The following is a 144,179-nucleotide window of genomic DNA, read 5'->3' on the forward strand; positions in this document are numbered from 1 at the left end:
CTCAGCCCCCACCTCACGAATCACCTTAAAACTTTCAGGATAGGAGCTGACCTGGATAGACTTTTTTGGGGGAGAATTTCGGGAAGATTCGTCAAATGACGCCAAAGTTATTAGCAAATCAAAAAATGCTTTTCCTATGGAAACTAGCTTCTAACTATAACTACCTACTGGCGACCGCCAGTAGGTAATATATATATATGTATATATATGCTTGTTTGTAAACGGCAATAAACACCGTATAATTCACTTCCATCTTGAGTGCGGTCTATTCCTTTGCTGCACGAGGGAAATCTGAGCCTGATTTAATTTCCGGGGTACCCTCGCCATGGATCCGAGACCGGCACCCACTCCAGAGTGCTACCAAGCGACTACTGATGGACCCTTTGAGCTGAACCAACGTCGCTTTAGCACCGCCGACAAGCATCACGGATTGAGAAGACAGAGAGATGGCTGCGAAGACGGGTGAGTCGGAGGGCACACGCGTCCTCGCTTTGCTTTCTCTCACCATAGAGATTTCTCTCACCAAATGTCGCAAAGTGCATATTAGCAAGAAACGGTTGGAGCGTCCCAGGGGGAGTGGTAGCAACACTCTGTAAAACACGCACGCAACATCAAAAGTATTCAAACGGAATGTATTCAGATGAAGCACGCCGTGAAGTGGCGGCTGATATATTTAAACCAGAATCTGGACAATACGGTTCTACAAGCAGAACAACATCTAATGCACAGGGAACCCTAAAGTCATTATTTGTGAAATTGGAGAGACTGTTTGAACGTGAAATTTGCAAATGGTGGGAGGCGACTTCACTTCAAAATTATCTAGAAGTACAACGCATCCCACACAGGCTTTGTATCTACAGTGTTCCCGCGTATGAAATCCGGACCCGCTATTACTCGACGAATGGGCAAGTTATACCGCGGAGATGTCAGGCGGGATGTTGAAGATCCTAATAAAATTTGCGTGGAGTGATAGAGCAAAATGCCAAAAAGATATTGAAGAGCTAAAGGCACTTATAGCACAGGATCTGGACACAAAATCAAAAGATGATCTGCGTGAAAGCATGAAGAAACGGCTTCTCGCATATGAGGACAAAATAAGAAGGCGTAAACAAACAAAATTTCATAGAGACGCCCGGGAGTCTGAACAAGGACGCATCCTGACATTTGCTCGCAAATTCGATGCACCACGCAGGGCACTAAGAAGCTCTGCAACTAAGAAGATTGTGGCACATCAAGATAAAGCAGCAACATCAGAATCGGATATCACAACAGACACCGAACAATCAGGTGATGAGAGGGCAACACCACGAGAACAGCAGCCTACACAGCTCCATTTTCGCGAGGAGTTCCAACTCATGCGACAAACATGGCAGAGAGGATCCAGAGGCAAACCACCAGAAAAAAGACAAGAAAGACGTGAAGAGGGGGCTTCAACAGAAGAATATCACGGAATAGCCTCACACACGTGCAGCAAGAGGGGCAACAGAAGATAACTTCAACAGAAATCTCACCATTGTCAATCTAACGCCACGCAAACTAACCACACATGAAGAAATTGTTCTAAAAAAAGGACTGACATTCTGTCCATCACATAATTTCGAATTTACTCAGACTAGGATTGACTTGTTTCTCTTTACACGAAAATTTAAATTTCACAAGTTCCATAAAATAAGGAATATATCGAACCATATGGACAACAGTGGAAGCAATGGTGCATCAATGGACAACTTAGTTGGGGAAGACCTACAGGTGTTGCATACACTCGCAAGCCAACAGATTCAAAGCATGCAAGAACAAGAGTTAAGTGCGATAGTATCTGCTGAGAGTTTTGGCATCACCCAGAAAAAGGCCAAGACTCATTTTAAACCACGCTCAGCATTTATACCAAATATGCCATACGATGCCATTGATACATTTGAAGAAGCAGTCAAAAATGATTTACTCAAAATGAGAACAACCAATTCAACAACATTTTAACATAAGCAAGCAAATCTAACAAGAGAACAACAATTGGCGTTAGAAAATATAACGACGGACAAAAATGTAGTATGCAAGTCCTCAGACAAAGGAGGGAATATCGTACTTATGACTAGAGTTTTTTACAGTACTGAGGCCCGAGGACAACTGAATGACATCACATGCTACAACAAAGTCACCAAAGATGAATACATCAAAAACATTACTGAATATCATGAGCTATTAGACAAATGGTTCGCACAGGGAATGATGGATGACAATGAATACAAATGTTTGAGCTGCAAACAACTGATAACTCCTACATTTTATCATCTGCCTAAAGTACATAAAAATTCATCAGCACCCCCAGGCAGACCCATAATTTCATCTAAAGGCAGCTTGACAGAATCAATGTCACAGTATTTGGACTTTTTTCTAATTGACTTTGTCAAAACATTACCATCATACAGCCGCGATACCAAAGACTTTTTAAGGGCAATTTCACATATTAATTGGGAATCTGATATGCTCATGATTGTTCTTGATGTCACAGGTATTTCGCATCAGGATGGCATTAACACAGTGAAATATTTCCTTAAGGGTCGCTCTTTGAAATGTTTGCAACATAGCCTCATGCTTATTGAATTTTTGAACTTCTGCCTGACAAACAACATTTTCCTTTTCCAAAAACAATATTATAGACAAATTAAAGGTATGGTAATGGACACCTGCTTCGCCCCCAGCTATGCGAACTTGATCGTAGGCTGGTGGGAGAAGCAGGTAGCCTGGGCCGATGAGAATAACCATTGGGTCACTTTGATTATTGGATGGTACCGATATATCGATGACCTTTTCATTTTCTGGAAAGGGACTAAAAGTCCTGCCGAATCTTATATTGCACACTTAAACTCTAACACAGTGAATTTGCATTTTAGTGGCCATATAAGTGACAAAGAGGTAGACTTTTTAGATCTGAAAGTCTTCATAAGTGAAGGAAAAATCTGCACTTCCTTATTTTGCAAGACAACAGCGGGGAACTCTATCTTAGAAGACAATAGCAGTCACCCTAAATCTCTTAAAAACAGTATCCCGTATGGGGAATTACTACGACTTAAGAGAAACTGCTCAAGTGATGAAGATTTCTTAATATCAGCCCAGTAGTCAATCGAAAGGTTTAAAATAAGAGGATACACAAGTCAACTTTTACAGAAGAAGCTTGAAAAGGTCATTAAGATCCCAAGATCATGTCTTCTAAAAGATAAAGTAAAACCTATAGAAAGAGAAAAGAATACCTTTCGTTTTGTAACCACTTACACTCGGGACTCAGAAAGACTACAACATATTCTATCACGCAATTGGCACATTTTGAAACCTGATATTGTCATTGGAAATGACATACCAGATCATCCAAGCACAACATATAAACAAAGTCGCTCACTAAAAGAACTCTTGGTCCAAAGCCACTATGAATCAATACCACACAATCCCAGGCAAGGTAACTGAACTGGGTTTTTCCCATGTAACAGGTGTAAAGCCTGCAAAAATAGTACCAAAGTGTTGACATATCAGATACCAGGAATGTCTGACCGAAAGGGAATCACCAAATTGGTAACATGTACAACGCCATACTGCGTATATTGTTTAGTGTGCCTCTGTAATTTACAATATATCGTCAGCACAATACACCCCACAAAGCGCAGAATACTTGAACATGCGAGGGCAATTGAACATAAGTGAAGAATACAGGCCCCAGCTAGGCCCGCAGAATACAAGGGTTCGCTCTCCTGTAACAAAAGCTAGAAGGAAGTTGGCACGGAAACTGCAAATACAAAGACAGAGTTTATTAACCCTTAAGGGTGGTCCTACAACCTACACAACACTCTTCAGTATTGCACAGAGTAGCACAAAGAACTTGCGTACACGGTCCCCTTTTATACACAACAGAGGGGCTCATAAGTGGGTGGATACAACATAGAGCAAAATTCATTACCATTTATGGACATTTTCGATACAGGATCAATATATGGGCGGAGTTAACAATTTCCTGAGCCCGCGAAAACATGGTCACGCAAGGACTAACTGATAACAGATGTGGTCAAGTCTGGGCATGCGCCAGACGGACAAAGGAGCTATTTATAGACTGTTACTAGGCAGATTACAAGAGCAACTAGCGGAAAGGTAGGACTCTTCTCGTGCAAAGCACGTGGAGACATGACAATACAAGATGGAGTCCAGACATTAGTCAACATCAGACAAGAAACATGTTCTAAGGGAGGAGAATTCATGTCTTTAGTGAATGCTTAATCATATCGCTGTTTTAATTTTCAACATAAGGACCTAACTTACCCGGTTGGCAGGCATTTTGCTAGCTTGCATCAGAGTAATTGAAATTTGTTCAGATTCTTCAGTCAAAGAGCGTGGGGGAGATAGAGAAATTTACTTACGTAGGTTGGAATCTAGATATATAATCGAACTACAAACTAAGAATCCATTAGGTCTTAATATAGAAGAGGAATTAGCAATTCATTTGGGCTCACTCTTTCATCTTGATAACTTGTTATTCCAATCTAATTGCCCCACAATTTTCTGCTACCTCTGTAGATTTGTATATAAGAGTATTACTTATAAAATGATGAAATGCTATACAGAATCAATGTGTAAAAGATTATGAATGCGCTACAATATATTTTTTCTGATAATTTGCTGAGATATAACTGAAACATGATTTTTTTAGTTGAACTTTATCACAGTGTAAATAGTATCATGAATTCCGTCCATAGAAGATGTAAAATTGACGTAAAATTGAAGAAAACTAGTATTTCTGAATCACTGTAAATAATTTTGCACAAAGTACCTTTGTACACATTGCCCATCCAGGGCTAAATTCTTTTGTCTCGTCTTATTAAAAAATGTTGCAAATTAATGACACTAGTAGTGCATATACATCGAATACTGCTTAAGATGGCCGCCAAGAATCAATGAATTGTCTGCTAGCAAAATTACATTTTGTGTTTACCTGACGGTCGGAAATTATGCAATTTCCCCCGGAAACATTCCCATATTGTAATGGTTAAAAATGGCGATTATTGTTTGTGTGCGTTTAACAGTACGAAAAAGGCGCGAAGCTGAAACGCGTCCTGCTTGTTTGTATACTTCAATAAACACCGTATAATCCACTTCCATCTTGAGTGCGGTCTATTCCTTTGCTGCGCGAGGGAAATCTGAGCCTGATATATATATATAGATATATATTATCTACTGGCGGTCGCCAGTAGATAGTTATAGTTAGGACGTATTATCCATAGGAAATCCGCAACATTCTATTTACAATAACTTTGGTGCCGGTCAACGAATCTTTGTGAAATTTTCACAACTCGTGGGGCGCTCCGGTCTGCCCCTATCCTAAAAGTTTTGGGGTGATTCGTCAAGGGGGGGGCAGAGAAAAAAGGGGGTCCCAAAACATGTTTTCCACATGCAATCTTCCATAGTAAACTTTAGCCGCGGCTACAGCCCGAACTGCTTAACGGAATTACACCAAATTTGACAAATAGGTAGCCCTTGGTTCAGAAAGGTGCCTTTTTGTTAAATGGTGTAAATCCGTTCAGTACTTGCTGAGAAAATCAAAAGTAAAATCACATATATATCTATGGCCGCGCAGGACCCGCACACCCTCTTGATCACGAGCTGTATGCTAATTGGCTGTCAACACTCCGAATCAGGAAGTGTTGGCAGCCATCTTGTGCCTCGGTAGAACCGAGGCACAAGAAAGCAGAGAAAAACCGCGCAAAACGCAAAAAGGGGTAGGGTTGAATCAGGGTGCTCAGATCCTGCCGATAAAAAAAAACAACGAAGCGTGGGCTCCCACGCTTCATTGCTAATTAGCCCCCGGGGGATCCAAGTCCCGGGGGCAATGTGTTTTATGTAATGGGGTCCCAGAGGGGCCCCGGGGCCCCCCAACCAATGGGGATTTATAAAAAAAAATGCGGGAGGGCCCCCAGCCCCAGGGACCGCCACCCCCAAGGATTTATGTCAATATATGCGGGGGGCTCATGGACCCCCGCAGCCCCGGGGACCACCACCGCCCCCCCGGGGTTTCTGTTTTAAAAAATAAAATAAAATAAAAAACCTGTGTGGGGGGTTCACGACGGACCCTTCAGCCCCGGGGACAACCACTTTCCCAGGGCTTTGGAAATGGTGGAAGGGGGGCCGCGCGGCCCCACTCCTGGAGCCCTTGATGGCCCTGGGGACCGCGACTCCCCAGGGCCGGCTCCTGCAGTGTGTCTTGGGTGCCCACCCCCGGGACACTAGTTTGCTATGGCAGGGCAGGTGCCTAACGGCTCCTGCCCTGCCATAGCAAACTTGGTTTGGATTTTGAATGAGAGAGCAGGGAAACCTGATCTCTCTTTCAAAATGCAAATCAAATTGCTTTTCCACACGGGGAGCTGCATCTTAGCAGCTCCCCATGTGGAAAAGCAATGACGGCTCCCGCAGGACGCGGGGAGCCAGCGGGACCATGGGGGATTTGGGCCACCCCACTGTCCAAAAGGAGAGGGCCAGACCCGGGGGATGGGGTCCCCGGGGCTATAAGTGGCCCGGGAGGGGGGCCACGCGGTCCCCCTCCTCAAATAAAAAAAATCCAGCAAGGCAGCCCCCTCCAAAAAGAAAAAGATTTTTAAAAATGGCCATGCCCGGGGGGATGGGGTCCCCGGGGCAGATTATGGCCTCGGGACGAGGGCCACGCGGCACCCTTCCCAATTTTTTGAATTAAAAAATAAATTTGGGGGCAGGCTCTGGGGGATGGGGTCCCCAGGGCCAAGAATATTAGGAAAAGAAGGGGGGACACACAGCCCCCCTTCTTAAAAAAAAAAAAAAAAGACCGGCATCATGCCTGGGGGCCAAGCCCCCTCCTTTCAGCACTCTGCAAACGCGCCCCCTGGTATCCTCCAGTATGCGCCAGAGAGGTTTTCTGAGGCCACGCCCCTTTTTACACCTCTCTGCAATGCAGCTCTCTGGCGCTTAATGGAGGTAGCTGGTGGGCTACTTGCACCCCAGGAACCCTCAGGATTTAAGGGGACTTAATCCCCACAACTTAAAACGCACCACGGGGCGCGTTTGCATAGTGGTGAGCGGAGGGGGCGGGGCTTGAGGGGACATGTGTGCAAACACGCCCTGTGGCGCATTTTAAGTTGGGGAATTAATTCCTCTTTAATCCTGAAGACCCCTGGGGGCCAACTAACCCACCAGGTACCTCCAATAAGCGCCACAGAGCTGAACACCTCTCTGCAATGCAGCCCCCTGGTGCATACTGGAGGTACCTGGTGGGCTAGTTGGCCCCCAGGGACCCTCAGGATTAAAGAGGAATTAATTCCCCAACTTGAAACACGCCACAGGGCGTGTTTGCACATATGTCACCTCAGGCCCTGCCCCCTCCCTTCACCACTGTGCAAACACGCCCCGTGGCGCGTTTTAAGTTGGGAGATTAACTGCCCTCGAATCCTGAGGGTCCCTGGGGGCCAACTAGCCCATCAGGTACCTCCAGTAAGCGCCACCGAGCTGTGTTGCAGAATGTTGTAAAAAGAGGCGTGGCCTCTGAACACCTCTCTGCAACGTAGCTTTCTGGCACATTCTGGAGGTACCTGGTGGGCTAGTTGGCCCCAGGGACCCTCAGGATTGAGGAGGAATTACTTCTCCAACTTAAAACGCGCCACAGGACGATTTTGCAGACATGTCACCTCAGGCCACGCCCCCTTCCTTCACCATTGTGCAAACGTGCCTGTGCCGAGTTGTAAGGTGGGGAATTAATTATCTTTCAATACTGAGGGTCTATGAGGGCCAACTAGACCAACAGGTATCTCCAGTATGAGCCAGGGATCTGCGTTTCAGACAGGTGTTCAGAGGCCACGCCCCTTTTTACACCTCTCTGCAACGCTGCTCTGTGGCGCTTACTGGAGGTACCTAGTGGGCTAGTTTGACCCTAGGGACCCTTAGGATTCAAGGGGACTTGGATCTCCCAACTTAAAACGGCCACAGGGCGTGTTTACACAGGGGGGAAGGGAGGGGACGGGGCCTGAGGTGACGTGTGCAAACACACCCTGTGGCACGTTTTGAGAGGTAGTTTTAATCCCCCTGCCCTATTATATACTAGGGGCTTACAGAGGAGGTCATGCTAATCACAGGGAGACTCCAATGCAGTGTTCCCTAGTGTATGTAGGTGTTTTCACTGTATTCTAAGTGTCTTTTAACATAGCACTGGCTCTAGGACTGGTTAGTCAGACTCAGTTACGACCAGAATCCTTCTGAAAACGTTGAGGGTACAGGATGATTTTGCAACAAGGCTTCTTTCTGCTCTTCGGTTTGTACTTTCTGCATGTTTTCCTTCTTCCTGCACTTTTCTTCGTCTTTGACTACTTCTGTTGCTTCTTTCTGCATTTCTTTTTTTTCTCTCTGTGCGCTTTTTCTTCTTTCTTCACATGTCCTAGCTCTGTAGGCATAGTTAGAAATTAGCATTTAAAAAGCCTTTGAAATTAACTGATAAAACAATAGGTTTCAGGCACGTTATACTTACAAATTAGCATTTAAAAAGCCTTTGAAATTCACTGAAAATACCATAGGTTTCAGGCACATTATAGTTAGGAATTAGCATTCAAAAAACCTTAGAAATTCACTGAAAAAAACATAGGTTTCAGGGGCGTTATAGTTAGTTGGTCCTCAGGTCAGGCATGTGCCTTTTGCATATATGGAGTCAATCTGTACAGTAGTTCCTGAGAAAATTGCAGTTAAAAGTACATAAATATCTATAAGCGCGCACCGTGCGCGCACCGTGCGCGCACCCTTACGTGCGCGAGCGTAATTCTGATTGGTGGTTACATGTCAGTCAACGTTTGAATCGGTCGAAATCAGGAAGTGTCGGCTGCCATTTTGTTTGTTTTGGGTGCGACACTGAAAAAGAGAGGTGGGGAACGTGAAAAGGGGCAGGGTAGAGAGTTCCTGACCCCCTAGCCTTTGAAGGGTGAAAAAAACATTTTTTTTTTTAAATCGCGGGGTGCGCGCACGGTGCACGCATGGTGCGCGCACGGTCAAAAACCTTAAAAAAAATAATATAATAATACATACATAACAGCATTTAAAAAAACGTACAAATTCACTTAAAAACCATAGGTTTCACACACGTTATAGTTAGGAATTAGCATTTAAAAAACCTTGCAAATTCACTTAAAAAACCATAGGTTTCACACATGTTATAGTTAGGTGGACATTTCACTCATAAAAAACCAATGAAATTCCCCCGTTATATTTAGTTCAGATAAGTATAACTCGCGCGACCGCCACTCTATCACAAGGATGATGTCATCAGTGATGTCATGAGTGATGCCACTGACCATGTCATGAGTGATGTAACGTCATGAGCAGTGGATTGCGGGCGCGCGAGTTATAGTTATCTGAACTAACTATAATGGGGGAATTTCATTGGTTTTTTACAAGTGAAATGTCCACCTAACTATAACATGTGTGAAACCTATGGTTTTTTAAGTGAATATATATATATATATATATCCACACCAGTCCCACTTCAAGAATGGGCCCGACACATGCTCCGAGGTTCAGGTAAAGATTTATTGCTTCTTCAGGCATAGAACAAATGTCCTGTAAAATGCGGTGAAACGCTGGGCAGACGAGTTTCAGCCTGACGGCTTTCCTCAGTGCCCGCTTCACTATTATTGTTGTTACACCTGGGGGCTCATTTTAAAGATGAAATTACTGTTTGCTCATTGGTGCAAACAATATGGCCGCCCTCCACTACTTCCAGCCTCGTCAGTACTGCGTTAGTCCATGCCGGTTTTTCCATGCCTCTCGCTGTTGAATGCTGGTCCAGTGAACAGCATATTCAAACACCCAGTGGTGTCCCAACCTCTGCTGGCAACGAGACGCACCTTTTCTTCAGCAGGGTACTCAGGGAGCAAAGGTGACAAACTCCACTCGAGCCTCTTCAAACAGCATACAGCTGCTTCCTTTCACCCCAATTGGCCACGAACTACAGTGAGTATTTTGGACCATCCGGGGGGGCGACGTGCTGTGTTTTTCCACCATACCACTCTGCACAGGTTATGCACGTAGCTCCAGAACGAAAGGGCGTGCCGGCAAAGCGGTGCCTGCAACCTCTTACATATCCACACCAATCCCAGTAAGGAAAGTGTGAAAGTCACTAAGATCGTTCAGAAATATTGGCACTTACTAGCACAAGACAAGGACATTGGAAAAATGATTGGAATGAGATCAAAAGTCACATATAGAAAAGCAAGCTCAATAAAGGACAAAATTGTACAAAGTCATTTTATAACACCGACAAAAGAAACATGGCTGACACAACATCAAATCGGATTCAAGAAGTGTTCCAACTGTAAAGCATGCAAAATTGCTACGAATAAAAAGGAGATAACTGACCCTGATGGAAAAACAATAAAAATAAATCACAGAATCATATGCATGACACAATTCGTAGTATATGTAATACAATGTGCATGTGGCAAAAAATACATCGGGAGCACTACGTGCATGCTTAAAAAACGAATACTGGAACATATCAGAGCCGTGAAGAATAAAGACACTAACTATGCGACATCAAAACATCTTGCTAAGTACCAAGATAATGATTGGAGAAAGATGGAATATCTTGGGTTGGACACAATTCCACCAAATGAAAGAGCAGGGGACAGAAAAAAGAAATTGCGACAAATGGAGTCAAAATATATAATACGACTTCGAACGAAAACTCTGAAAGGCTTGAACAATGACGAAGAAATGTACATTCAACTGTAAAGCAGAGACTGAGACAATTGCAACAAATATCAATAATTCAAATGAGAAAATGAAATGTATAATCACAAAAGTAGTAACTACACCCCGTATATTCTCTGGACATGAGCAAATAGATACTAATCTAAAACAAGCAGTTGATAGGAACTATTGGCACAACGAAGAGAAATATGTGCACTAGATGCAAAATAAGCATTGCATAAAGTATAGTCAAGAATAATCATCTATACATTACGCAAGAAAAATTAGAGACATTGCGTTACTAAAACGAAAAATGTATCATATATGAACTACTCTATATATGCGTAAAATATTAATATGCCTATCTCTGTATTGAAGTACTATACAAATTGATTTTGCCATGTCAACATACACAAAATATACACAAATGCAATGATTAATTTAATTTTGTAATGCAACACAAAAAATGTTTTCTCTGTCTTTGGGATATTATGTGAAAATCACTACAACTCCCAGAAGGCAATGGGGTTGTTTTTAAACAGGAAGTATTTTAAAACAGATGATGATAGTAGTGTTTCCCTACCGTGACAAAGGCTGTAAAGCTGAAATGCGTCGGTTGACAGACTGGCTCTGTTCTTGGAATAAAAAGCATAAAAAGGAAGGATTGGTGTGTGCGACTAAACTTTGTTGAAAAATTGATCTTTGGCCCCTGGTCTGGCCCGTAGTCTGCACCCGCTGCTGAGCGATCTGGCGATCCGACCAGGTAGGTAGGTATACTTTATTTAGATATAAAATATCTTTAAAAGATCACCTCAAAATTACACAGCAAAACATTTTAAAAACAGAATCTTGACATAAAAACAGTAATTAATGGAAACTTCAACGTACAATAAAAAAACAAAAAAAAACTTCACCAATCTATCAATGGAAAAGAACTTAGTGTGCAAAGTGCAATGACCAGTTTAACATTTAAAGTGCGTTTAGATTCCGGTCTTTGACAAGGACCATAGATACAGACCATGGACCGTAAAGTAACAGCCAATTGTGCAAAGCAACAGTTCAATAAAAAGATATAAGCAGCAGTTGAGAAATCACAAGATAAAATGGAATAGCTCTTAAAAAAACATAAAAGCGAACCAGCCCGTAACTACTTCAAAGAGCGGTAAGCATTTCGTAAGAAAATTGTAAAAGCGATGTTTAAATCTTTGTTATCTGGCATTAATGCTGCAATGATTGCTTGTCTGCAAGATCGGATTCCCAGCCTGTTCCACTCAGTTTTCAGTTTACGTCTACGTTGTGACAAAAAAGATGGACAAAGACAAACTATATGCTCCATGGTTTCGGGAGACATACCGCACTCCCTGCAAATTACGTCCTCTGTCAGACGGCGCCAGACGGGAAGATCTTTTAGAAATTGCCATTCACCCAGTCTAGCGGCCATAAATCTGATTTTTAGATGCAAGGAGTAAGTGCAGGATAAGTAAGATGCGGGGGCTAACCGAACATATGAAGACATTGTTGCCCAGGCGTGTCTGCGTTTGGCAAATTGGGCTTTATCAATGATCAAGGACCTCATTCGAATACAGTTCTTAATACTATTTTTAAATCCAGCTTTACTAGGGTTGAGGTCCCATAATGCACCGGCAGACATTTCTCGGATCGAATCCTTAAAAAGGTGGCTGTATGAGCCGTGTGGATTTGTCTGGGAAATATCCAACCAAGTTAAGGACTCCAATGATCCTGGCTTTGCCTGTCTCAGTTTGTGGCACAGATTTAGATACAGACCAGTGACTGAAATTTCATAGTTTAACAGACCGAATTCTAGTCTGATCTGAGCAGCAGAAGCTGATTTGGGCAAGTGGAGGATTTTTTTGTAAAGTTTCGTCACGTGATGGTTAAAAGAGGAATTTAGTTTCCCCCTAAAAATCTCAGCACCATAAGTCAAAGTGGGCCCAATTTTTGCTCTCATGACTTCCAGTAATGGGGACAAGCTTGGGCCAGACAAATTTCTTGAGAGCTTACAGAAGCTTACCTGTAGGTTCATGGCTTTTACTGAGATAACCTTACGCTGTTGGTTAAAATTGCCCCTGGAGTCAAAAGTGACCCCAAGATATTTGTAAGTATTTCCTGTTCTAAGGCTAGAGTTGTTAAACTGCCAACCACCCCCACGGTATAGCTTTTTACCAAAAATGACGACTTGGGTTTTCTTTAAGTTGACCTCCAACCCATTCGTAGTTGTGTAGGCTTCCAGTCTGTTTAATAGCCTCTGCAGCCCTACCCGTGTCAAACTAAAAAGGACCAAGTCGTCAGCATATAAAAGATTACTTATTGGGACACCTCCCATCTTGGGAGGATGACTGTTTGTTTCTTCAAGGGAGGGTGGCAGATCTGCTATAAACAGATTGAAGAGGAGGGGGGCAGCACGCATCCCTGTTTGACTCCTCTAGTTGTCATGATTTTCCGAGAGAGATGTGTGCCGGTCCCCAACTTCACTTGTACCCACGTGCCCGAATGAAGTTGGATGATCGCGTCCAGGAGCTTATCTGGGATCCCCCATTTTTTTAGCTTCTCCCATAGGGCAGCCCTTGGTACCCGATCAAATGCAGCTTTAAAATCTATAAAACAACAAAAAACCATGCTAGATGTGACTACTGCTTTGTTGACAATAATAGACAGTGACAGTAAGTTGGTCATGGTGCCCGAGGAGGCAGTGAAGCCAGTTTGGTTCAATGGAATCAAATTGTTCTGCTCTACCCAATGTCTCAGTTCCCCCAATAATGTTCCTGCAAAGAGCTTGGCTTCGATGTCTAACAAAGCTATTAGTCTATAATTGTTTGGGGATGCATGAGAGCCGGACTTGTAAATCGGGTGGATTATTGCCCCTCGCCATGAATCCGGGATGGTTGAACTTGTCAGTGCACAATTGAAAAGATTGGATAAATATCGTGACCATAAATCAATGTTTGTTTTGAACAGAGACTGTGGTAGGCCGTTTGGACCGGGAGCGCCGTCGGATCTTGCTTTTGCCAGGACTTTGGTGACCATTTCTTGGGTGACTTGCAGATCTTCACCTCGTGGATCAGAATGGACCATCGAGCTGCTCCTGTTCAGTTGTGGATGGAGTGACAGTTGTTTATGAACGGATAAGATTGTAGTCACAGAGGCTTCTGAGGCCCTAAAATGGTCAGTCAGATAGGCAGACCAGGTCGCTTCTGCAATATTTGCTGATCCGGATCTAGAGGAGCTGCCGTTTTGGCGGTTGATTAGAGCCCAGAATCTTTTGGAGTTGCAGCTTTTACTCTCCCATAGAAGATTGCACCAAAATTGGGCTAGATGTCGACGTTTATCAGATTGTATTGCGACCCTGAATAGTTTTTGGATTGTTTTATACCCATTCGAAAGCTCAGTATTTCCTGGAGATGACTTAAGAGATCGCAGAGCTTTGTCTCTAGATTTTTTCAGTGCCTTTGTGTAACTGGAGATTTGGAACTGGTGGCTGACAAAAGCCTTGTGAGCGTGTTGGCTAGAAGGAAAGCAACTTGTCAGTTGGGAGCAAAAAGATGACCACGCACCCATGGAAAAGACCGCTGCGGCGGTGCTTCCTGTAATAAATGCCGAACAAGCTTCCATGATGTTGGGGCTGATATTGTCGTTCCATTTTAGCCGTTTTAGGTTTTCTGTGTAAATACCTGGGCATGTCGTTGAGGCAGATTTATGAAAGTCTGGCTGAATATTAAGGATAACGACTTGGGGACGGTGATCACTTCCTGATCGAGGGAGAATACTATAGTTGGTCAAACGATGGAACAATGCTGAATTGCAGATGGTATAATCTAAATAGGAGCATTTGCGGCCATTTGACCAGGACCAGTTGGGGGGGGGGGTATCATTCGTAGATCTGCCATTCATTTCCAGGAAACCAATACTTAAAAATTGCAGCACGCAAAGCTCACCGAGGCCGCAATAGGCTTGATGTATGGGTTTGGACTGGGCCTTGAATTCCGGGGTAGTTAATGGAAAAAGCCCTTCGTAATCGGTGGAGTTACCCTGGAAAAGGTTAGTGTTAAAGTCTCCAGTAATTAGGTAGTCAAAGTTGGGATAATCGGCCACCAGGTCACACACAATTTTCATTAGACGCGTTAAGTGGGCCTTCTTTGAGCGGGTGTTAGGGTTGATATAAACGTTGAGAAGAAGAAGAGAACGCTGATTATTCCATGCACTGATTTTAACACCAAGTAACGAGTCTTCGTCAAAGGTTAGTATCTCAATCGGGCCTTTTAGGTTATTTGAAACGTATATCGACAGGCCGCCTTTAGGGTGGCCGTAGAGACAGGATCTAATTGCCGGTTTCCAGAATTCCATGAAACCAATAACTGGGCTAGATTGAGAAGCCCAGGTTTCTTGAAGAGCAATTAGGTCATGTCCAAAGATGAAAGAGTGGATCTCTGAATTAATAAGTTTCTGAGAAAGACCACTAATATTCCATGAACATAGGGAGAGCAGAGACTGTGGCTGAGGGAACAGAGTGATTGAGGGGGGATGTAAAGGGGATCCTGACTGAGCCTGGGCTACAGGATGGTCATCCCATGGTCAATCTGATGTATTACGAGACAGAATGGCTGGGAGCCAGCCCCAGTCAGAAGTTTTATCAAAACTCAGGGGATTAGACCGTGCATCTTCGGTCGATTGAAGTGATCCTAAGGCATTTTTAAGAATTGAATAAGGCCTTTTTTTCTCCCCGCTTAGCAAAATAGAGGGATGTTGAGTTAACATTGTGGGGTATCCAGGCGTGGAATAGGGATAGATTTTAATGCCCCGTTCCCGAAATAGGGGCTTTTGTTCTAAGAATAGTTGTACCCAAGTGATAGACTTAAGGGACACCACGGTTACCTCAGAGGGTTGAGAACCCCTTGGGGGGAGAAATTAGATTGACTCGATATCGTCCGAAGACAGGGCCTCAAAGCCCGGAACACTGTTGACTAATTTAATTATATTAGATCTGTTGAGAATATCATGCCGACCTTTTGATTTGTATTCGGGGGCAAGGAGAATTTTTAGAGACTGAGTATCTCTAATATCAGTGTCGGAAGGCCGGCATAAATTAGGCTGTAGGAGATTGGCACTTGGAGTGTCTAGGTGTGGTCTCTGATGGGGTCGGTGAAGGGCCCGTGCGCCTTGCCCGGATGACCGAGAATCTTTTAGTAAAGTTGATATATTATTGGATATTGTTTTATGGATTGTCGGAGTACGTCGAGATGGAATTGACAACGACGCCACTTGGGGTTGGGATGATGTAGTTAATGGCCACATTGTGGTTATCTCAGTGGAACTGCCTCTTGGTTCGTTTATGGCCGGCTGAGATTCTAAGGGCCCATTTTCCGGTGGTGCAGGACTTAGCTCAAGACTGCTCAGAGGAATCTGTTGGTTAGTGGTTGTAATTGTATCGGCCTTGTGCGGGCTTCGGGACGGACTTACTGGTGTTGCTAGAGGTAGTGGAGTGCTGGGGATGTTTTTATTGGTAGTAATTGAAAACAACGGAAATAATTTAGGAGGGGCAGTTTTGGTGTTTAGTCTTGATTTATTCCGTTGTTTTCGTTGACGCTTGCGCTCTCTCTTACTACATGGTGGGATGGAGGGGTGGAGCGTTTCGGGGATGGGGGGAGCCACGATCGCTGAAATGAAACTTGACCTTGCCTTATTGCTAACAATGCCATTAGGAGGCCCATTTATTGACCGAGGGCTTATAGCAGCCTGTACCAATGGTGCCGTCGGACATGGAGAGCCTTGGGCTGGGTGAGTGTCGTCTTGATGGACCGACTGTGTTGTAGAGCTTTTTTGTTCCTCTCTCGTCTGGACCCCAGAAACCGTTGGGGTTGGGGTAATCGCCTTATCTAAATCGCGAATTGAGAGAGATTGAGGGGGTTGATCAAGCCGAGGCAGAACGGTGCCACCCTTCAGCAGTTTTACTTCATTAAGAACACTGGTTAAAAAGTCTGGAAGCGAGGAGAGGGAATCAATAATGGGTGACCAGCAGCAGATTGACTGAACCAATTTTGAACATGCTTGCTCACTCATTATTAGATTGTTGAGTTTGTCCAGCTTGCTGTCGATCCCTGCAGTGAACAGAGCTAAGGTGTTCAGTAGGTCCACCTGAGTGTCCAATTTGTCCGAATGGTAATTTAGAGCAGTGACTGTAGATTGAAAGGTCTGAAGTAATTGGGGCCAGACGGTCGGGGTTGTGACGGGATCATGGTGAGGCTCCTTTTCTGATTTTGAGTGGGGTGAGTTGTTAGGTGAAGAGAGGGTGTTCATGAAAGAAAAGGACAGATCTACTAGCCGGTGGTCTTTTAATTCTGACTTTAGTAAAACCTTTGAAGAGGTTGAAGTAACTGCTTGGGGTGAGAGTGGAGGCTGATGCGGTTTAACTCGGTCAGGGCTCCCCTCCAGAAAGTTTAGGACCTGCGGTGAACCAGAGGTGAGCGTGTCAGAAATGGGAATTAAGTCATTATGCCCATGGATTTGTGGACGAATTAGGAGAGTATGAGGCACAATGGGAGCCATCTTATACGCCTGAGGATTAAGTGGGGATATAACAAAAAAGTTCTCTGATTGCAAAACATACGGAGCTGCAAGACTTAGATTGCGGATTGGACTCACAAACTGTTGCTGATTGGGACAGAGCTCTTGGTTAACAGATGTATGAGGGAGGGCTGACTTAGTAAGGGTAGATGATGGCTCAAACCCGGTGATTGAGTAGTAGTCAAAGCACATTCTGAAACAGTTTTCCGAAAGTCAGAAGCTGACCCAAAAATGAAAACATCCGGATCACGAGCCGGAATAGTGGATACTTTGGGGAGAAAATTAGGGTCAGAGGCTTGAATTGGGTTACGAGGTTTGGTTGCGCCCGGGGCTTTTTTAAAGTAATCCAGTAGCGAATATGATTTTAAGGAGCGCACAGGGGATATATGAAGTGGTTGCAAGACGCTTTTGTTGATATGTTGCCGACCCTTAGAGATGGGAGACCTCGGTGAATCCGTGGACTCTGGAACGATCTCCGGAATAACAAGAGCAGACTCCGCGGCTGCGGCCAGCCGTTTTGATTTCTTCCGTTTTAAGGCTGGAGGGGCTTTTCTCGTATTCCCGGATCTCATCTCTTCCGCTGTTATGGAGAGCTTGTTAAGTCTGTGAGTTGATAGACTGGGTTGATAGACTGGGTTGTTCAGCACTTAGACAAAATCCTTGATTACCGGGAGACCGACCAAACTGGGGTGTAATTACTGGAATACAAGGGGGCGTAGGGGACCGGATTAACTCCCGGACAGGACAGGCCAGGCTTACTAGGGTTATCCGAGCTTGGCCGCGGCCATGGCGGAAAGAGCGGACTCAGCTGATTTTAAAAGCTTGGACAAGGGCACCCCCCCGCTTCTTAGACCCCGCTCAACCACTTGCTGATCCCTTGCCCTTGGTCGCAGCCTCCCAACAGGAGCACCCAATGGCTTTTTAGGAGGTTGACCCTTATGACTAGTCACCTTGCCAAACTCCCAGTACCCCACCACCCCCAAGCCTTCGTGCCCGCGACGGACCGGTCAGGCAATGCCCAGTTCAAAAACCGGTAAAGTCGCAACACGGCTGCAGGGGGGGGGGGGGAAGAAGGGGACTGGACCAGCGTAAGAAGCCAAACCCCCCCTGGGCCGTGGGAGCAGCGCTGAGTGCTGATAGCAACGGGCTGGGGCGGTTGAGGGGCACGGGGGGAGCAGAACTGTGGCTGGAAAGCTCAGTAACTGGTGAGGTGACGCGACCAGAACGGCTGACAAGCTGCCCGTTGGGCTGACCGAGGCAGAGGAGGGGTGAGGGTAGAACCGAGCGATGCGGAACAATAAGCGACGAACTAGGAGCCCGGAGCTAGCAATGAGGTAGTGTGGAGGGCCAGGGGCAGTCAGGGGAGAGAGCCCAAAGGCTGAAGATATCACAAGCAAAGGGGGGAGGGAAATGTGAGGGCGGAGGAGCAATGCGACGTGTGGAGGAACTTGGTGCATAGGGTTAGGCAACCACACACCCCCAAGCCCCCAGGTCGACTTACTTGGTGGTAATTTCGAACCCGCTCCGCCACCACGCCTTCCACGAGGCTGACTGGCCTCTACCCCCCGCTCTCCGCTGCTGCTGCCACCGCTGCCGATCACGCCCGCAGGACCGGAGACACCACCGGAGACACCTACAGATATCACCGGGTCTCAGCAGATCTCTGCGGGCTCTGTCGGACCTCTCAGTGCCGCTCACTCACTCACATGCGACGCTCAGCTCCGCTCCGCTCGGCTCCGCCCGCAGGGCCTCAGCCGCGGTCACAGTCAGCTGACTGACGCACGACGCTCAGCACTCGTCACGCTGACACTCCTCCCACAGTACGCGACGGAAGTCCGTTCAAGGAGGTGTTTTTTGGTAATGGGGTCACAACCTGACGGGATAGCCGAGAGAGCGATCCGACCAAATTGTTGTTGTATATATATATATATATATATATTCACTTAAAAAACCATAGGTTTCACACATGTTATAGTTAGCTGGACATTTCACTCGTGAAAAACCATTGAAATTCCCCCGTTATAGTTAGTGCAGGCAACTATAACTCACGCGACCGCAATCCTCTGCTGATGACGTCAGATATTACATCACTGTATTTAGACACTTATTTACCCATGTCTTCTTCGATTAATTTTTAGCTATACATATATTACAAATATTTTTTTTTCAGAAAGACACATATGTCATCAGTGATGTAATATCTGACGTCATCAGCAGAGGATTGCGGTCGCGTGAGTTATAGTTGCCTGCACTAACTATAACGGGGGAATTTCAATGGTTTTTCATGAGTGAAATGTCAAGCTAACTATAACATGTGTGAAACCAATGGTTTTTTAAGTGAATTTGGAAGGTTTTTTAAATGCTAATTCCTAACTATAACGTGTGTGAAACCTATGGTTTTTTCAGTGAATTTGTACGGTTTTTTAAATGCTCAGTTATGTATTATTATTTTTTTTTTAAGGTTTTTCACCGTGCTCGTACCGTACGCGCACCGCGCGCCCACGTTACGCAGTTCGCAGAATTTTTCCGTTTCTATCGTACGCGCACGATACGCGTACTCCGCAATTTTACGCAAAAAAATTAACGGAAATTTTGGCCCTTGGGGGTCCTTCTGGGACCCCCTGACAAAGGCTAGGGGGTCAGGAACTGTCCACCCTGCCCCCTTTTCACGTTCTCCACCTTTGTTTTTCACCCCCTCAGACTGCGAGAGACAAAATGGCGGCCGACACTTCCTGGTTTCGACCGATTCGAATGTTTACTAAGATCTAACAACCAATCAGAATCGCGCTCGCGCACGGCAGCATGCGCATACGGTAAGTTTTACCGTACGCGCACGGTGCGCGCTTATAGATATATATATGCTTTTAAATGCTATTTTCTCAGGAAATACTGAACAGATTTACACCAGACCTGCAAAAGGCACATCCCTGACCTGAGGACTACCTCTCTGCCAAATTTCAAGTAATTCTGTTCAGCCGTTCGGGCTGTAGCTTGGACTAAAGGTCCGATGGAAAAATGCATGGGGAAAATGCGTTTTGGGACCCCCCTTTTTCTCAGCCCCCGCTTGACGAATCCCCCCGAGACTTTCAGGGAAGGAGCGGAGCGAAGCGCCCCACCTATTTTGAAAATTTCGCGAGGATTTGTCAATCGGCGCCAAAGTTATTCCAAATAGAATGTTGCGGATTTCCTATGGAAACACGATCCTAACTATAACTATCTACTGGCGACCGCCAGTAGATAATATATATATATATATATATATATATATATATATATATATATATATATATATCACTGAAAAAAACATAGGTTTCAGGGGTGTTATAGTTAGCTGGACTTTTCACTTGTACAAAACCATTGAAATTCCCCTGTGATAGTTAGTTCAGCTAACTATAACTCGCGCGCCCGCAATGCACTGCTGATGACGTCACATATTACATCACTCATGACATGGTCAGTGACATCACTCATGAAATCACTGATGACATCTCAAATGACATCACTGATGACATCACTGATGACATCATCCAGTGAGTGTGTGTTTTTCTGAAAATTAAATATGTTTTATATATGTATATCTCAAGGTCGATGGAAGAATAAATGGGTATATAAGTGTCTAAATGGATGATTTGTTTTTGAAAAATTGATTGTGTAACTGACTGATTAAGTGTATCATAGTGAATACATGGCTTAGTGAGTAATGTTTAAATATGTAAATATCTGTATCAGTCTCTCACTTTGTGTATAAGTGGCTGCACGGGTTGGTGAGTAGCTACATGGGTGTCTATATAGGTTATTAGTTGGTTTTTTGAGTATCAGTCTGAGTGTCTGCATAGTTCGGTGGGGGGTATTACGTAGTGCATAGGTGCATGAATGAGTGACTCACTGTTAGTATGTGTTGAAGACAGCATGTGTGCAGGACTGTATGGGTGGATGAGTGTGTGTTTGGGTGTGTTAGTGAGTGAATGACTGTCTCAATAGTGTCTTTATGAGTAACTACATATGTTTTAAACTAGTATATGTGACTATTGGTGTATATAAGTGAGTATATGTGAGAGTGAGAGATTGAAACAGTTCCTGTATGAATAAGTATGTGTTTCTATAAGTGATTATTTAAAAGACTAAGTATGTGTAAGTTTCCGTAGAAGTAAGTGTGGTGGTGTGTGTATAACTGTATATGCAAGTAAATGTATGTTTGATTCTTTATTAGCATGAGTGACTATGTGTGTGAGTAACTCTATGGATGAGTGGCATTGTGTAACAGGATGTATAGGTGTATGAGTACATATGATGAGTCAGTACATGTATGAGTGACTGTATAGGACTGTTGGTGAATGAGTGGATGTGTATGTGGATCTTAGAATTACTGAAGAGGTTGTTGTAACTGATATTGGTGTGTCCATTGTTTTGAACATTTTAGTCTCTATTTTTGAATGTGTGTATCAAAGGTTATATTAGGGTGAGAGGAGGTCTGCCACTCTATCACAAGGATGATGTCATCAGTGATGTTATCAGTGATGTCATTTGAGATGTCATCAGTGATGTCATGAGTGATGTCACTGACCATGTCATGAGTGATTTAATATGTGACGTCATCAGCAGTGCATTGCGGGCGCGCGAGTTATAGTTAGCTGAACTAACTATAACAGGGGAATTTCAATGGTTTTGTACAAGTGAAAAGTCCAGCTAACTATAACACCCCTGAAACCTATGGTTTTTTCAGTGAATTTCTGAGGTTTTTTAAATGCTAATTCCTAACTATAACGTGCCTGAAACCTATGTTTTTTTCTGTGAATTTCAAAGGCTTTTTAAATGCTAATTTCTAACTATGCCTACAGAGATAGGACATGTGAAGAAAGAAGAAAATATGCCCAGAAAGAAAAAAAAGAAGTGCAGAAAGAAGCAACAGAAGTCCTCAAAGACAAAGAAAAGTGCAGGAAGAAGGATAACGTGCAGAAAGAACAAAAAGAAGAGCAGAAAGAAGCCTTGTTGCAAAATCATCCTGTACCCTCAACTTTTTCAGACGGATGCTGGTGGTAACTGAGTCTGACTAACCAGTCCTAGAGCCAGTGCTATGTTAAAAGACACTTAGAATACAGTGAAAACACCTACATACACTAGGGAACATTATGCGTTGGGGTCCCCCTGTGATTAGCATGACCTCCTCTGTAAGCCCCTAGTATATAATAGGGCAGGGGGATTAAAACTACCTCTTAAAACAGGCCACAGGGCGTTTTTGCACACGTTAACTCAGGCCCCGTCCCCTCCCTTCACCACTGTGTAAACACGCCCTGTGTCCGTTTTTAGTTGGGAGATTAAGTTCATTTGAATCCTGAGGGTCCCTAGGGTCCAACTAGCCCACTAGGTACCTTCAGTAAGTGCCACAGAGCTGCGTTGCAGAGAGGTGTAAAAAGTGGCACGGCCTGGACCACCTCTCTGCAATGCAGTTCAGTGGCGCTTACTGGAAGCACTTGGTGGGCTAGTTAGCCCCCAGGGGCCCTCAGTATTGAATGGAAATTATATCCCCAATTTAAAACGTGCCATAGTGCGTGTTTGCACACGTCACCTCAGGCCCCGTCCCCTCCCTTCACCACTGTGTAAACGCGCCCTGTGGCTGTTCTAAGTTGAGAGATTAAGTCCCCTTGAATCCTAAGGGTCCCTAGGGTCAAACTAGACCACTAGGTACCTCCAGTAAGCGCCACAGAGCTGCGTTGCAGAGAGGTGAAAAAAGGGGCTTGGCCTCAGAACACCTGTCTGAAGTGCAGCTCCCTGGCGCATACTGGAGATGCCTGTTGGGCTAGTTGACCCCCAGGGACACTCAGTATTGAAGAGGAATTAATTCCCCAACTTACAATTCGCCAGGGGGCGCGTTTGCAGAGTGCTGCAAGGAGGGGGCGTGACCTCCGGCACGATGCCAGTCTTTTATTTATTTTAATTTTTTAAGAAGGGGGGCTGTGTGGTTCCCCTTCTTATTCTAATTTATTGGCCCTGATGACCCCATCCCCTAGGGCCTGTCTCCTAATTATATTTTTTTGACCCCAATCCCCAGGGCCGGCCACTGTTTTTTATTATTTTTAAAAAATGTATATTTATAGACACACCTAGGACATGCTGGACAAACCGTACGTACCTATCACCATGACGATTTGTGTGATATTCATTAAAAGGCAACTATGCATACAATGAATCCACGTGGAATGTATTTACACCACTAGTGAAGCTCTGACATGTCTGATGCCCTACCGTGCCTAATCCCGGTAGACACCCTTGTCGTTTATTTATACAAACATGGGTAGCTATTGACGGGCACATTTAATACACATGCACACCAAGCCATTCAAAGGTGATTCGACAAAAATTCGACCAAAACTATGCAAGAAACCCCCCTCACGGTTAATAAAACACACATCCACTGCCGGATGTGTAATACTTTTTATTTTACTCTCTGGAAAGGGGACGAACATCACTTGAGAGTCACAGCGCGCTCCTGGCAGAGCCCAATGCTGTGTTACACCCACCATTGCCTGCTGAGTGCCACACACCTCTGTGTTGTATTCCACTAGCTAGTGCATATGCTATGACACTCTCTAGCCCATGTGCACTGTAACACCACCCCGTGAATATGTCATGCCACACTTGTCTTCGCACGGGTTATATTGCCCCATCTAACGTGCCTTCCTCGATGCCTATGTTATAACGCACAGTGCTATGCCATACATATTACAATCTGGGATCCATATCTTTGTCACAGTGCATATGCAACGTTACACTCCCCAGCACATATTTTATATTACAACTTTAGAGACTAGTTAGGTTACACAACACTGCCCTGTGCATATTACACTCCAAGGCGCATATCGCATAGCACGCGCTAGTGCCTGTGCTATCTCGCGCTCTCCAATGAATCTGTAATTGCGCACAATGTATTGCATATTATATTTCACGCCTGGTTCATCTCATATCACACTTTTTGGTGCATAGTTTATACCATACACTATATCTAGTTTTCATTTTCAATCGTGCTCTCAGGACTATGTTCTATATAACACTGTGTTCACCTACCCTTTTCACGGGCATTACATTTTGCGATAGGAGGTGGAGGGTCAGGGGGTGTTTCTGCCAAGTGAGCCCGGAGTCACAGTCACAAACATTCTCTTCTTCCTGAAGAAAAGTGAGATTATGCTGCATACTTGTTCATATTTTAAGTAGTTCGCACAGACTCACGTTTTAAAAACAATAAAGTTCCTAATACCCGCCTTCTCTGAACAGTTAGCTTGCTGCCCCATCCCCCTCCTCCCTATCCTCTGTTGTGTGAATCCATGGACTAGCCTCCTCCCTCCTGCCATGCATCGTCTGATGTGCTGCCACTGCCCTCAATTTAGTATGATGTACCAGTCCACTCCTCCTGCCCTCCATTGCCCAATTCTATGCCCCATCATTGACCTTCTGCTTAAACTCTGTGCTTAGCTTGCTGCCCCTATTCTCCTTCCCCCTGCCCTCCGATGTCTTTGTGCATGCCCCTGCTCCATCCTTTTTGCCCACCATGTTCCATGGACCTGCCACTCCTATCTACTCTGAGTGTTCTGTTGAGCTGCCACTCCCCTCCCACCTGCCTAGCATTGTCAGATGACTGTAACCTGTCCCTGCCACCTCCACCCTGCCTGTCCACATGCCATGCCCCTATCCTCTTCCTCCTGTCCTACATGGTCCATTGTACTGCCACTCCCTGGTCTGTTGTGCTGCAACTGCTCCTCCTGCCTGCCCCGTGTGGTCTGTTGTGAGGCCCCTTCCCCTGAACGTTCTTGTCTGTGCACAGGTCCTGACCCTCCCTTCTATCCTCCATTGTCCTTTGTGCATGCCCCTGCACCCTCCTTCTTGCCCATCATAGCCATTGTGCTGCCACTAACCCTCCCACTTGCCATGCATGGTCTTCTGTGCTGCCATGGCCCCTCCCACCTTCCCTGTGTGGTCAGTTAGCTGCCCCTGACCCCCCCCACCTTCCCTCCATGGTCTGTGTGTATGTCATCACAGTCTCAGTGTTGCTCTTCATGGTGTGTCTTGCCTCTAGTGCCCATTCTGCCTGACCTCCATGGCTATCTTGCTGCTCCTGCCCTGCCCCCTTGCCCCCAGCCCTCTGTTTACATGTGCAGACCCCTACTCCCTCCCTCCTGGCTTGTCTGTTCCATTGTAATGCACCTGATCCGTCCCTCCTGCCCTTTATGGTCTGTTATGCTGCAGCTTTCTCTCCTGTCTGTCCATTATGGTCAGCTAGCTACCATTGCCTCTTGCCCCTCTGTTCTCTGTTGTCCATGTGCATGGTCCTGTTCCCTCCCTCTTGCTTTATATGGATTGTTGTGCTGCACTCCCGTCCCGCATGCCCTGTGTGGTGTATTATGCTGCTGCAAACCCTGATGCCTACCCTGCAGGGTCAGTTTGGTGCACCTCTCCATGTCCCTCCTGTCCTCTGTTATCCAAGTCCATGTCCCTACCCCATTTCCTTCCATGATACAATGTACCATACTTGCGAACATTTTGAACTTTGGTAAGAGGGATATTTTGAAAAAAAAACTGGGGTATTGATTTTCCCCTTTGAGTTACATTGGAAAAGAGGAGATTGTAGACAGGAGACAGATCAAATAAAGCCCATTTGAGCTTAAAAACATTGGACATTTCCTGGCTGAATCGGGTCTGTTGGCATGTATGGTTGTACTACCATTGCCTCTTCCTTCTGCCCACAATGATCTATTACATTGCCACAGCCTCTCTTGCAAGTCCTGTATTGTTGGTTTGTTGCCCCTGCCCCCTTTCCACTGCCCTCCATAGTCTGTTGTGCTGCTACGGCCCTTCCTGCCTGCTCAGTGTGGTTAAATTGTTGCCTCTGCACCCTCCTACCTGCCTTCAATTTTCAGAGTCCGTGCCCCTGGCCTCTGCCTCTCAACAGTATCCTAATGAACAACTAGATTGCTAACATTCTATATTTATTACAAAAGTGTGGAACGCCTGACGTCATCTTGATGTAATCAAAACTGTAATACCTAGAGCATTTCCTTTAGAAATTACATATATGAGAGGGTCTTATTGGCATCAAAATTATGGTTAGTGCTCTAAAAGACTGAAATAAGGACATATTTTCTGAGTTTTCAAATAGCGACAAAGCACTTTTAAATTATTTGTTATCTTTATGTTTTTTTATCCAGTTGACCACTTGATTAAATGTTGCACTTAGGGGAGAGGATGTGGTGTTACTTCCAGAACTGCAGACTTTGCAACTGGGGAACCAGGTTGGAGTTTCTGCTTCAGCTCGACATTCTGTGATTCTGGTCAAATCCACTTAGTCTCCCCCATGTCTACAACCAAAATGAATTTGTTCTTGTGTGATTTAACCAATGCTCATGTAAAGCACTCCAATACCTGACAAGTCTGCACTATATAACACTGCAAAAACACAAAATAATAAGTGTTTTGCACACTTCTGTCATTGGGCTATATTTGGGCTACATCTGGGTGATTTTGGGCTACATTCGGGCTCTTTTGTCTGCGGTGACCATCTTGGGAGATTTATTTGTTATGAAGTTTCCTAATTTCCTCATGTACTGCAGTCTCCTCAGTAGGAAATGCTTTCAGTTTTTTACTTTGATTCCATCATGAAGGTATTCAGATATGTCACACATTTGCCACAAATTCTGAATGTTAGCACTCTAGTTGCTCATTAGATCATTGTAGTAAAACTACTGTTCACCATGGAAGTCTGCTCCTGGTATTAAAAGTGCATGTTTCAGTCTGCATGTCAGAATTTTTTTATGAAATAGAAGAGGATTTGAGAAGTCACTCAAAATGTGCCCCTCATTTTCTTTCTTCAGCATTAATCATAATTTCTATGGCAAAATGAACCCCCTCATTGTGTTCCTTTTTAAATTAAATGTTTTAAGTGTTACCATTTTATTCCAATCAAGATGGCTTCAGGTGTGCCATACTTTTGTCATAATGAAGACAGTAAGCGCTATAGTTGTTTTTAAGAACACTCTGGGACATCCTGTCATTGGGTTATACTTGGGCTACATCTGGGCGATATTTGGGCTACATTTGGGCTCTTTTGTCTCTGGTGGCCATCTTGGGAGACTTATTTGTTATGAAGTTTCCTAATTTCCTCATTTACTGCAGTCTCCTCAGTAGGAAATACTTTCAGTTTTTTACTTTGATTCCATCAAGAAGGCATTCAGATGTGTCACACATTTGCCATAAATTCAGAATGTTAGCACTCTTTTTGCTCATTAGATCACTGTAGTAAAGCTACTGCTCACCAGGGAAAACTGCTGCTGGTATTGAAAGTGCATGTTTCAGTCTGCATGTCAGAATTTTTTTATGAAATAGAAGAGGATTTGTGAAGTCACTCAAAATGTGCCCTAATTTTTCTTTCTGCAGCACTAATCATACTTTTTATGGAAAAATGAACCCCCTCATTTTGTTCCTTTTTAAATTAAATGGTTTAAGAGTTACCACTTTAATCCAAGCAAGATGGCTTCAGGTGTGCCATATGTTTATCATAAGTAGGACTGTTAGCGCTCTAGTTGTTCTTTGGAACACTCTGGGAAGCTGCAGTAGAACACGAAGGAATCAACTGACAGTCTCTGCCCTTGTTGGATGTACATGTTTTACTGAGAATGTCAGACTTCATTCTCACATGACTGAGAAAGATAATGTGAATTTACAGAAAATAAGCTCTCAGTTTAGCTTATAGATCACCTCCCAAACCTCTGTGGGAAAAGCATGAGAAAATATTTTTCTCTCAATCATGATATCCCAGCAGAAGGCTTTTTCACATGGTGAAATCACCTTAGAACATACCGCAATTCCTAAAATGAGTATGGTACCATCAACAAATGATTTATAATGTAACTAAAGTCTTAAAACCTTCTATTAACTGCAATGCTTTTTAATGAGGTGCTATCATGTCTATTGGTCCCAAGATGGCTGCCAACACTTCTTGGATGAAGTGCTGAGAGCCAATCAGATCTCAGGATGAGATGTGTGGTTAGGCTCCGCCCACATATGTATATGATTTTACTTTTGATTTTCTCATGAACTACTGAACAGATTGACACCAGACCTGCAAAAGTCACTTCCCTGACCTGAGGACTACCTCTCTGCCAAATTTCAAGTAATTCTGTTCAGCCGTTCGGTCTGTACCTTGGACTAAAGGTCCCTATGGAAAATTGCATGGGGAAAACGCATTTTGGGACCCCCCTTTTTTCTCAGCCCCCGCTTGACGAATCCCCCCGAGACTTTCAGGGTAGGAGCGGAGCAGAGCGCCCCCCCTATTTTGAAAATTTTGCGAGGATTCGTCAACCGGCGCCAAAGTTATTCCAAATAGAATGTTGCGGATTTCCTATGGAAACACGGTCCTAACTATAACTATCTACTGGCGACCGCCAGTAGATAATATATATATATATATGTTTAGGATGTATGTTTAGGTAGTTTATGTCTAGGTTAAGCTGCCTTGGTACCATCTACAAATATGTCTTAAGGGGGCGGTGAGTTGATGTTTAACATATGTTGTTATATGTATAGTATAAGGTAAGGTAGTTAGTTTAGTGTTTATATTAATTAGCATAAGTTAGATTAGTGTAGGTTAGGCTAGTTTATTAGTATTAGGTTTAGGTTAGTCAGTATATTTTTATAAAATATAATTTTAGCGGTTAGTGATTTGTAGGGTTGTCACTGATGTTTAATGTGAATCAATGAACTGGTGAGTTAAAATTTGGATACATCAGATTAATTTCCCCCAAAATCTCTTGAATATTTAAGTATGGAGTGATGTCATCATCATTGTCAACCAGTTTTATTTCGCACTTCCTAAAAATTTATAAAATTGCACACATAAAAGATTCATTACAATTAGGCGTACAATAAATACAAAATTTAAAAACTGTTCCAAGCCCACGGTTAAACACTGTGCGTAAGAGATAAATCCACAAATACATACATGGAATAGAAAAAAGAGAGAGTAAGACAGTCAAATTTTATCTCAAAGTGCAAAAGGTGTAGTACATAAAACTTTCCAGTAAAACTATCGGCCAGTAAGACGGAGGCTAGTGCAAAGAAGACCAGTGGGATTTCTAGTGAGTGAAATAAAAAGAGAGAAGATGCTACAGAACTCATTGAAAATTTCCTCAAGCGTGGCACAATGAAAGCCTTTCTCTTAGTTGTGTATAATGAACAAAAAAGGAGGAGGTGTGAAGTCGATTGGGCTGTCTTGTTGTCACAAGGACAAGGCAGTAATTTGTTTAGGGAAAAAGGTTTATTAGGGTAGCCCTGCATTAATGGGATAAGATTCCATCTGGATCTAGTCAGAATGAAGTGATGCTGATTATTCTCCACAAAGCGTAAGTATGAAAGTAGGTGATTTGATATCTGTGGTATTGATTCATAAAACTTTACGGTTTGTTTCTCTTTGTGACTATTCCACCTATCATGAGTGACTTTATTGATCAAAATGGCCTTTAGTCTCGACTTGGAGAATTGTTCACAGAGAGTCGGAGTAACATACAAAAAGGCAAGACCCAAAGAGTTAAAAGTTTCTCTCACATATAATTGCCAGGGGATTCTGTGGGGATATTCCACATTTGTAATGTCTTTAAAGATTTTTTGATTTAGGCCCACAGTACCCCTTTTCTATATTGATAGCCAGAGAGAGAGTGGCGCTAATCTTATGGCGACTGTAATAAAGGGCATGCTGAGTTCTTTGTGGGAGTTGTTACTCGATTGTGGGATTGACAAAAGTCTTTTAATGAAATTGTCTTCTTGCGCCTGGAGAGAGGTTACTTCACTGATACTCCAAATATCTGCCCCATAAGTGTAATAAATCAAAAAAACAAGGGAGGTACCCTTCAGGTCCAATCGGGGACAGGGAAAGTACAAGCAAACATTTTTTTTAAACAAGTCCCTAATAAAAAATAGTTTATGACTAAAAGGCTATATTGTGCTGGTGTTTAAAGAAATGCATTGAGTCAATACAGTTGTATCATGTCAGTGAATTTGAAAACAACATGTAATCAACATTAAAATATGTAAATACCAAGGATTCACATAGGCATATATGAATTAATATTTATTGACACTTATATATGCAATCAAATTCTTAAAAAAGGTTAAAAATCATTTCATAATAAAATAAATAATCACAAGAAAACAGAGTTGTCAACGCTGCATTTCGGTGAGTAGAGAAATAGACACCTACTTCAGGACAGTTTTCTAGACAATAAAAACATATATATAAATAAAAATACATTCATATTGCCAACATTTATATTCACTGAGTTAAAAAAATTAAAAAATAATTGTTTACAATTTGTAGCCATTTATGTTTGCTCTATTAACACCAGCATTAAAAAAAATATATATAGTCTTCACTCTAAAATAGTGAAGAGAATTTAAACCTCAAATCTTCTAAATTACCAAAAAAGTACCTAAAAGGTATTTAGACCAATACTAGAATTCTGTATTCATAGATCTTTGTACAAATCAATATGTAGAACTGAGGGAATAAGGATGATCACCTCGTCAAAAACCTTAATTTTTTTAAAAAGAGCAAAGTTTTATTTGAAAAATGGAATTACGAAATTGAATTTATATTAAGAAGATAAATGTAAAAGAACATACCTTGCAAATAAAAATTAGGTTTGATTATGTAGGTACATTGGTGCCACCGTTCATTTGTATTGCACTGTAAATCCCCAAGTGCTAAAAAAACAAGTATTAACAGGTGATATACCCATATTGCGGACAGTGGGGCAATTTAATAAGCCACTGACTGTCTAAGCACAGCTTACCCGAAATTTAAGAAAACTGGACCTGTTGAAAGGACCAAGGGATGCATCGCAATAAGAATCCCAAAATAGACTAACGTGCCACTAGATTGGGTCAAAGTGAAAGGCAGCAGTCTATTGTGATCGTTTTGGCATGTGCACAGCTTTAGCAATAGGATCCTAAAAACAAAACATTTATATAAGAATTCTCCATCCGTATGATATAGTTTTGTTATTGTTAATAGTCAATGGAACGCAAATAAGCCTATTTATTATGGGTGCTTGTGACCTTCAAGCCTATGCATCCTCAGTGAGTTCATACATGTTCATAGTGGCATCTTATTTTATGAGCCATATTAATTACTGAATAGTAAATATACATATATTCTATCATTTCGGCATCTATAAGACTAGGTTTTGCTATAATGAAATCATATCTGTTATGAAACTCGTCATTATAATAAGGGAGACGTGAACAAGTCTGGCTTTAATGTTTATAAAACGTATCTGTTGTATTACAGCCTTTACCGGCATAGTAAAGGAAGAGGTGGGGCTCGATGCACTAATATATGGGCGCCTCAATTGGAGTTCTATACTTGTCGCTAAATACTCTACTCACTGTATGCTAAATAATATCACGCCCCTATACGTATTAGGTTCTAGCGAGAAACAGGAAACACGATCACGAAATCTATGGCTCACCTCGTAGAAAAAGTACGGCCTCCTTGCAACCAATGTACAGCTTCTGGGTTAGGATACATGCCGATGTTCGACCCAAAGCTCCTTTTAACTAATTGTGTGGAGTCACGTGATCGGAACTAATCCGACTCACAAATAAACTTAACATAACTTACAAAATATAGCGAGGACTTCTATTTATTGACGGCCTGGACCTCATAATGTTATATTGCTTATAGGGATTCCTTCTAGGTATTTATCAAAAATAACTTTATTTTTGCCGGAGTCTCAAGAAACTGAGCCAGATATAGAGCGGCCATCTTGGAACGGGAAACAAATGCTATGTTAATTGTCCATAAAACATGCGGAAATACAGTGTTGCACTTTTCTTATAGATAAGTCTGGCTAATTGCGGTCAGACATATTAGTTTCCTCACTTGACCTCTTGATAAAAAAGGTCATTTAATAGATAAAAAGGTAACTCTGTAAATAGTAATTAGTGGCCGTTTTCAAACAGAGGATGACTCTATCGGAAAGGTTGATCTTACAGATATAAAATAATAATACATCTGGTCATAGAAGCTGAAATTAGACCACAGACTTTGGCTAGATGGAATGTAAACAACACGCTTTGTTCAAAGATGTAATTGAACATCCTTATCTTGTGTGAGCGTATACTGGAATGGTATAGTGGGAGGAATTTGATCAAATAAGTCTCTCCCAATCTTCTTTACTGTTTATTCCTTTCCTGAATGTATTAAAACATGACATATAGAATTGTTCGCGTTTCTTTCTCTTTGTTGTTACATCTCCAGCTCTAAGGTTCATCTGTACGACCTCTATTCCGCACTATTGTAAGTCCTCAATTTTATGTTATTCTTTCATCCAATGTTCTACCAAAGGGGCAGTTTTTTTGTTCGCTCTATGGCAGACTTTTGCTCATTTATTCTTATTCTAACTTCTCTAGAAGTCTCACCTACATACCCAAGGTGGCATGGGCACATAATAAAATATATCAGGTTTTTAGTTCGGCAATTAATGAAATGACAGTGACTCCATTCTGGGTAATGGAGGCTCCTTTTTTGATGTTATTGCAATTGTTGCATCCACTACACGCAAAGGTGCCAGTAGGAAACAGGGTATTCAGTATACAGGTTTGTTTGCTCTCAGTGGTGTCCCTATATGTGTGCACTAGGCAATTTCTAATGGTTCAATTTCGCATAAAAGAAAACATAGGTTTGGGTAGCATTTATTTCTTGTTATTTGTAATCAGATGCCAGTTTCTATTGACAATATTCTTAATTTTATTACTCATATTGCTGTAGTTAGTGACACAAATCATGGGCGGGTTATCCCTAGTAGACGTTTTAGGTTTTTTCTCGAAACGTGAGTCTCTATTAAAATATTTGGCTCTTTTATAGGCATGTCTGATTCATTTTTTTGGGTAACCTCTATTGATAATCTTTTCGGTCAGATTCTCAGCGTGTTTATCATAATCCTTGATATTGGTGAAATTTCATTTTAACCGCAAAAATTGCCCAAAAGGAATATTACCCTTTTGGCAATTTGGGTGATTCCTTTTGTAAAGAAGCATCGTTTTCATATCAGTAGGTTTCGTGAAGAGTTCTACATTTATTAGCCCCCCCACGTGTTTGATTTTGATATCCAGAAATTCACATTCATATTTGTTCATATTGGATGTGACTTTAAGGTTATCGTCTCGCAGGTTAATCCACTGCATGAACTCAGACAGATTTTTCTGCCGTGCCGGTCCAAATAAAAAACACATCTTTTATATATCGGGACCAGTTAGATATATTCTCAAAAAATGGCGCCAGACTATTAAAACATTTTTTTTTGCTCAAACTGTGCTACATATAGACAGGCCAGACTGGGAGCACAGGTTGCTCCCATGCTGGTGCCTTTAATCTGTTTATAAAATTATTTGCCAAATAAAACAATATTGTTTTTGAGTATAATACTCACACATTCAACTATAAAAGTCGCGTGGGGAGATAGATCAGTGTCTTCAGTATTGAGCAAATTCTCAATCATTCGTATTGTGTTGTTTTGTGGAATGTTAGTGTACAATGCCTCGATATCTAAAGTCACAAGGCATTGTGTCTCAGGATTAAAATCTAGGGGTTCTATCTTTTGGATCATGGCAGTGGTATCTTTTATATATGCTTTTTGTTGTGCAACCAGTGGTTGTAAGAAAATATCGACATACTTACTAAGGGGCTCAGTCAGGGAATTAATACTAGAGACAATAGGTCTCATTGGTGGATCTTCTATATTCTTGTGTACTTTAGGGAGACCATACAATGCTGGAATGATGGGATTATTGTTGCACAAGAAATTGAACTGACCATTACATATGATGCCATCTTCTTTAGCAAGATTCAATAGGTTGGTGATATTTCTAGTTAAAGTATTCCACTCTTCTCTACTGGACCTTTGGTAGTGTTGACTGTTACTCAAGAGTGTATGCATTCTCCTATTGTAGTCTTCAGTTTGCATAATCACAATACTCCCACCTTTATCAGCTGGTTTAATAGTCAGCTCATGGCATTGTTCCAAAGTATTAAGAGCCAACTTTTCCCGGGCATTAAAAATAGTATTCACCCTGATTTTCTTATTTAATAAGTCGTGTATACTTTTTTTCACTACCCGTTCAAAAACCTCTATATCTTTATTAACTAGGTTTATTTAGGGAGCCCAAGTGGATTTGGGTTTTAGGCCCGATTTATTATCTGTTTGTCGTTTTCCTTTTCCTTTAAAGAAAGCATTTAATCTGATCTTTCTAAAGAAACTTTGTAAATCTCTTTCCAGGTTATATCTGTCCACAGGGGAGGTAAGGGCATATCCTAACCCTTTCTATAAGACTTCTTCTCTCATCATGTGTCAGAATCCTATGAGAGAGATTTTGTCTAGTGATCCCATTTTTTCTGGCCCCTCGTGTTGGAACGATTTTGGTACTGCTTTTGTGAGTGGATGTTGCCTCTCCCCCTCCCCCTTCCTCTTGTTTGTCCATAGTTCTTGTGACGTTCTTCTGAAAAAGAGAAAGAATCTCTCCTAGAACTAGGGGTTGGTTCTCTTTCCTTATTGTTCCGATTGTCTTGTTGGATTTCACTTTCGGAATCTGAGCTTGTGTAAGAGGTGTCAAAGAACCTTACATTCTTTTTAGGGAAGTTTTTAGTTGGTTGTTGCCATGGTCTCCTACTCGAGAAATCCTCCCTTGGCCTACCATAAAAGTCTTTCTGAAGGTACGGGTAGACATGTTCCAAATTATGTTTGGAAATGTCTTTCCGTAACTTATTGGATTTTTTGTTGACTAGATATTCTTTATATCTTGAAATGTCTACATGAATCTCCTCAAGTTTCTTTTTAGCATCTTCGAGTGCTGTATTTTCCTTGAGCCTCAGCTCCATTTTTTCTATCTCGGCCCTCTCTATTATTATTACTTCATGGGCAGTTTCTATGATTAATAACTTCCAATCGCAACTACATCGATTGGCTATGAAAGTCCAGTTTTCAATATATTTCTGGTTTATGATTAATATCCCATGTTCATTATTAACCTGAAGGCCTCTGGGTATAGTACCTTTTTTACAGTGCTCAATAAGAAAGTCTGCATGTAATTCAGTTCTTTATTATTTTCTTTTTAAGATTCCATAGTATTCTCCATTGTTCCTCATCACTATTGTCTAGAGTAACCGTTGAAATATTTTTGGAGGTACCTTTAATAATCTTATTGAATTGGTCCTCTGAGAAACCATAAGTTTTAAGACCTTCCATCATGTTATTACAATGATAAGTAGAAGGTAAAGGAAAAAGACTCCCCAGCTAACAAGCTGTACATATTCAATTAAAAAAACGAGGGAGGCACGCTTCAGGTCCACTCGGGGACAGGGAAAGTACAAGTAAACATTTATTTTTAAACAAGTCCCTAATAAAAAATAGTTTATGACCAAAAGGCTATATTGTGCTGGTGTTTAGAGAAATGCATAGAGTCAATACAATTGCATTATGACAGTGATTCAGAAAACAACATGTAATCAACATTAAAATATATAAATACCAAGGATTCACATAGGCATATATGCATTAATATTTATTGACACTTATATATGCAATCAAATTCTTAAAAAAGGTTACAAATCATTACACAATACAATAAATAATCACAAGAAAACAGTTGATCGATGCTGCATTTCGGTGACTAGAGAAATAGACACCTTCTTCAGGACAGTTTTCTAGACAATAAAAACATATATATTAATAAAAATACATTTGCTGACATTTATATTCACTGAGATAAAAAAAAATGTTGTTTACAATCTTGTAGCCATTTATGTTTGCTCTATTAACACCAGCATTAAAAAAAAATATATATAGTCTTCACTCTAAAATAGTGAAGAGAATTTAAACATCAAATCATCTAAAGCACAAAAAAAGTACCTAAAAGGTATTTAGACCGATACTAAAATTCTGTATTAATAGATCTTTGTATAAATCAATCTGTATAACTGAGGGAATAAGGATGATCACCTCGTCAAACATCTTAATTTTTTTTAAAAAAGAGCAAAGTTTTATTTGAACGATGGAATTACCAAATTGAATTTATATTAAGAAGATAAATGTAAAACAACATACCTTGCAAATAAAAATTAGATCAGTATATGTATGTACATTGGTGCCACCGTTCATTTGTATTGCACTGGAAATCCCCAAATGCTAAAAAAACAAGTATTAAAAGGTGATATACCCATATTACGGACAGTGGGGCCATTTAATAAGCCACTGAATGTCTAAGTACAGCTTACCCGAAATTTAGCAAAACTGGACCGGTTCAAAGGACCATGGGATGCATCGCAATAAGAATCTCAAAGTAGACTAACGTGCCGCTAGATTGGGTCAAAGTGAAAGGCAGCAGTCTATTGTGGTCGTTTTGGCATGTGCGCAACTTTAGCAATAGGATCTGCTCAATACTGAAGACACTGATCTATCTCCCCATGCGACTTTTATAGTTGAATGTGTGAGTATTATACTCAAAAACAATATTTTCTTATTTGGCAAAGAATTTTATAAACAGATTAAAGGCACCAGCATGGGAGCAACCTGTGCTCCCAGTCTGGCCTGTCTATATGTAGCACAGTTTGAGGAAAAACATATTTTTAATAGTCTGACGCCATTTTTTGAGACTATCTCTAACTGTTCCCGATATATAGATGATGTGTTTTTTATTTGGACGGACACGGCAGAAAATCTGTCTGAGTTCATACAGTGGATCAACCTGGGAGACGATAACCTTAGATTCACATCCAATATGAACAAATATGAATGTGAATTTCTGGCTATCAAAATCAAACACGTGGAGGGGCTACTAAATGTAGAACTCTTCACAAAACCTACTCTTCACAAAACCTACAATGGTTTATTACAATAGCAATCCCCCAAATTGCCAAAAGGATAATATTCCTTTTGGGCAATTGTTGCGGTTAAAACGAAATTGCACCAATATCAAGGATTATGATAAACACACTGAAAATCTGACCGAAAAGATTCTCAATAGAGGTTACCCAAAAAAGTTAATCAGACATGCCAATAAAAGAGCCAAATATTTCAATAGAGACTCACTTTTCGAGAAAAAACCTAAAACGTCTACTAGTGACAACCCGCCCTTGATTTTTGTCACTAACTACAGCAATATGAGTAATAAAATAATGAATATTGTCAATAGAAACTGGCATCTGATTACAAATAACAAGAAAGCAATGCTACCCAAACTTATGTTTTCTTTTATGCGAAATTGTACCATTAGAAATTGCCTAGTGCACATATATAGGACACCACTGAGAGCAAACAAACCTGCATACTGAATACCCTGTTTCCTACTGGCACCTCTGCATTTAGTGGATGCAACAATTGCAATAACATCATAAAAGGAGCCTCCATTACCCATAATGGAGCCACTGTTAAAATCAATAATTTTATTAATTGCCGCACTAAAAACTTGATATATTTTATTATGTGCCCATTCCACCTTGGGTATGTAGGTGAGACTTCTAGAGAAGTTAGAATAAGAATAAATGAGCACAAGTCTGCCATTAGAATGAACAAAAAAACTGCCCCTTTGGTAGAACATTGGATGAAAGAACAACATAAAATTGAGGACTTACAATGGTGCGGAATAGAGTTCGTACAGATGAACTTTAGAGGTGGAGATGTCACAACAAAGAGAAAGAAACGCGAACAGTTCTATATGTCACGTCTTAATACATTCAGGAAAGAACTAAATAGTAAAGAAAATTGGGAGAGACTTATATGATCAAATTCCTCCCACTATACCATTCCAGTATACGCTCACACAAGTTAAGGATGTTCAATTACATCTTTTAACAATTGAGGGATTTGCCCCTTAACCCCTTCGGTGCTCATGACGGAATGGTTCCGTCATGACCCACGGTTGAGCTGTGCTCATGACGGAACCATTCCGTCATGACCACACCCGCGCAAGATTCCGTCAGCACAGCGGCGGAATCTGCGCAGCATCGAAGGGGTTAAGCGTGTTGTTTACATTCCATCTAGCCATGGTCTATGGTCTAATTTCAGCTTCTATGACCAGATGTATTATTATTATTTTTATTTATTGGTAAGATCAACATTTCTAATACAGTCATCCTCTGTTTCAAACAGTCACTAATTACTATTTACAGAGTTACCTTTTTACCTTTTTATCTATTAAATTACCTTTTTTATCAAGAGGTCAAGCGAGGAAACTAATATGTTTGACCGCAATTAGCCAGACTTATCTATAAGAAAAGTGTAACACTGTATTTCCGCACGTTTTATGGACACTTAATATAGTATTTGTTTCCCGTTCCAAGATGGCTGCTCTATATCCGGCTCAGATTCTTGAGACTCCGGCAAAAAGAAAGTTATTTTTGATAAATACCTAGAAGGAATCCCTATAAGCAATGTAACATTATGAGGTCCAGGCCGTCAATAAATAGAAGTCCTCGCTATATTTTGTAAGTTATGTTAAGTTTATTCGTGAGTCGGATTAGTTCCGATCACGTGACTCCACACAACCAGTTAAAAGGAGCTTTGGAGTCGCACACCGGCATGTATCTTGACCCTGAAGCTGTACATTGGTTGCAAGGAGGCCGAACTTTTTCTATGAGGTGAGCCGTAGATTTCGTGATCGGGTTTCCCGTTCTCGCTAGAACCTAATACGTAGAGTAGCGTGATATTATGTAACATACAGATCGCCACGTGAGTAGAGTATTTAGCGACAAGTACAGAACTCTAATTGATGCGCCCATATATTAGTGCATCAAGCCCCACCTCTTCCTTTACTATGCCGGTAAAGGCTGTAATGCAACAGATAAGTTTTATAAACATTAAAGCCAGACTTGTTCACGTCTCCCTTTGATCATGCCGAGTTTCATAACAGATATGATATCATTAAGGCAAAACCTAGTCTTATAGACGCCGAAATGATAGAATATATGTATATTTACTACTCAGTGATTAGTATGGCTCATAAAATAAGATGCCACTAAGAACATTTATGAACTCTCTGAGGATGTATAGGCTTGAAGGTCACAAGCACCCATAATAAATAGGCTTATTTGCGGTCCATTGACTATTAACAATAACAAAACTATATCATACGGATGGAGAATTCTTATATAAATGTTTTGTTTTTAGGTTCCTATTGCTAAAGCTGCGCACATGCCAAAACGACCACAATAGACTGCTGCCTTTCACTTTGACCCAATCTAGAGGCACGTTAGTCTACTTTGGGATTCTTATTGCGATGCATCCCTTGGTCCTTTGAACCGGTCCAGTTTTCTTAAATTTCGGGTAAGCTGTTCTTAGACAGTCAGTGGCTTATTAAATTGCCCCACTGTCCGCAATATGGGTATATCACCTTTTAATACTTGTTTTTTTAGCACTTGGGGATTTCCAGTGCAATATAAATGAACGGTGGCACCAATTTACATACATAAACTGACCTAATTTTTATTTGCAAGGTATGTTGTTTTACATTTATCTTATTAATATAAATTCAATTTGGTAATTCCATCGTTCAAATAAAACTTTGGTCTTTTTTTAAAAATGTAAGGTTTTTGACGAGGTGATCATCCTTATTCCCTCAGTTCTACAGATTGATTTGTCCGAGGATCTATGAATACAGAATTCTAGTATCGGTCTAAAGACCTTTTAGGTACTTTTTTTATACTTTAGATGATTTGATTTTTAAATTCTCTTCACTATTTTAGAGTGAAGAAGATATATATTTAAATTTTGTGTAATGCTGGTGTTAATATAGCAAACTTAAATGGCTACAAGATTGTAAACAATTTTTTTTTTAAACTCAGTGAATATAAATGTCAGCAATATGAATCTATTTTTATTTATATATATGTTTTTATTGTCTCAAAAACTGTCCTGAAGAAGGTGTCTATTTCGCTACTCACCGAAACGCAGCGTCGACAACTCTGTTTTCTTGTGATTATTAATTGTATTATGAAATAATTTTTAACCTTTTTTAAGAATTTGAGTGTATATATAAGTGTCAATAAATATTAATTCATATATGCCTATGTGAATCCTTGATATTTGCATATTTTAATGTTGATTACATGTTGTTTTCTGAATCACTGACATGATACAATTGTATTGACTCAATGCATTTTTCTAAACACCAGCACAATATAGCCTTTTAGTCATAAACTATTTTTTGCCCCATAAGTGGCCATTGGGAGCGTTTTTGTAAGGTAAATTGTGAGTATTTCAGGCACCGGCTTATGGCCTAATTTTTGGGAAACTCTAAAAAGGACAGCAATACCTTGGATCATTAGGTTGGTTCAGCTTTGCAACATCTCCTCCATGATTGTGTATTATCCAAAACCATCCCTAAATAGTTAAAATGAGGTACCTCCTCTAATGTTTCCCCATCTAGTGTGTGTCTCATTCTCTTCCTTTTATTTCTACCTATTACCATAACGTCGGATTTGGCTTTATTTACGTGCAGGTCCAAGTTGTGCATTACAATCTGAGTATTGGGTAATAATATTTTGTAGTGCCATGGGTGTCCTGGCCAATAAAACTGCATCATCTGCATAGAGAAGATGGGGCAGCGCAGTTGATGAGACTAACGGGGTGTCTTTCGCAACCTCAGACAAAACCTGGTTTAATTTATTAGTGTGGAGGGCGAACAGAAGGGTGTTAGGACGCAACCTTGCCTGACTCCTCTTTCAATTTTAAAAGGTTTAGTACACTCACTGTTTTTCCCGTAGCATACCATAGTTGTACCGTCTATATATAGCTCTCTGATGAAGTTGGTGACAGCATCGTCCACTCCCATCTCCATCAGCATGATCCATAGTTTACTTTGGACCACGTAGTCGAAGGCCTTGGATAAACGCATGAAGGCCAGATGGATTTGGGCATTTTTTGCTCTGGTGTATTTCCCAATAGTAAGGGTCATATTGAGACATTGGTCTATGGTTCCCCTGCCCTGTCTAAACCTTTATTGAACATTCGTGAGAATGTCCCTTTCCTCAGCCCATATTTCCACTTTGTTTAACAGCAATTGACTCATTAATTTGGCCGAGCTGTCAAGCACAGAGATGGGACGATAATTGGCAGGGATGGAAGCATCCCCTTTCTTATATATTGGAATAATTACTGATTTTTTCCACGAGGGAGGGGGCCAGTCTCGGCTAAGGCATTAAAAACCACTAAAAGGGGGGACTAAAAGGAGATGTCGGCTAAAGAGACATCCATGGGCACCCCGTCAGGATCTGGAGCATTTCCAGATGGAGATTGAGTCTAGGCAAATTGAATTTCGCTGAGAGCAAATTAAAGACATGTAGGGTAAACAGTATCAAAGCTAACTTTTGCGCCTATGGATCCCCTACAGCATGGAAGATATCCTGAAAGTATTTTACCCAGGAATCCTCTTCAACATGAGACTCTATAGATGGACCGCTATTATCTTTAAGAAATGGAGTGTTAATACATTTCCAAAAAGCTGTGCTATCACAAAGGGACAAGGCCTTCTTCAAGTTGTCCGATGCCTTTGATTTCAACTGGCTTAATCTATGTGCCCTGCCTAACTTATAAGATTTCCTCAGTGTGTGGACCTGCTCGGGATTCCTAAGTAGGGATTTAAGCGCCATGCACAGATTTGAAGAGGCAACATAGCAGTTATTATCAAGCCACCGGTATGAGGTATGATCTTTTGCAGACAGTGGTCCTATTAGCTGTGATCTAAGATACATTAATATAGTATTAAAAGCCTCTGCTATACTGGTCTGATTTAACGATGATTCCAGGCAGGTTTTTATACCCTACTGTTTAGCCAAAACAAAACTTGTAAATATGGTATCTACATCGACCTTAACCCATTTCAGGGTGTAACCATTTGTTATACTTAGTATTGGTTTAGGTATTTTAGGGCCATTATCAGGTTTCGCCACCTGCTATAATAGCACACTGGACTGTGTGGCATGGTGGCTAAATTTAGTAAAGTTGGTATTTAATTTTAGAAGGTTTGAGCTGAGGGACTCAGAGGAGATAATATAATCTAAAGTAGATAAGTATTCACCTCTTTGAAAAGTGGGAGAAAATGACCCTGTATGTGGATCTCTAACATTATGAAACTCCTGTTGCCATTTCATTAGTATGGTATTGCGGGGGATTTCCTGGACATCATGGTGAAAAGGGGGGATACAGGTATTCCTGTGGTCCAGGATTCCACATAGCTCCACAGAGTTTCGAGAACATGGTTTTAGGTTAAAATCCCCCATCCAGATTATATATAGGGGTTTAGAATGGGACTCCACTAGGCCGTCCAATAGGTTATCCAGAGACTGAATTACCACCGCTGGGTCAGTGAAGTTGTTATTATAATAATTTACCAATAACAGATCTCACATATCAGGCCCTTTGATGACTAGAATATGAAAGTTTGGGGATATATTTATAAGGACAGAACTTTAAATGCGCCTACCCCTGTCGATGGTAAGGCCTGGTTTGGAAAGACCTATAGCCATCAATTAGGATTCAGTCAGTCTCCCAGGTTTCTTGGAGGAGAAGAATCTGGAATTTGGACAAAGTAGAAAGCCATTCTTGATTGTTACGTTTGCCTCTATAACCAGCTAAATTCCAGGACACAAGGGTGTACATTAGGTTCCATGCAACCCTAGAGAGAGCTGCCCTAATCTGTTAGACAGGGACAACAGATGTGAGTCAGGAGGGTCAGGAGAGCTCAGGTGTTCAATTACCCCCATCGAGATCTGGCATGCACCGGTTTCCTCCTCCGTTACCTCCACCCCTTCATGCTGTATTCGGGCAGTCCACTGGGTAACAGCCGTACGTCAGTCGCAAGAATCCAGACCTGACAGTGGGGCAAATCTGTTGGTAGTAGCGTATTGCGTAAAATTATTCATCGGGGTCTTGTTCACATGTGAATGACGGTCTAATGCTATTGTTTTGGCCCCACCCTGATACAGTGTTTGAGGTTGATGAAAGAAGCCCAGGGATATTGGACGAATCTTAGTTGCTAGATTAGATTTAGGTAGAGGTTGTAACAGTAAATCTTTTACTAATTGTGGGCTGTCAAAATTTAAAACAATGAATCACCCTCATAACACTTTAAAGAGGAAGTTCTCCTCACCATTAACAGATGATGTTGTATTAGGCGCCCTGGCTTCGTATGACTGGTTAACCAGTAGCGTGCTTTGGCCATGAGCTGGGTGGTGGATTCTCTTTGTAGGGGAGTAAGTACCAAGACATTTAGCAAAACTAGTACAAGTGGGCAGGCAGCTGGCGGGAGATCAAGATTTTGATGTCTGGAATGACTCTGTGTAAGTACTGCCTGAGAATGGTTGACATGACTCTGAGTGGTATCTCCTAGTCCCTCAGGGGGGTTTGAAATGACTGGTCTGTTCTCAGCTATAGGGAGGAAGGGTATAAGAAACTGTCAGTGGGGAAGGGGGCTTAGCTAGAATGGATTTACTAAGTGGGGGAAGAGTATCAGTGAAAGGAGTGTGACGTTTGTTGATAAGTCACTGTGGGTAGTAGACCATATATTGAGCTCAGCAGATACAGGTTCAGTGATAAGGTGATCTTTGAGCTCATTGTTAAAACCAAGGCCTCCATCCCCCAGGGAAAGGCTGCACACCGTCAAGGCAATCTCCCTGGAAATAGCACTGGTCGCTTTGGTAAAAAATGAATCGATGGTGGATATGGTTAGTACGGAGTTAGAAGTAGAAGGTACCTTTTTCATACCCATATTGATGCGGGCTACAGACAGTGTAATGATCAGAAGTTATGGAGGTGGCCCAACCCAACCTCATTCGGGTTCTGACAGGTGTGTCCTGCGCCGCAGGCACGCAGCTCATTTTTAAAGGTCCTGGGAGGTCCTAGGAGGTGGAAACAAGTGACCAGAAGTGCTGACAGGGGGAAATGGAAGTTGTAGTTTTCTCCCCGTTGGAGCCCTGTGAAGCACGGCTCTCCCCTCCACTTCCCTCCATGGTTAGAGATGCTCTGGTCTCCCCTCAGCTCCCTTAAGCTCATCGATTTGGTGGCCAGGTCAGTTACATTGTCCCAGGAACGCAGCTCATTTTTAAAGGTCCTGGGAGGTTCTGGGAGGTACTAGGAGGTGGAAACAGGTGACCAGAAGTGCTGACTGGGGGAGATGGGAAGTGTAGTTTTCTCCCCAGCAGTGCCCCGTGAAGCATGGCTCTCCCCTCGGCTTCCCTCAATGGTCAGAGATGCTCTGGTCTCCCCTCAGCTCCCTTAAGCTCGGTGATTTGGTGGCCAGGTCAGTTACACTGTCCCAGGAACGCGGCTCATTTTTAAAGGTCATGGGAGGTCCAAGGAGGTGGAAACCGGTGACCGGAAGTACTGACAGGGGGAGATGGGAGTTGTGGATTGCTCCCCAGCGGTGCTCTGTGAAGCATGGCTCTCCCCTTCGCTTCCCTCAATGGTTAGTGATGCCCCGGTCTCCCCTCAGCTCCCTTAAGCTTGGTGATTTGGTGGTCATGTCAGTTACCTCATCCTATATGGACAGGGTACTGTCATACTGCTGTTTGATTGTGATTTACAAACATGCATGATATGTAGGCTAGCAAAGTTGTCATCATAAAAGGAACTTGCAGAGTAGAAAAACACATTAGGCAATGGAGGCATTGAGGTCCCACAGCATTGGTCCCATGATTTAGGTATGTTGATTGGTACTTAGGGGCATATTTACTAGCCCCTATCGCCACCCTAGCTTCACTTTTGAGGAAGTTGTGCTGGCAATATGGGCTTCATCTTATTTACATGGCAGGGTTTAGCCACTTAACGTGTATTAACCCTGCCTTGTACATTAGGCACATATTCACGGTATACTAAGCGAACAAGTGTAGGGCAATGGGTGCTGTGGTGGGCGTTCTGCCGAAACACCCTAAAATGTAGATGCAGCACGATAGCTACAAGGTTTTATTTATACGCCATTAATCTTCTTACAACAACATTGATACCAGCATCTTTGTTGAATGTGGTGAGGGCTCTATCTATAAATGTGTCATGGCATTACACTCATCACGACAGCCATTGTCCACCTGATTGACATTTAGTATAGGGTCAAAGAATGCCTTGTTAGCAAGGCAAGGCTAAGTCACTTCAGTTGGCTTGACACTGACTTGATAATTGATACAAGTCCCTATCCTCCCCTGAAAATAGGGAAATGTTACGTTCCGGTGAAAATGTTGGATTGGAGATTTGACCCTTTGGGTAATTCACACATGTCCCGTCACCTCTGTGCCTATCAGGGATGCAGACTCAGCAGACCACATATTTGGGAAGCCTTAGTAGTGCTGGCTACACTGAGTAGGCATTGTTGACACGTCTCAAGTTTGATGGTCACAGGCAACAAACATCTTTGTAATTTGAATGCTTTTATTTACAAGTATTTTAGAAATTGACAGACTGGACCAGTTATTTTGACAACAACCCCCACATTGTGTGCATAACCAGTGGAGAGTCAGACAGAGTCCTTGTGGGGGAACATGTCCTGAGACTTGTAGAGGAATCAGATAACTTCAGCCAGGAGGATCACTGCAGTGTCTTCGGGGATCAATGGCCACATTGACAGTCCTTTTAATGTCCAAGGTGAACGTACCATAGTCAATCTGAGGACAGTGACAGGTGATGTTCCGAGGCATGATTGTAAGCACAAAGCTAAGCAGAAACTAGCCATTTGACACAGATGAATGCTACCACCGGGTTTTCCTTTAAAAATATGTACCACCCACATCTTCTTCCTCTGATGTGTTCGGTGCCTCCTGTGAGGGTGATGGTGGATTGACAGCAGCACATGGAGACACAGACACATCAGGGACAGAATAGGTGGATGCTGTAGGTGCAGCCGCATTTATCTGTACCACCAGATGAGGCATCACTGTAGCGAAGATGAGCTGAAGGGCTTGCAGGACTCCAGCAATGTCATGGTAGTAGGTAGCCATGGCAGCCAAGTGGGGATCCTGCTTCCGTTCCATGTTCTCCAGGATCTGGTGCATTGCTTCTAACTCTTTGGCCACATTACTAGTGCCAATTTGACAAGACAGTTGTTGTCTCTGAGTCATGACACCAGCAATGTCACCCATGGACTGCTGGAGGGCACAGAGCGGACTGTGGGTGCCTCTGGTGGCATCTAGGTGGTCCCTAAAGGTACTGAGGCACCCACAGATCCCAACCAGTTGGGCAACCAGGCCCTCCAACCCCAACTGCACCTGCTCTGCTATACCACACTATGTTGAAAGTTTATCAGTGGGTCCTCAGAGTCCAGGTTGGTAGCTGTGGTGGGAGGTGGTACCTGCTGGATGTTTTGTGAGGCTTGGGGAGACGCCACAATGCTGTTGGATCTCCCCCTTCCGGAGATGGGCTGTCTATGGAATCAAGCAGCTCTTTGTGGGTGTCCTAGCCAATGGTTGTGAGCTCTTCTTCATCTTCATCATTGAAGAGTGGGGTAGGCTGCTGACCGGGAGGTGATGTTCCATCCTCTGCAATGTAAAGGGAAGATTTTGTTGTATGTGTATGTCCAATTTCAGCATGCATTTTAGCATTTGACAGTCAGAGTGCATGACACATTCCATTTTCCTGTGTTACATGGTACACCTGTTACATGCAACTTTGTATGTCAATGTAGAAATTCCATGACTGTTACATTTAGGATGCTCATTGATTTGGACAGTTTCCCTGTATGCCAACAGTGAGGGTCATATTTATAAGCCCCTGCACTACTGTTACGTCATCTATTCAGACCTTCCTGTGGTAATGGTGGTTTCACCTTATTTACAATGCAAGATTAATCTACTTTATGTGGCTTAACACTGCATTGTGGATAAGGTGCCCTGACATAGTCAAGTTTGTATATGACTGTTGGTCACTAGATTTTGTGGTGGATATTCGACTGTACCCCCCATTGATGTTGGCACTGCCACCTATTTTGTAGTGTATCCTGATGAGGAGGACACTCATGCACTTGAGACAATGGATACAGTGATATCTACTTTGAAGAGACAACGAGATGTGCTTGGATTCCCCTAATATGACATTACAATATGTGTCTCGATGTGGACAGCACACATTGACACAGTTCAATCCCATGAATGGATGTTTATGTGCAGGCAGGAGCACATTCCTGTTCATTACCGATCATTGCCTCGATCCAGTCACCCTTGCACTTTTGTTAAAGGGTGCCAGTGTTGATACAAGGTTGCTTCAAAACCCACAGGCACAGTAGCAAATGCATGGGTGCATTTATTTTTCTAATTCGTACAGGCGCATGATTTTTCATCAAGGTGAAGCATGATGTTTGCAATTTGAACTTAAACACGCACTTCACCTTTCAGTGGTTCAGCTACTACAAAGTCATTACACAATTGACAACTTTTAATATTTATATCACTGACATCCTTTCTGTAGCATTGTTTCTGTTTTAGGTGTGGAGCATGATGTGAGTCAGCTTAGGTATGTCTGCTGAACACACATGTGTGTCCAATGATCCCTCTGTGTTTTTGAGACTGAGTTCAGGACAAAAAAACTGACAGGCACACACAGTTATGTGACCATGTTGACTAGTTCTCTTCATGTGGCTTCTACTCTTGCTTATTTGTTTGCTTGCTACAACTGAAAGGTGCTGCATTATATTAGATGGCTACACATATCATGCAGCACACCAGGGAATGTCTTTCTTGCCTTGATGGTGTGATTTCAGTACATATACTCCTTAGACCAGATTTTGAATGGACATGGTGCTGCAACAACATAAAGTGTTCATGGCAGCATGTGTTTACAGACATAGGACTGGGCCAGAGTTAAGATGTGCATGCCCTCCCCTAGTGTTTTCCACAGCAGTGACAATGATTACTTAATGCAGGCAGGGGGACATATGCTTTTGAGGCAGCCTTCTAAGATTGGTGCATTGATGCACAGCAGACCTTTATTAGACATCACAGGGATGGGCATATAGATAATACATACTGTCATGGTCATTTTAATTTGATGCATTTGTTACTGGAAGGATGTTTTCAGACAACAATTGCTATGCATTCACACTGCCACTGTTGACTTAACCCAAGGCCCAGTTTTCATGCATGTCAATATGTGTCTTAAACATCGAAAACCAGGACCATTATGACAATAACATACTGCCAACGAAACATCACAATACGATTCTTTAATATGGATAACTGCATTTTAAGGTATTATAGCAAGGCAACGTGAGGGCAAATGACATGCATTATTGCAACCTTGTGAATGAGGTCCATTCTCACCCTTCACTTACCATGGACCGAACAGGGAATGTGTGCTTCAAGGAGCATTGCAACCAGAACAGGCATGTTTATATTTTATGGTAAACATTTCTACAATGCTGGGGCCTTACACTATGCTTAGAAATGCAGGACCATTTTACAAAAAGTAGACAACACCTTGCCCCTCCAGTATGAATATTTTGGTAATTATGGAATGTGCCCATAATCGACGAAGGGGGGCTTGCAAGAGATGTGTAGCTTTTCATGTGCACAGCAAGGGTGATTCAACATGAAAATCTTTTGTCCAACATTTTTAGATGTGGTTAGGTGTACTGCATTCGGCAGCACATATAAAAGCAGCAGTTAAGCTATTACAATTGCTTATGGCATATTTCAAAGGCACTATCTGAACAGGACCATCACTATTTTTTACTTTGCTGAGGGAAACCATGCTTCTCAATATTTACAAGGCAGTGTTGACCCACTTGATGAGGATTAGCAACATCTTGTAAATGATGCACACTTTCATTATGTACTTGGGGGCATATGTACAAGCCTGTAATGTCACCCAGAGTTAGCCTTCTTGGATTGACAGGGCGCTCAGCCACTTCAGAAATGCAGGGCTCAGACGTATTTACTACATTATGTCGCAGCATGGCATTTCAGCATGCACATGTGCTAAATGTAGCTGCCTAGCCCCAATGCAGACACTCTTGCACCATTGTTCGAGAGTGCCTGTGTTGGTGCTAGGCAGCTACATTTATCACCAGTGCATGTTGTGACACACGACTGAGTCGTATTGTTGTGCATACAGTGCAGTGCTGCATTTCTAAAGTGGCAGAGCGCTGCTTTGAGCCAAGTAGGCTAACACAATGCTCAGTCACTTTGCTTCTTAATATGGGCCAGAGTAAGGAGACACATGACTGGTCATTTGTCATTGTATATATGCATGTGTGCTGGATTGCAAGTCCCTTACACCATCGTTATGTGTCTTTCTATGTATTTGTTCTAAGCCTGGGCAAAGCACTACGCTACGCTCGCGTAGTTTTCGAAGTTCGCGCTACTTCGCACTACGCGAACTGCGCGTAGCACAGTGCGAACACGCGTAGCATAGTGTTGCGTAGTGCTGCGGTCATTTTTTGCTTGCTCGCGGTCCTCAACGTCAAGTTGGCGACCGCGAGCAAGCAAAATGACATCCCGGCGAGACTCTTTCCTCGTTCGCGATCAGCAACATCAAGTTCGCGAGCATGGAAAATAAACCTCCCGGCGAGATTCCCAACGCGAGGAGGTAAGGTTTATCATTGCGAGTGGTCGTGTATGCTCGCGACCGCTCGCGATGAGAAACTACCAGTTCGCGTTGAGAAAGCTGCCGCTCCAGTAAAAATCTACTCGAGCAGCAGAAAACTACAGCTTGCACTGTGCAAGATGCCATTTTCAATGATTGCACAGTGCCGGTTGCTTGTCCGCACTGTGCAATCATTGAAAACGACATCTGGCACAGTGCGAACAAGGTACTACGCAGTTCGCGAAGTGCTACGCGTAGCACGCGTAGCTCGCGTAGTGCGAACTGCACTTTGCGTAGCTTCGCGAAGTGGTACTTCGCGAACTACGCCCAGGGTTAATTTGTTCATGATGCCAGCAGCTCAAGGTACAAGTGAATTTATCCCCAATTACCTATGTAGCTGGCATTTGATCTCCACAATTGTGGGTTGGCACTGAGACATAGTTAGATGGATGGAAGCAACATTACTCCCCCACCCCCACACCCCACCCGCAATGTCCCTGGCTGTTACTTACCCTGTTGTTGCTGCTGGTTATAGTCAGCATTATCCAGTCCCTCGACTCCAACCACTGATTCCTAACAGATGACTGTGGACACCTGTTCCTCCCAGGCCTCAAGCTCTTCCTGAGTCACTGGACTCCCACCTGGTCTGCAATGCTGCCTCTCAATTGCTGGCCAGTTTCTGCTCAGTCTTGCACTTGGCATCATGTCAGCACTTCTTACATTGGGTCACTGTCCTCTTGACTTCTGCTACTGCGTTTACCTTGCTGACAATGAACTGAAAAATTGAATTTTTGTTCCCCGATGACACCCTGGAACTGATGAAGAACTGGTGTTGATTCTCTGTCACCTCTGCCATCAGGATCTAATTTTACTCCTGACTGAATCTTATTTTCCTCTTCTCCTTGGACTCTGGCTGGTCATCCTGGCTGTTAGGTGGGTTAGGGGGGTTGTTATCGTCTGCTGAACTGGGTCCAGGCTGCTCCATTTTGCTTTCAAGCAGTATATTGTTTTTTTGTATTTAGCTGGCTTTTTTTGCGAAACGGAAAAAGTGACTTGCAGCTGAATAACGTGAGTTATCTGGCCACCAATTGGCTGGCTGTCACTTTTTTCTCTTTAGTGTCAAGATTTTTATCACTGTGACGCCAGTGTTTGGGGCAACAATCGCTGCCGTTAGCTGATCCTATTGCCATGTACCGACTTATTGTAAATACGTTGCTAACATCGCGATAGTTTTCGCTGATACATGGAGTTAGGAAAATTGCCTTAGTGTGCCCCCAAAAATAGTTTTGGAATGCTTTTTTGCAGGGTGGTTTAGAAGAGTCAACATAATAGACTGCAAATAATTCCACTGCAATAGACGTTTGATTTTGCCATCACCTTAGTAACAATAATTTTTCAAATGCTAAACCTCCAGCTGCAATCCTACAATAAAACGAGCAAGCACTAGGAAAACTTGCAGGTTTATCTTTTTAAAGGGACGTGTTTGGCAATAGTTAGACGACTTACACTTTTGGATAGTGGATACTGTTGACTAGGCAACCCTATTTTTGTGCATTTTTTAAAAATCTTCTACATGTGGCCATTTGTATTTTACGATCAAAAACATTGCAAATCCTACAGCACTTTAGCATGACAGCAAAGTTAAACACATGAATGCAGAAAGCTAATTACTGAATAGCAGTCTTCTTTTTATAACAATCTAAGGCATCCAAACAGCAGGCACGTCCTGAACAAAGGCATACAGAATATGCACAGTTAAGATGCAATTGTGTCAGCAAAGTAAATACATCAAAGAGCACACACTGGCTTTAGTCTTACAAAACGACTACTTGAGCCTAATCTTCAAAACCTAAAGGAAAATCAATGGGACTATTTAATCATCTGTGCCATACTCTTGATGGACAGTCCTTTCAAGTAACAACAAACCTTGAAAAGCACTTGAAGAACGATGGCTAAAGGGGACTGACCCAAAGCTGCCTCTCTCTCTGTTCTTCTTATTGTACTTGTTTGAAGAATTGATAACATGAGGAACCCAGAGAATCTAAAAGAGTCTGTAACCAGACCTTAAAATGTTTGTGTAGAGACAGGAGTTCAAATTACAAACCCCTTTCCATAAAAAAACACATAACTGAGGTCGATTTACATCCTTCAGAAACATTTAGCAGGTGCCTGTGGGTGACAGACTGAGGTGCTGCATGTGCAACCCTCTCAATCATATTTGCATATTTCAGCTGACACAGCTCCCCTCTGGACCTTAATAGGGAACTAGAAAAGAACACAAGAACAGTTCTGTTTCAAGTAACTGTGTGCAATAACTTTAGAATTTCTTTTCTAACACAGAGTTTGACATCGGGCAAAGCATAGAAATGAAAGGTGAAGAATATTTTCAGATACGCCTTTTATTTTAGGATTTTGATATCAGGCTTCTTATCTCTGCTGTACTTGGCTTTTTGAGCTAATGCTGAACATCTATTTCAATTAAAATTCCAGGCCAGCTGGAAAGGTTGGCGTGTGCTGATAGCAGTGACAGGATGGAGCCGGTGTGTGCCTTGTGGGCTGATATATTGCTTCCCAACCAAAATAGCCATGAAGGGTTATTAGAGATTGCAAAACAAATAAACTACGACCACGCTAAACAGGCAGGGACCCTAGCTTCATGATATTGGAACTATTAAATACATCAGTATCTGTAAAAGAAATGTTTAAGATGAAATGCTTAAGTACAGTTTTTAGATGGAGCATTTAGGTCCCCTGATGTTTCTGAAATATTACATTCCCAAATAAAAGTACAATTTGCGAGGTTTTTGCTTTATTTCCGTCGAAACATCTTTGATACATTTGTGTTACTATAATTCCAAGTAAAACGAAATTTAAATAGACAAGATACAGAAAAGGCATCCATGAACAGGAAGTGCCCTTTGACCTTGTACATAATGTAAGCAAAATAATTGAACCCAAACCACTCAGTGGTCCATGTCAGTGCCAGGCAAGTAATTCACTCTGAGCAGATCGTCTTGCCTTATTTAAGGACATAGGTGAAGCGTTTTGAAAATCTCTAAAAAAGAAGACTTTTTTGGCAGTTTGCTACTCGTCAGATTGGAACACTGAGGGGTAAAATAAGGTATTTGGGAGATTCGGAGCACACCTGATAAACTAGTAACTCTGACAGGCCTGTAGGGATTAGCAAATGTGATGCTACCAATTCCCTAAATGTCAGTATCTAATCCTGGCTACTGTATTTGCACAGATGAGGTTTTTTGCAACAGATTCTTCTCCTGATCTATTTATAAATAGTGTTTAGATGTTTCTACCAAAAATGTGTATGTCACATGGATTGTGCTTTTTTCAGGTATCAAGGATTTTAGGGATGTCCAGTGAGTGGAGGCTAGTGTCCCACTATCAGGCTCCCAAAATGTTCTACACCTGCAACACTACATTACCTACTCTTATAGACGATTAATGATCACCTCTTCAAAGGTCTTCTAGAGCAAATGTTCTAAAAAGACAATGTGCCAGAGGAAATCTTTGGCTTTACTCAACCAAACACGTAGGTTTCCTTTAGGTATGGTGGATAAAGACTCAGTGAGAAATGATAGTTTAGAGTTAGACAGAGCACAATCACTACCTTAAACTAGCGAGACTCTTGTTCTAACAAACTTGCAGATACCACATCTAATTTGGAGGTGGAAAAGCACGAGTTTTATATCAGCTTAGTGTCTGCTGGCATGAACCTTTAACCTGGTGGTCCATGCACCACGAGACCATCCAGACATATTGTCAGATGCAACCTGCAGCGCTGCGCTCTGGATTTGGGCTAAGCACGGCCCTTAGCACAGCAGTAAATAAAGGACAAACTCTTCTGTGGAATACTCTGGGCGGAAGCCCTCGAGTGGTCTTCGCCCCCTTTATTTATATGCCCTGGCCACGCCTGGCCCGAGGGTGTTACAGGATGCAAGGAGCTTCCAGGTCACTTCTGCACCAATTTTGAGGTGTTCAGGTTATTACATCGCTTCCCAACTTGGCATTTAACTGCACCTGAAAAGTTCAATAAACAAAGTCCTTCAGTCTCTGACTCGGTGGTGTGTTCGGTTTCAGGTTGTAGCACTGAGAATTATAATGACTGCTTCCTCCCTGATCATTTGACTTGGGCTGGAGGCTCCCAGGTGACTCAACTTGAGGGCTGGCCAGGGAGGACCCCTCAGGCTTTGGCTTCCGTTCCCTCCAAAGCAGTGATTTCATGATCCCGGTGGTCCATCCTTCGGAACAATGACACTTTCGTGGTGACTACTTCTCCTCCACGTTTGGCGGGGTTGGTGGTCCTGTTTACACGTGAAACTGTCCATGTTCCTGGGTCCAAGGGTGCCAGGAATTTCCATCCTATTCGGTGGTTTCGGATTAGCACCAGATTCCCTGGTATTAGTTGCCAGGACATGGCACATTGCCTCAGGCTGATGAATTTGTTAGTCTGGACGCGTCGGGCATGAGTCTTGGCTAGTTCGTATGGCTGAGTGTTCACTGGCTGCAGACAGGGATGGTGTCCCGCCAATGTCCATTTAGCATTAAGGAACAAAGGGAATGTTGCATAGTGCAGTGCAGAGTTCCTCAGTACTCTTGTAGAAACTGATGCAGACTCGCCTCAGGATTGGTGCCTTCTACCACCACGATGCACAAAGCTTTGTTTGGCGTGTGCATGAAGCGTTCGGCTTCTCTATTGGCTTGGGGCCACTGTGGGGTGAAACAGCGGTGTCATATACCAAGAGACATAAGTAGGTCCCTGAAGCCTCCTCATTGGAAGGGTGGCCCGTTGTCCTTCTTTATCTCTTGGGAAAGTCCTAACAAGGCACAAGTTTTCTCCAATACCGGGGCGATGTTTGTGAATGCTGTGGATTCTTTCACCTTGAATTCCAGGTACTTGGAATAACTGTCAATCATCACTGCTGTGACTCTTGTGTCTGGGAAGCTCCCAAAGTTGAGGAATATCTGGTACCACGGAGTTGAGCAGGGTTCCTCGGTGATGATGGGTGCTGGCGGTTCTTGACAGCCCGTGATCTGGCAGGAATGGCAGCATCGCAAAAAATCATTTACAGTAGCTTCCAGCCCCAGGAACCAGATCTTTTCTCTCATCCGAGATTGCATTCATATGATTCCTTGATTGCCTCCACTGGCTAGGGTTGTCACCTGGTCTTGTAGGCTTTTGGGGATCACGATGCAAGACCCTCAAAGCACCAGGCCATCAGCTGTGGCACTCAGGTCATCACACACCCTCCACATTTTCTCAAGACGTTCTTTATCTAGGTCACACCAATTATAGGCATCCATCAGGAAGTTGTGCCATGAGCCTCGGGGTAGGGATTCGATGACCTTCGTCAAGACTGGATCGCTCTTGGTAGCTTTGCTGATTTCCTCTACAGTGAGTGTGTGGGGGCATGCTCCTTGGGATATCATGTTCACGTAGTCTTCTGTGTTCTTGGTGTTGTCAATGTCGCCATCCATTCGACTTGGCAGATGCTGGGAGAGAAAATCGGCGGGGTTCTTTGACCCTCGCCTGTATGTCAGCTCCATCTGGTAGTGTTGCAGCTGGATCGCCCAGTGTTCATTTCACGGTGGAGTGTGTGGTGCTGTGTCTTGGAATAGTGGAATGAGTGGCTGCTGGTCCGTGACTACATGGAATGGGTGCCCGCTGTTCTAGAGATGGAAGTGGCCGCATGTCCACTTAATTGCCAGCGCTTCTCTCTCGATTTGGGAGTATCACGCTTCCGTGGGTGTGAGGGCTTATCTAGCAAATGCATGGGGTGCCCATTTCCCTGGCTCTCCTTCTTGGGTGATCACTGCTCCTAGGCCTACCGCACTGGCATCAACCAACAGTTCTGTACTTCTTGCTGCGTCAACGTAGGCCATAGTAGTCTTGCTGAGAAGAGCTTCCTTGATGTTCAGAAAGGCCTCTTCTTCTTCTTGACCCCACTTCCATGCAGCAACTTTCTTGGTTAGTGCTCAGAGAGGTTCAGTCACTGTGGCTAGGTTAGGAATTAATTGGCTGCAGTAGGTGGCCATTCCTAGGAAGCTGTGTACTTCAGATACATTGGTTGGCGCCGGTGCTTGCTGGATAGTGTTGGATTTGAGGGGGTCTACTTGAACATCCTCCTGGTTGAACACTTAGCCAAAGAAATCAATGGAGTTTTGAAAGAATAAACACTTATCCTTGTGAAGTGTGACGCCATGGTCCGATAATCATTTCAGAGCTGCTCTAAGGTGTTTGTGGTGCTCTTCAATGGATGATGAGTGAATTAGGATGCCGTAGCTGACTTTTAACACTCCTTTTAAGCCTTGATAGGGTCTCACGGATCGCATCTTGAAAAACTTTGACAGTTGACCAGATCCCAAAGTTCAGCCATTTGTATCGGCGTAATCCTATGTGTGTTGAGAAGGTTGTCATATAACGGCTCTCTTCAGCTAGCATCAGTTGGTGATATCCAGCATAGAGGTCCAACTTGGAAAACCATTTCGAGCCATTAAGGTCAGCTATTATATCGTCCATCGTGGGCGTTATGCATCTTTCTCTTTTGATCGCCTAATTTGGGTAGGTGCATGTCTATGCACAATCATATTTTGGCAGGTTGTTTTGGTTTCTCAGTGATCACCATGGGTAAGACCCACATTGTCAGACCAGTGACTTTCTCTATTACTCCTTGTTTTTCCAGCGTGTGTAGCTCTTCTTCGACCAGGGGGCTCAGAGGAAATGGTATTCATCTGTGCCGAAGTGCCACTGGTTTGACCGATTTGTCGATGTGAAGCTTGTCTGGGGGTGCCTTCAGGCATTCAAGTCCCACAAAGAGGTGGGGAAACAGTTCTAGAATCTCTTCTGTCTGAAGGGTTTTGACGGCATAGGTAAATGTGACTAGGCACATGTCTTCTGCGGTGTGGCTTACCTCTAGGGTGGCTGCCTCTCTATCGACCACGTGGAAGGTGGTTGTAATCTCTAGGCCTTCAGCTCTCGTCTTTTAGAGGTAGTGCCATCTGGCTTCCGTATGTTACTATTTTGACAGTGGTTGGGGGACAGCAGAGGGCACAGGTGGAGTTGCCCGTACTGCTGGACCCCCATTACAGGGACGGAGATGCCTGTGTCAATCAGGACTTTGACACTGGATCCTGCCAGTTCAACTATGCACGTTGGCTGTGGGCATCTCTGTCGCTTGAGGTCACTTATTAATGAGATGAAGAATGCTTCTTCTTTATCATCGGGGGACGAGTCTTCCAGGCAGCAGCGATGACACTGTGATGTTTTGGTTGTTCTTGGACTTTCAGGGTTTTCCAGGGAGAGCTGTCGCATGGACTTTAATGGTGGTCGCCTGCCTCGTGTGTCTCTGTCCCTAGGCCCTCCTCTGCATGCAGTGGTGAAGTGATTGAGGTAGCCACATTTGGTGCAAGTTCGTCCTTGGGATGGGCACTCCTCCGGGAGATGTTCTTCCCACCTGCACTATCCGCATTGGGATCCGGGTGGTGCACTTATTGTTTGTCTTGGTTTGTTGCCTCTTCCACGTGTATAGATTGCATCGGCGCGTTCCGTTTTTACTATTGCAGTCTTTCCAGTTCTTGAGTGATGGCAATGTCTATTTCTGTCGCTCTAGTTTCCAACAGGTCATGGGACTGTGCCAGGATGAGGATGTCTTCTAGTGGGATTCTGGGTTGGTGAAAGGATGAGCCTTCTCCGTGTCTTGTTCCTACTGACTTGTATGACTTATGCTCTCACTTCCTTGGGCTGGTCGACTGCCATGCATGTGCTGGCTAGTTCTCGTAGGTGTGCATAGAAAGCGTCCATAGACTCCTCTTCCTTTTGATGGGCTTGGCAAAGTTTGAAGCGCTCGTAGTCCGGGTTGAATTGTGTGTCAAAATGGGCATTGAGGGCCCTGACCACAGCGTTGTGGTCATTGGTCGCCCCTGTATTGGGTAGATGTGCGAAGAGTTTGTAGATATCCTTACCTGTGAAAAGAAGAAGCAGTGACCTCTTTACTGTGCCGTCTGTCTCTCTGAATGGAACAAAGTAGCTGTCTAGCCGCCCAAACCAGATCTTCCACCGGGAAGAGGCGGTAGCTGGGTCGGTGAACTCGCTGACTGGCGGTAGTGCGCTGACCTGCGCATGTTGTGTGGGCGGTGTAGCAGGAGGTTGAACCTGCTGAGGGCTCACGCTGGCTGCTGTGTCTGCCATGGTTACCAGGTGGTGCCGGTGTAGAGGAGAGAGTACCTTGTTCCCTCTGTTGGGGGTGGGAGGCATGCTGTAGTTTCCGCACACACACACAAAATGGCCACTTCACTTACTCCTTTGTTTTGTTTTCTCAGGCCTGACCTGCTTTTGGGGTCTGCAGTAAGGAGAGGGCACAGTGTGCCAGGAAGCTCTGTGGCAGGGAGCTGGTAAGTGCTTGTTCTTTGGTTTTCCTTTCATTGTAGTTTTTTTTTCTCTCTCTGCCTTTTTCCTCTCCTGTTTGATTTTCTTGTGTCCCAGAGTTATTATTATTATTCGTTATTTGCTTTTTTTTTGTCTTCTCTGTAACCACTAAGCTTCTTTTTAGCTTCCTCACACTTCGGGATCCCCGGGGCCAAAGTGAGGCCCACTCTGGTTGGTCCCGCTGAGATAGTGTGGAGTAGTGGTGTGGTGCCACTGGAGGGTGTCACCACCCTTGTCGCCAGTGAAGCATTGGGCTTTGGAGTTGGGCGAAGCACAGCCCTTAGCGCAGCAGTAAATAAAGGACACACTCTTATGGGGAATACTCTGAGTGGAAGAACCTGAGCGGTCTTTGTCCCTCTTTATTTATATACTCTCACCAAGCCTGGCCAGAGGATGTTACAGGGTGCAAGGAGCTTCCGGGTCACTTCCGCACCACTCTTGCGGTGCTCAGGTTATTACACAACCATCACTAGAGTTCCTTGTCCCCAACTGTCATGATTTTTCCTACGCTTTATGAAAAACATTACAAGATGATCACCTTGGATGTGTGTACTTGTACTGAGGCCATCTTGTAATGGTGTTCTTCAAGCACAAGAAAAACAATAACCACAAGGTGCATGGAGTTTTAAAGAAACAATCCTTTTGTTTCAACAAACACCGTGTCATCTTGCTCTTCTGTGGAGCTGACCCCTTGATAGCTCCTCAATGCCACAGAGGTAAAATTTAACCTGTTGGTGCTGACTGATTGAGAAGACGGTTCACTATTAGCTAAAATGGCACTAGACAACATGACTCAAGAAACATTTTGTACTGAGTCATTATTTAACAAGATATTGTGCTGCTCTGACAAGCTTACACTTCCAAAGTAATAAACTCTCCAAAAGCTAAGCTAGGGATTGTTCGATTGGGAAACAAGGAAACCCTACCCACAAGGAGCCTGGATATTGTGTGCTGTAAGGAGACAATAGCTCATGCGGATTAATACTTATCAATATAGTATATAATCAAAAATAATAATCAAAAAAGAAATGGGGATTGTAAAAGATGTCAGAAGAAAAGGCAAAGCTATACACGTTGGTTCTTTTTTTGTGAAGAATGATCTTCGTTTATATTACTAGAATATTTACACAAAAGGTGCACATAGATATACAATACAATTTTGACATTAAACAAACAAATTACAAATTAGTGTCCCAATGAAAAAAACCTTAAACAAACAATTAACATACCTGCAGACACTCAGTCGAGTTTAATTAGGAGGCTTACAATTGAAATCAGTCTGGCCGTATGGAAGGAGTGAAAGCCGAACTCCGTTCTTAGCCGCTACGTAAGAAATAGTAGAGGAACCCATGAGAAATGGGACTTACGGATCGAGTATCCACTATGACAAGGTGGTGGACAACTTACAAGTGTACACAGTCATTAAAAACGACGGAAGCGGTACTGCATTCTACGGCAGTAATCAATCAGTGGGAACTTGATGAGGGTAGCGGTATAGAAAAACAATTATCGTACAAATTATTAGGTTGCACGAGGGTACAGTGGTTGCCAATATCAGGCTTAAATGTACGGACATCGGTTATAGCATGTAGCAGCAGCCATAACTCTGGTTAATTGGACACTATACAATGAATGTTGCAATTCAAGAAGAAAACAATATTGAAAATATTAATTGGTTTGGAACAACAGATAAAAATGCACATACATGACAAACACTACAGCAAGGTTTAAAATCGTTGTCTTATCCAAGACAATATACTTCAATCAATAGTTAACTGTTCAATCAAAGAGATTATAATAATGTACATTCACTCTTATTTAATACCTGTGACAGTGGAACCCTAACCTTATACTTTATACATCAACCATTGTCACACATATACAAATCAAGCTAATTATGGAAAAGCATCACATGGACTCTTTGGATTTTCAGTTGGAATAATGTTAGGAAAAATGTGTTAAGAGAAATGCTAGGTACACAAGCAACACTGATTAGGAAAGGGTAGTAATAAACCCTCGCCATTCCTCAGCTGTATTCAGTCCCTGTAGTATGGAGTTAGTACGTTCAATCCAACGACACTCTAGTCGTTGCAATATCTGCGACAAATCTCCACCTCTTTTCGGAGCAACGTGTATAGCTTTGCCTTTTCTTCTGACATCTTTTACAATCCCCATTTCTTTTTTGATTATTATTTTTGATTATATACTATATTGATAAGTATTAATCCGCATGAGCTATTGTCTCCTTACAGCACACAATACCCAGGCTCCTTGTGGGTAGGGTTTCCTTGTTTCCCAATCGAGTAGTTAGAGCGGTGGTGGCACCGCAAGGATACTATCCTTACGCAGGATCTCTTCCTCTACCCTATGATACATAGGGTTTATATTTTTGTGTTGGGGTAAGATGTCAGAGGGAGAAGCACCCCTCTACACTGAAGAATACATTGCTAAATTAACAAGTGGGCCTTCCTTATTTTCAAGCCAGGTTTCCTCTACCTTGAGTCCACGCCAAGTTTTATGTGAAAAAATAGAAAAAACTAAGAAAAAGCATGTAAGAACGGAATTACACGCACGTATGTTGACAGAATACTTGAAGGCAGGGATAATCCCACAAGGTCTAGTAGTTAGAAATATTCCGGGCATCTTCCGTGACGATCCCAAATTTAAAGGGGGTTTCAGTGGCATTTCCACAACTTGCTCCCGCCACTGGATGGTGCTGGGGGTGGAAACGGCACTTGACCACGCCAAGGCTGAATTGAAAGAAATTGAAGAATTGGAGAGAGAGTTATTGGGTGATAATCTGGAAGAGACTAAGAATATTCTTGATAAGATCAATAAATCAATAGACGAATTCAATACATTTGAAATAAAGAAAAAAGCTGATAAAGTGTCCAAGGACATAAAAAGCTTCTCTAAAGAGAGGATCTATCCTTATTTAAAAGAAGACTACTATAATACGACAGGCACCCTCAACAGACAGAACACTTGGGGTAGGTTTAGAAGAAATCAACCTATTAATTTCTCGGAATCATCGGGAGGTTCCAGTGATTCCGACGTACAACCTGGTCCCAGCCGTATTGATAGTCACCCTGGTCAGCCTTTTTTAGATCGAGGCAACAAAAGGAGGGGGAGAGGGCGAACATGGCACCAATATGCAGGAGAACGTCAGACCCGCAACAAACATTACCAATGGGGACCACAACCCTATTAGTAGGTACTGAGACAGAGAGCATTCCCATCTTTAATCTGTCCAACCACCTCCTATCCACCTCAGAAATTTCATTACTAAGTAAGGGATTATCCTTTGTAATTACAGAACGCACAAATTTTTTCAATTTAAAAACAGAGTTCTATCAGTTTTTCAGAAAGATTCGTTTAAAATAATTTTTTGCAGATAAAGATATCCCTTTGAAGTATTCGAACACAAACCTCAAACCACCATCGACTTTCTATCCCAGTAATGGGATGATGCCACCTGAGTTATTGACTTTTGAAAAAGTAATTCTAACAGGAATCGATAAACTGAAAGAAAATACTAAATTCATTCCATACAACATCAGTCTAGATGAGCGCAAAGCATTATTGGCTTTAAAAAATGACAAGACAATCGTTCTGAAACCTGCTGATAAAGGCGGCGGGATTGTTGTACAGAACAGGGACGACTATGACATCGAGATCAGAAAACAAATAGGAGAAGAAAAACACTATAAAAAACTGGATATGAATCCTTTAGTGAACATTAAGAAAGAGATACTTAAAATAACGACGGAAGGCTTGGAAGAAGGATTTCTGAGTAAGAAAGAGTTTGAATTCTTAAATATCGATTGTCCTAGAACTCCGGTTCTGTACACCCTCCCGAAAATACACAAGAGTATTACCCACCCTCCAGGTCGTCCTATACTATCAGGATGTGGTTCAGTTCTTGAACCCATTGGCCATTTTATAGACTTTTTTATAAAAGACTATGTTCCTCTTCAGGAGACCTATGTAAGAGATTCAATGCACATGATTAATCTATTGGAAGATCGACCGTATGACATCAACAAAGACCGACTAGCGACACTGGACATCACCTCATTATACACAAACATACCTCAACAGGAATGTATACAGGTGATCCAGGATTTACTTGATACCAGACCAAAACCTCATCAGGTACCCACTTCCTTTATTGTCACACTTTTACAAATTGCATTAACACACAATTACTTTGTTTCAGAAGGCAAGTACTACCAACAGTGCTCCGGGACCAGTATGGGCGCAATTTTTGCGCCAAATTTGGCGAATATCTTTATGGATAATCTAGAACACAAATTTGTCCTCACTAATGCCAACATTTACCAGTCAAAAATCAATTGTTGGAAAAGATATATTGACGACATTTTTTTGATTTGGTCAGACACAGTCCCTGAGTTTAATAATTTTGTCTCTTATTTAAATTCAGTTCAACCACACCTTAAGTTCACATCCACCATACATGACTCTTGCATTGCCTTTTTAGACCTTAACATCTCACATGATGAAGGCAAACTCTATACTTCATTGCACAGGAAACCCACTGAGCGTAATACACTACTCGCTTATAATAGTCACCATTCTCGTGCTTTGAGAGATGGATTACCTCATGGACAATTCTTGCGAATACGTCGCAATTGTACCAAGAAAGAGGACTATATGAGAGAGGCGTGTATTCTACAGGACAAATTGTTGACTCGGGGATATCCGAAAAGGTTAGTAAAGAATTCTTTAAAAAGAGCCTGGTTTTGCCCTAGAGAGACATTACTTACTCCTAAAGAAAAAACCAAGGTTGACAAATTGATCTGTGTCACCACGTTCGGTATCCACACGAATGCTATTCGAAAATTGGTCACAAAAAATTGGCACATCATTCAAAATATAGACTCTAGCATTGACGTACCAATGTTTGCCTTTAAAAGAGGCAAAAATATTAAAGATCATCTTGTAAGATCATCGATGGAGAGTCCGTGCCAAAATTTAAGATCATTGGAATCAACCTGGGGCTTACCAGATGTTAAAGGTCACTACAAATGTGGTAACTGTGTCGCCTGTGAATTTACAGTAAACACCAAAAAATTCACTCATGGAAAAGTCGATCAATTATTAAATTTCTTTGCCAACTGTAATACTAAAAATGTAGTGTATTGCATACTGTGTCCCTGTGGACTACCGTATATTGGACAAACCCAACAAATTGTTAAGGCACGCATAGGACAACATCGAAGCAGGATCAGGAACTCTGTTCCCAATGCCCCATTGGTCAATCACTTCGAAGAGAAAGGGCACACTGCCAATGATATTCGCTGGCAGGTAATAGATAAAGTGATTGCTCCGAAAAGAGGTGGAGATTTGTCGCAGATATTGCAACGACTAGAGTGTCGTTGGATTGAACGTACTAACTCCATACTACAGGGACTGAATACAGCTGAGGAATGGCGAGGGTTTATTACTACCCTTTCCTAATCAGTGTTGCTTGTGTACCTAGCATTTCTCTTAACACATTTTTCCTAACATTATTCCAACTGAAAATCCAAAGAGTCCATGTGATGCTTTTCCATAATTAGCTTGATTTGTATATGTGTGACAATGGTTGATGTATAAAGTATAAGGTTAGGGTTCCACTGTCACAGGTATTAAATAAGAGTGAATGTACATTATTATAATCTCTTTGATTGAACAGTTAACTATTGATTGAAGTATATTGTCTTGGATAAGACAACGATTTTAAACCTTGCTGTAGTGTTTGTCATGTATGTGCATTTTTATCTGTTGTTCCAAACCAATTAATATTTTCAATATTGTTTTCTTCTTGAATTGCAACATTCATTGTATAGTGTCCAATTAACCAGAGTTATGGCTGCTGCTACATGCTATAACCGATGTCCGTACATTTAAGCCTGATATTGGCAACCACTGTACCCTCGTGCAACCTAATAATTTGTACGATAATTGTTTTTCTATACCGCTACCCTCATCAAGTTCCCACTGATTGATTACTGCCGTAGAATGCAGTACCGCTTCCGTCGTTTTTAATGACTGTGTACACTTGTAAGTTGTCCACCACCTTGTCATAGTGGATACTCGATCCGTAAGTCCCATTTCTCATGGGTTCCTCTACTATTTCTTACGTAGCGGCTAAGAACGGAGTTCGGCTTTCACTCCTTCCATACGGCCAGACTGATTTCAATTGTAAGCCTCCTAATTAAACTCGACTGAGTGTCTGCAGGTCCAGGTTACTTAGCAACGGCACGTTCGCGTCTTAACACTACCACTGTTCGACGCTTCCTATTGGTTTTTCTTTAGCGAATCAGGCTTAAATTTTCTATTCACGGTCCAATCGCGGTGATCGTACCTCGCAGACAGGACCTTGTTCGCCTGCTGCAGCACTTCGCGGGATACTCGGAGACCCGGAAGAAGGGAGAGAGGTAGGAGCTGTTTTTCCACTTCAATGGTTCCCGTCATAAGACAATTACAGAGCAAATAGGCGTATCTTTATTATAGATCTTTTAATACGACCGTCCCCCGCTCTTGTGTCTTTTTTGCTATAGTTGATCGGACTCGCTACTACGAGGTGACAGCTATACAAAAGTTTGGAACTTCGGTCGGTGTGGTATATTGAAGGACCCCTACATCACGCACAATTACGATTACATCGATTTAAAGTGGGCCACTGCCTCCGTGTGAGTCTCCTCTCACAGGGGTGAGTAGAAATTCGGGTATCTACCTGATAAATTAATGATCGGATCATGGTATGGATAACAATGGTTTTCTTTTGTTCTTACACAGCACCCGGCTGGGTACCTGTGAGTATATTTTATCCTTTCACTTCGAATACGGTGTCACTGTATATACACCAGTCCTGGACGTTAAGGTAGAGAGTAGCACCACCCATTTTCTTTTCTTTCCTCTCTTTGAAACTTTTTGGCCCCCTTTTTTGACACACATTCGTTATTCTCCTTTCAGGTGTCCCTATATTAGACAGTCCTGACGAGACCCTCTAATTTGGAACAGGGTCGAAACGCCGTTGACGCGATAGGCAAATCACTAATCAACACCTATATTAATTAAGTGTTGTTAATTTGAACTATTAATTGTATGTGATTGCCTTTGTAAAGTGAAATCAAAACCTTGTTTGTATGTTATATGGTATGTTAATTGTTTGTTTAAGGTTTTTTTCATTGGGACACTAATTTGTAATTTGTTTGTTTAATGTCAAAATTGTATTGTATATCTATGTGCACCTTTTGTGTAAATATTCTAGTAATATAAACGAAGATCATTCTTCACAAAAAAAGAACCAACGTGTATAGCTTTGCCTTTTCTTCTGACATCTTTTACAATCCCCATTTCTTTTTTGATTATTATTTTTGATTATATACTATATTGATAAGTATTAATCCGCATGAGCTATTGTCTCCTTACAGCACACAATACCCAGGCTCCTTGTGGGTAGGGTTTCCTTGTTTCCCAATCGAACAATCCCTAGCTTAGCTTTTGGAGAGTTTATTACTTTGGAAGTGTAAGTTTGTCAGAGCAGCACAATATCTTGTTAAATAATGACTCAGTACAAAATGTTTCTTGAGTCATGTTGTCTAGTGCCATTTTAGCTAATAGTGAACCGTCTTCTCAATCAGTCAGCACCAACAGGTTAAATTTTACCTCTGTGGCATTGAGGAGCTATCAAGGGGTCAGCTCCACAGAAGAGCAAGATGACACGGTGTTTGTTGAAACAAAAGGATTGTTTCTTTAAAACTCCATGCACCTTGTGGTTATTGTTTTTCTTGTGCTTGAAGAACACCATTACAAGATGGCCTCAGTACAAGTACACACATCCAAGGTGATCATCTTGTAATGTTTTTCATAAAGCGTAGGAAAAATCATGACAGTTGGGGACAAGGAACTCTAGTGATGGTTGTGTAATAACCTGAGCACCGCAAGAGTGGTGCGGAAGTGACCCGGAAGCTCCTTGCACCCTGTAACATCCTCTGGCCAGGCTTGGTGAGAGTATATAAATAAAGAGGGACAAAGACCGCTCAGGTTCTTCCACTCAGAGTATTCCCCATAAGAGTGTGTCCTTTATTTACTGCTGCGCTAAGGGCTGTGCTTCGCCCAACTCCAAAGCCCAATGCTTCACTGGCGACAAGGGTGGTGACACCCTCCAGTGGCACCACACCACTACTCCACACTATCTCAGCGGGACCAACCAGAGTGGGCCTCACTTTGGCACAGAGGCCACTGCGCGGTAGGTCTGCTGTAATCCGGTGCCTCATTGCGCAACCTTGGCCTCCACCAGCCAGAGCTCCGCCTCACTCCCCCACTGCTACGCGGTTGCCTCCCATTTGGCATGGTCAACCGCCTCCTCCCCGGGGATCCCGAAGTGTGAGGAAGCTTCGTTTCTTGGCATTGGCCATTCTGCCACTTAATTTTATAATGGATGCTTCAGATCCCAATTCTGAAGTCCACTTTCAAACTACGAAAACAACTTAGCAAACCTTCCTAAACAAAATGTGAGAAGAACAAAGCTCATGACGGTAAACGCTTTACAAATGTGTGAATCCCCACCATACCGTCCAGGAAGAAGATATCCCCTTGTGCCAACAAGCAAAATGTCCATCAATCAGAGTACCTATGACAGGCATATAAGCTGAGTGTGGTGAGAGTCTATTTTTTAACTACTTTTGCAGGGACAAGACAGCTGGACAGAACCAGCATGGTGTCTCTCTCCACTGTGGCTTCTGGGTCATCAAGGTTTACTCCCTCTGTCCAATTTGCTGGCATCCAAGGGAATACACCCATAGTTTGCACCTCATTCTATTAGTCCTGGGTGGCACACAGAGTGGAAGCGAAATGTGGGATGACAAGAGGGTGCTTCAAGGGAAACTCACTAATACTAAACATAGGTTGTGAGCAGAGTCTGTGAATTCGCAAGCAGCAGATGCCAACAAATATAAAATCTCAAGTAGAACCAAATGAAGGTTTCAATTAAGAAAATGAAAAGGGTGATTGCTCTAAAATGTAACTATAAGCAGGAATATAACTAGCATTGGGTCTTGTGAGAGGGGAAAATGGACATCCACCTGCACAGGTGAACAGAAGCAAATCCTAACAGTAATCCGAGAGCGCACAATTAAATCATGAAACTCAAGAGAAAATTGCCACTCCTACAGTTTGCATAGCGGTAGGAGATAATCAAAAATCAAATCTCATGATGTGCACAGGGGAGTGTTCGCACCCTCTGTCTCACTTCTCACCCAAGAGCTTAGAATCATTGTCCAACTTGTTAAATTGACCTTCACACATTACGCTAACAATGACATTTACACATTACGCTAACAATAATTATACAGGATCATGGTGATTTTTGGTGCCTGGGGTATTAAGAAAGTTAGTGTGAAGAAAGAGGCCCCCTGCTAATATAATGAAAGTTCCTTAAAGCAGGCTATAGTAATCAATGTAAATGGTTAAGGCAACAATTTTGATAATATACACAAAGATAAATGACAATCAATCAACAAGGACCAAAACATTAATTTAGAAAAAAAAAAAACTAAATTGTTTATGAAACTACAAAATATGTTTTATTATTAATCAATTAAATAATAAGGAAATTCAAACATACAAAACCAGTCATGTCTACAGTCATACTCTCATATAATCCACATTGACATTAAAAAGCAACATATAGGGAGACGCGCGAATCAAGATGGCCGCCACCCGGTGAGCTCCTCCACGTTTTCGCCCGTTTTTTCATATAAAACTACGAAAGTCTGTCACAATTTCGTTTGAAAGGAGGTCGCTGCTACAATAATAGGCTTACCTGCATTGTGAAGTGGTTTCAAGCCTTTTTGACCGTGGGAAGTGGTGTTTCTGGCTCCCTGGTTCCTGCTCCGAGCTCTGCATTGAGGTACTGCCTGGTTAGTCTGTCAGGGGGGCGGAGCATACTTCAGGAAAGGGCCTGGCTTGGGCCTAGCCACACCCCTAGTCCAGTTTAGCTGCTGCACCAGTCATTTTGAGGATTGCTTTGCATCTATTGCTCTTTTTACTCATAAACTGTTCTTTTTTCTTCAAATTTCATTATTTATTCTCAAAAATGGATAATAAAAATCCTCTCAACAATAAAAGAAGACAGCAGATTTCACCTCCTCCAATAAAATCAAAAGTAGTGGAGTCATCTGAACCTTCGCTTTCTTTAATTTTAGAGGAAATTCAGGCTCTTCGTGCTAATACAGAAACTATTGCGACTGAAATTAAAAATGTACGAAAAGAAATGGCGAGTATGTCAATGAAAATATCAGATAACTCAATTAAAATACAGGATAATAAAGTTAAAGTCGACGCTTTTACTCCACTTGTGGCGAAAATATCACCTTTGTGCTCACATCTTGGACATGGAAAATCGCAATAGACAATACAACCTTCGCATATTTAATTTACCAGAAGAGGTTGAGGGAACTAACTGTCGACTATACTTAGAGAACTTAATTCCTGGTCTTTTAAATATCAAATTTCCAGAAAAATTTGAAATTGATAAGGCTCATAGAATTCCTTCACGTCGCAATCCTCAACATACCAAGCCTAGACAAATGATATTTAAAGTTCTTCGTCACCATCATTTGGTTCTGATCAGAAAAGCAGCTAGAGAAATTCCCGCATTGATGGTCAATGGTTACAAAATCTTTATTCCTCAAGATTTTGCCAAAGAAACTGTTGCAATACGTAAGGGATTTACTGATCTTCGCCCACAATTAAGAAGCCTTGGATACCAATACGGCCTTTTTGATCCTTCAACAATGCGCATTTGGAAAGATAATTTTTCAAAATCCTTTCAGCGTCCTGAAGATCTGCGACATTTTCTAGATCAACAATTACAGCAATCTATGGACACTCATGGCCCTACCACTTGATTTTTTTTTTTTCCTGTATGATCTTCTTTGACAGATTTATATAACTCATAATATTTTGGGCTCCAGCGGTTTCGGCCATGCTTGTAGAGCGTGTGTGCGTTTCAATGTTCATATTTATGTATTTTGTTTGTCTTTTTTACTATGTTTTATTTCTTCCACTCCCTTTTGTGTGTTCTGGAGCTACTCTCTTCTTAAAATTTGTGTCCTTTTCTGACTTTCCTCTTTCTAACCCTTCTCTCTTTTTTATTACGTTATGGCTAATATTAAAGTAGTGTCATTGAATGTCAAAGGTTTACGCCATCCTGTGAAATGTACCAAAATTTTGGATTATTTGGGTTGTTGCAAAGCTGACTTTTGTTTTTTACAAGAAACTCATATAGATGATAAAATCTTAGATTATATGAAGAAAAAATGGGTTGACAATATTGTTTCTTCTCCTGCTAATGGCAAGAAAAATGGTGTAGCTATATTATTTGCAAAAAAATCGCATTGCCAAATTTTGATCAAAATTACAGATACGGATGGGAGATATTTAATTGTTAAGGTTAAAGTTCATGATTCTATCCTATTTCTATTAAATGTTTATGGCCCTACTGCAGATGACCCTGTTTTTTGGACTAATCTTTCAACTGAGGCTGTAAAAATTGGTAATGTACCTTTAATTGTTGCAGGTGATTTTAATGTCATATCTGATCCTTTATTAGATAGATTATCTCGTACTAAATTCCATCCCCCCTAAGGTTTACTTTGCTTTTAAATCATTTCTTCAAACCACTAAGTTAGTTGATATTTGGCGTCTACACTTCCCTACAGAAAAAAACTTTACTTTTTTTCTAACCCACACAATTCTCATTCTAGGATCGATTACATATTAGTCACAAAACAGCTGATCAACTCTGTTAATACCCCTAAGATTGGCAACATTGACGTCTCTGATCATGCTATGGTTTCTTGTATTCTAAATTTAAATTCAACCTTTGCTAACCAGCCTAGATAGAGAATGAATTCTGGTATAGCTCTTAATGAACATAATAAACCAAAGCTCCTCTCTGCCATTCATGATTTTTTTCAGTTTAATCCTGAAGGTACTACTTCAATGGTTAATAGATGGGATGCTTTTAAAGCTTATATTAGAGGGGTTACTATTTCTATTATGGCTCACGAAAATAAGACCTTTAATGCCAATATTAAAAAGTTAGAAAAGCAAATAGCGGAATATGAACGACTTTTTATTACGTCTAATGATCCTCAATATAGAGTTAAGTTGCAAAAGCTTCGATATGAATTTTATACAATTCTTAGTAAAAGAGCTGGCATTCAGATTTCTAAAGCCAAAGCTAAATTTAGTTTTAATGCAAATAGATCTGGAAGACTTTTAGCGAATTACATACGTATCAAAAAAGACAAAACTCAAATCATCTCTATTCACGGATCCAATGGTAAAATTGCTTTATCTCATAAAGATATTGTTAATGAATTTTGGGATTTTTATTCTAAGTTATATGATAAACCTGACTTTCATAATGGTTCTTTAGTTGATTCTTTTTTATCTTCATGTGGTTTACCTAAAATTTCTCCATCAGATAAAATGGGGCTTGACTCTCCAATTACTAAGGATGAAATTTTATCCGCTATAAAGTCTCTTAAAAAAAATAAATCTCCGTGTCCTGATGGTATCCCGGCTGAGTTTTATAAAGAGTTTCAGTCCCATCTTTTACCTTTATTATTTCAACTTTTTACAACGTTTGGCTCTACGGGAATTACTTCAGGTTCCTTTCCTGAAGCTTTAATTATCGTTCTTCCCAAACCCGATAAAGACCCCACCCTTGTATCTAATTATCGCCCTATCTCTTTAATTAATCAAGATTGTAAATTATATGCCAAAATATTAGCCACACGATTATCCCCTGTATTAGATTCTATTATACATTCAGATCAATCTGGTTTTATGAAAAATAGACACTCTGCAAATAATACAAGAACTTTGTTACATGTCATTGAACAGGGTCATACGTTAACTATTCCTTCAGGAATTATGGCCTTGGATGCTGAAAAAACCTTTGATAAACTTCATTGGCAATTTTTATTTCATGCTTTATCATCATTTAATTTTGGCGACAATTTTATTTGTATGATTTCAGCTCTATACTTTGCTCCCACTGCTCGTCTATTTATTAATGGTCAAGTTTCAAATCAATTCTCCCTCTTTAGAGGTACTAGACAAGGGTGTCCCCTTTCCCCGCTATTGTTTCTAATTGGCATTGAACCTTTCCTTACCTCTATAAGAAAATGTGATAATATTAAAGGAATTAGTATTAATGAGATTATTATTAAAACTTTAGCTTATGCTGATGATGTACTTTTATTTATTAGTGACCCCTTATCCTCATTTCCTTCTTTATTAGAGATTATAACAAAGTATTCTATGGTTTCTGGCTACAAATTAAACACTAACAAAACGGAATTTTTCCCTTTAAACATTTATTGTACTCCTGATATGATATCCATGAATGAAATTATTTGGCAAAAGAATAAATTAAAATATCTTGGTATTTTATTTTATTCATCCATAAAATCTACAATGACTTTAAACCAGGGGTCTCCAACAGGTCGATTGCGAGCTACCGGTAGCTCGCCGACCCTCTGAGAGTAGCTCGCTCTGCTATTTAATTTTTGAGACGTCATTCACAATTTTATTTTGTATCCCGTCATTTTCTTTCACAACTTTCAGCTCTTTTCCACAAGTAAACAGCCCTTGTCCGCCCTCACACAAACCAGCTGCTCTGATTGGCTGTAGTGAGCTTAGTTGGGGCGGGGCGGGCTGAAGACCGTGACGTTTTTCCTCCTACTAACGCGCCACCTGCCTTTTCCAGGCTGGCACCGCGCTTCCCATCATCTTCCACTCCACTGACTTGGGCCTCCCGGAGCAGCTCTGAGGTAAGAGGGGCCCCTGACCCTGAATGAGCCGAGTCACTGGGTAAAAGCACTCAGTGCTTGCAAGGCCTTTTGATTTTAGCGTTGTCTGCCACTCCACTTTAGAGATCTGGCTTCAGTAAAAAAGCGCAGTGGCAGGCAACTTTTAAAATTAAAAGTCCTTTCAGGCACTGACTGGGGCTGGGCCGAAATTGCTGTGGGAGTGGATGCCTGTGTTAAGTTAAATTAAAAAATGTAAGATTCTTATTATTGCCTGGCGAACGTGAGGTTTTTCCTCCGATTCATGCACCACCAGCCTTTTCCAGGCTGGCACCGCGCTTCGGATCACATTTCATTTTTGTGGCCTCCTGGAGCAGCTGTGTGCTAAGAGGGGCCCCTGACCCTCAATGAGCCGAGTCGCTGGCTAAAAAACACTCAGTGCTTGCACGGCCTTTCAATTTTAGCGTTGTCTGCCCTGCACTTTAGATCTGCCTTCAGTAAAAAAGCGCAGTGGCAGGCAATGTTTAAAATTAAAAGTCCTTTCAGGCACTGTGACTGGGCCGATATCGCGGTGGGAGTCGATGTTAAAGTCTAAGATTCTTGACTCCACTAATCCACTTTCACTGACTTTATCACACTTTCATTTGCCTTTGCATAGTAGTCAGTGAAAGTGGATTATTCTGTGAAAGTGCATGCAAGTAAAGTACCTTTGATTTTAACATTGGCTGCCACCGTGCTTTACATATGCATGATGAGGAATAAAGTGCGGTGGCAGCCAACGTTAACATCAAAGGTCCTTGCAGGCACTCTACCACTGTGGCAGCCAACTTAAGTGCTCGCCTGCACTGAACACCTCCAAATTCATGCAAAGGCAAATATATAGCGCGGCGTAGTAATCTGTGAAAGCCTTTCACTGATTACTACACCGCGCTGTATATTTGCTTTTTTATGACCGTGACAGCTGTTACCAGGACTGGTTAGCATGCACCCATGCAAGGACCTTAGACTTAGATTTTACCATCGGCTGCCACCGTGTTTTAATACTTGCCTTAACAGTAATAAAAGCACAGCGGCAGCTGACATTCAAATTAAAAGTCCTTGCATGTACTGTGCTGAAGCTAGGGCAGCGCGACCTAATGCCCCCGGGTGCAAAGGCTAACTTTATGTGGGGTCGCCAATATAAATATAGAAAACACCTGCTACTGTGTTCCTGGCCTGGAACTAATTTCTGCCAACAATAAAAATGTCAAAGGGGATGATGAATGTACTTCTTGGAAACAGAGCAAGAGATTGTTTGTATAATTTGTAAACTTACAATACACAGGAAGTTTTTAATCGCTATAGGATAGCACAGAGGGTTAATATGCCTGCTGCAAAGAAGGTGCAGATTGTTGCTAGCTAGCTCTTTGAGTTAAAATCCAAATGTAGAACAGTGAGCAAGTAACTTATCAAAGAGCTGCATGAAAACTGCAAGGTATAGGCTGGCTGGCCGGACTGGACCATTATGATTTCCCCCAGTTGTTGCAAAATAGGTTCATTTGGGTACAAATCAATTCCTATTAGAATCCCCCAACCATGTTGTTAGGTCGGAGTTAGGTTTAAAAAAAAAAAAATCTATGTTTCTGCCTCTCCTGACCAAGTACTCTTAAACTATCCTGCCTACCAGTATGGATGACTTGTGACTCCTATACCTTCTTGTCCTCTGTCTTAAGTAACATTTCACTGATTGATTGTCTGTGTAAATCTGTGTCATGTAAAGTGTTCTGACACCTTACACTGGTTGGTAGGAGTGGCGCTATAAAACTAATTAAAATAAATGTATCTGAGAGAGAGTGGTTATGAAGGCTTGAGAGGCAATGTTAAAGGATGGTTATGAAGGACTCCGTAGCGGAGGTTATCACTTGGGGGGTCAACAAGCATTGCCGCACTGGGCGCCACCAGCGCTAAAGCCAGCCCTGGCTACCGTGTTTTACATCTTCCTGCCTTCAATAAAGCACGGTGGTAGTCAGCACAAAAATCGAAGGTGCTTGCCTGCACTGAACTGCTTTCACAGTCATTCAAAGGCAAATATATAGCGCAGTGTAGTAATCAGTGAAAGCCTTTAATTGACTTCTACACTGCGCTATATATTTACCTTTGCATGACTGTGAAAGCAGTTCAGAGCATGCTAGGATCTTGGATTCTAACGTCACCTGCTACCGCGCTTTACATCCTCATTCAATGGTAAAGTGCGGTGGCAGCCGAGGGTGAAATCAAAGGGCCTCACATGCACTGAGCTGCATTTTTGTCATTAAAATGAGGTGCACTTTGAAAATGAAGGTCAGACTGGTCACTGGTGCCAACAAGAACAGTAATCGCACCTTCAGCATTACAATGATTATTTCAGTGACAGCTATTAATTGAAAGGTCTTGATTTTGAAGCTATTAATTATAAGGTTTCGAAGCGTCTTGACAACAGCAATCCAAAGTCATTCTTTTCAGCGTTTCTAGACAGGAACTCTAGCATTTTGTTCAAACCACAGTATGGGCTCTGAAGAACTTAGGCTTAAAATTAATGAAATTGAGCGTGGGCAGGTCTCTCGGAAAAATGTGCGAGTTGCTTGGGGTTTAGTAGCTCACGACGATTTTCACTGACCAGAAGTAGCTCTCACTACACAAAAGGTTGGAGACCCCTGCTTTAAACTGTAATTTTGTCTTAGATTATATAAAAGATAAAATGTCTAATTGGGCATTACTGCACCTTTCATGGTGGGGTAGAATGGAATCTATTAAAATGAATATTGCTCCAAACATTTTTTACACTCTTGCCATGATTCCTACTCAATTTCCATTGACATTTTATAAAGATGTTGATAAACTTCTCTCCAAATTTCTTTGGAATAACAAATCACCTCGCATTAGTTATAAAAAATTAAACATGTCTAAATGTAATGCTGGATTTGGTATCCCAGATTTTTTTCTTTATCACAAAGCTTTTATTTTAAAACAAAGTGCCATATGGTTTAATCATTCCCTTTTACATAATCCACCTTCTTGGCTCCAAATTGAAAAATCTATTGTGAAGCCATTTCCATTACCAACTCTGTTAACTATGTCTAACAAATCATCATTTTTTCATAAATCTGTCATTCTCAAATCCACTAAAATGATTTTTAATGATCTAGATTCCATTTGTCTATATCCCATGTATAACACTGTTGAATTATCATTATGGTATAGCAATGTCATTAAATTAAATAGGAACATTAGTTTTTTGGTTTTCGTGGATTAAGGCTGGTATTTTTTATCTAAAGACATTTATTCCAACAATACTTTTATACCGTTTGAGGATCTACAAACAAGGTTTGGTTTATCTCAATCTGATCTTATTAAATATGAATATTTAACAAATTCAATTTTAGATTCCTTTCCGCAAGCTATTCCGTGTAATGTTACAGCTAACTTATCCGTTTATATTCAAACTATATCGATGACAGCTCATGGTGTTTCTATTTTATATAAAAAATTATCTAACACTCTAGGAAGTAACATAAATATGATTGCAACCTTCTGGAATAATGAACTTTCACTTACATTGTCTATTGATACATGGGAAACTATATGGATTAGAAATATATCTGGTTGGTTACCTGTCTCACTTTATCAAACCAATTCCTATATTTTATTTAATTCTTTATGGACTCCATTACGTTTATTCCAGGCTAAACTTCTTCAATCTGACACATGTTGGCATTGTAAATTACATCCTGGTTCGTTACGACATATGCTTTTTGATTGTCCTTTAATCTCAAAATTCTGGACAGAAGTTTGGAATATTATTAAGAAGTTGTTAAATATACATGAAGACATATCTTATAAAGTGTTAATATGCAAATCAGTTACATTATCACAAACTCTAAGTAATCTTGAATGTAGGCTTTTTGATTTTTTGATTTCTGCTGCGTTAAAATCTATTACCTTTTGTTGGAAAGATGTTTCTAAGTTATCAGTTCATGCTTGGTGGTCATGGGTTATCTTTACAAGAAGAGGTGCTCAGTTATCTTTGTCTGGGGTTAATCATAATTCTATTTCCTATCACTCATTTTGGATTCCTGTTGATATTTCTTTTGCATCTTAAAGGTATATTTATGTCTTGTACCCCTTTTTACTGTTCTTATATTAATCGATATGTCATAGTAGCTCTATCTATAGCTTAAACAATAATTTGTTATTAGATGTTTCCCTCCCCCCCTTTTTAGTTTTATAAGAATATGACTATTTTCTTTTTTATTGAAATGAATATGAAAATATGATATTGTACGTATTGTATTAGATATTTTAGATTATTAATATTCTTTTTTGTATGTCTATGTTTTTTGTTCATTATGAAATTTCAATAAAATATTTTGAACAAAAAAGCAACATATAGTGGACGGACAATTATACAAAAACTATCTGAATATTTGTTTTTGATAAACAGACAATGTGGCACAATAATGTTTCACTGTTGTGTTCTACGCGCGTTTTGGCACTGGAGGAGTGCCTTCATCAGGAAAAGCCACAATCAAACAACGGTGATATCCTGTTTACACGGGGATGATTGCCCTGAATTGTCTCTTAATAGTGTAACATGGACTCTGCTTTGAGCTGCATGATTCATCACTTGGTGTGAACTTAATTTGCATGAGGACATCTCAATGGTGAATAGTTCACATATAAAATAGAAGTAAATGTAGTAATAATTTGTAGTGAGGTCAGATCAATGATGAAGGATAATCGTATGTTCTTATGCATGTCTGTTTGGATTAAATCGACGCACAGATATATGTTGAAAAAAGGGAAGGAGCCAGAATTAGGATGATAATCACAATTCAGTCGATGTATATTATATGTAGTACATTTTAAAATTGCAGCATGTACGATGGTCCTCCTCACGCTTCGATAATGCGTGTGAAAACGCATTATCGAAGTGTGAGGAGGACCATTGTATCGGGCGCACATGCTGAACTTTTAAAATAGAGTCTGAAATTTTGAGGCCTGCACCAACTCCTGTCAAGTTAATGTGAACTTAACCTAGCTATAGTTAATCAAAAATGCAAAAATCCCTTGTCATCCTCAATCATATTATGAAGTATCAGGTGCACATACATAAGCAATGTTTATATGTGTATATTAGCATGTCATTGAGCACAAAAAAGTGACTTTGCATCACCAATTGTCCTCCTCGGTTGGCTCTCAGAGCGATCACACAAAACGTTAACATTTTCCTTTATGACAGTTCAGAAACCAGTTGCTGACTGTTGTTGCTTCCATCTAGATTCGTCTAGCGCCTTCCACTGATCATAAACACAGCACTGCCTTTCATCCAATTTTATCCCTTCCTGCTTTCTTTTCATTCCTTGACACTCTACCAACCTTGCTCCCCCTTTCTGCTCTGGATCCCTACTCCCTTTCATCAACCTAAATCCCTTTCCCATCAAAAACAGACAAAATGCTCAAACTGCAATAATCAATAAAAGTCCCACTAAAAGCCCACTACTAATGTCGCTAAGCCATTTGCCTACAGCAGAAAACCCTTTACCAGTTGCTTCCCATGCACCTGTCTATTTCAACACTTTAAAGTATCTGGGTAGACTTATTGATCTCCCTGCTCTTATCTGGCACATAAGTTAAGCATTGTGGAAAGTTTAACATTTTACAAACTCCGCCCTCTTTCACTAGCAAAAAGCTATAGGAAGCCTATTCTGCAAAACCATTGCCCTAGTAACAATCAATTCTCATGTCAAAATACCTTTGACATGTGCAATAAAGGTTTGCGACATACAATAAAATGAGATGCATAAAATACAGTTTGTGTATTAATAAAAGATGCGCATTGAGCCTCAATAATCATTACTGTTATATCATCAAGATAAGTCTGTCATAATTACAATATTTCCTAAGGCATAATTGCTTGGTTAAACATGCCTAGATAAGGAGCTTTAGATCATGTGTATGTTTCGGCCTTCAAATTGAGCACCATTTCCAATGATTTGCCAGAAAAGACAATCGATTATGCAACTTTGCAATATTCTATATCAAATGTTTGCAAAACAAGGGACTATAGTTTCCTGATGTTACTAGGTGCTAGATGCCTTACCTTATCAAGGAAGGGTAAAAAATGACAGAGTGGAAATCCACTATATAAAAACACTATTCATAATAGATTGATTCCTAAGAAAGACTAAAAACCTCACTGTGGGCTTGAAAAAAGTTCCTCCGTTCAATGACAAAAAAAACAATCCTGCAAAATCCAGCAATAACAATATATGAGTGGTCAAAGCAGATCATTTGTAATAGTTGTGTGGGTGCTGCTATTATTATATTGCAACCAAACATTAAATGCATAGTGCAAATATAACAGTCCCACAAACTGCAGGCAAATTTATCATTATATACAGAGTGCAAATATTGCAATTTCGCATGCGGGTAGCTTTACATCTGATCAGATCAGTAGGGCCTTACTTATTGTGATCCACATACTGCCCAAATATGTAGCCACTGAATTAGCATAAAGAGGGCTAGGGTCATAGCTTAATATTGTCAGGGTGATGCTGTAACTACACATGCCTATCTGCCAACAGATAGGCTTAATCTAGACAAATTGCGGGTGAACATAAGCGGTACATGCAAATCAAACATGAGCTACAATTTCATTTGCAACATTGGAGGCTGGGCGTAGTAGGGCTGTAGGTAGTCTAACAGACAATTTAGCTGTAAATGCTATGTAGTGCAACAATCCTGTCCTGAATTGAAAGTAAATTTATTGTCCATGGAGATTGAAATAATATCCAAGTGGACTTAAAATCGACAGGTTCTCTTTCGAATGTGCCTCTGGTTGCAACTTGGGTGTCATTCTTTTCTGACCATAACCAGTAGCAATTCTTTAACAGCTCTTTCAATGGAATGAGCTCTTGGGTTGGGCTATCCCACACCTCCTGCATGCTCGAGGAATTCAGCAGCTTTATTAAATTGGTAAGCCAAGAGATTTTATGAAATCTTTACAATTCAATAAATTCCTGCAGAGCTTCAGCATAGTGGGCTAATTCGGATGTGGGCCATAATTATCTCCAGAACAGAAGTGGGCATATCCTCCCCTCTCTATTGATTCCCTCCCCATGTCAAGTCTCAGAGGTTACTAGGCAGGAGGAGGACTACATTTCTTAAACATTTGTTCTCAGAACTAGCGATGTCAGTTTAAAAAAAAGAAAACGTTGTTCGGCCCCATAAAGGGCCGAACCCACTGCCTTCTCCTCATAAATCTGAAGGGGCAGGCACCACTGCTTTGGGGTATGATGCACACTGTTCTCTAAGGATGGCACCCACAATGTGCCTATATTTTATAGTTATTTTGTCAACATGATGCTTCCATGCCATAGAGGCAGTTAACTTTATACCCAGGTAATCAAACGCATCAACCTTTTCAGGAGGCACACCCCCCTAGTTCTAGCTTCCCTCTATAGGTTTTGTGCTGGTTTATAGTCATATATTTGATCTTCACTATATTAATCTCCAACCGTGACTGCGGCAAAATTCCTCAAAGTGGTTCAACAACAATTGGAGCCAGCCTGGGGTCTTGGAGACTAATAAAATATCATCAGCAAAGAGAAGAAGTGATATTTTTACCTTAGTAGAGGTGGGGGCATCTGCGGAGTGGTGAGAGACAAATTTTACAATGTCATTCAGGTATCGAGAAAATAGTGTAGGGGCTAGCACGCATCCTTGACCCTTGACCCTGTCACCAGGTAGGTCGCTCCCCTCGCCACCACACAGCCCTCCTGTGTGCCCTGAGCCCGCTGCTGCCGCTCGAGTTGGTTTGTGCCCGTTTTTCCTCTCACTGTCATATTACTCTCTTTGTGCTGTCTTCATAATTACTGTATTGCATCATTGTGTTCTTCTCATCCCTGTGTGTTAGCATTATTGTATTTTTTGTATATTTTGTGCCCCTCTGTGCCCCCCACTTTGCCTTCTGTATCCCCCGCCCGCTCCCCCCTTTATTTTTTTCCCACCGCTGCGTCCCCTGTGGCCCCGCCCCCCTGAGCTCCCATTCGCCGCCCCACTCCCACCTCCCAGCTGCTCCTCCCTCCCTCATCCCTTCATATGAAGGCACGCCTAAGGCACGCCCGTCTGTGCCCATCCATGCCTGGACCGTGCCCAGCGCCAGGACCCCAGGCCCCCGCGAACTCCACGATGCCTGCCTCCGCTACTACACCAGCACCCTCCATGCACTCAACGCCGGACGATCACACACCTGCTGCCTGGCCGCCCCGAAGTGAACCCAAGGACACCTTCTCCTGTCGCAGCTTCACCAGCATCCTGCCTGCCAACCCACCCTCCGAAGAACCCAACTTCCTCAGATGCATCCTGCTCAACACCCACTCCGCCCGCAAACACGCCGTCGAACTCTGGGACCTACTCGACACCAACGCCCCAGACATCGCCTTCTTGACAGAGACCTGGCTAAACGCCTCCTCGGCACCCGATATCACCATTGCCATCCCAGAAGGCTACAAGATCACCCGCAAGGACCAGACCAACGGAGTAGGAGGAGGAATTGCCATCGTCCACAGAAACACCCTCAAAATCTCGATAGACACCGACGACACCCTCAGCACCGCTCAACACCTGCACTTCCAGATCCACACCGACCCCAACACCACCCTCAGAGGTACCCTCATCTACAGACCCCCCCGGACCCTGACCACAGTTCAGCGACTCCATCACCGACTTCATTAGCACACACGCCCTCGCCTCCATGAACTACATCCTCCTCGGGGACCCGAACTTCCACCTCGAGAACAACAACTACTCCAACTCTTCCACCCTGATCGACAACCTCGCCAACCTCAGACTCAGACAACTCATCACAACACCCACCCACTCCGCCGGCCACATGCTTGACCCCATCTTCTCAGCAAGCTCCCACGTCTTCTTCAACCGCACCCCCAAACTCCACTGGACTGACCACCGCTGCATCCACTTCACCTTCCAGAAACCCACCACACACCACCGCACCCAGCAGATGCCTCGCCGCCGCTGGAGCAAGGTCACCGAGGACCAGCTAACCACCACCCTCGCCTAGAGCACACCCGCAGACCCGACCGACCCCGATACCGCAGCCCACTGCCTCAGACAATGGATCGATGACTGCGCCAACACCATCGCCCCGCTCAAGAAGCCCCCCAACACCCACACCAGCAAGAGAGCCAGCTGGTTCACCGAAGACCTCCAGGCCTTCAAGTGAACCTGCCGAAAACTTTAAAAAAACTGGATCCATGAACGAACACGGGAAGACCACACAGCCCACAAGAACGCGACCCGCAGACACCACCACCTCATCAGATCTGTCAAAAGGACCTCCTTCAAAGACCGAATAGACCACAACGAACACAACAGCAAAGAGCTCTTCAGCATCGTGAAGGGACTCTCCAACCCCAGCTCCAACACAAACGACATCCCACCGTCACAAGACCTGTGCGACTCGCTGGCCACCTTCTTCCATCGCAAGATCGCAGACATCCACGACAGCTTTGACACCGTCACCACCCCGGCAACCGCCGAAACCCCGCTCCCACGACCACCACCTGCACCAACTGCCTGCTCGCCTGGACCAACATCAATGATGACGACACCATCAAGATCATGAACACCATCCACTCCTGATCCCCGGAAGACCCCTGCCCACACCACATCTTCAACAAAGCCAGCAGCACCTTCACAACCCATCTCCGGAAAACCATCAACATCTCCTTCGAGACAGACTTTCCCGGAAGTGCTGGAAGCACGCAGAGATCAACGCTTTACTCAAGAAACCCAAGGGGACCCCAAGGACCTCGAGAACTTTCGACCCATCTCCCTGCTCCCGTTCCCGGCGAAGGTCATCGAAAAGGCTATCAACAAACAACTGACCAGCTTCCTCGAGGAGAACAGCATCCTGGACCCGTCCCAGTCCGAGTTCTGCAGCAACCACAGCACCGAAACTGCACTTATCGCCGCCACCGACGACATCAGACCCTGCTTGACAATGGAGAAACCGTGGCCCTCATACTCCTGGACCTGTCAGCCGCCTTCGACACGGTCTGTCACCGCAGACTAAGAGTACACCTCCACGACACCAGAATCCAAGAGAAAGCCCTGGACTGGACCACCTCCTTCCTCTCCGGCAGAATTCAGAGTGTCCGCCTCCCCCCTTCCGCTCCAAAGCCAGTGAGATCATCTGCGGCGTACCCCAAGGCTCATCCCTCAGCCCAACGTTGTTCAACATCTACATGGCACCGCTCGCCCACGTTGCACGACGGCACGACCTCAACATCATCTCCTATGCCGACGACACCCAGCTGATCCTCTCCCTCACCAAAGACCCCCACACCACCAAAACCAACCTCCACGAAGGAATGAAGGCCGTCGCCTATTGGATGAGAAACAGCCGACTGAAGCTGAACTCGGACAAGACGGAAGTCCTCATCCTCGGATCCACCCCCTCGGCCTGGGACGACTCCTGGTGGCCGACTGCACTAGGAGCACCCCCTACACCCACCGACCATGCACGCAACCTAGGGGCCATCCTTGGCTCCACCGTCTCCATGACAAAGCAGGTCAACAGCGTCTCCTCCACCTGCTTCAACACCCTCTGCATGCTTCGCAGGATCTTCAAGTGGATCCCCACCGAAACTAGGACTATCGCCCAGGCCCTCGTCAGCAGTAGATTGGAGTACGGCAATGCACTCTACGCAGGAGCCCCGGCCAAACTCCTGAAACGGCTCCAACTCATCCACGACGCCTCCGCACGCCTGATCCTCGACATCCCTTGCCGTAACCACATCACACCCCACCTGAGAGACTTGCATTGGCTCCCCATCCACAAGAGGATAACCTTCAAGCTCCTCACCCATGCACACAAGGCACTCCACGACACCAGACCAGTGTAACTCAACAGTTGACTCAGCCTCTACACCCCCACCCGCCAGCTCCGCTCCGCAGACCGTGCTCTCACCACCGTCCTCCCCATTCAAAGAGTGACTGGCAGCGGCAGATCTTTCTCCCACCTTGCCACCAAGATATGGAACACCCTCCCCATCCGCCTAACCTCCTAACCTTCAGGAGACTCCTCAAGAAATGGATCTTCGAACATTAGCAGCATCCCCCCCCCCCCCCCCCCCCAGCGCCTTGAGACCCTCACGGGTATGTAGTGCGCTTTATAAATGCTATGATTGATTGATTGATGGATGGATGGATACCCTTGTTGATGGGAATTTGGTCTGTGAGCTGTCCCTGATAACCCCAACAAATTTTAGCCTTGTTGCCTTCATGAAGGCGAATAACTAGGGTTAAAATGTCAGAGGGCATGCCTATGTCATGAAGAATGTGCCATAACGTTTGGAGGGGGACCAGATCAAAAGCCTATTTTAAATCGAAAAAGGAAATTTGTAAGTTACTTCTGCCAATGAAAACAGTTTTCCAATACAGGAGTAAGAATTGGAAGATCTGGTCCATAGTAATGTTTATTTTCTGAGTCCAGCCTGAAGGGTTGTTAATATTTTTACTTCATCAGTCCAATCCTGGATGGTAGCCAGCACTAACAGACAGAATACCTTTTGGAAACATTATATTAAACAAATGGGTCTTTGGTTACAGGTAGGTTTCTGTCGCCCTTCTTGTAAATTGGTACTAAGAGCCGCTTTGGAAAGGAATTTGATAATACAAGTATATATTTAGACCAGTTTCCCTTTTCATGAATGAAAATGTCCCCTGGTTTACTAATGCAAAATGTGTTGAAATAATGTTAAAGATATGTATATAAAATGGTAAGAAATATAAAAAAATTGTTAACAATTAAAAATAACATTTGAAAATGTACAACATAAAACTGTATATAAAATACTAATTACTTGTTTTTTATTATTTAAAAGGAATAACAAATGTTTTATTTACTTTTATGTTTACTTAAAGAATATATTTCTCAAAATATTGAACTATAGAATAAATAGAATAAATTAAATTTGAAAGCAAATAAAAATACAACAAATGTGTAACATCTCTTTATTATACTAAATTTGAAGAAGGTATTGGACATTAAAGGGGTAAAATTTACTATTCTCACTCCAATCTAAACCAACTTGGGGAAGGTGTTGAATTTACTATTACCACTCCAAACTAAACCAATTTCAGGAAAGGCGTTGGACACTAAAGATGTGATATTTACTATTCCCACTCCAATCTAACAAATTTGGGGGAAGGTGTTGAATGCTAAAGGGGTGAAACTTACAATTACTATCCCAATCTAAACCAATTTGGTGGAGGGACTTGGACAGTAAAGGGTGACATTTACTATTTACACTACAACCTAAACAAATTTAGGGGAAGGTGATGGACACTAAAGGGGTGACATTTACTATTCCCACTCCAACCTTAACTTAATTTGTAGAAGGGGTTTAACACAAAAGGGGCAACATTTGCTATTCCCACTCCAACGTAAACCAATTTAGGGGAAGGTGTTAGACACTAAAGGGGGAGCAGTCGAAGGAAGTGACCCGAATAGGGTCACCCGGGTTACTAAACCCCCTCTCGGCCTTACCTATTATAATGAAGAGTGGGTCAGCCAGTAGAGAATACACACAAGCAGTTTATTATCTATACTCTGCAGAGGATCCCAAATGCAGCCTGAAGCTTGCAATGCTTACAAGAGGACTGGCTCGATATTGATGCGCAGCATAGTATAATACACCAAACACGTCATAACCCCCAGAGTACGCCCACAAGGGAAAGTTACAGGTTTGGGATGCATACTTTAGGGAGGCAGAGGGGCGTACATTACGGGCACACAATATCTCTTAGTCAAGGTCAGCGAGCTGCATCATTCCCTACTTCCCCCAGCGTAGGAGAGGTGCTGCAAATAGAATGTTGCTTACACACACAGAAAGGCCTATTCATAAGTGAAGAAGTGCCCCTTATTGAGTAATGAGAACAAAACTGGGCGAATACCTACTAGGTGAACAACAAGTGCCATGGCACAGCTCTATCTGGGCCTACCTCTTTCGCAATTTAGAGCTCACTGCGTGCTTATACATAACCATAATATACAATGGCGGTCACTTCACAAAATGACTGCCACCCGTCCAAGACCAACCTTTTCTGTAACACATCTTTCTTATTATTATAGCTCAGTGGGTTGTAAATATGGATAACTACTATTGTTATATTTAGCTATATAAGGCTAATCTAAATGGCGTAACATAGGGGACATAGCCCTATGATTATTTTGACCTACAGACCCTCCTTTTAGCATAATAAGCTAAATATAAAAGACAGGTAGTATCTGACAGTGTCCGAATCATTCGTAAGTGGAAGGGGGGACCTAGGGGAATGCAACTATGCAAAGCTAAGGTGAGATTCCATCGAATTCGATTCTTTAGTCCTTGAAAATGTCCATCAGTTCTTGAAGTTCTTTCAACATCATAATCGCATCCCTGGCTTTAGACTCACTTATTAGAGCAGAGGGGGTGAGTCTAGCCATGCAATAAGTGCAACAGGATGGAAGACAGTTCACACAAAGGAAACAAGTGAAGATGATCCCTGAAACCACTACCAAACGCATGAGAATCTTCCATCCCCATGTGGACATCAGTCCCCAGAACCACTGTGTCAAAGACCATGTACCATTATCTTCATGTATTTCGGAGGCTAACTTATGGAGTTTCTGGATGGCTGAATAAACAGTAGGGGCGTGGTCTGGTATGTAAACACAGCAACTGCTGCCGATCACACGACAGGCCCCACCCCTATCTGCGTGAATGACGTCAAGGACAATCCAGTTTTGAAGAGCAACAAGCCTGTTCGCCTGAAGCTCAGCTGTAATATTTGTGAGTATACCAGCAGTAGTGTTGATGATAGCTTCCACTACTCTAGTAAGATGACGAATTTGCCTACTATTATACATGGGTCCCCATAGAGGCAACAATCCCTTCATAGCATCAGCGAATTGCTGCATCGTGGTATCTGTCTGATCGACATCTTCAGTGTTGATAACCCTTTTTACTCGTGACAATGAGGTAGCTTTTTGCTGTAACTTACGATCCTTATGGTAATTGGATGGGGCTAAATAAACTGGGGGTAAAAGAAAAGAAACATAACAGCATCCTGCCCACCCCCTAGGGAGCCATACATGAGCATGTGTCCCACAGACAAAATATACATTAGGGGGTGTAAGCAAAGGTGGACTACTTGTTGTGGCCAAAGTAAACATATAATTACAATGACTCTGCCCCACAGGAACACTTCCAAACCCTTCTACACAAAATGGGGCTGACGTATCAATTATTGGAATGGGTAGAACCTTACTATCGGGGATATTTCTCTCATGAAAGGATCTAAAATACTCTGTTATATTAAACCCTTGGAACTCTATCATCTCATCTTTTATCCAGGAAATGTTTTCACTTTGCTCATAAACGTTCAGACAGACAGCTGGATGCAAAGTACCTGCCTTCCCTCCTATTCCAGGAGTGTATCCTTGGTGCATAACTATATATTCCAACAATGTTTCAGAATTTTCTTTAGTCAGTTGGGCAGTATCTGCATGTGAGTGGGTATACACTACAGTAAGGAGCTGGAACCATGCTTCAAAACTCCATAAATATGACAAAGGCAAAGACATAAGAAGATCATTCTTATGGGTCATAGAAGGAAGTAACCCACAAATCCAACACTTTGTCGCATTAGTCGTTTAGTGTACTTCATGTAGCATTTGAAGAAAAGCGTTCCCTGAATACGTCTGCCAATGTCTTTCTTTATGTGGAGCTAAGGAGGCAAACAAACGCTCGGGCAGATCAGGAGTAGTCTCTATCAGGACATGCATTGGATGCTTAATTTCTAAATAGAATACAACTGCACACAATATAATCAGGACAACAAAAATACAGAATAAGACTGCAACGTTGGTTTTAGTGGTCCAACTAGGCCATTCAGGATCATTTTGAACTAAGGGCGGGGCCACCAGAGGCTGCTCCACTTGCGCGACAACTCCCCGAAACAGAAACATATCTAACACCTACTTTATGCAAAATGGGGGAGTCGCTTGCGATCTGCTTCAATCAATATTCAAGTACTCCAACGTCTGTTCTAAGCCTCTTCGGTAGGCTTCTATTGTCCATCACACTGTAACAGATAACTTGTTCTGCATGGGGCCTCACAGTCTAGGCCTACTCAATTGTCCGATCCCTCTTTTTATCAGTTGTGGTACCCTCCGGGCAAATACCCACAGCTCACTCGAAAGTCTCAATGTCCCAAAGCAGTGCACCAGTGTCTCTCTTTTGTGGCAGGCACTACAGATATTGTGCTCTTACCATAATCTTAAGTTCATAACTCTCTATTTCCCTCTGGTGCTCTTCTTTTGTCATGGGCGTAGATCATATCGCTTAGACCCAGGCACTGTTTGATCAGAAAACAGCAACGGAGGCTCAGGCTCAATGGAACTCCCAGACTCCAACACTCATTGTTCAGTGTCAGAGGATACTCCTGCTGCCCTTATTTCAGGTGGGACAGCTTCCAATAGCACATCCTCGTTCTCTTTGTCTGTTTCCGTCCAAGTTAGCAGAGCATCTGAAAATCGGATGAGCCTTGGGACTTGCTCACATTCATGATCTCCCATTCCTTCTTGAACCCATCGATCATAAGGGAGTGGCAGCGGTATTTTCTTAGTATGATGGGCGTAAATCCAAGTTTTCTTCCCATCCACCTTAACAGCCGTCCTTGTTGCCAAAAGGATTTGACTTGGGTTGTACCACCGGGGCTCCTGAGCAGGACCCAGTCTCTGGGTTTCAACGTATGACCAGGGCTCTCTGGAAGCGGTCGTAGTGACTGTTCAATCTGCTGATGAATAGAACGAAGATGTTTATTTAACTCATACAGGTAATCTATCGTCATTGGATACTCAATCTCACTAAATCCTTTTGGCCTAGGGACACCCCATATATTAGCAGGACACCTGAAGACTACCTCATAAGGAGACAGTCCAGTCCTCGTGTGAGCAGTCATTCTTGTGAACATAAGGGCTAATGGTAACGCATCCGGCCATTTCAGGCAAGTGCTCTCCTGAATTTTAGCAATCTTTAATTTAACGATTCCATTGTATTTCTCAACAAGACCTGCAGATTGGGGGTGATTTGCCGCATGAAACTTCTGATTGATATGCAACCCTTCACACACCAACTGCATGACTCAGGCATTAAAATGACTTCTGTTGTCACTCCAGATCACTCGAGGCAAACCGAAACGAGGATAGAACTCTTTTATGAGTGCCTTCGCCGTTGCGTTAGCAGTATTTTCCTTCACAGGGTATGCCTCCAACCACTTACTGAAAGCACGCACCACCACCAGGACGTCTTTCAAATTATTCACTCGTTCTTGCTCAATGAAGTCCATTCGGAGAACCTCAAAGGGAAATGAGGGTGGTACAAAATTCCCAGAAGGCACAGGGGTACCTCTTCCAGGATTATGCTTTAAACAAATCATACAGTATTTCACTAAATGGGCAGCTACCTTGGGGATGAGATCATTTCGCCACACTGGGTCTAACAATTTACAGATTCCTATTGCGCTAATATGAGCAGGACCATGAGCCATAGTGACAACTGGGAAAACATATGCATTGGGCAGCAACCATCTTAGGCTGTCAGACAAATCACTCCAACACCCATCCTCATCTAGAGTACCTGTTCTTTCCTGCCATACAGCCAGTTCATCTGCTGTGGCTTCATTCTGTATGTCCTTAACACTACTGACAGTGTTCTCATACATCCCATTATCAGGTACCCACCTAGCAGGTCCTGCCACAAACATCTTACTCATCTTTGATCTAGCAGTTTCTCTAGCTGTTTGATCTGCAAATGCGTTGCCCCTACCCACATCATCTGTAACTACCTTGTGGGTACTACATTTTATTATTGCCAGCATATTGGGTAACGTTAAAGCCGACAGCAATGTATGGATCAACGGGCCATGCTGTATCTTCAACTCATGGGATGTCAGGAACCCCCTTTCTGCCCAGAGCCGCCCAAAATTATGAGCGACTCCAAACGCATACTGGCTGTCGGTGTAAATATTAACAGCCATATTCTCACTTATCTCACAAGCTCTTAGCAGGGCTACTAACTCAGCAGACTGGGCAGATTGATATTGGATGCAAGAAGTCTCTACGACTGTGCGCTATGTGGTGATCGCATATGCAGCAGAAGTAGTGCCATCTGGTAGCTTAAGGCAGGAGCCATCGACATATAGTTCCGCTTGGGGTTCAGTTAAGGGAACATCAGTCAGGTCTACCCGTCCCTTCGTTACTTCCTCTGTTCTATACATACAGTCATGCACATCTGCATAATGACGCGTCGAAGGGAGGGGTAGTAATGTGGCTGGATTCAGAGTGACACATCGTTTAATGGTGACATGTGGAGTGAACAAAGTTAGCTCATCCAGACAGACGCGCACTGTTTAGGTGCTGCATCTGCGTTCTATTCAATAGGGTGTCTACAGAATGGGGTAGCATGACCGTCAGGTCAGTGTCAAGAGTGAGCCCTGCCGATTGTCTGATTGCAATTGCCACCGCAGCAGCAGCTCTCAGACAGCTCGGGAGTGCTCTGGCCACGTTGTCAAGGACTGCAGAAAAATATGCACAGGGTCGTTACTTCCCACTGAAAGCCTGTACCAAAACACTCAACGCACAACCTTCTACTTAGTGTACATACAATACAAAGGCCTTCCCATAGTCAGGAGTACCAAGGACAGGAGCAGAACAAAGCGCATGCTTCAACTGTTCGAATGCATGCTGACACTCAAACGGCAAGGGTTCACTCACATCTTTCGTAGTTAAAAAAAGAAGGGGTTTCACAATCAAAGAATAGTTGGGGATCCAATGACGACACTATGAGGTAATTCCAAAAACCCTCACACTTCTCTCTGTGTCTTTGGCACGCTCATCTTATTGATTGCTGAAATACGTTCAGGGGTCAATCTTCTACCCTCCTTCGATAGGAGGTGACCTAAATAGGCAACCTCCTGTCGACAATACTGAAACTTAGAAAGGGACGCTTTATGTCCATTCTGTGCCAAATGCATTAACAATTTAACCGTTGCTTCCTTACATGTTATGTTAAGTTATGAAGGAATATGTAGAGCACACAGCTACTCAGCAGAGTGTCCCTCTTCAGTATACCTCTTCAGTATCAGAAGCCATGAGGAGATCATCAACATATTGCAACAACACATTACCAGCCGGGAGTACTAATGAATCCAATTGTGCTTTCAAAGCTTGACTATATATACTAGAACTTTCAGTATACCCTTGAGGAGTGCAACAGAACACAAAGCTGCGGCCAGATAAATTGAATCCGAAAAGATACCTGGAATGTGGATGGATCAGAATGCTAAAAAACACATTCTTCGAATCACTCACAGAGAAATACTGAGCTGTAGGAGGGATGATAGTCAAAATCGAAATGCTATCGGGAACAACAGGAAATTGTGGGACTACTATTTTATTAATTTCCCTAAGATCAATAATAAATCGATATACATCTGGATGGGCATCAGGTGAATCTGTCGTTACCTTTTTAAGAACCAGAAGAATAGGGCTGTTACACACATTAGAAACCATTTCCTCCACCACACCAGATGCAAATAAATCATTTATGATTTTTAACAAAGCAGTCTCTCCTGCTTGCGATATTTTATACTGTGGAGTAAACTGGTCCCCTACCCTGTCCATCGCTATCCTAGCTGTGGATGGACATGCCTGTTCCTTCATCTACATCATAATCCTTATGACAATACTGCCATCCTCTAGGATCATCAAAGTAATTCTGATCCTTTTCAACTCTCTCAGTTCGTTCTGGTCTTCTCTCATTCTGGTTTATTGCTCCTCTACCCCATCCCTGAAAACCCCCTCTTCTAGGGATCCCACCAGCCTGTAGCAATACCAATCAATCAATCAATCAATCAATCAATCAATCAATCAATCAATCAATCAATCAATCATTTGTAAAGCTCCCTACATACCCGCGAGGGTCTCAAGGCGCTGAGGGGGCGCTACTGATCGAACAGCCAGGTCTTGAGCATCCTCCTGAAGGTCAGCAGGTCTTGGGTCTGTTGTAGGCTCAGTGGGAGGGTGTTCCATACAGGGCACTCATGTCGCCAATGCCCCTCCTGACGACAGTACGCACATTGGTTAGGTCCCACGGGTACATATGGAGCACTCGTTCCACCACCTTGTGGTATGGACCATTGCTGCTGCACTTGCGGCTGACCCCTTCCTCTCCCACTACTTCCCTGCACCTGCTGTAACAACACCTTTGTCTTCAACTCCTTCCCTTTTCTGTCTGCAACCTGTTTCTGTTCATTCTCTCGATGTTCATAATATTGCGTCATACTCAATATTCCCGAGGGAGTGGATGTGGACCAGGTACTTTCCGCTGCTTTCATCCAGGCTGCAATCTCAGGAAGCAAATTATTAACAAACCTGTCGACAAACAGCCGGATTCCACCATCCACTAACAAATCCTGACCACTAAAATCCGGAAACACTCCCTCATACCTGGTAAAGAAATCTGACACACTCTCGTCTTTCTTTTGACAAAATGCTGTAAGTTTATCCCAATCCACTTTCTTAGGAGCAATAAACGAATGCATATACATAATAATTTGTTCAGGTAACGTTAACATTTCCGCTCTTGGCTTCTCACCTGGCTTACGTTCTTGATTCCACAATTTTATCTGATCCTATGTTGCTCCTAACTCTACCACATGATCCACCAAGTGCACCTGTTTCCATATATCAACCGGTACCAGTAACCCAAAAAACAACATAATGTCCGCTAACGACATAACTGTCGAGTTGGCCCCTTCTGTCAGTTCCTTATAATAAGCAATGTGATTCTTTCTAGCATCTGGTAACTGATTTTTAAGGGATTCACTTCTCTTCCAGGGGGTGTGGACGAGACCATGGGGGCATGGTTCTTGGAACCATGCCCCCACCCGGGGCTGAACAATTTCACCCGCTGCATTTCTCTCTTCTGGTGGCTCGGGGTGATATATAGGGTGAACTTCTCTCATAGGGAACTGCGCTAATGCCGTGGAACCCTCATTAAGCATCTTACCTCGATATTTTAACAAAATAGTAACTTTAGTCAACACAGCAGCTGGATCCAAACCGGATCCATACACTTCATCTCGTATCTCAGAGACCTCCCTTGGGATCTCAGCGTTAAAGCACTGCTCCCACAAACACATCAGCGTTGTACACATATGTTTAAGCGCAAGTTGTTGCATAAGCAGTTCATACTGTCTCATCACACTCCATACATCCTCAACCATATAGGTCGGGTTTCGAATCCACTGCACAGCCTGATTCGCCACATCTCCTTTTCTCGATCACTTACTGCAGAACGCACCAACACTCTACTCACACGCTCCTGCACTTTTGCTCGACTTCCTAGAGACATTCCACTCACAGGCATTCTGTCAAATTGCATCAAGGGGAGTGAAGCATCCACCGGTGAAAGAGTGGATGAAGAGACAGGCACCATCAGTGCACGATCTTGACTAGAGGGAGTAAAGAAATTCGAACCAGAAAGAGCAGAAACAGGTGCCACTGAAGGAGAGCTAGCACCCTCCGACCCGTACATCGGTAAAGCAGTATAATACCTAGAAGGTGTCAAATGTAGACTCAAAATGTTTGGAGGAGGTGAGGTTCTGGACTTTTAAGAGTCCAGAGGTGTCAGGGAAACAACACCCAAAGACCCCTGAGTTCCTCCTGTCTCGGTGCACAAATAAACAGAGACACGGGCTTCTCGATGGTGGCGTCAAAGACCAAGGTTTATTTACTGCAGGGACACAGAAGTCATAGGAACCACACAGAGGCAGAATCTACGAGACTGTTCGAATTGTATTAAGTGGGTTGTTCCTTAAATACACGGAAAATGTCTTTAGGCAACATTACATGAATATTTCTCATGCCCAACCCGGTATCCCAAATAAACAGTAAATAGACATCAAACAATAATTAGTCGTAGGTTTTCGGTATTCGATCAGGTCCCCTTGTCAGTTTTTCATTCTTTACCCGATCCTCCCCATCATAAAAATCGTAACCTCCCCATTGTAAAAGCCCAGAAGGAGAGGAGCAGAGCCAGATGCAAAGGATTGAAAAGTAGGATAAGAGGTGTTTATGGATCATAAACGGGCATGGCTACCGTCTTCGGCCTTTCAGTCAGGACAACGGACACGAGAACCAGTATAGCAGGACTGGCCTCAGGCAAGGGAGGCAGCTTGATTCTGCCTAGTCATGCAGCGTCAGCCTTTCTCGGGGCTCGAGCTTATGTGTCCTTAACAAGGTGACTCTGTCGGGGTCATTGCCCGTTCATTGACTATGTGAGGGCAAGAAACAAAATGGATGCCGTAACTAAAATGGATGCCATGACTTTACAACAGAATGCCCTATTTCTCAGTGAATTCATGCTAGTTGCGTAGCGAAAACACTGTCATGTATGTAATGGATCATTTGCGGTTCATTGGTACCAAAATCGTGTCAGTACTACGATACCGATTTCACGGGTTCGGATCGCTACAGAACCTCAGACCGTCCTTTTGCCCTTACATAGGCAATAACTTACTCTATGTCGGAGTCCATTTCTATGTTCATCAGGTCACTGATATGTTGTTGAAGCATTACTCTATCCCGTGGCGTATCTCTAAAAACAGGTGGTCTTTTTACGCATGTTGAAATGCAGAGATTACATAAGGCAGGACCACACTGAACAATGAGACAGCACGAAAATAAGAATACCAACGCAACACCAGTGACTATCAGAACCTTCCATCCCCACGCAGACAACAGGCTCCAGAACCATCCCATTAATGACCAGTCACCTTCCTCTACATGAATAGAGTCAGAGATTTTGTGTAACTTAGAGATGGCCTTGTATACTGTTGGCGCATTATCTGGGATAAAAACACAGCAACTCGATTGGATCATCTTACACACTCCACCTCGATCTGCAAGTAACACATCAAGAACCATACGGTTCTGTAACGTCATGAGGCGATCCGCTTGAAGCTCAGCTGTCAGGTTACTAAGGGCACCCGCAGTTTCGAAGATAGTGGATTCAACTACCCGTGTTAGTTGACGTAAGTTTCTACTGTTAACCATAGGCCCCCAGAACGGAAGGAAACCTTTGAAGAAGTCTCCTGCTTCTTGGCCAGCAGTATCTTCTTTACTGAAAACACCTCTCACAACTCTAGTTTTTTGATAGTCTGGTGCAGCAGTGTATGTCGGAGGTAGCAGTTGAGCGATATAACATGAGCCTGAGAAGTCAGCAGGCAGCCATGTGTATGCTCTGTCTTGGCAAACAAAATAGGTACCCTTAGCAGCTAAGAATGCAGGGGAAGACTGTGACGGGAAAACATATGTTTCGATACAGTCACTCTTCCCTAGTCGAGCTTTCGGATTCCTCCCATTTCCTTGCAAACAGACCTGACCTTGGTGGGGTACGACCCAGATCGGAGTCGAGCTTTTACGTTTGTTCTCACCCAGAGTAATGCCATATTCCGTAACATTCCAACCCATGTAAACTCGCAATTCGTCCTTGGGAATGAACGGAGTGTTATTGACATCTCTAACCATGTCAGTGATTCCTTTTACCAAGGCTCTATTAGCAGAGTTACACCGAGTGGAACGTGGAGGTCGTGGAGGATAGGTCTCTAGGGCATAAGCGAACATGGTCTGAAATGCCCAGAATGATCCATTATAACTAAAGGGCAGAACCAGATAAGGGATGCCCTTGTCCATGGTATGTGGTATTAAGCCACACACCCAGCAGTTTGTTGTGTTAACTACTAGTTGATGTTGGTGCAAGAGCTGAATGAAAGTGTTATTTATAAACTCAGAGCGTCGAGCTTGCTCGTGGGCAGGAAAAGGATGGAAAGAATGAAGAGAAACAACAGTCGGAGAAACAGGAACATGGGGAGATACTGTAGATGTAACAGGTGTAAAGATCAACTGAATACTAAAAATAATTCCGCCTACCAAAGTTATTAAAACAATCAGAAGTGTCAGAGTACATTGCCTTAGAAAACATTTGCTATATAATATGTCATATAGCTTTGTCTTGTGCACATTTATGACATTAACCCGTCGCAGTTCAGGAAGCTCCATCTTCTACAACCGTTCGCAACGGATGGTTTGTACCTGTTAAAAACTTGCCTCTGTTTACCCTGGGAGTTCCCAAGATAGACAGAAGAAACCGACCTTATGTCTGATTCCCTGCAAATTAAAACAAGGCACACGTTACGACCCTACCGTAACCCAGACGGTAAGGTGAGAGAAACAATAAAAACAAAAAGATAAAAATTTTGAGCAAACTTCCTGACTGAATGGAATGCAGTAAGATCAAAACAGTTTTCAAACAGAAAGGTAATTATGCAATGTCATTAGTTCATAACATGAGAACGTAGATTATATCTGTACTTTCCGGATCTTGTCTGATCTTGAAATAGCTGGTCTACAGGTGCGGAAATGTTCGACTCCACAGGTGACAAATGTTCACTTTGTACAATACTCGGTTCAAGATTCAAAGGAGCGGTTCCTGCTGAGGTGTCAAAGTTCCTGCTGAGGTGTCAAAGTTCTGTGTTTCAGTTCGTGGGTGGTCCGTTATATACTCTGCATCACTGAAAGGGATATGCCTAGGAACAGGTTCTGTCTCGGATACGCCAAATCCCTGTCTAACCCAGTTGTCATAGGGAAGTGGGAGAGGGACACGTTTCGTATGGCTAGCGTGCACCCAATTCTTCCTTCCAGCTAGGCGTACAGCAGTTCTTGTTGCGAGGAGTACCTGGAACGGACCCACGAATCTTGGCTGGAGGTTCCGAGTTCGTTCAAAGTTCCGTACTACAACTTGGTCGCCTGGTTTCAACGTGTGGCCTGGACTCTCTGGCAGTTTAGGCAAGGATTCGAATACCTGTTGATGAATAAGGCTTAATTTAGCAGTCAGATCATAAAGATAATCAATCAACATTGGGTATTCAATCTGTTTGAATTCCTTTGGCCTAGGGACTCCCCAAACATTAGCAGGACGACCGAACACAATCTGGACAATAGAGCTAAAGGCAGTGCATCTGGCCAAGATAGACCAGTGGAAGCTTGAATTTTAGCAAGTTTCAGTTTCAGGGTGCCATTGTACCCTTCAACCAAACCCGCTGACTGCGGGTGATTCGCACTGTGAAATTTTTGGGTAATACCTAAACCCGTACACACACTCTTCATAACTTTCCCTACAAACTCACTTCCATTGTCCGACCAAACAATCCGCGGCATACCATACCTGGGGAAGTACTCTTTAAGGAGGATTTTGGCAGTGGACATAGCAGTGTTATCCTTTAACGGATATGCCTCAATCCATCTTGAAAAGGCACAGACTACCACTAGGACGTATTTAAGATTGTTACACCTATCCATGTGGATGAAATCCAACTGAATCACTTCAAAGGGACAAGAAGGGGGAGCAAAATGACCAGTTGGGGTTGGGGTTCCCTTGCCAGGATTATGCATCAGGCATATCATGCAGTTTTTCACCACTCTTTCCGCACACTTAGTAATTCCATCGTTCTTCCATACTGGAGCTAACATTTTACAGATCCCTTTCGAACTGATGTGCGCCGCTCCATGCGCCATCGTGACTACTGCGAGCACATACGCATCAGGTAACATCCAACGCTGCTGCTCAGACAAATCAACCCAACATCCACTTGAATCCATTTTACCCGTTTTCTCCTTCCATTCATTCTTCTCATTTTCAGTTGCTTCATTCTGGATTGCTTTCACACTTTCAATCGTATTCTCACACATTCCTGATTCAGCAATCCATCTTGCAGACGTTGCAACGTACATTCGGCTCGTCATGTTCTTGGCCGTTTCTCTAGCGACCTCATCAGCAAACGCATTCCCACGGCCAACATCATCCGTAATCTTTCGATGTGCACTGCACTTCACAATCGCAACTTCATTCGGTAGGGTCAGGGATTCCAATAGATCGCTGACTAACTGTCCATGTTGGATCTTAGTTCCATTGGACGTGAGAAAACCTCTTTCTTTCCAGAGACGTCCAAAGCTATGTGCTACGCCGAAGGCGTATTGGCTATCAGTAAACACATTCACTCTCTTTCCCTCAGCTAAAACACACGCTCTTGTTAATGCAATTAATTCTGCAGCTTGGGCAGAATTCTGACTTACTCTTGCAGTCTCAACAATCGTACTCAAAGTCGTAACTGCATACGCGGCCGTCACATCACCATTCTGTAGTTTAAAACACGACCCATCGACATATAAAGTGCCGTCTGGATCTAGTAACGGAGTATCTTTCAAATCAATCCGACCTTTTGTCTCTTCCTCAGTTCTAAAACAGCAATCATGGGGCTCTGAATCACTCGACTCTAGAGTAGTCGGCAACAGCGTTGCTGGATTCAATATGTTGCATCGCTTAATCTGAATGTGGTTTGCCAAAAGCGTCAGCTCATAGCCTGATAGTCTAGCACTGGTGAGGTGCTGAGTTTTCGTTCGATTCATGAGTGTATCCACAGCATATGGAACCATGACTACTAACATGTTGTTCATGACTAGTCCAGCAGACTGTCGAATAGACACTGCAGCTGCTGCTGTAGCTCTCAAACAACTTGGCAATGCTCTGGCTACCGGATCTAATGTGGATGAGAAATATGCGCAAGGTCGCTGTTTGTCACCAAATTGTTGCGTTAAAACACTCAAAGCACAACCTTCTCTTTCATGGACATATAGTGTAAACAGCTTACTGTAGTCAGGAGTACCCAACACAGGAGCTGAACACAGCACATCACGTAAGTCAGAGAAGCTCTGTTGACATTCGTCAGACCATGGCAAAGGGCTCGGAACACCTTTCCCAGTCAGGGCTACCAATGGTTTTGCCATGAGAGAAACATTTGGGATCCATTGCCTGCAGTATGACGTAATACCCAAAAACGCACGTACTTCTCTCTGTGTGCTTGGTACAGTCATCTGCGAAATTGCTTTGATTCTCTCTGGGGTCAACCTTCTTCCCTCCTTTGACAAAAGATGACCTAAGTAGGTCACTTCTTGGCAACAATATTGCAGTTTAGAAGGTGACACCTTGTGATGTAAGTCTGACAAATGACGTAATAGAGAAATTGTAGCTGCTTTGCAAGTTTCCTTGTCATCAGCAGCCAGTAAAAGATCGTCTACGTACTGGATCAGAGCAACATCAGGAGGAAGTACAAGAGCATCTAATTGACTCTTCAATGCTTGGCTGTAAATTGAAGGGCTCTCACAATAACCTTGTGGAGCGCGTTTGAATCTGAAGCTGCGACCTCCTAAGGAGAAACCAAAAATGTCTCTACTTTCCTCGGCTATCGGAATGCTGAAAAATGCATTTTTCAAATCGATCACTGTAAACCATGAGGCTGAGGCAGGAATCAACGTTAATAATGCAGTGATATCTGGTACCACAGGAAACTGTGGAATCACTATTTTGTTAACTTCTCTGAGGTCAATCACAAACCGGTAGATTGGAGGTTTGGAAGGGTCAGTACGTTTCAAAATCGGTAGAACAGGACTATTGCAGATATTTCCTCTAGTTTCCTCAATCACATCTTTCTGTATCAAGTCTTTCACAATCAGCAAGAGTGCACGTTCCCCTTCATTCGAAATCCGATACTGTGGGATTCGTGGGAATTTAACATTCGCTTTCAGACTTACCACATAAGGGGGAATTTCCAAGAGGCCTACATCGTTAGGACCAGTTGCCCAAAGAGTATCAGGGAGAGAACGCAGCTCCAGTGGGAGCTTATCCATCGACATATACATTGGAGAGATTACTCTTTTGCCTAATGTGAGCTGTACTCCCGAAGGAGAACAGTACAGTGTCGCATGTAGGCGTTTCAACAGATCTAAACTAAGCAGATTCTCATTACAACCGGTTGTTAGAATAAGGGGTGCTTCTAGTTCGCATGGCCCAACAGAAATTGATAAAGGACTAGAAACAGGATTGTGAACAGGGGCGCCTGAGAAACCTACTGAAGTGTTCGTTAAGCCAAACAAAGGTGCGCCAGGGAGTTTCGCATGCATAATTGAACTTTTTGCCGCACCAGTATCCAACAGAAACGGTTCGACCACGCCTGATGTAACTACTGCGACATAAGGTCCACTCTGATCAACTGGAACTGATACTACTCCCTCTCTTTGCCTGTGGCTGTCCTAGTACTCGCTTCTCTGAATCTCTTCATTATGATCATAATAATCTTCAACATGATACTGTGGAGATCTACCTGCTTGCGCAGATTGTGCATTTCGCTGGTCGAAATAATTCGATTGGCGATCAGCCTGTGGTGTCATTGTACCACGTCCTCTACCTCTAGGAGTTTGCATAAACCCAACAGTACTTCTCTGAGCTGGGACACCACTAGTCTGTGCGTGCAGTACCGGACACTCATTCTTATAATGGCCCTCCTTTTTACAATAGGCACACTGATTCCATGCTAACTGTTGTCGGGAAAAACCATAATTAAATCTTTGGGACGTCCCTTGCTGGAATTGTGGCTGTTGCTGAAACTGGGGTCGCTGCTGTGAATCTGACTGATTCGAGCGAGGCGGATACGCCTGTTGCAAAAGAACTTTAGTCTTTAAATCTTTTGTTTTCTTTTCTGACTTTTCCTTCTCTTCCTTCTCTCTATTCTCGTAATACTGAGCAGTTGCAAGTATCTGTGCTGTCGTCGACACTGCCCATGCACTTTCAGAATCCTTTAACTTGTTACTAAATTCGGGTAATAAATTAAACACGAACTTGTCGACAAACAATCTCTGGCCTCCCTCAGTACTCATATCTTGTCCACTGTGGTCTACGAAGGTCTCTTCAAATCTAGTGAAAAAGTCAGAGACGCTTTCGTCCTTCTTTTGCTTACATGCCGATAGTTTATCCCAATTAACTCGTAACGCTGGCATCAGCGTTTTCATCAGATTAATTATTCTGCCAGGTAGGGCAGCAATCAGAGGTTCAGGTTTAGCACCGCCAACTTGTTGCGCATCTGCTGCTACAATAGCTGGCCAATCACCTCCTAAGGCGACTGGGTGGTTCTCTTGCCGAATCTTGGCCCATATAGGCTGTGGCACTACATTACCAAATAACATTTCAATGTCTGCCAAATTCATGACGCACGCCTGAACTGTCTGCGTTAACTCTTTGTAATAACCAGCAGGATTTTTACGTGGGTCTGGCAACGCTTGTTTTACTGCTAATACTTCAGCCCGTTTCCAAGGGATGTGTATCCACACTCTCTGGAATTGTGCCGGGGCAGCTGCAATACCATTAGCCGCATCAGCTTGAACTGCATCACGCCATATCGGTGGAACTTCCCTCATCGGATATTGACCTCGTTTTTTCCTAGTAGTAATCGGTGAACCATCAGGGTCCCTTGTCGCTCGAAGAGGGGAATCATCCCTATAAGCTAAAATCAGTTCTATCGCTCCCCTTACTCCTGAACCTATCACCATTCCTGCGGCGAACTTCTGTTGAATATTTATCAGATCAGAGGGGACGGAATCTAAGTCATCATCTTCCCATTCTTCACGCACAAGAGAACACATCACGTCAAAAACATAACGTTGAGTTGGTTCATTCCATTGCATAAAAGTATCTAACACTCTTTGTGCATCATACTTCACAGCTTTCGACATCCACCTAAGAGCTGTCGAATCTAACATGTCTCGTTCCTGAGGACCAGGAAGCTGGCTACGTCTCTGTATAGAGTCAGAAACGGGGGTCCCAATTAAAGACCTGTAGAGAGGAGTTAAGATATTAGTTACAGAGTCGGTTATTTTCCGACGAACGGAAAGCGGAGTCAGAATGTTCATAGGGTTCGGGGATAGGGCAGCTGGAGCAGATGAAATAGTAAGGGTGGGAGTAGCAGGTAAAGCAGTTTGCGTAACAACAGGCAAAGGCGGAGCAGGCGACCCAGGAAGAGGGGGTGCCGAAGGAACATTAACTACGGGAAGGACAGGTGCTGGAATCAAAGGAAGTGGAGCAACTACTCCAGGCTGACCAGCAGCTGGCTGTACAACAGGTAGTAACTGTGGTACTGTAATACCCTGTGCATACGGTGGAGGTGAATTCAACAGGTAAGACAACAGAGGATCCTTTTCATGATCCTCCATCGGCTTAGCAGGACAAGATGGCAATACAGGGTAACATTTATCAATTGCCAAATTATATTTTCTATTCGCCATCTCCATTGCTTTCTCAGTCTCGTTGACATGCAGCTGCCTAGCAGACTCCATTAAAGTCAACCCTTTCTCTTTCTGTTCTTTCTTCGTCTTCCTAATTTCTCTCTGTTTGGCTTCTTTGCGCCATACGCGAAAAGAATCAAACATTGCCGGCCGGGCTTTTCTCTTAAACAACTTCATTTCTAGATTGTCTACAATTTCAGTTTCGAAGCTACCATGCGGTGGCCAACTAAGGACATCATCTTTTCTGGTATAACGGACCCATACTTCATTATACGTAATAGGACCCACACTATGTTTACAATAGAGCTCATATGTAGGAGTTCCAATCGGAGGAACCGAACACGAATCCTCCAACCGGGAATCCCCGTTGCAACGTAACGAGGACAGGAAACAATTACTACTGGTAGTCATGACAAACAAAGACAAATTCCAACCAAAAATGCGCAAAGAACTTAGGACTACCAAAATGAACTATTACCAAAACAAAGATTATCTAAACAGGAGCAACCAATGATAATCTACGAATTAAACCAGAGCAACAAAGAACAACCAAACTGAGCGTAACCCACTTAATACTTAACTGAAATGTGGAAGACGTCACCAAGGAGAACCCGTCTACGTCTCGCCGTACTAAGGTCTGCACCTCGGGTCCAAGACAGGGCGACAGTCAGGGCAGCGGTCCTCTGTAGCCGTCTGGGAACGGGAACCCTCGTGGAAGAGATCGTCGGGCCACTTTTACGACATGCAGGGATCGATGAAGCGGGGTACCTCCCTCCGGAATCTTCACACGAAACTTCTCGAACTTTTCAGGCTTTGGACCGGTACCGGATGACGTCGAGCCCCACGTTGGGCGCCAATTTGAGGTTCTGGACTTTTAAGAGTCCAGAGGTGTCAGGGAAACAACACCCAAAGACCCCTGAGTTCCTCCTGTCTCGGTGCACAAATAAACAGAGACACGGGCTTCTCGATGGTGGCGTCAAAGACCAAGGTTTATTTACTGCAGGGACACAGAAGTCATAGGAACCACACAGAGGCAGAATCTACGAGACTGTTCGAATTGTATTAAGTGGGTTGTTCCTTAAATACACGGAAAATGTCTTTAGGCAACATTACATGAATATTTCTCATGCCCAACCCGGTATCCCAAATAAACAGTAAATAGACATCAAACAATAATTAGTCGTAGGTTTTCGTTATTCGATCAGGTCCGCTTGTCAGTTTTCCATTCTTTACCCGATCCTCCCCATCATAAAAATCGTAACCTCCCCATTGTAAAAGCCCAGAAGGAGAGGAGCAGAGCCAGATGCAAAGGATTGAAAAGTAGGATAAGAGGTGTTTATGGATCATAAACGGGCATGGTTACCGTCTTCGGCCTTTCAGTCAGGACAACGGACACGAGAACCAGTATAGCAGGACTGGCCTCAGGCAAGGGAGGCAGCTTGATTCTGCCTAGTCATGCAGCGTCAGCCTTTCTCGGGGCTCGAGCTTACGTGTCCTTAACAAGGTGACTCTGTCGGGGTCATTGCCCGTTCATTGACTATGTGAGGGCAAGAAACAAAATGGATGCCGTAACTAAAATGGATGCCATGACTTTACAACAGAATGCCCTATTTCTCAGTGAATTCATGCTAGTTGCGTAGCGAAAACACTGTCATGTATGTAATGGATCATTTGCGGTTCATTGGTACCAAAATCGTGTCAGTACTACGATACCGATTTCACGGGTTCGGATCGCTACAGAACCTCAGAGGAGGACTAGTGGGGCCAAGAACCGGAGCCAACGCCCTTGACGCCGGTGCCTGGGAAGCTGGGACGGTCGGCTATATCCGAAGAGGAGCATAAGGGGGAGATGGGGTTGAGTATCTAACAAATCTTCAACAAAAGCATCACCTTTGTCTTGAACAACATAGCTCTTCTCCACTTGCAGCCAAAACGCCCTGTCTGCACACTCAATGCCTATATATACTGTCACTTTATCATAAGCCCTGGCTTTCTGCGTAATCGTCTGCACCTCTTTTTTCCTAATATTTTTCTCCTCTCTAATTCGCCGCTCCTTTACCTCCTTCTGCCACATCCTTAACATATATATCAAACATTGACTGCCTACTCTTCTTAGCAAACAACTTTCCCTCTAAAAAAATCTATTTTTGTTCATCAAACGAGCCAGCAAGTGGCCACTACAGATCAGCATTGTCCTTCGTATATTTATGCCATAAAGTGCTAAACATAATGAGGACAATACAGTGCTTTATGTACATATCAAAATTCGGGGTGCCCTCGGGAGGCGCGGGCTGTCTTTCCTCCAATCGATCACTTGAACAACAACATCGACATACAAAACATCCAAGTTTACTAAAACACGGCATCTTAATATAAAATAGTTACAAAATACCCACTGCGCAAGTGCAAGGCAAATCCACTTCTCCCTCCGAGAATCGTACACAAAAATTACACAAAAAAATCAGTATGAACAAACCTCTCAAGGTGTGCGATACAACCCGGCCCAAACAGCCTATCACTAAGCACCTCCTTAAAAATCTCTCTTAGGTGTATGGATAGCCCAATTCAATCCTTCTTGTGTCTCGACACGATCTAAAGCCTATCTCGCACCTTGTAGCTCGTAGAGCTGTTACGACTCTCAAACCACTACGAGATTCAGCCCCAGCACTCGGCCACACAATACAGACAAAACTCGCTCTAAAAGCACAGCCCAATCAGCTTGCCCCCAATACTTAAGGGAACAACTCAAGGTGCTGCCTCGTCAAAGCACGGCCCGGCACGGCCCGTGAGGTTTCGCCTCTAAGGCTCATCTCAATCTGTGGTTTAAGACCACTGAGTTAGCTCGATGGGCGTCCTCACACTCACAGTCTGGCGCCACTTATCAATCAATCATACTTATGGAGCACAGACCGATCGATTCTGCCTCCCAAAGTCAGTAGTGTGGCTCCGTTCACGAAACACGCCCCGGAGGCCCTGCCCCACCCGGTGCTATCCACAAACTACTATGAGATGGGTTTCAAGAGCCCGAATCGCATGGAGCCGTTCAAGTTCACACCGAAAGGCGGTCTTCAACGGTCTGCCTCAATCGGTTCAGTCCAGAACTACCTCATAGACTGGCGCCAGCATTCCAAAGACCCAAAGACCAAACATACACAAAATCACTCACCTGTCCGACGCAGGTGTCATAAGTAATTCTCTAACGCCGACTCTCCGGACCAAATCTGGTCTGCTCCAGGGTCTCGCCGTCTCTGGACCATGGCGTATCACCACTAGACAGGGCACACTCAAACACGTGGGTGGGGCAAGCCACAGAGACAGGGCTCCATCTGTGGTGGGCCCCCAATCCGCCCACCGAATCAGCCTGCACCCCGTCCTCACTACCCGTTTGCGGGTGTGACGGGTGATAACGCGGAGTTTCTGTTCGGGCTCCAACTGAAAAGGAAGTGACCCGAATATGGTCACTCGGGTTCCTAACCACCTCTTGGCTTTACCTATTAAAATGAAGAGTCAGTCAGCCAGTAGAGAATGCAAACAAGCAGTTTGTTATCTATACTCTGCAGAGGTGCCCAAATGCAGCTTGGAGCTTGCAATGCTTACAAGAGGACTGACTCGCTATTGATGCGCAGCATAGTATAATACTCCAAACACGTCATAACCCCCAGAGTATGCCTACAAAGGAACGTTACAGGTTTGGGATGCGTACTTTAGAGAGGCAGAGGGGAGTACATCACCAGCCCGAGTCGGGCACACAATATCTCTTAGTCACGGTCAGCCAACTGCATCCCTACTCCCCCCAGCATAGGAGAGGTGCTGCATTTAGAATATTGCTTACACACACAGAAAGGTATATTCATAAGCGAAGAAGCGCCCCTTTTTGAGTAATGAGAACAAAACTGGGCGTATGCCTACTAGGTGAACAACAAGTTTCATGGCGCTGCTCTATCTGGGCCTACCTTGTTCACAATTTAGAACTTACTGCGTGCTTATACAGAACCGTGATATAAGATGGCGGTCACTTCACAAAATGGCTGCCACCCGTCCAAGACCAACCTATTTTGTAAAACATCTTTCTTATCATTATAGCTCAGTGGGTTGTAAATATGGATAACTGCTATTGTTATATTTAGCTATATTAGACTAATCTAAATCGCGTAACATAAGGGACATACCCCTCTGATTATTTTGGAACCTATACAGTTACTATTTTCACCCCAATCTAAATGAACTTGGGGAAGGTGTTGGACATTAAAGGGGTGACATTTACTATTTCCACTACAACATAAACCAATTTGGAGGAAGGTGTTGAACACTAAGGGGATGACATGTACTAATCCCACTCCAATCTAAACCAATGTAGGGAAAGGTGTTGGAAACTAAAGGGGTGACATTTACTATTTCCACTATAACCTAAACCAATTTGGAGGAAGGTGTTGGACACTAAAGGGGTGACATTGAGTATGCCCACTCCATTCTGAACCAACTTGTGGAAGGTTTTGGACACTAATGGGGTGACATTTACTCTTCCCACTCCAATCTAAACCAATTGGGGGAAGGTGTTGGACAATAAAGGGGTGAGTTTTACTATTCCCACTTAAACCTAAATCAGTTTGGGGGAAGGTGTTGGACACTAAAGGGATGACATTTACTATTCCCACTCATATCTATACCAATTTATTGGAAGGCGCTGGACACTAAAGAATTCAAATTCTCTAAACTCTAAACTCTTAACACCCACCATGAACCAGGGTATGGGAACACATTTTTTGGTCCTTAAAGAAAGCTGAGGATCCTTTTTAGGGCATGAAACATGTCGACCTGAATAGTGAAACCTCGGCAGTTCACTACATCACACACACAGAGTGGTGGCACTTCCTAACTCAGCGCACAGTACCCTTACTTAGTTTTTAACCTTACCTAAGGTACTTTGAATAAAGTTTAATTTAATTTATTTGAGGTAATTTTAGATCACCCTTTCCACCCTTAATATAGAGCTCTGCACACCGCATAACCATCACGGCTGATACAAAAAAAGATCTCTGACAAAGAGTCCTCTCTCGGGGCCCGTGGAGAATTGCAGCGCCGGCCCCACGAGGAGCAAAAGGCCTGATGATGAAGCATGACACCCACATGGGTATGCCCAGACGTGGGTCCCTTGCTCACTTTGCCACTGGATTCAAGCTAGCCTGGCTGATGACGGCTGATTAGCCAGAAACTGGTCCCAGGATGCTTGTTTCCGGTTCAGGGAAGACATAGCTTGGCAGTTCGGGCTAGACTGTTCCCATGAGGCACAGGGTCAGACTGATTTGCAAATGGCCAGGTCTGAACTGGGGTGGCGGAGTGAGCTAAAGAATGATGATGGATTAAACCCAGATCAGTTGACTGGGGGTGAGGGCTTGCATTGTTCAACACTCCGTCCATCATCCCCTTTGGGTTTGCTTTGGGTGTGTGAGGGCAACACTTCCAAATAAGGAAGATCCCTCCCAGAACCATATATTCCGACCATTTTCTTCCTCTCTCCTTTCTATCTCTTTTCACTAAGGAACAAGTACCCATATTGATTATACATATTATTCTAATTTAGGAGCACGGGTACTGGACCTTTATCTTGCTCCCAGTCCCCCTCTTTGTAATTAATGAAAATATTTAGTGCCATAAACTTAAAAAAACTAAAATTTCAGAAAATTCCTAATACTAAATTAACAATAAATAATTTTACAAAGATTGTAATAAATTTAACATTTTACAATTTAAACAAAAATTTAATTTTAAATTTAAATTCAATTTTTTTAAAGAAATGTTTTTATACAATTATAAATATGTCCTTACAACATGCAACATTTTTAATTTTAACCTAAAAATAATTTAAAGTATACTACTCTATTAAAGTTTAAAAATATTTAAATACCATTAATATATAACTTGATTAACATAAAATTCAACAATATTAAAAATATTGATATAAAACACATTTGACAACTCAAAACTATTCATTTGCCTATCTATATAATTATTAACTTATAATAAAAAATGATAACATTTGTTTTTTAACAATTGCCCCCACACTTATCCCCATATATATAACATCCCACTACAAAAAAATCAATAATTAATTAAATACATTAGCACAATTACAAATACAAATTTCAACAATTTTGTAAGTAAAAGCTAAATCTTACTATAAAAATTAGAAACACATATTTTTACATTTGATATTCCTGTCCACAACATTTTTGATGTCCCAAAATTCTTGACACTGTATTCTTGTAGCACTATATTTTTTTTCTGATATTATGTCCAAACACTTTCTTTCTTTGTCATGTTTCACTATGAGGTCCTCAGGCCAAAATATCTGTGTCCTCCTTGATTATCTGCATGTGCCTTGCACACTGGCCCATTTAATTTTATTTAACTTTCTTAGCACACCACATACAAAATAAAAAATATATTTTTCTTTTCTTTTTCATTACAAGAGGCCTTTTTGTTGTGCTATTAGTGTATTACCTTTAACCCCAGAATGAACTGTTGCTTTTCCAACACTGGGACTTCTTCTGGAGGGCGATCACTTCACACACTTGAGATGTCTGAAAAAACACCTTAATCCACTGTTGTTTGTTCTGGGCCTTACTAATTTTTCTTTAGGAAATGTTTTGTCATTTTGATCATTGTCAGTCTCTTCGCTTTTTGAGAAGGCATGTGTGAAATTCACATAGTTTACTTTTGGTAATTATGTGAAAGTTCAGAAAAATTATACTAATCTGGCATTTAGAGCTATATTTTAGTGTGATGTGTGTCCTTGTGTCCATTTTGGATGTAAGAACACATTTCCCACAATTAAGTAGTGTAAATAACACCAGTATCATGAAGAGAAGCTGGTCATGTGCTGATTATTCATACTGTTAATAATTTTACCTGAAAAGGTTCGAAATTACATAATGGCATAATTAATTCTTGGAATTTCATATAACAAGCATGATGCGAAATGTTGCCGGTGTAATAACAATTTGCACCAGGGCCTAGTTTTTAAGAAGAGAGATTGTTCCTTCTGACAGTGAAACTGCTCCATTTGCGCCAGTTTTGGTGAAAAGCTGCTCAGAGGATATATTGGCAATAGGACATGGCTTCTGAACACTATTCTTTTCTCCCGTGCCAATAGATTAATGCCTCATCATCCAAATACAAATCTGTGTGGTCATCCAACTAGTATTGTAGAACCAAATGTAATGCTGAAAGCTCTTTCTTGAAGCCATTCATCGACTTTTGTATTGGCAGATGTATGTGCTTTCCTCATTAGATTAATGCATTGGTTGCATGCAAAAAAATGCCTTGAAAAGTTTCAGCAATGGGGATACCAGTGGATGGCCTTGGCTTAACCCCCTTGAAGAAGACAGTGTGCAGTGAAACATGTGCAGTCTGCTGCTTGACAAGTGGACCACATGTCTATAGTGAGACGGATGGCCTACATGGGGCTATCCTTTACTGCATCATCAACCAACTACAGCAGTTGATGGCACAGCTGTGACACCACAACAGTTGATAGTAGGTCTTGCTTGCAACCTTCTACTTTGGTCAAAGGGTCTCCAGGATTTACAGAAACCCTCTTCTTCAACAACGAAAAAGGGAAGATTTTAAGCACAAACATTTTGGTCACTTTCCCATTAAAAATGGACCAGTTCAGAGGCTCACCTTACGGGGACTCCGTGGAAAACAGGAACTTGATAGTGGACTTCTGTGATTTAATTTTTTGGTGATGAACCCACCTCAATAGCCTCCATGGAGAAGGTAGGCTATTTGGACACTCTAGTAGGCCAGGGCAACCCACCAGCTACTTATATATGTTCATGTTCTTCTCTCTCAACAACAGCAATCTTTTAGGTGTTTTTCTAAAGGATTGGATATTGGTTTGGCATTTGGGACAATGAGTCGCAGTACTCTAATGTACACCTCGCTCTCCATGGCACACTGATCTGGAGCGCACTGTGCAGCCTCCAACGTGATCCTCATGAGGCTTAAGAGTAAAGAAGTCCTAAAATGGGCAGAGAGCCTCCTTGTAGAGCCAAAGCGAGAACTTGTTGATTAATTTTCCATAGAACTTGTTAAGGTGAAGTTTGCTTTTTCTGATGTTGTGTTGTAATGGTGGTGAGGGTGGTGGTTGGTGCTAGTTTTAGGGTATTGGGAAGATAGAAGCATGTAATATTGGTGGTAGCACAGGAGCAGGCTAAAATGAAATGATCAGCACTTCCTTTTTGCCATTCTTGATATGAATAATCGCTGGTTCATCTTTCCCACTGTCAACAAGGCTTTCTGGCACCACATTTTCCCTTGTCTCCTGTTGAGGAACTTAAGGGTCCATTCCTTGGCATCTTCATCTAAAAGGGGGCTTTGAAAAGATGGGGAGTGGTCTTTCTTTTCCTCATAGGAAATAGTAAAGATAATGTGTACAGTGAAAGAGCAGTCAAAACACCCAGTTGTGCAGCAAGCTCAAATTCCTGCTCTGCTCCGACCTCTGGAAGCTCAGGTGCACCAGTGGCAGACTCTTATTTATTTTATTATTATTATGAAAGATGTCATAGATCTCAACTAGGCCTGGGCGGTAAATTCCGTTCCGCTTGCGGAATTTGGGTAATTTCGCGTTCCGCGGAGAATGCGAAATTGCCCAAAATTCTGCATTCTGCGACTTCACGAAACTTTTTGCTTGTTCGCGTTCTCAAAATGCGTGTTCGCGAGATATTTCTCCCCGAGCACGCAAACAGCGATTGTGAACAGGAAAAAAGCATCGCGAACAAGCAATTCCGCGTGTTAGCGGAATTTCTGCGTGTTCGCGGAGATTTTTTACCGTTTCGCGGAGATTTGCGTAACGCGATTACGCAAATTCCGCCCACCCCTAATCTCAACAGGGGTGTAACACAGGACCCTGCATCCCCCGCGGTGCGGGGGGGGCCTGAGTTGTATGGGGACCCTCAGCACAGTACTCAGGTCTGAGCGCTCCAGATTAAATCCGAAGTGGAGGCCCTTCTGTCTACATTGCAGTGGGGACCCTTAAACTTTTGTTACGCCATTGGATCTCAACAGCTACTCCAGAGAGTATCCCGGTGCAAGTAGTGAAATCTAGACCCATAGAAGAAGCACTTGGAAAGCAGATCCAAGAAAACTATTTTTGTGTTTTTTTTTAAAAAGCGAGATGTCCTCAGTGGCCCATAGTTGAGGGGGAAGAGCATTCCTCTCCTTGGCGGCCAAATAGGAATATGATCTGCCACCCCATTTCTTCCTTTTGAACCGCGGAGAAACCACCAACAAAGAATTGGAGGACCAAAGAGATCTGGTCGGATGATATGGAATGAATCTGTTGGACAGATATTAAGGGCCCTTATGATGGAAAGCTATATGAGTAAGGACTAAGCCTTGGATCCTGACACAAACTTTCACAGGTGATCAACGTAGATGTTTTAGGGCTGGCTGAATATGAGTTCTCCTGAGGAGACACAACAAAAGCCAGGCGTCAGCATTCTGAACCCAATATCCTGAGGAGATAAGCAAGTACCCCCCAGTAAAGTGAGTTGGTGTAATCTAGCCTGCAAGTGCTCAGAGTATGTATTTTTTGCTTCTTAAGAGGGAACAAGTACATGAACTTTTATAATATTTTTAGCAGACCAACACAGGTGCCTACTACCCCAGCCACCTGAGGCACAAAAAACACTGCATTATCAAACTTTCCTCCCAGTTTACTCACTACCACAGGCGGAGGAGGTGGGGATGGAACATCCAGTAGCCACAGGTTGTTGTACCAGGTCGAGGGGGAGGCCTGAAAAGCAGAATTTCAGTCTTGCAAGCAGCTCATGAAGCTGAAGCACTCTGCGAATCCTACATTACAATGAACCAGAAAATGGTCGACAAGTCTCCATCTACAATTCCAGATATCGGACAACCTAATAGAATCCCTCGAATAATCACCTTGTCCAGACCACCAGTTCAATACACCACTATCCAGACAACTGATACCACTAATAATGGTCCTAGGTCTCTAACTTGCATGCTGCTTACCTGCAGATCAGCAGTTAAACATGCCACAGATATTGCCGAATCTATTCTGGATAAAGAAATAGACGTCGCATTCATCCCTGAATCATGGCTTAACAAACACTCAACCCCCATACTTGACCTGCTAGCACCTCCTGGATGCACCATCATTAGACAAGACAGACAAAAGAGGAAAGGTGGTGGACTAGCAATCATCCACAAAGATGAAATCAATATTTCCACTTTCAGGACCACAAAATACTCGACTTTCGAATACCTTGGAGTAGAACTCACAGCCAAAGGCTCCTCTACCATCATATTTCACACCATCTACCACCCTCCTGGTGATTGCACCCTCTTCCTAGAAGAAATAACTGACCTACTAACATGGTTCACCCTAAGTGACTTGCAGGATGTCTTCTTGGGCGACTTCAACATTCACTGGAACAATGCTGAAGATACCACAGTATGCAATCTGACTAACATTTGTGAAATTAACGATCTCAACCAACTTTGTAACGAACCGACCCATATCAAAGCCACCACTCTAGATGCGATTATCACCAAAAATGATCTTGTCTCACTTCGATCCATCACATCCATTGGCTGGTCAGACCACCATCTCATACTGTTTAATATAGAGATCTACCTAAGATCCCAAATAACCCCCTAGGACAGACCCAAGCACTCCGCCAGGAACTTAAAGCAAATCTCAGTGACAGAACTCGAGACCAGGATCTTTGCCCAACTACCGCACCATCCTCTCACTCACACAGTTGATGACCTCACTGCCCACTACAACACAGCGGTATCTGCTGTTCTGGAACAAATGGCACCACTCAAACTGAAGCAGTCTAGATTTCTAATTTCTTGGTTCAACTCAGATCTTAACAACGAAAGAGACAACTCAGACAGTCAGAAAGGTTATGGAGACAAAGCCCCTCTACAGTGAACCTCTCACTCCTAAGAACGGCACAGCTTTCCTACAAGAAACACATCTTCAGAGACAAAGCCACTTTCTTTTGCAACCAACTTGACTGCGCTAAGAACAGACCCAGAGAGCTTTTCAACATTAGTAAACGGCAAAATACTCTTTCCTCCCCACTCGAAACAAAAGCCACCAATTAACGCTGTGAAGAAATTGCCAACTTCTTCACTGATAAAGTTACAAAAATTGAACAATCACTCAACCAAGTCACAAATCTGACATCCCTACCATCTTTCCCCTCTGCCTCACTTTCGTACATGGCAGCACCCCCTCCTGATGTAACCAAGGACTGTATGGTCTCCATAAAAACTAATTTCAACTTTGATCTCCTTCCACTAAAAAACAAAGCGAATTGGTCCGAATTTGAACCTATGACTGAAAGTGAAGCCTTCAATATAATTGTGAAGTTGAAGCCCACATCCCACACTTTGGATCCTATACCTTCCACAATAGTTCAAAACCTCAACCATACCATTGCCCCATTCTGGACTAAAACCATCAACTCATCCCTCTCTTCAGGCAGTTTTCCTGACTACCTCCAACTAGGCCAAATCACACCCATACTCAAAAAACCAGGTGCCGACCCCAATGACTTCAATAACCTCAGTCCTATCACTAACCTTCCCTTTCTAGCCAAAACATTGGAGAAGTGCATCCTACAACAGCTAAACCAACACATAGAAGAATTCAACCTCCATGACACCTTCCAATCTGGGTTCAGGAAAGGCTGTAGCACTGAAACTGCTATGCTCAATATATATGATGACATTCGCAGATCCTTGGATGAAGGAGATGCATGCCTCCTTGTCAGGTTCTGCCAGACGAAGTCCTCGGGATTGTGCCGATGCTCAAAGGGGTCCACCTCTAAACTGCCCCAAGTCCGAAGAGCAACAAAGTCGGACTAGTGGGATAGTTAAGCGGGGGAAGGAAAGGATGGGAACTGCAGGGAGGGAGACCTGAGGAGACACAAGAACAGTAATTAGTCCTAACTGCCTAACTACCACACCCGCCTTACTTGGTGACCTCCCGCTCCACTTTTAGGGGATCCTTCTCCCTACCTGAAAGAAAAAGGCAGAAGGCTGGCACAGGAAGAGAGGTGAGGATGGGAGCACACGTTCAACCCAACTGTTAGGAAATGGAAGAGAAAAAAGATACTGGCATTACCCTTCTAGCTCTGCCGGGTAGAATCTACTAGTCAGTGCCCTAGTGCCCCTCTCCCGACACCTACCCCGAAGTAAGGATGGTTAGCTGGGATGTGCGGACGACCCCCTCACACGGCTCTCTCTCCTAATGAAAACACAACAAATAACGTAAAACAGGGTCTGATCACCAGACGTGCATTAACACCGTTGGCCTCATGAGTCTCCCCAAAAACATAGAAATATGGAGCAATTCAGCTCTTCGTGCCATCAGTTCACGATTGTAACACATTTGTCCTAAATGAAACCAGGATTAACGGGAGGTTCCCATCCTAAGGCCTTGGGAAGTGGTGGTAGAGAGGATAAGATTCTCTACAGAGCAGGAATCTGTCTCTGTCAGAGCCTTTCAAGTACTGGCTCCGCAACAGAGAACAAGTGTACATCACAACTCGCTCCCCTGCACGAGACGCCAGCCGGCAGTCTCACCAACAGAGGGGCGATACAGCAAAGGCAGATATGGAGCGGGCTGGCCACTCCAGCTGAGGCCTCTTGCACACAAATAGATCTCTCCGCATGAGATGCCCGACAGCAATCTCACCAACGGAGAAACCGGAAGCTAACCACAGGCTTGTAACAACGGAAAAGGGTAGGATGCTTTATAGTCCCTCTGCATGAGACGCGAGCCTGCTGTCTCCCCAACAGAGGAACTCTCAGAACGACCAAACCTCCTGATGGCAGAGCCTACAGGAACATGTACTCACGGTACCGCTCGACACCTGGAAGACTTGGCCCACTGATGGATCTCTAACGGCGGCAGGATCCCAACACCGTCCGGAACTGGAATCAACGGCCCCTCTGTATCGGCGAGGACTTCCTATATCCGGGTTTGTGCGTAGCGTTGCTCACGTGGGACGTGCTGCCGCTACGCATGCCGGGAAAGGTAGTTCCTGCAAGGAGCGCGACAATGCCTGTTACTGCCGGCTGCGTGAGGCCGTCAGTGTTTACCGGGATCGCTTCGTGACAGTACGTCCCCTTTTTTGAAGACACTGATTGGCTCCAGGCTTGGAAGGATGGCGTTTAAAGAAAGCAGAGACCAACCGTGCCGCATGTACGGCTTCAGCAGGTTCCCAAGAGTTTTCCTCTGGGCCATACCCTTTCCAGGACAGGAGGTACCATAGTTTTCGTCGTACCCACTTAGAGTCCAAAATCCCCTTGATCTCATATTCTTGGTCCTGTTGTACCCAGATGGGCATGGGTGGCTTCCTCACCGGGCAGTGTGAGGGCTTCAAGAGGGATACATGAAACACCTGATGTATACGGAGGTGATCTGGTAATTTTAGTTGCACTGCTACCGGGTTGACGTGTTTAATCACAGGGTATGGCCCTATATACCTAGGATTAAAAACGCTGTGTTTTTTAAAACGTATATGTCTCGTGGACAACCACACCCTCTCCCCTTTCTGGTATACGGGACCCTGTCTGCGAAGCTTATCCGCCTGAGCTTTGTACCTGTGTTTGGCCTGAATCAAGATGGCCCTTGCTTCAGTCAATGTGGAGCGAATGTGGGACAAGCGTTGTTGTAGATTCGGAAGGGTTGCAGTGTGACTGGGAAGAATCAAGGGTGTAACCCGAGGATGAAACCCATAAGTGCAGTAATAGGGTGTATGTTGTGTTGAGGAGTGTTTGGAGCTGTTATATGCTATCTCCGCCACCCATAGCCACTCCACCCACGCCTCTGTATTGCTATCGACGTAGCAACGCAAGTACTGTTTTAATGTTTGATTTAATCTTTCCGTCTGGCCATCGGTTTGGGGATGGAAGCTGGTTGATAGAGATGACTCGATCTTGAGGGCAGAACACCAAGCTCTCCAGAAGCGAGCGGTGAACTGGGTACCACGGTCCGACACTATGACTTTCGGAAGGCCATGCAATCGTACTACATGCTGCAAAAACAGTTTCGCCGTTTGACTAGCTGTTGGGACTTGAGGGCAAGCGATGAAATGGCCCATCTTGGAGAGGTAGTCCACCACCACCATAATAGCGGTACAACTCTGATCTTTGGGCAACCCCACGATGAAGTCTACCGATACTCTTTCCCAAGGGACTTCGGGCGTGGGAAGTGGCTGAAGTAGACCCTGTGCCGCTCTGTGATCGGACTTCATCTGGGCACAGACGGGACACATCCGTACCCAAGTCAAGACATCGGGACGCACTGTAGGCCACCAGAATTGGCGTAATACTTTGTCGAGTGTCTTTTGGCCACCAACATGCCCTGCACAGGGAAGTTCATGGCACCATGAGAACACCTCCCTTCTTAGGGCTTGTGTAGGAACCAACAATTGGAGGTTTCTCATAGGGAGGCCTTGTCGTAATTGCCATTCGGGGTGGTGTTTCAACCACGTTTTCCAAGCAAAGGAATGCACTTGCTGTCGGGTTTTCTGTAAGAAGTCGTCCGTTTGAAGGGTGCATACCACTCGGCTAGGTTCGATGATGGCTCTGTCGGCCCCCAGGATTCGTTGGGTCGATGTCTCCTGCCGTGACAAGGCATCTGCTTTCCGGTTCTCTGTACCGGGACGGAAGGTTATGGTGAACCGGTATTCGGCAAAAAACAACATCCACCGGAGTTGTCTGGGTGTGAGATGCCGAGCCGCACGCATGTACTGCAGATTGCGGTGGTCGGAATACACAGTCACCGGGTGGGCGGCCCCCATTATCCAGTGTCTCCATTCCAAAAAAGAGTCTCTGATAGCTGGGAACTCCTTCTCTGCTATCGTGTAATTGAGTTCTGCGGGGTTGAGCTTCCTGGACATAAAAGCGATGGGATGCAGTTGTCCTGTTGTTGCATGTCTTTGGGACAGGACAGCTCCTACAGCTATGTCAGAGGCGTCAGCTTCTATGATGAACGGGATCTCCGGGTTGGCATGTACCAGGACAGGAGCAGTGGTGAAAGCGTGTTTCAGAGTATCGAAGGCTGTTTGTACTTCAGGAGACCATACAAACGGGGTCTTCTTTCGGGTCAACCGAGTAAGGGGTGCCACCTTCTCTGAGAACCCACCAATGAAACACCTGTAAAAATTGGCGAACCCCAGGAAGCTTTGGATGTCTTTCACGTTCTGTGGTTGGGGCCATTCAAGGATCGCTTTTATTTTCCTATCGGCCATGATCTGACCCGAAGGGGTTAGAATGACCCCCAGGAATTTCACGGATGTCACGTGAAACTCGCACTTTGTGATTTTGCAGAATAGATGGTGTTCCTGTAGGGCGTGTAAAACGAGACTTACATGGCCCCTATGGTCTTCTTCCTGAGCCGAATAAATCAGGATATCGTCGATGTATACCACCACGAAGTGGTCCAGGAATTCTCTCAGAACGTCGTTCAGGAAGAACTGAAAAGCGGCGGGGGCGTTACATAGCCCAAAGGGCATCACCAAGTACTCGAAAAGACCGTACCGCGTTTTAAACGCCGTCTCCCATTCATCGCCGCTTCTCATTCTGACCAGATGGCAGGCCCCACGAAGGTCCAACTTAGTGTAAATAACTGCCGACTTGACCTGCTCCAACAGGACCGAAATCAGTGGGAGTGGATATTGGTTTTTTACTGTGATAGCGTTCAATGCGCGGTAGTCTATGCAACACCTCAATTCTCCATCGGCCTTCGGGATGAAGAAGAGCGGCGATGCGGCAGATGATCGGGACGGGCGGATGAACCCCAACTGTAAGAGTTTGTCTAAGTATTCCCGAAGATGGAGGGTTTCAGGAGCGGTAAGGGCGTAGATCCTTCCACATGGTACCACCGCCCCAGGTACCAAGTCTATGCGGCAGTCATAGTCTCTGTGCGGTGGTAGTTTTTCGGCTATGACGTCGCTGAATACATCAGCATACTCCCGATAACAGGTAGGCAGTATGACCTTCTTTTCTGCCGCTGTAGCGATGTGTTGTCTTCGTGCCAACACCACTGATGGAGTAAGTGACTTTTGGTTACAATGAGTTTGACAGTACCGGGACTGCAAACACATAGAGGCATTCGATCAATCGATAGTAGGCTCATGTTGTCGTAACCAGGGGAGACCCAGGATCATTCCGTATTGCGGGGCTTGTATAACGTTGAACTGGATGGATTCGCGATGATACCCTTCATACTCCATGATCAACTCGGGTGTTACGTATTTGATGGGACCGGCTTCCAATTCCTTCCCGTCCACCGCATACACATGCTCCGGGGGGTCTTTTAAGAGGAGAGGGATCTCCATCCTCTGTGCTTCCTCTTTGTCGATAAAACAGCCTGTGGCACCAGAGTCGATCATAGCGTGTGTTGGTTTAGGCTCTTGATCAATAACGATGTCCACTCCCACAAAGAAGTGTTCCGCTTGCAGAAAATTCGACCGGTTCACTGAAGGGATCATGACTCTGCTTGAGGGCTCCCCTTCATGGGCCTTCAAGCTAAGGTGTTTTCCGCCTCTGCCTTGGCGGCTACTGTAGCTACTTGTCCTGGCCGAGGTCGTCCAAACTTAGGTTTTACGGGGCATTCACGAAGGTAATGGCCCTTCCTCCCGCAGTACAGACACAACCCTTGCTTGCGTCGATGGTCCCTTTCGCTGAGAGTCAGAGAGGCTTGCCCGGCCCTGATTTCCATGGGTTCTGGTCGAGAGGCTCCTAGCTCTGGAGGAGATGACCGATCCGACGGCGGTGTATATCGTTCCTTCGGCCTGTGATCCCCTTTCCGCTCTCTCAACCGGTGATCCAGTCTCAGGGTTAGGTCTATGAGGGCGGTACAGGTCTGAGGTTGGGGATCTACTTGGGCGAGCACGTCCTTCAATTCCTCCCTAAGCCCCTGATAAAAGACAGCGGCTTGTTTGGATTCAGGCCACTCTGTCTCGGCCACCAGTCTGCGGAAGGTGTTGAGGTAGGTTATAAGCTCCATGGTCCCCTGGCGCAGCTCCAACAAATCTTTATCAGCGGAAAAGTTTTCTGCCCTTCGATCGAAGGTTTTCTCGAATTCGTGTCTGAAGGCCTCCCAATCATAGAGCAAGTGGTCGTCTCTTTTCACCAACGGAACTGCCCACTGCGCTGCCTCCCCAGCTAAATACGAGATCACGAAAGCTACTCTCGCCTGGTTGGTGGAAAAGAGCTTTGGTTTACAATTGAAATGAAGCAAGGCCTGTGTCATAAATACCTGAACTTTCTTATTGTCTCCGTGAAACCGTTCAGGAGGGGCTAGGGGTATCTGAGATGGCATTTCTACCACCACTGGTATCTGAGGAGGGGTAGACATCGCACCGGCATCAAAGGGATTCCTTTGCAGCCTTTCTACCCTTGCTTGAAGAGCAGCGGTCTCTTGACGAGACGCCGCAAGCTCTATTTGAACTTGAGCCAAAGCGGCCATTACGTCATCTAGGGTGGTCATCCCTGCGATCGGCACAATCAAGAGGACAGGTATATTCGTGGGCCGTTGATTCTGTCAGGTTCTGCCAGACGAAGTCCTCTGGATTGTGCCGATGCTCAAAGGGGTCCACCTCTAAACTGCCCCAAGTCCGAAGAGCAACAAACTCAGACTAGTGGGATAGTTAAACGGGGGAAGGAAAGGATGGGAACTGCAGGGAGGGAGACCTGAGGAGACACAAGAACAGTAATTAGTCCTAACTGCCTAACTACCACACCCGCCTTACTTGGTGACCTCCCGCTTCACTTTTAGGGGATCCTTCTCCCTACCTGAAAGAAAAAGGCAGAAGACTGGCACAGGAAGAGAGGTGAGGATGGGAGCACACGTTCAACCCAACTGTTAGGAAATGGAAGAGAAAAAAGATACTGGCATTACCCTTCTAGCTCTGCCGGGTAGAATCTACTAGTCAGTGCCCTAGTGCCCCTCTCCCGACACCTACCCCGAAGTAAGGATGGTTAGCTGGGATGTGCGGATGACCCCCTCACACGGCTCTCTCTCCTAATGAAAACACAACAAATAACGTAAAACAGGGTCTGATCACCAGACGTGCATTAACATCGTTGGCCTCATGAGTCTCCCCAAAAACATAGAAATATGGAGCAATTCAGCTCTTCGTGCCATCAGTTCACGATTGTAACACATTTGTCCTAAATGAAACCAGGATTAACGGGAGGTTCCCATCCTAAGGCCTTGGGAAGTGGTGGTAGAGAGGATAAGATTCTCTACAGAGCAGGAATCTGTCTCTGTCAGAGCCTTTCAAGTACTGGCTCCGCAACAGAGAACAAGTGTACTTCACAACTCGCTCCCCTGCACGAGACGCCAGCCGGCAGTCTCACCAACAGAGGGGCGATACAGCAAAGGCAGATATGGAGCGGGCTGGCCACTCCAGCTGAGGCCTCTTGCACACAAATAGATCTCTCCGCATGAGATGCCCGACAGCAATCTCACCAACGGAGAAACCGGAAGCTAACCACAGGCTTGTAACAACGGAAAAGGGTAGGATGCTTTATAGTCCCTCTGCATGAGACGCGAGCCTGCTGTCTCCCCAACAGAGGAACTCTCAGAACGACCAAACCTCCTGATGGCAGAGCCTACAGGAACATGTACTCACGGTACCGCTCGACACCTGGAAGACTTGGCCCACTGATGGATCTCTAACGGCGGCAGGATCCCAACACCGTCCGGAACTGGAATCAACGGCCCCTCTGTATCGGCGAGGACTTCCTATATCCGGGTTTGTGCGTAGCGTTGCTCACGTGGGGCGTGCTGCCGCTACGCATGCCGGGAAAGGTAGTTCCTGCAAGGAGCGCGACAATGCCTGTTACTGCCGGCTGCGTGAGGCCATCAGTGTTTACCGGGATCGCTTCGTGACACTCCTAATCCTCCTTGACCTATCAGCTGCCTTCAATACCGTAAATCACCCTGTTTTACTTAGGACACTCAAGAACCATACTGAGATCAATGGCAGAGTCCTAAGATGGTTCACATCTTATCTGCAACATTGCTCACAACAAATACAAATCAACAACTGTTTCTCAAAACCAAAACTAGTTCCTCATGGTGTACCCCAAGGCTCAACTCTATCCCCAGCCCTTTTCAATCTCTTCGTGGAACCTCTTACGGTTATCCTGAACCAAGCAGGGGTCAAATATCACATATATGCTCATGATACCCAACTCTATTACAAAATTTAAATCACCTAGTGACATCCTTCATCTGAATATCACACTAATCAAGATACAAACTTGGCTTAATATCACCCACTTAAATCTGAACCCCAACAAAACTGAACTACTACTTTTCTCCCCGAATAAGACCGTGCCACCAATCCAAGTATGGATCAATAATTTGGATGCTCTAAACTGTTCTCTAACACTGTCCAACACCATTAAGTCCTTAGGTATCACTCTGGACAGAAACACGTAATTGATAGCCCACATCAACAACTCAGCCAAATGAGCACTCCTCACACTAAAACACCTCAATAAAATCCAACCTTTAATTCCGCCTGAAGATTTTAAGACGGTAGTGCAATCACTTGTCCTCTCAAAACTGGATTATGGTAATGCCGTCTTCACAGGAACTCTAAAAACTCACCTGGCACCATTAGGTTTAGTTCTCAACATGGCAGCCCGGCTAATAACAGGTTGCAAACGGTTTAAGCACATTACACCGGCCCTCAAGAGGCTCAATTGGCTCCCAATCAAAGGAAAATGTTTCTACAAGACCGCTTGCTTCACCCACAAAGCCCTTCACACACATAACCTCAACTATCTGGAGCACAAACCTTCAAAAGCTGGTAGACCCAGATCTCTAAGGAGCGCCAACGCACTTCTTCTCATACCTCCCAAACTGAAAAAGAAATCCTCCCAGACACGTTCTTTCTCTGGAAATACTCCCACGATATGGAACTTTCTCCCTAGTGACCTGCGCTGCAACCCCTCATTTTCCTGTTTCAAACAGGACCTTAAACACCTACTGCTCAACAAATACTTTAACACACACCCTAACTGAGCTATGTTCCCAAAGCTCACACCCACTCTGCGTTGACCAGCTGTAGCAGTTAAATTAGTGTTTCAGCGGTCCACTATGTGTTGTACGTTTTTTAGCTCAAGCGGTTCCACTGTCTGCATACTGTAACTACTGCTGTGGCTGAACGATTTTCTTTGTCTGTTTTTTTTTATGTACTTCAATCGAATGATCTTGCACGGTATGTAAAGTGCTCTGATACCTTCGGGTCTAGCTAGCGCTATAAAAAAGGTATAAATAAATAAATTACATTGGAGACTGCTATTATGCATCTATTGATATACAGCGGACAGACAGACCTTAAAATTGCTTATGGCATTGGGAGATGTGTGATCTAGTGTGAGTAAAAGTTCTGTATCTTCAGCGTGTGAGACAATGTGTACACCAAGCGATTCTATGTGTGCAGCCATTCTGTTGATGTTCCAGGGAAGATTCGGTTTGCTTGTACAATCCAGTTCTGGATTCTCTGTTCTCAGTCATGACTACAGTCACTGCAGTGCTGAGAGACATCTGCTTTGGGTTTGGTGATGGCACAACTGTTTTTAAGAATGAAACTGCCAAGGAAGGCGACTGGTCCGCCCCCAGCTGCTGCACAGCTAACTGAGGAAACTCTCCTCTGAAAATGTGTTAAATTTTAACCAAAGTACTCCGTAGTAATCAATAGTAATCCAATAATATATAGATGTCAATTAATCCATGTTTTCCAAGCTTTTATAGTCGCTCCAGAGACAGCGATGTAAAGTTAGAATGTTTTATTTTGCATTTTCAAATGTCTGATGCTGCAATGCGCTTAAACATAGACATGTGCTTTCAACATTCATTCAAACTGGCACTTGTAAAACAACCCAATGCATTTCGAACTGTTTAAGTTCTTCGTCAGGGGTACTGAAACAAATCAAAAAGAACTGCATAAACAACCATGCTATACCTTCGAAGCCTATAAGTAATACAGAACAAAGTAGAAAAGTTATCCCCAAATTTTTCATAACCCCCCTCCATCTCTCTCCCCTCGTGATTATAACTACACTTGCAATAAACTACAACACAAAAGTGACTAAGGAAAATAATCTCCCACCCTTTAACCAAACATCCATAGAGAGCCCACTATGTTCGTTTACCTCATTACACCGCAACCAGCAGTTTCAAGTGTGCATATCATTCTCCGTGTTCAGGGAGTCATCGACTTCCCGCCTATTAAGGCCTTATTTGAAGCCTGCTCACACACACGTTTTCCCTATATCTCCCTCATTTAAACAAACCATGTGACCTGCCATGTCCTCTGTTCGCTAATAACAAAGACTGGTGCCTCATTTTCCCATAATGCATTACCCCTGTAAACAAAACCAATGAACCCGACCAAATTGAAACAAATAGAAATAAATAGTTTAAAAACAATGCAACAAAACAAGATGGACAAAAATCGAAACTGTTTTTAAGACAGGAGTGATCCTCTTCTCAAAGTCTTCCTGCCCAGTACCCTCTTCTTTGCTTTCTGTCAGCAGCACAAGCAGAAGCTCTCAGCAGAGAAGTCTCTCGGCTCTAGTGTCAGCCTTTTATCATACTTATCACCATCTCAGTCTTAGTCTGGCACACCTGCAGGCAATGAAGAATTAGAAGTAAGTCTGCGAGACTTGGCCATTCTAGTCAATGCAATATAAGTGAAGATCATCGTAACAATTATATATCCACCTCACATGCAATTAACTGTTTTGCTGGACGGAGCTCTACTTACAGTCATTGAAAAGCACCATGAGAAATGCCTGGTGTCCCTCCATGGTCCAATCGGGCCCCTATGAGATCCAGGTAGAGGCTTGAAAAATCAATTAAATTAATTACTGCAACCATAGCCCTGAGGGCCCAGTCCATGCAGCAGAAAGATTGGAAAGAAACACACTAATTGCAGAAAAGTGACCAGAAGTCATGCCCTGATCCTAAGGATTGGCTGAAATGGATTGACTTGAGGCCATTCTGAGAGGACTCGTATGTCCTAGGGGACGAAATGATGTACGGGCCTGAGGCCATACCCTGTGCTCTAAAATTTCTGGACATGGCTAACGGCTATGCCCTTTGGACTCTGGGGTATGCGATTTGAGCAAGGGTCATGATCAAATGTCATTATAGTCTCTGAGGTAGGAGGACTCAGAGTGGGTGCTTGTTCTCAAAGACCATGTACTGCCCCCAAAGCACAGAGAACATGGCTAAAATCCTTTTTTAGATACAGTGAGGCAATAAATTTTGCAGAGTCACGCATTTTTTCAGTTAAGCGCTGGAGCCAAGTTCAGAATTCTGCTATTTGGGATCCAAATCAACTCTTAGCACCTAGAAGCAATACAGCCCGACTGCTGAACCTATCTTGAAAATCTTAAAAGCAAAAGTAGTACCCTCCATCAACTACAGCCACCTAATCTTTCCTGGTGCCCTCACTAAATTCCTCATGAGCCACCAAATCTGGGTATACAAGAAAGTATTAGGCATCCCACGACAGGCCAGGAGAGCAAGAGTAAGGCTGGAGCTGGGACTTACTCGTCCGGACATTACCTGCTTAGGGGACACTTTAAAATACTATATTAGTATCTTGCAAGCTCCAGCAACATCTTTGAAAGTGCAAATTAAAACAATCTTCGAAGAAGGTTGATCCCCATGGCAGGTGCAGTTGACAGCAGCCACAAACTTGTTTGAAATCGATGTGCAAAATTTGCACATCTCAAACATTCCAGTAGCTGCATGGAAAAGATCAGTGAATGACAGGCCAAGAAAATATCACATGAAAGAGATCTGGAAAGCTTACACCATCATTCCAATTTCTCATCATTGGACGCCTCCTACATAGTGGGAAAACCACAGCCTTATTTCGAGCAAGCACTGACAGTTCCAGCCCGAAAAAACTCACTTACAGGAGACTTCTTGCATTGCCCATTGTGGACTTTAATCAAGGTTGGGCCCGGAAGGACAATTTAGCCGCATGTCGACTCTGTAATTACCATCCGGAATCCTGGCTCCATCTGCTGTGCTGTTGTCCCAAGTTAGCCAGCGAGAGGCACCGACTAGTTCATCCTATCTGCAGAGCCCAGGGCCTTGTATGATGCAGAGAAGTCTCAGACTTGTATTTCTCTGCTAATACAGTTCAAACAGTTGCGCGGCTGGGGAAATTTATAGAATCAATTCGAGCCACACTGTCGCTGAAAATAGAGTTACAAAAAGAAACCAGTCGGCTAGCAAGCAAGAGAGTCGAGGACAAACCTCCCTTTTAAGTCTATTGCATTTGCACTTGTACTTTATAACCAGATTTTGATATTAGTGTTAAGGTTTTATGCCCTACCAGGTTGTAGTAACATGTGGGATTTTAACTCCCTTTTAATAACGTAGTAACGTGTGGGATTTTAACTCTCTTCCTTTTAATAATGATAGTATATTGTAACGATTTTAAGTAATTGAACAATAAATGCTTAATCAATAACCTATAAGCAGTTACTCTTTAAGATACACTTTTAGAACCAAATGTCTACCATATATTTGTTTTCCTAGAGGTAATGATGAATTTAAACACAATCTCCAATCCCAGAAAGAATCCTTCTTGAGGTACAATACCACTGCATGCACCTGCCGTTGTAGTTGAAGCCTCAGAGTTGTTTAACCATAGGGGGGCAAAGTAATATATATATTTGTTATTATGTCTTATAGATAAGTTATGCTACAGATGGAATGCAAATTTTTATGTAAGAGTGTGACTTTGCATAAAGTATTGACAGCAACGCAGCTCAAAACTCACTGGAAATTATTTGTAATAAGTAACCCATGAAATATAAACACCATTTTTAGTAGCATTTTCACATAACAATTATAATTTTGTGGGTTTCAAGATGGGCGGGATGCAAGTGAGAAAGCGCCTCCGTGCACTTTATTGTAGCGCCCATTTTGCCTGCCCCGTCCTCATAGCACTGCAGGCCTGTCTCAGATGATGCTCTGGACAATTAGCGTTATCTCTGCAGTAGTTACTTCATCATTTGACCCATATCTGACAATAAAAGCACAACACGTCAAGTTGCCTGGCTTGTTCCCAACATGCCTGCGAGCCCAATTGTCGTTTTTAAACAGCCCTATTAGTGCGCCGAGACAACAGCGACCAATAACAAACAGTAACTCGACACCCGGGCGTGTTGAGGGCAGACGGCAGCCGGCGCCAAGGGGAGATGCTTGGCTGCGACGGAGACAGGCAGGAAGCAATGGGCGAGGAGCCTTATCCGCCGCTAATGGCCGCTATCTCTGAGATTAAAGCCCGGCCTTCCCTGGTAAACCACCCTGGGCCCATATCTGACCAATCAGGGGCCTCTCTGATTCTCACAACTGCACTCTGTCCAAGGAAGGGAAACTCAGGATGAGCCTAGGCAGAGGGCCCCAGTTTAGGTGTAAAAGTCCACTCAGACGAGTGTTTGTACTTTGTTTGTTTATATAGCAGGCATAGTTATTTGTATAGCGTTTAAAACCTCCGAGATCTAAGCACTTGTTTCTTCCGCTTCCAGATATTAGCACGTATTACCGGCATTTATTTTTGGAGCACTCGTATTTTTTCACAGATAAGAGATCTGAGTAGCTGGGAGGTGCGGCGATTTCCACAAGAACATATATATTTTGGACATTCGGGAACGCCGGAAATAGATTCGATGTCTCTCGCGTACAAAGTCGTAATTTATCTACCAGGCCATAACTCGTCTCATCTTATTTATTTGTTTATTTATAGCGCCACAAATAATTTTATGGCTACTTGACAGAGCTAGGTAGTCCGTAATCTTACGTATATGGTGGTTCTGGTATGGATGGGTACTATTATTGGGAGTTCCCAAAAACATGCTTTTTTTTAAGATTCTGTGGAAGTGTAAAATGTGTATTATGTAAAGCGCTCCAATATCTTCCGGTCGAGTTCGCTCTATATAAATCTGCCCAAATAAATAAATAAGCCAGGGCCCTGCTGCAGGGAATGCCCGTGCTGCCTTTCATTCGGCTTCCACGGTACGGCTTCCACTTTGTGACACTACCTGGACATCAGATTATGTGGTGGAAAATAACCAGAACCACTGAAATTACGCGGCAATAATAGTATAAATTATTCAGCAGGTTGATTACATTTTGTGCCAAGAAAAGGCACAAAATGCCGCATAATCCAGAGCATTCTACGGCAGTATTTAGGCCTGGCGATAAATGCGACATAACATATTTTGCGTGAATTAAGGTTTGTGTTCTTTTATAGCAATTCACCATGGTTTACGTGGAGGTGGGGAGGGCGGAACGCCCCTAAAATTCCATAAAAACTACAAAATCCACCCAGTGTTAAACATTTGCAAAAAAAGTAGAGAATCAGTTGTCTGAGCCAAATGTGCTCTGTGTGTATATTTTTTTCGTATTTCACATTTTGCCTGAATGTTTTTTCTACTGACCAATGTTAATTTTTGATGTCATCATTTTAACACATATTACCATTATCTAGTCTAAATTTTCATCCTATTAGTACCTGTCTAACGATGGATCACTCCAGTCAGCAACTGAAAGGACCACTTAACCTTTACTAGGCAATTACGGGGCACCTCCCTTGGCACTTTTGTAAAGTAATTTTTGATTCGCCTGAAGTACAAACAACGTTTTTTTCAATAAGAAATCCGCAAATGATGCAGCAAATGGTGGATTGCTCCGGAAGTGTGGTAAATCTACAACTATGCAGAAATTTTGCAGAATTTCATAATACCAATGCCCTTGAAATAAGTGCACGTAGAAAGGTTTCAATTATATCTTTGACTCTGTGGAGATGAAACCATCAGCTAATTGTCTAAGGTAAACAGTTTGCCGATGTCTCAAGTGTACAAGAACCTTTCTGGCTAAAAAAGAACTTCCAAAGATGGTGCTTAAATGCAAAGTTCTCCATGCACTTTCATGTAGGTGGGTGTACGTGGTTCTGGTTGAACGTTTTGATAAGTTTGACCTATGGTAAATTGTTAATTATCTGCAATGAGATGCACAATTCGCACGATTTGGGTCTGTGGGATTTCTTGACAAATTATGCATAACTACTTAGAGTTTAATACCAGCTTTTGGCGCTATAATTTGGCATGAAATGCCTTTTCTTCTATTTTAGATTGTGGACGCATTTCGTGCAAAAACAAAAGGAAATAATATAGGTGGCTCAAAGAGTAGCCGCTCGAATTCTGGTCGTTCTCGATGTTCCTGTGCATTCACACTATTTTTTGGACACAAACAGGGCGTACTAGTGTATTTTCTGGAATTTTGCATACCAGTTGTAATGCAAAATTACAGAAATTATGTTAGATCATGCAGAGAAAACTGAAATTTTGCCCAGTAAATTTTTAAGCACTTTTGGAATTTGGGTACATTTGTTTAAGACAATTATGTGGTCTGTGGCGGAGTACCATATTCTCCGTTTTCGAAATTCCAGCTGCTCACCTTCCTAATATACACAACCATTTTGTTATTCTTGTCTGATTGTGTTTGCTGATTTTAGCTGTTTATTTCAGTAGCCAGTCAAGGCTTCTAATGATCTGCTTTGTTAGTCATGTGCAGTGGTTAAAATAGAAGACAGGGTACTCATTATTGAAGAGTACCTGTTTGTTCCTGGGAAGTGGTGGTACTCTCCCATTAAAACTACTGCACCCTTGCTGAGAAGTGGTGGTACCCTCCTGTTAAAAGTATTACACCCTTGCTGAGAAGGCGTGGTACTCTCCCATTAAAAGTATTAGACCCTTGCTTAGAAGTGGTGGTACTCTCCCATTAAAAGTATTACACCCTTGCTTCGAAGTGCTCGTATCCTCCCATTAAAAGTATTACACTCTTTCTGAGAAGTGGTAGTACTCTCCCATTAAAAGTATTACACCCTTGCTTAGAAGTGGCAGTACTCTACCATTAAAAGTATTACAGCTTTGCTTAGAAGTGGTAGCACTCTACCATTAAAAGTATTACACTCTTGCTTAGAAGTGGTAGTACTCTCCAATTAAATCCATAACACCCTTGCTGAGAAGTGGTGGTACTCTCCATTTAAATTAATGACACTCTTACTGAGAGGTGGATTTACCCTCCCTTAAAAAGTATTACACCCTTGCTGAGAAGTGGTAGTACTCTCCCATTAAAAGTATTACACCCTTGCTGAGAAGTGGTGGTACTCTCCCATTAAATTAATTACTCTCTTGCTGACAAGTGGTGGTACCCTCCCTTTAAAAGTATTACACCCTTGCTGATAAGTGCAGTTATCCTCCCTTTAAAAGTTACACCCTTGCTGAGAAGTGGTAGTACTATTCCATTAAAAGTATTACACCCTTGCTGAGAAGTGGTGGTGCTCTCCCATTAAAGGTATTACACTGTAGTGTAGTTCCTATTTCCCTTATAGGCTATGCGCATTGGAATAATATACACTATAGTTTTTGCATAGGACTAAGGTCAGTATGCTCCTATCGAGTACATTAAACTTAATTACTTGTGTGTGCCAGCTAACTCAGAGGTCACTAGAAACTTCTCGAATGAATAAGAAGGGATTAGTTTCTGACAACCGCATAACCATGACAACTTTGTTTCACTTATAGTCGTGGAAACAAAAGATAACAGTTTCACTCAGTCAATCGTGCATGCTTAGTTGATCCAGAGGTACACAGAAATAGATAGACGGGCGTTTCAATAAAAGGATGTATTGAACAGTCTTGTTTCTCGTCTAAGAGATATGAGCTGTTACAATCATTAGCCAGTAAGCAAGATATAATACGCACAGCGTAAGCAGTAAGAAGGAATAATACTGCAATAGCATTGTCTTTTAGCTATGACATATATTCACATATACATACATAAATAACACAGGCTAAAAAGTAATACTCGTCTGATGCTTCTAAATAGTTCTACCCCAGTGTACCTAACCTAAGTGTAGTACGAGGTAAGAAGTAGGTGGTGTTTTCTATAGTATGGAATATACTAAGTTTAGTATGCCAAGAGTCCCTTTAGCTTCTAGTTAGCTCCATACCTTTAGAATGAGAGAGGTGGGTATCTCTTTCCAGGTCTCAAACTCTAACACCCCGCAAAGGGAGTCAGAACACTGGAAGCTGGATTCTCTGCGAGCAGGGATGACAGCGTCTGGTCAGTGCGTCAGGCTGGGATATGGTCTCTTCCGAACTTGCCGTGGTGAACCGTGCAGTCAAGTCGTGCTGAGTCGTGCGGTGGTTTGCCATGGTAAGGGAAGGTATATTTATACCTAGAAGGTGTTTAGGAATGCTAGCTTTGACGTAAAGTCGGGCAGAGGAAGACGTCATGGACGGACTCCTAAGGAATAGTAGTTCATGCATAATTGATGAGTTCTTGGAGAAATCAATAATCCTAGCTAGGGAAAGTCCCGTCGACTTAAGGGTCTGGTTTCTAAGAACTCGTTGTGACATGGGATGGATGGATGTAGGTGACCATGCCTGTATTTGGATAGCATGGATAATGCCTAAATATAGACTGGGATTCCTATGCCTTAATAAGGGCAATACGAATTGTGCCTATATAAGGACATGATTCAGGGAAACCTATATACGGGTATCTAAATTGAAACACAACACCCACTCCATTGACGAATGATCGATGTTACTAAATGCTAACTGTGCTAAAAACATAAAATTGAGTACATGTTTCATTCTAAGCATATATTTACAGTGAATGCTCAAGTGAATGAGAAAAAAAAATATATACACATACGGAATGAAATGGCCCAGTTTTACAGAAAGGAAAAAGTTCAGAACCATTTCATGTCATGATTACATAAATGTGAAAAAAGGTGACAAAGCGTCCCTGGAAGTGTTTCAAAGCAGTCTGTCCTCTATGAAAAGTTCTACTGTAAGCAGAGCTTTTAGCCATAAAAAAGTCAATATCCACAAAAGTGCGATTTTAGGAAAGTTCAAAATGTTGTCTTTTTGTTTTGAAAAAATGAAGGCCGAATTCATAGATTACAAGGTACACTGTGAGCCAAATCAAAAGTTATTTGAAGATGCTGGGGAAATCATGAAATCCTCTATTCCTGCAGACAAAAATGTGTCTACGGTTGTCGGTGACTGGTCGATTACCTCGTTTAGAAGACTAGCTGCACATAGATGTGATGCATCGTCAGTAGCAGTGATCATTGCCGATGTTCCCTGTGTGCCTGTTGATCCATCTCGTACCTCAGCAGTAGCATGTTGCGTCTGTGAGATCTCAATGAATGCCGTCATCAGGATTGGTAGCCTCTGGGGACAAGACAGAGCATGGGGGGTTATTGGTTCCAGCAGAGTATCGATATCCATGGGCACGACTGATGGGAGTGTTAGACAGATGTCTAGCACACATTTTTCACCGCAAAGCAGGCAGCATAGAACAGGTAAGATGCAATCTTGCCAGATTGGTCTGAATGACAAAAACCACGTGGTATTTAGTTCTCGTAGACGAGGTAAACCCAATAGTTGCACTATGCGCTCACGACACCTCCTTTCCAGGAGAGCATTCTCCAAGGTGCTGGGAGTGACGCTCATTGATTGGCTTGCTATAGCGCAGCAATAGGAATAAAAATAGGATTTCTGCGACGATTGCTAGAATCAGCGGCAGACCACCAAACACCGAGTGCATGAAGTTTGGAATGATTCCGAGGACTGTTTGAAAAGGTGTTAACAGTTGCGAACATACGGTCTTAAATACATGCACAATACCGCTCGTATCAAACATGTTTAAGATACGTCCCAACATTTCTGTGAAATGTGTAGGGCAATATGTCCTTAACAGAGCCTGTGTCTCAGCCGAAGTCCTTGCGACTTGTAGATCATAGGTTTCTTTGGCTGAGGTCAAAGGCACGGTTTGTTTAAAAATAATGGCTTTTATTCTGCTTAAAGTATCAATTCGTATAGAAGAGATGTTCAGTGAAGGCCATAAAGGCGAGTCCCTGACTGTGTCTATTTGGGGGTACAAGACTTGCATACAGCAAGTGACCCTGGAAGTAACCGTTACTAGATATGGGATACCTGGCAACATGCCACAACAGCTAATATCATTCAACATGAGGTAACTCCTATTTGAAAGTTGTCCAAACGTTGGATTAATCACAGCGGCTGGGGAACCTCGCAGGTGGCAGGATAATTTTCCGTGTAGACTAATATCCCGACATATGAGTGAACCGCTCAGTGCATTTTCACAGTGTGTACCACTAATAAACACTTCACGTCCCCCACTCCCAACATCTGTGTGTGTAAGGTAAATCCCAGGATGTCCTGGCGTATTCTTTACCCAACCTTTCATATTTGCCTACTGGCATGTGTTTAAGGCAATACTGAAAATGGAAAGTTGTAATAGGCAGTGTTATTTTGCCATGTATGATCCATTCTGTAGCTGGTTTTTCTGCTACCGTAAATGGCAATTTTTACTGTTTTTCAATGCTCAGCACTGTATACTTTGCTCCCCTTGGTGCAAGTTGGATCTGTTTATCAGTGAGATTGTAATCAGAAAACAGAGAAGACGTGTTGATGAAACGCCAAGGCACATAACCTGCACACAAGTTTTGTAGCGTCCAGCTTAATGACAGAATAGAACGTAATTGAGACTGGCCTTGACGCAGCAGGACCAAATCTTGTTCCACAATGTCTATAGCAGAGGATACAATGTTGTCCAATGAATATATCCTGGATGACAGAGTCGTTAACCCATTGTCGACCACAGCGAGTGATTTCTCTAAATTAATACGATCAATTTCTTGTATTCTTTCTGCAGCGTCTGCTTGGGTAACCTTCCATATTTCATTATAAGCAGCATAGATGCCGGCATATATGAAACGTTTTTAACGCAGTTCTCTTGGGCCTAGCAAGAATTCCCTAAGGTTTGTGTCTTGTTTAAGTAAAGATAAGTGCTGTTTCACATCCTCGAGTGTAGATGTCTGCAGCCAATCAAGGCATAGTTTTCCTACACTGTATGCTGTTACTACCCCTAGATGCTGTCTTTGAACATAGCGTGGGTCTGGCCTATTGATTGTTAGACCTTGTGTCTTGTTCAGAAATCTTTCTTGACAGATGTTTGTGTCTGTGGGCCAGAACAAACATTTTTTCCATTCGGAATCTGATCTGTTGTCTTGTAAGATATTATGTACGTCGACCACCCCGTGTGCAGTGCTATTACTTGCAGGTGCAGGTATGGACGGTGTGTTCAAGTCTTTGATGTTGGCTAACCCAAGGCAAGACGTTTGTTGGACAGTGTCATTCAAAAACATTATCTGCTGTGATGTGATGCAGGCTCTAAACAAAGCTTCTATCCCCTTCACTTCCCAATCTTTTGTACCCCAGAAAGATTTTGTGTCAATTGTGTCTTTCCGAAAGTCGAAACCCTGTCTAGACAGTTGGGCAATAAAGACAGCAGAATAAATCTGTTTCGTATTGGTTAACATATTTTTCGTTCCAGTTTTGTTTACATTTTTAAAGTAAAACGTTTCTGGATTGGATGTATTATATCCTGAAAAATATGGAAACTTCATTTCAAATGTTTTTGAGCTACCCCTTGGTGGTGTAGGACAATGTTCCCATTGGTTATACATTTTTAGGTGTTACAAATTTATGCAAGAAATGATGACCATAGTGATTGTAACAAAAAAGCTGTTCATAGTCTGTTGAACCCTCTAAGTCTTCATGGTTAGAGAATGCAGCAGACCTTTCCAGATCAGACATCATGTTATTAACAGTCTCAAAGTCCCAATCATCAGAATAGGTACTGGAGGTAATAAAGTCACTTAATGAAATCTTAAATAAGTGTCGAATCTTCAAAAGTTCAGATGGACCGAATATATAATAATCTGTTTTGTCCCAAACTATACCATTTTGTATAGGAGCGGCTGTGATGTTCACTGCTGACAAGTCTCTTGCTTCACGATGGGATGATTTGTGTGGTTTTAAAAGTAAGTTCACATTTTTACTTCCTGTGTCCAAATGAATATATCTTCCATCTATCAACATGCTCAGAGTTATTACTAAAGCTAGCCAAAGTAGAAAGAAAAATATTCCAGAAATAATCCATAGTTCAATCCATGGTGAAACCAGATAAGTCTTTTTCACGTGATTAAAAAAGTCTTGTGCTTGTTCTTTGAAAGTTCTTTTTGCTGACATCGTTTCAGGCTCACTGGGATCCTCAGAAAATATATCAAAGTTAATGAAATAGCCAGAAGCAGTTCTGTCAATGGTTGGAATTGCATCAGGTTTTGTTGAAATCGCTTGAACCAGTGGATCACTTGCTACGTTGGTGTAGACCGGTGTATCTGGATGAACTGTTATTTGGTTTTCATGAGGAATGAGTTCCATAGCATTGTTGCTTAGTCCTTCATTTCTTACTGTTGGATTTTCAATGGTGATGAGTCTTTCAGTTTGAACCTCTTGAATAGTAGCTAGAGGAGTGCGTCTACAACTTGGTCGGAGTCCACATGGCCTACTGCTTAGTATTGGCCACATGGTGTGGTTTGGTGAGGTCGATGGACACAAATCTTTTCTCCTTTTTACCAGCAAGGGGCGGCAGAATTACTGTTCTTGATCCGTGGATTGCTAGGACAGGTACCTGTTGTCTGTAAGAAGGGCCAAATTCCTTCTTGTCCGTGATCTTCTCTCTGACTAGATCCCCAAGCTTTGGGATCCAGACAGGCCTTGCTGGAACGGCTGGATTTTCCCCAGTGGTGGTTGGCTGCAGGAAGACTTTGCTTTGTTTCGTTCTTAGTTCATTTAAGTCCTGTAAAACAGCCGAACGATCTTTGATATCAAATGGTTTATTTTCCACCACTGTGCCTTTACATTCGAGATCAGGAACCCACATTCTTGTCCCAAATAGAACCTCATATGGAGTGACCACCCCCCCCCCCCCAGAGAACATCTTTGCAAATTGTTTAATGAGCGTTGGACCCCATAAAGATGTTTGACCCACCCATCACACAAACATAATACCCTAGCTGTTATAGACCGCTTTATGTCCTGGTTTTTCCTTTTCCTCAACCAAATTTCCCTCAGGATGGAATGGAGAGGAGTACCGCAATGCTACGCCCAAACTGGCCATGGCTTCTTTGTAAGCCCGAGAGCTAAACGCAGGGCCCTGGTCAGAGTGCAGCGTGCCTATTGCGTATGTGCCGATAAAGACTCGCAAATCTTTTATAACAGTTCGAGCGTCAGCCGAGCGCTGAGGCCACATCCATAGGAACCTTGAGGACGAGTCCACTGCAACCATGATATATTTATAGTTACCATCCCTTTGCAAGGGACCGCAGTGATCCAGGTAAACCCAAGCTAATGGTTTGTCTGAAATTAACAGGGGCGTCTGCGCAGGATGTTTCACTGTAGAAACTTTCATCTTTTGGCATATTTTACATTCCAAATCATAGTTTTGTTCTATTTCCTAATGCCGGGCCACCAAAATCTCTGTTTTAATAATGATACTGTGGCGGAAACACCTGCATGAGCAGAGGTTATCCCTTCATGTGCTGCTAGGATTAGTCTTAATCTATGTTCCATGTTTGGAATTACCCTATCCCCCACTCCAGGGATTTGCGCAAACGGAACGTTGTTCGCGTCAATTATATACGAGTGTTTGAGTGGAAATTTTTTAGGTAATGCTGCACCACTGCCTTTGCTTGAAGCATTGACAGCCAACAATATCTCACTGTCTATTTTCGTTTTTGAACAAGTGATTGCAGCTACGGAAGTCGTTTGTACACCCCCTTTGCGGCTTCGTCAGCCAATGAATTCCCTGCAATGTGAACACCATCACGTTGATGACTCAGCGTGTGTATCACGTGAGTGTTTTGTAGTCCGTCTCGCAACTGAACTATTTGTTCCCAAAGCGTTTTATGCAGGATTGTGCCACCTTTCGCATCTTTGAAACCATTTTCAAGCCAATTCTGTAAATATTCATTGTACGATTGTACACAGTAAAAGAAATTGCACATCATAAGTGTGGGGAGTTCGCGATCCGTATTTTCAAGTGCCAATTTGAATGCCTGTAGTTCAGCTCGCTGAGCTGTACAATCTCCTAGAGATTGTGTTTTAGTGACCATTGGTCGGAATTTACCATTACGCATACGACCTTTAATGATCGCGCATGCTGCACTGTAAGCTTGCTTAATTTCCGTAGCGGGTTGTGCTGATCCGTCAGTGTAAATTATAAATTCATACTGGTCAAGAGGGAGAATCTCAATAGGCAGAGGACATTCGTGTTCGTATTGCAGGAATGCTTGTGTTTTTTAATAAGGATCAAAAACATATTCAACATCTGTCGCAGCAAGAGAATTAACCCATTGTATCCATCTTGGATGTAAATCTTTTGCACTCGGAATGCTCGCTTTTGTAACTGCCTCTAAGGCTGGTACCGGAGTCACGACAATAATGCGTTTCCCCTGAGCTAAAGCTCTTTCTTTTGCCACCGCGGTCAGAATTTTTTCTGTCGAAGTGAATCGCATTTCCGCTTGTGTGTACAAATGTGATTTGTATGCAATAGGTACTTTTTCACCTTCATTAAAAGTTAAGTAGGTGAATCCGCATTGACCCGAAATTATTCGGATCACTAAATTGCGTGTATTTATGCGTGTTTGTAAATGATTTGTTGCTAACATGTCAGCTTGGAGTGAACGCAGGATATCTGTGTGTTCCTGTGTCCAATCTTTGATTTTGAAATCAGGTTTGATTAGTTCGTAGAGAGGTTTAACACTTTGTTCGTAATTTAGAATGTAAGTTCTTCCAAAATTCAGTAAACCTAGAATCAACTGTAAGTTTTTCAGCGTTTTTGGAGGTTGGAGCAGCGTATACTTTTCTAAAAAGTTTGCTGCCAGGCTTTTGCCTTCACTTGAATGTTCATATCCTAGGAAAAGGACATTGAGATATGCAATTCTTGATTGAAGTTGAATTTATAGCCCTCAGAGGCAATGCACAGTATAATGGGGTTCACCCTGTTCAAGTGCCTATCCAGGTCATTGTCTGTCAGGTAGATATCATCGACATATGACAATGCCTCGTCATCATAAATTTGTAGTAACTCTGTAACTCTCGCTGAGAATAACCCCAGGCTGTTCTTTAACCCTTGAGGGAGTCGACAGAAGTGACGCTGGGCCCTCATTATTGAGAAAGCTGTCAAGTACCTAATTTTAGGTGCTATGTTTTGACAAAAGAAACCATTTGAAATGTCTAATGTGATTTTATATTTTTTACGCACAATGTTATTCATTAGTGCTGTATTGTGTGCATTTTGTACTGCAAAAGTTTTAGAACAAGTGTTCAGGTGTCTGTAATCCAAAACTAGACGATATGTGTTGTTTGGTTTGGAAACAGGAAACAAAGGATTGTTCATTGATGAGGTGCATGTTTCAATCACCCCTTGGTATTCAAATTGATCCAAGATCTCCCTGACCTGTTTTTTAGCTTCTTGCTTAATTGGGTACTGCCTTTGTGCAGTAGGTTGACATTTTAATTGAATTTTATGGTGAGGTGAGTCCTCATCCCATCCTACATGATTTTCAGGTCCCGCCTGAGCCAGCGCACGCGCTGCTCTAGCGAGACATTTAGTGATTGGGCTTTAAAAAGCTGACCACGGCTTTTTGGGTGTGCAGAGAGCGTGCGGTTACGCGCACAGTTAGGAGCAGAGGCACCATCTGGCTTTCCTCTCGCTCACCAAAGCGCGCGTGCCTAGCTCCGCCTCTCTGTCTTCCTCGCGCTTCAACAGCCCTCCCCCTCCCTCACCACAGAGGATGTCTCGCGGCCTCGGGTCTTGTTGCTCCTTCTCTCTGGCTCCCTTTGCTTCGGTGCGACTGCAGCCTTTCCATTCGTCGGACGTTTGTGACGGAAGGCGAGAAAGGCGTGTCAAGCATCGGCTCCGCTCCTCCCCTCTACTGTGTGTTGGGGCAGTTGTTGTCTCATGACAATGGGTCTGCGTCAGTGAGCGCCCACCCCCCTGCTCCCCTCACCTCGGAGGAGCCGCCATAGCTGGGCAGCAGTTCCAGTACGATGACAACGGCAACACCTTCTTCTACTTCCTCACATCCTTCATGGGGCTCATCGTCGTGCCGGCCACCTACTACCTGTGGCCCTGGGACCAGCAAAGCCAGGCTCCAGGGATGTTGTTTGATTACATCTGTTACACTTGCTGTGGTCACTAGGTGCACCCAGCTTCCCCTGTTTCCTCATGTACCTTTGGTTATTGAGGCCTCCCGGGCAGGCAATATTGATGCTTACATGACAGTTTTTTTGAGGGGGGCATAAGGCTACTAAAGTGCGAGGCTTTGTTATTGAAGTCAATTGGCTACATGTACTAGCCAAGGGAGAAGCTCCTGGTTCTTCAAGTGACAGACCCACTCCCGACTTTCTATTCTATTCCCTCCAGATTTGCAGCAGTTCCTGGGCATTCCAATACAAATTTTAAGTTGGACAAGCATTTATGAGTTTTGTTCCTAACTGTGGCAGTCTGAGAGCCGTGGTCACAGTGCTCCAGGTTGCGAGGCTGCAAGAGTTTTTGAAGATGTTTAATGCTGGTTTGTGTGGCGCATTGCATAGCTGTTTGGTGCCCTTTTTGAGTGACCCATTGTGAAGTGGAGATATATTTCCATTTTAATTTTATCTATGTAAGTCGCACACCTGAAACGTTTTATTTGTTTTCCTTGTCGTAAGCTCGGTTATAGGAAGGGTATCATAACAGCCAAAATTATTTGAAACCTAACCTGTAGGGAGCATCTGTGCAGTGTAAGATACTCTGCGTGCCAAGTCAGTCAAGTGCATGCTGACAGCTGCTGTGTTGTAGCACCCTCTAGCAATCGTCCTGCTGTTAGTAAACCCAGAGAGTCCTTACAGCACCCAGGACATGCAGGCTTTCAGCGATGTAAAAGAAGGCCTACGTGCACCCATTCTCTTTTCCGTACAGCTATTGGTGACTGTAGGCATCTTGAGCTGTACATCGGGTGCATCGTCCTTGCAAAATCAGTGCCCATCTGCATCTGTGTTAGCTATAGTGTTCAAGCTTTGCTTTCCTTACCTCCCTCCATTTTTTTCCTTGTTTCACCGTCATTATGTAGTCCCTTGAGCTTACAGCTGTTTTCATCTTTAATGGTTCGCCAAATGATCCAATTTTAAATCCATTTGTGAAATTCTCTGTTATGATCTGCTGAATCATCTTTTTTTCGTTGAGTTTGTACCAAGTTGGTGGCAGTTGCATTTTACAAAGCTTTAGGTAAACGTATTGGTGATACATAAGTTCTTCTGAACGGTGAGAAGTCAGTCCTCGTTTAAATGTACTAAGGACATACGTGTCAAAGAAAGAGGAAAGAATCTTAAAGTATGTGACGCCTGGTAGGATTTAGAGTCTTAGATCAGGCCAGTGGCCATATTTGCTTCTTACTTCATTGTTGACGTTTTGACAGGTAGGATTAGAGCCAGTCGTTCCAGTCTCTATCCCTTATTAACGTGTTTCCACCGCTGTTTTAAACCCTTTGTTTTTTCCTATCGGTAGCTGTAGTTTTGCAGGGTTGTTATACCTTTTGTACAGGTTCCCACGTTTAATATAATATTGTATATTGGAAAGCAGAATCTGAACTTACAGAAAGTTCAAGCCCTCTACCCCCCCCCCCGGTCCTCAAAATGGTGGCCAGAAAATACTCTCAAGGACTGGATTCCTTCAAGATTTTCTGGATAACCTCTGGCAGTCTATATCATTTCCCTTATACTTGGATCCATGTTTGTGGTTATCCTGATATCTGTTAAGGATCTAGACTGAACACCACCGCTCTACACTTAATTGGCTTGTTGCAGCCTGTGCTGCTGGTCTCGGCTTGGATGAGGCCTTCCACTTCCGCAGTGATAAGGCAGTTGACCATGCCACTCCAAAAACGTATTTCTAAATCAGTGTCAATGCTTCCTTTGCTATTTTTTTACCTTATACATGGGGCCACTGGAATTATGCTACAGGGGAGAACCAAATGACGCACCATGGTTGACTAAAGGGTCAACGAAAAGGCAAAATTGTGGCTGAATGCAACACTTTTTTTTGTAGTATTTATTATTTTTCAATTTTTACATATAGTAATACTTTCTGGGCAAATATTTTCTCTCATTAGTACCAGTTTAACAATCACATACAGAAATAGGCAACTGAAAAATGACCAGTTAACCTTTGTGAAGGGTGCACAAACTCAAGTGGGCAATTTTTCAGTAACTTTTGAGCTAGAAACACAATAAAAAGTCTGCAGATTATGCAGCAGATGAATTATGTGGAAAATGCGACAAATTCATAACTATGCTGAACAAGCATTTGCAATGCACTAGGTCTCGCATTTACGCAAATTTGAGCTATTGGCATTGTAAATGACAATGCCTTTTATTTAGGTTTTGGTTTTTAAAACATAAATAAAAGGCATTGTTATTTACAATGCCAATAGCTTAAACTCGCATAAATGCGAGACCTATTGCATTGCAAATGCTTGTTGTATAATGCTGGGGCTTGGACAACTGCCCATTTCCTGTCATAAGTATATTTTAAATTTATAGGAACATGGTTGGAGAAGGGTGGCATAATGATGTCTTCATTACTGTTGTATACTCCATCTTGTACTTTCATTCTTTTTGTCGGCGTGCATGCTTGCTCCACGCTCCGCCCAATTGCGTTGCAATCATACGAACCATATCGAAGGAGCCAATTCTGACTCCATTCAAGCAGCACAGCCATTATCAACCAATGAATCCAATGAATCAAATTTATATTCTCCTCTTCAGTTAATCCATTTTTTAATCCGTTTTTTTCTTCTGTATTTATCCATGGTTTTCTTCAATTCATTTTACTCATTGTTTTATTCATTAATGTTTTTTTCACACAAACACAGGAGACTTGAAATGTTTCCATGTCACGGTTTATTTAAAAACCCAATGCATTTCGGGACAACCCTTCGTCAGGGGTATCTAAAAAAACATATAAGTAACCGTCAATTTAATGAAACATATATACTGTGATACATAGATTACAGACAGACTAAATGTGAGACCGGCCTCGTGGCGTGGGCCCTCCCGACCAGCAAGTCACACTACAAACACGCCGAACCTCGTGGGCACGGCCTTTCGGCTTCCGTGGACCAACATCCCGAGGGACGAACAGATCCCCAACACGCATGCCCGGCCGAGGGAGAACGACACCCCCCCAAACCAGACCGAGAGGCGCCGACTCTGTCACAGGTTCATTAAAAACTATGGCAGCATCGCCGGCCCTCTCACAGAACTAACCTCCAAGAAACACCCCAAGAAAATACACTGGACTCCCGCCTGCCGGAAGGCGTTTGACACCCTAAAGGCCGCAATGTGCGCGGCTCCGGTACTCAAAGCACCCGACTACACCCAGGAGTTTGTGGTCCAGACGGACGCCTCAGAACACGGCATCGGGGCAGTCCTCTCGCAATATGACAACAAAGGCATAGATCAGCCCATCGCCTTCATCAGCCGAAGGTTGCTGCCCCGGGAACAGCGGTGGAGCACAATTGAACGAGAGACGTTCGCCGTAGTCTGGGCCCTCAAAAAGCTACGGCCCTACCTGTTCGGAACACACTTCCGAGTGCAAACGGATCATCGACCCCTGCGGTGGTTGATGCAGATGCGAGGGGAAAACCCAAAGCTGCTACGCTGGTCCATCTCTCTCCAGGGGATGGATTTCACTGTGGAACATCGCCCCGGGACTGACCACGCCAACGCGGACGGCCTGTCCCGATTCTTCCGCTTCAGCGAGGAGAACTCCCAAGTGGATGGGTAGTTCTCCCCGCCTTTCAGCTGGCGGGGGCACGTGTGAGACCGGCCTCGTGGCGTTGTCCCTCCCGACCAGAAAGTCACACTACAAACACGCCGAACCTCGTGGGCACGGCCTTTCGGCTACCGTGGACCAACATCCCGAGGGCCGAACAGATCCCCAACACGCATGCCCGGCCGAGGGAGAACGACACCCCCCCAAACCAGACCGAGAGGCGCCGACTCTGTCACACCTCTGGTCTCTTCCCCGAGGGAGGTTTCGATCGGCCACCAGGCCCCCGGTGAGCGGGCGCCTCTCCTGCTGGGCGTCTGGAGTCCCTCCCGGACACATCTGAACAGATCAAGGGGCTGAGCGACAGGAAACCCCGACACACCGCCCCCCAGGCACCAGACCCCTCTCCGCGAGGACCCCGGACTTCAAAGAGGAAGGGGAGTATAACAAGGGGTGCTGAAGGGACGAGAGGCAGAGAAGACCTGGACTGACGAGAGCCTGCTGACCTGGTCGCGGCTCGATCGCTCACCGAACAGAAGATCGCTATCCGAACTCTGAAACCACCTGAGCCCTGCGGACGCTGTCGCGGCTCCCCGAACTCTGAAACCATCTGAGCCCTGCTGACGCCGTCGCGGCTCCCCGAACCCTGAGACCATCTGAGCCCTGCTGACGCCGTCGCGGCTCCCCGAACTCTGATCCATCTGAGCCCTGCTGACGCCGTCGCGGCTCCCTGAACTAAGACCCTCCGGTGCCTGCCGAGTGACTCGCGGCCCGTTCCTCCAAGAAGATCGGTAGAGATCGCAGAGAGAAGCAACATCCCCTCAGCTCGAGGATTGAGAGCTGGGCGCCGGATAACTCGCAGAGACACTGATTCAAAGACTGTCCCGCTACCCCCTTTTTCCCTCATCACAAGATCGCTGCCGCTTGTGGCATTTACTTTGGCACATGCTTACCGGATCCTAAAGATCCCTGACAACTACCGATAAAGACTTATTGCCTTATAAACGACCTACTGTGTGGTGTCCCTCTATCCGAAGAGAGAGTAAGCGCAGCGCGTGCGATCCTAGGTGCGAGACCCTGCCAGGCAGGGCCTCTCTGCTCTTGCTCGGCCTAATTCTGGGAAAGGTGGGCCCCAGGGTGGACGGGAGCACACTCCGCAGCCTCCCCGGGGAACGCTTTCCAACACTAAAAATATCCTTTTAAATTCGGATTAAATGATTTGTAAAACACTGTTCGTAGAATTCTTGGGAACATTACTCGATGTCATTTCTTAACAGGCTTTAGCCATGCAATCACTCGATTTATCGAAAGTATGTCCCTGCACAACTTTCTTTATCGGTGTTATCTATTCTACATCATTCCCAGTTTTCTCTCGCATTTAACACCCTTACCTCCCCCCAGGTGATCTGTCACGTGCCTTGATGCTCCACCTAAACTGTGGACCAGACTTTATTTGCTTCACGCTAAGCCTGCATTTCAACTATTCCTCGCATACTAATGCTTTTACTGCGAGGTAAGACGTATATTAACTGTTGCGCACTGACGCTCGCCCCAGCTCCTCTACTCATCGTACTCAGTTTCCCAAAATGCCCTAAATCTTACTACACCTGAATCTAGTTAACTGCACACCGCTGAAGTTCAAATCATTAAACATGTATAACTCCTAACCAGTTAATAACACAGTGAGGTTTAAATATGAATTCACGACTGCACATTAAAACAGTGTAATTCCAAATCAACAGCATTAATCTTCAATAATTGCGTCCAAAAACTCCAAAACATAATCTGTTATGTAATATGTGGTTTTGGTCCTCCATGACGAGGAAACATAACTCCTGTGTAATCCGAGAGATTAACCATTTGTCTATGTCCTGCTTTTGTCACTTTTCTGTTCTCCACTTTTATCCTGGGTGCAATCTCGCCGATTTTGGGCAGAAGATTAATTCATGTAGAGACAGTGGTGGTGAGATGCACACCTGTGTTTTTTACTCTATTGATGTTTTATACTCCATCTTGTACTTTCATTCTTTTTGTCGGCATGCATGCTTGCTCCACACTCCGCCCAATTGCATTGCAATCATACGAACCATATCGAAGGAGTCCTTTTTGGACACAATTATTGAAGATTAATGCGGTTGATTTGGAATTACACTGTTTTAATGTGCAGTCGTGAATTCATATTTAAACCTCACTGTGTTATTAACTGGAGCATCAAGGCACGTGACAGATCACCTGGGGGGGAGGTAAGGGTGTTAAATGCGAGAGAAGACTGGGAATGATGTAGAATAGATAACACTGATAATGAAAGTTGTGCGGGGACATACTATCGATAAATCGAGTGATGGCATGGCTAAACCCTGTTAAGAAATAACATCGAGTAATGTTCCCAAGAATTCTACGAACACGTGTGACGGTAAGCATATAGCAGAGCCTTAGCGTTTCACAGGCACAGTGATGATCAGTTTTCAGTGGCAACCATGGAGTTATGCGAGTACTTTAGAATTCGAGGGATTAATGAGGAGGTTAAATTATGGTGGGTGCTTTAAATAATGAATGTAAAATAGGTGGTATAAAATGGAACAGTGTTTTACAAATCATTTAATCCGGATATAAAAGGATAATTTTAGTCTGTCTGTAATCTATGTATCACAGTATATATGTTTCATTAAATTGACGGTTACTTATATATTTTTTTAGATACCCCTGACGAAGCGTTGTTCCGAATTGCATTGGGTTTTTAAATAAACCGTGACACAGGAACATTTCAAGTCTCCAGTGTTTGTGTGAAAAAAACGTTAATGAAGAAAACAATGAG

This window comes from Triturus cristatus, chromosome 11, assembly GCF_964204655.1.
Source record: "Triturus cristatus chromosome 11, aTriCri1.1, whole genome shotgun sequence".
NCBI classification, from domain to species: domain Eukaryota; kingdom Metazoa; phylum Chordata; class Amphibia; order Caudata; family Salamandridae; genus Triturus; species Triturus cristatus.